Below are 106,004 nucleotides of genomic sequence, written 5' to 3' on the forward strand. Positions count from 1 at the left end.
GGAATGATGTGGAAACACGGGGTTTCCAGGTCAGGACAGGAGGGAACGTGGGGTTTGACTCCAGCTCAGCCCGGCCCAGCCCAGCGCTGGGGGGTCGTGGACCTGCCCAAATAGGAGGCTGCAGCCGTCCCTCTCCAGGCGGCTCAGCTCACGGCTGTCACGTGACACCGTCCTTCACTCACCTGTCCACAGGTCACTTCCCACTCTCACTTTCCCACGACACACGCCCCCTCCCTCGGCCTCACACCCTCTCCCCTTTGCACACCCGCGCGCACCCTCACCTGCACGCGCAGCGGCCGCCCCCGCCTCCCTACGCGACACCGCGCCCGCCCCGCCCTGCGCTCAGCCTCCGACCCTGCGCACCCTCACCTTTCACACGCACACTCGCCCGCACACCACGCTCCTGCCCTTGCACCCCGACACCCGCCCCCCGCCCCCCGCTTCTCGGCTGAACGCGCGCCACCTCTGCCCCCTCCCAGCCTGTCCCGCTCCCGGTCCCGCCCGCCGGCTGCCCACCTCTGCGCGCCGCGCCCCACCGCCTCCCCGCGGGTCCTCGCCCACACAGTGTGTCCCGGTGTCCCCGTCCTTCCCGGACTGGCCCGGGCCCGGAGCCCCGCCCCGGCCCCGGAGCCCCGCCCCCGGGCGGGTAGCGGGCGGGTAGGGGGCGGGGCGGGGGCGGGGCGGGCGGCGCGGGCGGTGCAGGTGCCGGGCCGGGAGCGAGCGGCGGCGGCGGCGGCGGCACCATGGGCCGGGCCCGGCGCTTCCAGTGGCCGCTGCTGCTGCTGTGGGCGGCCGCGGCGGGGCCAGGTAGGTCGGGGGCCGGGGCGGGCCGGCCGGGCCGGGGCGGGGAGCTCAGCGCGTTGACAGCCCGGCCGCCGCGGGGCCGCAGAGGCCGAACAATGCGCGCGCGGGGCCGGGCCGGGCCCCCTCCCCGGGACAAAGCGCAGCGCGGGTCGGGAGCGGGAGCCGCGAGCGGGGGAGGGGGCGCGGGCCCCGGCCGCCGTGCCGCAGCTCCCCGCCCCGCGCAGGCCCCGATCCCAGCGGGGACAAAGGGACCGAGACCCCCCCCCCCGCCCCCACCTCCCGCCCCAGCCCGCCTTCTCCGGGCCAGTCCCGCTGTCCTTCTGCCCGCTCTCTGCGTCCCTCTGTCCGCCTGTATCTGAGTCCCTCAGTCTCTCTCCTGGTCCCTCTACCCTTGTCCTCTGCCCCCTGTCCCTCAGTCCCGAAGTCCTGCCCCTCTCTCTGTCCGCCCCCCTTTCTCCTTGCCTCCCTCTCCCCACCTCTCTATCCTCTTTGTCCCCCACCTCTGTCCCTCGGTCTCTGTTCCTTTTTAGCGGGTCACTCTGTCCCCCGTCGTCCTCTCTAGTCCCCCTTCTCTATCCCTCTGTTTCTGCTCTCCCTCTCTGCCCCTGTCTGTTGTCATCCTGTTTCTCTGTCCCCCATCTGTCCCATCCCCTCGTTTCTCTGTCCCCTGTCTTTCTGTCATTTCTGTTTCTCCAGCCCCTCTGTCACCTAGCTCTCATTCCTCCTCTGTCCCCTCTCTCTGTCCCACTGTCTCTCTGTCGCCTTCCCTCTCTACCCTTACAACCTCCATCCTGGGATCCCCCGTCCCCATCCTCCATCCCCCCACCTCCCTATCACTATGTGCCCCTGGGGGGAACTGAGTCAGGCAGGGCATCCTGAAAGGCCCTGGAGAAATGTAGGGGGAAGGGGGGGGGGCGGATTGTGTGGTGAGCTCGGCATGTGGGCACACACGTGGATTCAGCAAATTCCTCCCAAATGCTGCCCCTCCCCACGCGGTCACACACCCAGCTGCTCCCCTCCAGCGCAGCTAGAGAGCCATCCACATAGCTTTCACACACGGAGAGAAGCTGGAGACCTCCAAGATAGCGTGACCCTGAGACTGGGGACAAGGTCAGGAAATGTCACCCACACACCCTTCACACTGTGTGCCTGGAACTTGTCACAGGCCACGGCCTCCCCGGTGGGTAGCGCTGATCTTGAGGACTGGGAGGTGACTGGGCAGAAGGGGGAGGGCGGGAGGTTCTGTGAGATTTGAGAGAGGAGTGTAACCATATGGTGCAGGGCCGGGGGCCAGGGTGTCAATCCTGACTCCTGCCATTGGCCACAGTAGCTGATGGCAAGAACCTTCCTCTCTCCAGGGCCCAGTTCCACTCTCTGTAAAGTCTGGATGTTGAACTCAGTGATCTGAAAGGGAAGGAATTCCAGCTTGAACCCCAGACAAAGTGGGGGCAAAGCTGGCCTTTCACCACCCACCTTGCTTTCTTCTCTAGTCCCTGCCATCACTTCAGGATGTGTATGTATCCTTACCTCCTTTCTTTGCAACAGACACGCTGCAATTTCCCAGATGAGTGCTCTGGCACCTTAGCTACAGTTCCTTCCAGTTTTATTTTTCTTTCGTCATTTTTTTAGGCCCTGAAATCCAGCCTCATAGAATCCTAGAGCCAATTAGTGCAGTAAACAAAAAACCCGAGGGTATTTTGTACCCTCGGTTAGGATTCTAGAATCCCAGAATCTTTAAAATTTCTCGACACCTTTAAAAGTCTAGAACCTCGATGGCATTGGCACTCTGGCCTCTCGACATCTTTAACATTCTGAAATCTTGGCCTCCTGGATCTTGGCATCTCTGACATCTAGAATCTTGACAGCTGAGAATGTGGGACTTTGGAGTCTTGGCGTCAGAAGATGGCCCAAGACGCCACCTACTCAGTGCACGAATCTCTCATCCAGCACTTCCGGGAGGTCGCTTTACTGGTTCTTCCCTTGTTTAAAATCGCCGCATCCTGGTACTCTAATCCCTTCTGTAAACTTTCTCTAAATCCTGGGGCTTAACAAGTCAGGAGAGAATGGTGTCATGGGAAGCACTCTGGACTGGGAGCCGAGGAACTGGGCTCTCTGGTGTAGTTTTGCATCATCCCCCCAATCCCTCTCTGAGCCTCACTTTCCTCTTTGGTAAAGCATGGGGTTAGGGCGCTGGAGTGCAGGATCTCACAGGGCCCTGCCTGCTCTCCTTTTCACTGGATGTTTCTGAATGGCTTTGGCCACTAGGTTTCAGGGTGTGTGCAGGGTGCCTACATGTCCCTCTTAGTCACCCTCCTTCCTCTCTCACCTTGCCCAGCCGGCAGCAGCGGGGATGGGAGATGGCGTCCATTTGTGTCCTTTCAAAGACGTGTTCTCTCTTTCCTGGCTCACTCATCTGCCACGAATAGCAGAAGATGGTGAGATTTATGCCCAAAAGAAAGAAGGGTCCAGGCTGGGAAGTGAGAAGGGGTGGGTTGCCTGCCCAGAGATGCACACAGGCCAGAACCTGGGACAGAAAGCGCCGAGGAAACGGATGTCCAGATACAAAGAAAAGACACAGAGGCTGTTTGAGTTGGGGGGCTGTGTGGAGGGGGAGCTTGTTGACCCCGAATAGTGTTTCCCTCCTCAGTGACTCACTCTTCCCTTCTAAAGTTCTGACCAGCCACTCTGAGGACAGGGGGCCTTCCCCCAGTGGGAGTCAGCCCCGGGTCCAGGTCTTGGGAAGTTTCTGTCACTGACCCCCACCCACCCATGAGCTGGATGCCTGAGTCCCTATAGCTGAGGTCAGATTCTGCAAAGGATTCCAAGACCTTAGACACAGCGGGGCCGGGGCCGGGGTGGGTTAATGTCGTGCGAGCCTGGCCTGTCCCCATCTTGGGGAACACAAAGACAGCTTTCTCTCTCTGGGTGGGGCGGGGAGACTTGGAGACAGTCAGACTCGCCAGCACCCAATGGCTTGTGGCACCAGGACCCAAGCACCCACTGGTTTCTGCCTGTGCAGACCCCAGGCCCCTCGGTCTTCTGGGAACCGGGCACCAAGGCTCCTCCGCAGGCACCCAGGAGGGCATGAGGGCAGCAGCAGAGCCTGGGCACTCCTAGGAGGGGGGTGAATAGTGGCCACTGGGGGTGGAGGACAGGACAGTGAGCGCTCAGTGCAGGCTTGCACCCTTCCCGGAGCAGGAATTTCTCCGCTGACCTCCCCCACACACACACTCAGGGGGAAACTCCAGAGGATTCCCCCACCCCCTGGGCCTGAGGCCTGGAATCCAGGGAGTTCTGAATATCCCAGAAATGTGGGGGCCACAGGGGAGACTTTGTGTGTGAGGCTGCTGACTCACCCCTAGGCCCCCACCTGATGCTTGGTTTCCAGATAAGAGGGGGATAGAGGGCTGGGGGAAGGCAAGACTGTGGCTCTGGGAGTTGAGAACTATGGACCTAGAGTAAAAAGTTTCCAAGAGAGGAGTGGGGTGGGGGCCTGGACTCCTGGGTCTGAGGGAGGAGGGCTGGGGGCCTGGACTCCTGGGTCTGAGGGAGGAGGGACTGGGGGCCTGGACTCCTGGGTCTGAGGGAGGAGGGGCTGGGGGCTGAGACTCCTGGGTCTGAGGGAGGAAGGGGCTGGGGCCTGGACTCCTGGGTCTGAGGGAGGAGGGCTGGGGGCCTGGACTCCTGGGTCTGAGGGAGGAGGGGCTGGGGGCCTGGAACCCTGGGTCTGAGGGAGGAGGGGCTGGGGGCTGAGACTCCTGGGTCTGAGGGAGGAAGGGGCTGGGGACCTGGACTTCTGGGTCTGAGGAAGGAGGGCTGGGAGCCTGGACCCCTGGGTCTGAGGGAGGAGGGCTGGGGGCCTGGACTCCTGGGTCTGAGGGAGGAGGTGCTGGGGGCCTGGACTTCTGGGTTTGAGGGAGGAGGGGCTGGGGGCCTGGACTCCTGGGTCTGAGGGAGGAAGGGGCTGGGGGCTGGGCTCCAGTCTGAGGGAGGAGGGTTCCAAGAAAGAAGGGGGTTGGGGGTCCATACTCCTAGGTCTTGGAGGAGGAGGGGCTGGGACCCCGATGCCTGGGTCCTGCGAATACAGGCGCCTTCACAAGGCTGAGCTGAGGAAGAATTGATGCTTTGTGCAAGGATGTTCGGACTCCGCCATTGATGGGGGGCTGAGGGGTGTTCAATCAGGATGCAGGGATGTACCACCTCCCTAGGGGAGGAAGTGGGAGAAGGAGGCATGATGCCACACACCTCCTGGGGAGCGGATACGGAGGGGTGGCTGTGACCTTCCTGGAACCGTGACCTTGAGACTCCCTTGGGTATTCGCTGACTCAGGACCCAGGAAGTTCTCCCCCACCCCACTTAGTTTCCGTGGAAACATCCACCAGCTGTGTACTCTGGACCCCTGGCTCCTGGGTCCTGCAGGAGGAGGGGGCTGAAGGCCCAGAGTCCTGGGTTTGAGAGAGGAGAGGCTGGGGGCTGGGGACTTCTGGGATTGAGGGAGGAGGATGCTGAGATTTCGGACTCATTCCTGGTCCTGATAAAAGAGGGTGCTAGGAGCCTGGAGGAGCCTAGGAGAGGAGGCGGTTGGGGCTGGTTTCCTGGGTCTGAGGGAGCAGAGTGCTGGATTCTGGGTCTCTGCATGTCACCTGCTCAGCCGCTCTTTCCCAAACCCTCCCATCTCTTTTCCAGGCACCATCCCCATGACGACTCCAGGCTGTCAACACAGTTTAAAGGGCCAGTGCCCTCATCCCCAAAGCTCAGCCCCTCTCTGCCCAGAAAGTCCCGCCTCACCACCCCCCAGCCCCAAAACAAAAGCTCCTGGGACATTAATATTCCAGGCACAAACACTGTTGGTTACTGAGTCTTCAGGAGGGGGAGGGAATAAGACAAAAACCCCCACCCTCACCCCATGTGCACCCTCAAGCAGAGAGCAGGAGATAAATTTGGGGGGCATCCTCATGGCTCTCCGGAGGTATTGAGTGTCTGCCACCCATTGCCTTGGACCCCTGAGCCTCATTCTCCACGTCTGTAAAATGGGGGGCTAGCACTGGGCTAGCCCTGAGGTGCAGGATCCATGGCTTGGCTTCAAAATGTTTTTTTTTAAGTGCCAGAGTAAGCAGGCAGCCCGCTTTCCTGTGCATGGGCAAGCTTCTGGAGGTTGTCATAATAGCAGTTTTGCAGAGGGCTCCCTGAGCTCAAGGCACTGGGCAGGCACTGGCTTTATCCCCATTTTACAGGCGGGGCACCTGAGGCTCAGAAAGGTTGAGCCACTGCCCAAGGTCACACAGATGGTCACCCAGGTGTTTAAGATGAGAACAGTGATGTCACAAAGTTGTGGTGAGGCTGAAATGAGATCCTGCCGGACACGTGCCATTCATTCATCAATCTCCAAACATTTATCCAGTGCCAGGCACATTCTAGGCACTAAGGGCAGAGCAGTAAGCCCCATGGTGTATATCCCTGCTTCATGGAGAATAGATCTAGTGCTGGGGGACAATAAATACGTGAGCAAATTAATAAAAGAATTTCAGTGAAATTTCCACACAGGAAATAAAACAGTGGTGATGAAATAGGAAGTGTTCTGGAGGCGAAGGGATGGGGAGTGAGAGAAAGTCACTCTGAAGAGGTGTCCATATGAGCAGAGACCCGAATGAGAACAGGAGGCAGTCCTGGGATGGTCAAGGGCAGTGGTCGGCAAACTGCGGCTCGGCAAACCGTGGCTCGCGAGCCACATGCGGCTCTTTGGCCCCTTGAGTGTGGCTCTTCCACAAAATACCGACTTCTGCGCATGGGCCACGAAGTTTCAATCGCACTGTACGTGCACGCCCGCACGTGGTATTTTGTGGAAGAGCCACACTCAAGGGGCCAAAGAGCCGCATGTGGCTCGCGAGCCGCGGTTTGCTGACCAGAGGTCAAGGGGAAAGAACATTCCAGGCAAAGGGAGAAGCAGGTGAAAAGGCCCTGGGTGGTGACAAGCTCAGCGGGTTTGTAGGACGTCAAGGCCAGGGAGCTGGCGTGAAGTGAGGGTGATTGGAACTGTAGCCAGAGCGGGGCCAGGGCACATAGCATCTTGAAGGCCCAGGGAAGGAGTCTAGATTTTATTCTAAGGGTCATGGGCAGCTAATGAAGGGTTGTAAGCAGAGAGGTGACTTGATCTGTTTTACTTTTTTGGAAAATCCATCTAGCTGCTGTGTGGAGAACGGCCTGGTGGGAGTCAGGCATGGATGGACGCAAGGAGGCCCATGCGTAGTTCTTAAAGGTTCAAGTAAGAGCCCTGGCCAGTAAGGCTCGTTTGGGCATCGTCCCATGCACCAAAAAGTTGCTGGTTTGATTCCTGGTCAGGGCATATGCCCAGGTTGCTGGCTCGATCCCCTATGGGGGCCATGCAGAAGGCAGCCAGCCGCTGATCAGTGTTTCGTTCTCACATCCATGTTTCTCTCTCTTTCCCTCTCCCTTCCTCTCTCTCTAAAAAGCCATAAGAAATCTTGCCGAAGCCGGTTTGGCTCAGTGGATAGAGCGTCGGCCTGCGGACTGAAAGGTCCCAGGTTCGATTTCGGTCAAGGGCATGTGCCTGGGTTGCGGGCACATCCCCAGTGGGGGGTGTGCAGGAGGCAGCTGATCGATGTTTCTGGCTCTCTATCTCTCTCCCTTCCTCTCTGTAGAAAAATCAATGGAATATATTTAAAAAAAAAAAAATCTTTGGGGGTGCCCTAACTGGCTTGGCTCAGTGGATAGAGCGTTGGCCTGTGGACTGAAAGGTCCCAGGTTCGATTCCGGTCAAGGGTATGTACCTTGGTTGAAGCAACATCCCCAGTAGGAGGTGTGCAGGAGGCAGCTGATCGATGTTTCTCTCTCACCGATGTTTCTAACTCTCTATCCCTCTCCCTTCCTCTCTGTAAAAAATCAATAAAATATATTTAAAAAAAAATCTTTGGGGGTAAAAATGGTTCAAGTAAGAGATAGTGTTGTTGGACTAGGGCAGGGGTGGGGAACGTCCAGCCCACGGGCCATATAAGGCCCACGAAATCATTTGTTCTGGCTCTGCCAACGCATTAGGGGTGAGTTCATTAAATGTTTGACCAAATATAGCAGGCTAATTTTTAAGTTGATAATTTTGTATAGCCCATGAATGATGTTATAAATGTGCAAATGGCCTTGGTGGGGGGAGGGAAGGTTCCCCACCCCTGGACTCGGGTTATGGTAGAAGAGGTAGACAAAGGCGAATGGATATGGGATATATTTTGGAAGCAGAATGGATAGATATTGCTGATGGAAAAGATGTTAGAGGTGAAGGAAAGGGAGGGTAAGAACTTGCATGATTTCTAGGTTTGGGGTCTGAGCAGCCAGGTAGATGGTGGTGACATTTACTGAGATTGAGAAAACGTGAAGAGGAAAACATTTGGATTGGGCGTGTGAAGCTTGATATTCCAGGAGGTACTAGATAAACCACTCTTAGTGGCTTAAAAACACAAAAAAGTTCTACTAAACATTTTAAAAAGTCCCGAAATAGGCATCCAGGGCTTTTACGGCAGCTCTACATCATCACCGGAGGCCCAGGTACCTTTCAGCTCTTGGTTGCACCATCCCTACTGCCCTTGTCCTCACGGGCCAACATGGCTGCCAGGACTCCAGGCATCAGCATCCTAGTTCCAAGCAGCTCAAAGGTGACCTGGTGGACAAGGGTCTTGTCCCCCATTTTAGGAAATCCTCCCCAAATTACCACATGACACTTTTCCTTACATCCAATTGGACAGAACTTTCACATGGACTCACTTAGCTGCAAGAAAGCCTGGGAAATGTATCTTTCTGCTAGGCATAGGGCAACATAAAATACCATCAGGGTTCCTTTGCTAAGGAGAAAGGGAAGCATGATGTCGGGGTAGAAAGCTAACTCTCTCTGCCTTCACCCCCTGGAATTAATCTTTTCCACCCTCAGCCCCCAAATGAGGTTACCTATCTTTTTTACAGGGAATGTAACATGTTAGATGGGATATTACAGTGATTTGTGTCTACTTCCACATAAATCTTGAAAGGCCGTCCAGGACAGGGACCTTTTCTGACTCATCTCTGGGCATGCAGCCCTGGGAAACCTACCCACTGCCTAGGAAATACTCAAATGAATGAATGAGACAGACTATGAGAGACATGAATCGATAGTTATCCAACATTTAAAGGTATATAACCAGATGTGATCATGCTTCTTTCCTGCTTCAAAACCTACACTGGTCTTCAGGATAAAAGCTAATCTCCTAGCGTGGCATTTGAGGCCCTCCACCAGCACACCCCACAATCCCTCACCAAAGCTGGACATGCACCCAGACAGTCAGCAGTGGGTATAGGTCTAGGATACAGAATCAGAGAGCTCTTGGATGCAGGTCCTGGGTCTGCCACTCTTGGGCTATGACCTTAAGCAAGTCATTTTCTCTCTCTGAACTAATTTTCTCATCTATAAAATGGGAATTGGGAGAAAACGTGATTGAAAACAGGTGCCTACCTTATTCAGATATTGTGATGATTAAATGGAAATTATACAGGTAATGTCCTTAGCACAGCAAGTGCCTAATAAACAATAGCTATTGTGATTGTTAGTTTGAAGATGACAGTGACAATGATGATGGTGATGCTGATGATGATTAATCTCAGCTTTGAGCTTTCTTCCAGGCTGTTTTCTCTGCTGGAAACACCCCCTTACTAATCACCTACCTTGTTCCTCTGCTGTGTTAATCAGAGTAGGTTAACTTCTGTAACAAACAGGCCTGAAATCTCAGTGGCTTTGCAAAAAAAAAAAAAAAAGTGTATTCCTCGCTCATGTTACAGTTCTGTGCTGACAAGTCACAGGGGACAGTGAGTCAGGGCCCCAGGCTTCCAGCTTGCGATCCTATCCTCCTCTAGGCTCCCTGAAGTTCTCTCCATTCAGCTATTAAGAGAGCATCGACTTATGAACTAGGAGGTCATGGTTCGATTCCCAGTCAGGACATATGCCTGGGTTGTGGCATGATCCCCAGTAGGTGGCGTGCAGGAGGCAGCTGATCAGTGATCATTGGTGATCATTCTCTCTCATCATTGGTGTTTCTATCTATCTCTCTCCCTCTCTTTTCCTCTCTGAAATCAATAAAAATACAGTGGGGCCTTGACTTACGAGTGTCCTAACGAGTTTTTCGAGATACGAGCCATCTCTCGGCCGATTTTTTGCCTTGAGTTGCGAGCTACAATTCGGGTTACGAGCCAGCTTCAGATACCCCACCGCTAGTTGGCGCAGCGAACGTCACAGTGAACGCCACAACATCAGCCCAGCATCACGTGTCTCACTCGTTCACTTTTTGATTTGACATACGAGTAATTTGAGTTACGAGCTCCATCACGGAACGAATTAAACTCGTAAGTCAAGGCCCCACTGTATATTTTAAAAAATAAAAATAAAACCTAGTGGCTTTAAACAACCATGCTATTTGCTCACAACTCTGGGATCAGCAGTTTGGACTGGATCAATTGGGCAATTCTTCTCTTGGTCACAGTTGGGGTCCCTCATATGGCTGCAGTCACCTGGGGTCTCACTGGGGCTGGATGGTGCAGAATGGCCTCACTCACATGGCTGGCGGTTGCTGCTGGCTATTGGTGGGCTCCTCTCATCTTCAAGGAAACTAGTCTGGGCATCTTCACTCAATTGTCTCAGGGCAGCAAGAGGGCATGAGCGGAAGCTGCAAGGTCTTTGGAAGCCTAGGTTCCAGAACTCATATAATATCACTTCTAGCAAATTCTGTTGGTCAGAGCAAGTCACAAGGCGTGCCCGGATTCCCAGGGTCTGAGTGCCTCAGTGGGTGGAGCAGCAGTCGCCTTACAAAGGGCATGCACAGAGAAGGGGAGAGTATTGTGGCCATCCCTGCTGACAAGCTACAACGTGAGCCCAGGGGTGGAAGATGGGGTTCAGTGAACGCCTAGCAGTCTCCCACACCTGGTCAGCTCCTGTTTACTCGAGACCTGGATCCGATAGAGCTTTCTTCCAGAACCTTCTCTAATCCCCCATCGCCCTAGGCAGTCTTTTCAAAACAATTTTAAAAATTGTTTTTATTGATTTTTTTAGAGAGTGGAAGAAAGAGGGAGGGAGAGAAACATTGATGTGACAGAGAAACATCGATCGGCTGCCTGCTGCACATCCCTTACCAGGGATCGAGCCCTAAACCCGGGCATGTGCCCTGATTGGGCATCGAACTGGCAACCTTTTGGTACATGGGAAAACGCCCAACCAACTGAGCCACACCGGCCAGGGTTTTTTAAATTTTCATTAGTATTTATTTTATGCTGATTTTACTCCCAGGCCATACGTTTTGATTTCTTCTGGAATCTCTTTTTCTTCATGCAACTTCCTCTTCTGGTTTAGGACTATCTGCCCTTCTTCAGCAGAACCATCTCCAGGCTAATCTGCCCATGAGCTCTGCATGTCCTGCACTGCATCTTGGAAGCTTTTCACCTGGATGTGCTCAATGACCAGAGAATCTACATCTGAATCCTTACGTTCAGTGTTCTCTGCATTTTCAAGCATGCACAGCAAAAAATTAGCATCTTGTCCGGCCAGTGTGGCTCAGTGGTTGAGCATCGACCTATGAACCAGGAGGTCGAGTTTTGATTCCCAGTCAGGGCATATGCCTGGGTTGTGGGCTCGATCTCCAGTGCGGGGCGAGCAGGAGGCAACCATTCAATGATTCTCTCTCATCATTGATGTTTCTTTCTCTCTCCCTCTCCCTCTCCCTTCTAATCTGAAATCAATAAAAATATTTTTAAAAAATTCAGCACTCTTTTTGTGCTACCGACCCTGAGTCCAGCCCCTCTCTTTAGCCTGGGCACACCTACCAACCCCACCAGTGTAAGGATGGAATGGCACACATTGCTTCTGTAGATATTGGTGGCTTTTTTTTTTTTAATCCTTACCTGAGGATATTTTTCCCATTGATTTTTTTTTTTTTTGAGAGAGAGAGATAGAGAGAGAGAGAGTGGAAGGGAGTGAGGGGGAAAGAGAGACAGAGAAACATCGATGTGAGAAATACATCGATTGGTTGCCTCCTGAACACACCCCAACCCGGACAGGGATCGAGCCTGCAACCCGGGTACATGCCCTTGGTCAGGAATCAAAGCCACAACCTTTCCATGCACAGGCTGCTGCTCTAACCACTGACCCACACCAGCCAAGGCTACTTGGTGGCTTTTTGAATGTGCGTATCCCTGATGACCTGGGCAGTCTCACGGGTGTTCTTAAAGTGAACACAAAGATTTGAACCTCTTGGCTGGCAGGATTTTGTGAGGTTTTCTGGGTCAGGTGATAGCAAACCATTTGTAGAGGTCGTCTCCGGCCACTTTGGGGAAGAGTCCCTCGGTGTCTTGGTCTCTCTTCCCTCTGGGCTCCCAGTGTGCCCTGTGCAGCGCCCCCTAGAGGCCATCTCTTGGACTCCAGCCTGCAGGAAATGTTGGATGCGATAAACTGAATGTGAGGGGAAGGAGAGGGATTGGAGGTGTGGATGGGAGAGGAGCAGAGGGGAGAGAGAATTGCAGCCCTCAGTGAGTCTCCTCTCCTGTCCAGGGGTGGGACAAGAAGTACAGACGGAGAATGTGACCGTGGCCGAGGGCGGGGTGGCGGAGATAACCTGCCGTCTGCACCAGTACGATGGGTCCATCGTTGTCATTCAGAACCCAGCCCGGCAGACCCTCTTCTTCAATGGCACCCGCGGTGAGTGCTGGGTACCCAATCCTGAGTCTGGAAGGAGGAGGGCTGGGAGCTGATTCCTGTGACCGGAAAGCGGGCAGAGCTGAGACTCTGGACTCCTGGGTCTGAGGGAGGAAGGGGCTGGGGGCTCGGGCTCCTGGGTCCTCCCATAGCATGGAGCTGGGGGATTGAACCCTACTCCTGTGGGTGGGAGGTCCGGAATCATTCTGGTGCCCCAGGGGGTAACTAGGTGGGCACCTTAGGTACATAGCTATGGCTGGAGAGAAGAGGCAGAGGGCTGGCCGCTAAGCTCCTGGAGGAAGGGTCCAACTCCTGAGGCCAGGATTCCCCAAGTTCACTCCTGGTTCACTCACTCTAGCCCTGAAGGATGAGCGTTTCCAGCTTGAGGAGTTCTCCCCTCGCAGGGTGCGGATCCGGCTCTCAGACGCCCGCCTGGAAGACGAGGGAGGCTATTTCTGCCAGCTCTACACGGAGGACACCCACCACCAGATTGCCACGCTCACTGTCCTGGGTAACCACCTCTCCCTCCTGCAGCCCGTCCCTCCTCCCTTCTCCTCTGCCTTTCCCTTATCCTGCGGCCCCACCCGGGCTGTTCTCAACCTTCCGGACACCTGGGCCCAGGCCTCATGGCTGGCCTGCCTGACCTCTGGGCTCTAGGTTTGACCCTTGTTGCCTGAAATCCCGCTGCCTGGTCACTTTGAACCCACCTGGCTGTCTCCCCTGACCTCCCCCCCGTACCCACTTCTCCCTGCGACAGTGGCTCCGGAGAATCCCGTGGTGGAAGTCCGGGAGCAGGCGGTGGAGGGCGGCGAGGTGGAGCTCAGCTGCCTGGTCCCGCGGTCCCGCCCGGTTGCCGTTCTGCGCTGGTACCGCGACCGCAAAGAGCTGAAAGGTATTACCGAAAGGGGTACGAGGGGTGGGGGAGGTGCCAGAGAGGGGCGGGGCTTGGAGGAGGCGGGGCCTGTGAAAGGCAGTTTTGTGGGGGCGGAGCTTGGAGGAGAGCGCACAGGTCAGGCGGACGTGGGCCACGCACGCAATATGCAGCTATTGAATAAAGTGATAGATGAGCCCTGGCCGGTTTGGCTCAGTGGATAGAGCGTCGGCCTGCGGACTAAAGGGTCCCAGTTTCAGTTCCGGTCAAGGACATGTACCTTGGTTGCAGGTACATCCCCAGTAGGAGGTGTGCAGGAGGCAGCTGATGGATGTTTCTCTCTCATTGATGTTTCTAACTCTCTATCCCTCTCCTTTCCTCTCTGTAAGAAATAAATAAAAAATATATTTTTAAAAAAGTGATAAGATGAGAGGAGGTGGAGGGGAAGAGGAAAGAGCTTTGGGAAGAGGAAGGTGGGATTGTGGGCGTGATTCAGGGAGGGTCGTCGTTTGGAAGACTGGAGGCGAGGCCTGTGGCTTAGGGGCGTGGCTTAGCAGATAGCCTGCTTTGGGATTGGCTGGGGGCCCTCGGGGGCGGGGCCGGGATCCTGGACTGCAGACGTCTCGTTGGGGCCCGGCAGGTGTGAGCAGCAGCAGGGAAAATGGCAAGGTATGGAGCGTGGCGAGCACAGTGAGGTTCCGCGTGGACCGCAAGGACGACGGCGATATCGTCATCTGCGAGGCGCAGAACCAGGCGCTGCCCTCGGGGCACATCAAGCAGACGCAGTACGTGCTGGACGTGCAGTGTAAGTGCCCGGGGGCGGGGAGCCGGCGGGCGGGGCGGTCCCCACGCCAGCCGCCGGACCCGGGAGGGCTCCAACCCCGCGTGGCGGCCATGACAGCCACTCTCCCATCGCACTTCTGCCTGCAGACTCCCCCACGGCCCGGATCCATGCCTCGCAGGCTGTGGTGAGGGAGGGAGACACACTGGTGCTGACGTGTGCCGTCACGGGGAACCCCAGGTGAGCTCTGGGGCCCGAGATGCCTGAGGAGGGACCCTCTTATTCCTCGATGCTCCATAGATTGCTGAGAAGTCAGGATTGGATGCTGGCGCCTGCGTCCCTTACTCTCACTGTCCTTTACCCTCGTCCAGGCCAAATCAGATCCGCTGGAGCCGCGGGAATGAGTCTTTGCCGGAGCGGGCCGAGGCGTTCGGGGAGACGCTTACGCTGCCTGGCCTGGTATCAGCAGATAATGGCACCTACACTTGCGAGGCGTCGAACAAGCACGGCCACGCGAGGGCGCTCTATGTGCTCGTGGTCTACGGTGAGTGCAGGCTGCTGGGGCCTGGGGGCGGGGCTCAGGGCAGGGGCGTGGCCTCCCGGGGTCCCTGCCTCGTCCTGGGTGGGCGGGGCCTGTGCAAAGTGATTCTAGGTTCAACAGCCCACAAAGTTCTTATTGTTCAGTTTTGTCTCTGCAACATCCTATTGCCGGTGACATAGTCTGCTCCTTCGTTTCCTCATGGGTAAAGTGAAAATGAACAATAGCACCTATGTCAGGGTTTATGAAGATTATATGAGCTAAATATATAAAGTGGTTGGAAGGACCCTAGCCGGTTTGGCTCAGGGGATAGAGCGTCAGCCTGCACACCAAAGGGCCCTGGGTTCAATTCCCGCCAAGGGCACGTACTTTGGTTGCAGGCTCCTCCCCCGACCTGACCCTGGTCAAGGCAGGTGCAGGAGGCAACCAATAGATGATGTTTCTCTGTCTTTCCCTCTCTCCCACTGTCTCTACAAGATCAATGAAAAAATATTATCGGGGGAGGATTAACCAAAAATATAAAAGTAAATAAAGCGGTTGGAAAGCCCCTAGCAAAAAAAAAAAAAAATGCTACGTGTTAAACTCTTATGATGGTGCAGCAGGAATTTTGGAAATGTTTGGGCCCTAGATAGCATTGTAGATACCAGAAGCATTTTGGATAAAATATGGTAAGGGACTTGGACCCGAGGTTCTACGGGGGAAGAAGCATAGTCCCAAGAAGAGGGATGTGTTGTTTCTGATCTCTGGGGGTGGGGTGAGGAAAGGATTCAGAGCAGGTACTAGCAAAATGACTCAGGACCCAGTGGGGGGGTGTATAATCCAGCAGGCATTCCTGGAGGTCGTGGAACATCAGGAAAGCGGGAAGCCATGAGAAAGGCCCAGCAGGTGGCAGCAATTTGAGGGGCATGGCACGTTAAGGGGGAGCGGTTAGAGGGGGTGGGCGGAATAATTTAACAGGTTGGCAGCTATGGGCCGGGCTGGGACCGTGCTCCGATGACCTGGTCCTGCGCCCTGTTCCTCTGGCAGACCCCGGTGCGGTGGTAGAGGCTCAGACGTCCGTGCCCTACGCCATTGTGGGCGGCATCCTGGCGCTACTGGTGTTTCTGATCATATGTGTGCTGGTGGGCATGGTCTGGTGCTCGGTACGGCAGAAGGGTGAGTGGTTGGGGGGTGGAGGGGAGGGAGGTCTGAATTCAGCGAGGGTTGCAGTTGGTTGCTGGATTGGTTAAGGGGGCGGGGCGTAGAGACTGAATTTGAGACAGGGCAGAGCCTAGTAGAACCAGGATTCAAACCCTGTGGGATCTGAGGCCAACATTCCCACAGGGGCAGGTGTTTTGCCCATGAATAAAAGGGGTGAAACGTTGAAGCGGAATTAAATCCGTGAGTTTAAATTAAACGATTTACCTTCCTAATTGCTGGATTCGTTTGGGAACAGAGCAAGGGGATGTCAGTAAGAGAACAGATCAGGGTTGATCTTTCCATGAACTTTTGGTATCGACCTAATTCTGCTTCACCTCTTTCTCTGCCCATTTTGCTATTCCCTGGTCCTGATTCCCTCTGTTCCCTGTGTTCCTTTTCTCCCTCTTCCTTGTCTGATATCTGTCTTGTCTGTCTCTTTCTTCCCGTTTATTTCTGTCCAACTCCTGGGTCACCCCTCAGGCTCCTATCTGACCCACGAGGCCAGTGGCTTGGATGAGCAGGGAGAAGCGAGAGAAGCCTTCCTCAATGGCAGTGACGGACACAAGAGGAAAGAAGAATTCTTCATCTGACCCGTCTCTACCCCAGGCCTGGGCCTGGGCGAGGGTCCACCCCACTGCCAGCTGCAAAGACATTTACCAGAGTCTGGGATGGTGGGCATCTCTCCCCACCACTAACACCTCAGACGTTTGGGCAGGGATGGGGGTGTCATATGCCTAGGTCTCTTTGAGGGCCAGAAGCAAGGTCCCAGAGGTCTGGGGTCCCCCAGGGGGTAGGGGCCAAAGGTCCAGATCCCCCAAGTCCAGGGAGGGCGGTAGGGATTGGGTTGGGGGAAGATAACAGGGGGAAGGCCAGGGCCCCAAAGCTGCAGAACCAGGTCATGTGGGGAGGGGATCAGATTCTGGGAAGGGTGGGGTGGGCAGGGAAGGGAAACGCAGATTTCTTTGGGGGTCCAAGACCTCATGCCAGCCATTGTAGGAGCTCCATAGAGCTCTGGGCACCTCTTTGCAAAGCCATGTTTGCACGGTGGGGGTAAGGGTGGGGGGGAGGGTGTGGAAACAGGGATTCTGTGTCTTTGTGTCATAACTTTGATGGAGGAGGTGAGGGAGACAGCCCCAGCCCTTTTCTCCAATCCCCCTTCCCCAGGTTCCAGCTTCCCTTCCCTCTACCTTCTCCCCCACATCTGTCCTATCTATATTTGTCTCTCTGTCCACCCACTCCTGGGGGGGCCTTCCCCAGCTCTCCTCCAGGCCCCCCACTCCAGGGAGGAGGAAAGGAGTTTAGGGAGGGTGTTGGTCTCTATGGTTTTATATATAATATATTAAAAAAATAAAAAATCTGTATGAAAATATCAGATTATGCCCTCCTCCCCCATTCCTGGCTTTTGCCCCCTTTTTCTTGTAAAAACAAAACAAAACAAAACACCACAACACAACATTTTGTACGGGGCAGGGAGGGGAATGGGAAGGGGGTGTGGCAGTCCCACTAACCACCATTAAACTGAGGAGAGAACACGTTTGTGGTAGTTGTGTGTCTGTCCTTCTGCCCGAAGCTGCACCCTGTTGGGAATGGGGAGGGAGAGGAGCTGCTGGTGAACCATACAGGCCAAAAGGAGGTCTCAGCAATGGCACCCTGACCCTCCTGGAGGGGGGAACTCGGTTTTTCCTAGACACTCGTTCAGCCAAATAGTCTTACCTCCTCAGTAATTACTGAGCTACCCTATCCCCACCCCATGACCTGGACCCTTCCTGTGGCTCACCCCCACCCCAGACATCAGTCTTCAGGGCAGCTTTCAGTTAGTCACGTCTCACCCTGATCCCGCCTTTCTCAAAACCTTACCCTGTCTCCCTATCACCTGTAGAGCGAGTCAAAGCTCCTTACCCTGGTATTCCAGGCCCTTCATTCTCTAAAATTTAAATGAGTGATTCTAATTTTAGATTAAAAAATATAAGTCGCCTGACACATACGCAAATCCTATAAAAAAAAAAATATATATATATCTTACTTTGTGTGCCAGGTGCTGCTCAAAGGTCTAGTGGCAAATATTTGGTGTTCCAGACAGCATAACACAAATCTGAAACATAAGGCCCCAAAAGTGAAAAAGGTGACTCCGCGTTTTGTTTTCATGAAGCTTTCACAAGGAAAAAAGAACTTAATTTCAGGTTGCCATTAAGATAAAATGCAGAGAAAGGGGATGTGGAGTACTATTTTATTTTAACTTATTATGGAAAACTTCAAATACACAAATAGGCGGAACAGAACAATGAAGTCCATGCATCCTTCACCCCAGCTTCAAAAGCCATCAATTCACAGCCAATCCTGCTTTATCCACAACCCCACTCCCTTCTCTAGAGCAAATCTGGAGGTGCTACTTTAGAGAAAAACAGAACAGGAAACGCCTCTCAGGTTGACATCTGTGCCAAGATATGAATGGTTAACACCAGCAGCTATTTGAAAATCAGAGGGAACGCATTTTTAGGCAAAGGGAGCAACAAGGGCAAGGACCCGAGATGACAAAGACTGGGGTGTTTGATGGGAACTGGAGTTAGTCAGGATAAAGAGAGAGGTAGGTGAGGTCAGAGGTAAACAGGACCAGGCCATGATAAAATTTGGATTTTTTCTAAGCACAATGGGATCCCATTGGAGCGTTTTAAGCTGGAATTTGAGTCACTTCCAGGAAGCCTGGACTCCTACAATATCTTCAGCATAAAGTCTGAACTCAGTGTCACCTATAGGAGCCTTTCCCCTGATTCTGGGTTCCAGGCATACTATCTGCTTTCACTTCCTCAGTCAAATCATGTATTGCTTTTTTTTTTTTTCTTCCTCTAGGCCAGTGGTTCTCAACCTTCTGGCCCTTTGAATACAGTTCCTCATGTTGTGACCCAACCATAAAATTATTTTCGTTGCTACTTCATAACTGTAATGTTGCTACTGTTATGAATCGTAATGTAAATATCTGATATGCAGGATGGTCTTAGGCGACCCCTGTGAAAGGGTCGTTCGGCTGTCAAAGGGGTCGCGACCCACAGGTTGAGAACCACTGCTCTAGGCCTTTACCATAGACTCTTCCCTCTGCCAGCATGACTCCCATTCCAGTTGGCTTCTATTAATCCTTGGCTTAAAGATCATCACCTTCTGGAATCCTTTTCAGGCTGGGGCAGGCACCTCCTCTAGCCCCCACACCTTCCTATGCTCCATTCATTCCAAATCTGACCACTCCAGATTGTGGTTCTGATTATGTGTGGATTTCCTTCCTTTGGGGCATCATGACCATAGGGGCCGGGTAATGTCTTGTTCACTGCGGAAACCATAGTACCTGCTAGCACAGGGCCTGACACATAAACGGGCAGTAATTATTTATCCAGGTTGGAGCTGGAGGATTGTGAGGGTCGGTAAGGATCCTGACCCTTGAGCCGCCTCTCCGGAGGCAAACTGATTCCTACTAAACCAAGGCTACCAGCTGCACGCTAGTCCGCAGTCTCTCTGCTCATGCGCTTTGCTCAGGCGCGCCCCCCGCCCCACATATGCTAATCACTGCGCTCCTGAGTACAGTTTTTCCGGGGAATATGCAAATCACCCCATTTGGTGCTTGAGGCCTCCATTGTCCCGCGCAAAGATTATGCAAATGAACAGGCCTCAGGTCCCGACTCCCGGCCGAGCTAGCGTTCCCCTACCCCCGGCTCATCCCGTCTTCTATAAAGCGCGTTCCTGCCCCGCACACGCACGCGCGAGCCCTGCAATTTCTCCATCTGGCCGGTTGCGGACTGTACCAAGTAAACCCGGACAGCGAGGGGCAAAGCCCGCAAGCCCCTGCGCTGGCCTCACGGTGGCCCGACTCGGATAGCCCCTCTTCACACTGTGCGCCAGGAATGGTCCATCTCGGCGCGCAAGCGCCCTAGGCTCTTCACGCCCCTCGCGCTCCTTCCCATCCTACTCGCGGCGCAGGCGCCAAGCCCAGGCGTGCAGCCGCCACCGCCACCGCCGCCGCCGAGCCCGAGCGGAGGCCGCCCTAGCCGGTGAGTGTCCGGGATCGAGGTGCGCGGGGCATGCTGGGAAGCGGGCGCTGCGGCACTGCTGCATGATGGGAGTGACGGCTTCAGTCACGGAGGAGCCGGCAGCGGTCTTGGGCGGTGATGGCCTGAGGACAAGACCTGAGCGGCTCCATGCCGCCCTGGCGCAACGTGAAAAAAAGGGACGCCCCGCCCTAAACGTGTGGGAGTCGGCCCGCTAGTCGTTATAGGCCTGGTGCGTCCTGGGAAGAATTACCCTAGTTCTTGCGGGGAACCGGTCCCCTTTGTTACACGCACGCCCCCCATGAGCATCTCGGGAACGAGGAGTGCTTTGACGCTCCTTGCAAGGTGGTCACTGCAGGCCTGAGGCATCCTGGGGGGAGTTGCCGCAGGGCATTATGGGAACTGGTCCTTATTGTGCCGTAAAAGGTTTTGCTCTGGCTCCTTCCCCCAGCCTGGTGGGCAGGGGTGCCTATTATGTTCACGCAGGGAATCTTGGGAGTTGATTGCTCGTCTAGGCTCAGGACATCGTGTGTGGTAGCCTCATTCATGCCCCTCTAAAGTCATGGGGGCCAGTCCAGCCGTCACAGCCGTTGAGGAATGGGGCTTGTGCAGCACGGAAAGCCTCCGCCCGTCCTCTGAGTGCCCGGGAAGGGGCTTTGTGTGGTGTGGAGGGGAAGGGTAGGTTAGACCGGGGAGCAGTGTCCCCTGGTAACCTCATAGGAAGTTCTGAGTGTTCCTGGGGTAGGACTGCCAGTTGAAATACTTGATTTCAGATAAACAAATGTACGTCCCAAATATTACATGGACCCTCCTATGTATAGTAAGTAATTAGTTGTTTATCTGAAATTCAAATTCATTGGGTGTCGTCTGGTTTTTTATGGTTAATCCTCACCGAGGATATTCCATTGATTTTTAGAGCGGGTGTTCGGGATGGAGGGAGAGAAGATAGATAAAAAATCCACGTGAGAGAGAGACAGTGATTGGTTGTTTCCTGCAGGCGCCCCGACTAGGACTGGGGATCAAACCTCTGCACGGGCAGACCCTAACCACTGAGCACCGGCCAGGGTTCATCTGTTTTTAGTGACTAAGTCTGGTAACCTTATCCTGACATAAAGTAGAATTCCCAAATTAAATGAAGCCCTACAGGCAATAGGGTATTATGAGAACTGTCCTCTGCAGTTGTGAATCTTCTCTGTCCTTAAAGCCCATATCTAGGTGTCTTTAGAAAGCTCTCCTGCCCCAGCCTCCTTTAGACTAATTCTAATCCTTTTCTCTTTAGTCCCCAGCATTAAACTTGGCTTCCAGGCTCCATTGTATCCCTACTGCCCAGCACAGGCCTTGGCATATAAGAAGTGCAGCTGATGTTGCCAGCACCTTCACTAACTTGCTCTCCCTGTTAGGAAGTGCGGTGGGAGACAAAGAAGTGGTGTTGGGGGGTTGGGGGGGGGGGCGGATTGGTGAAGAGGGAGAGGAAGCACAGGAGTTCAGAGAAGTCTTCTTGGTAGAGGCAGAGGTAGAATTTGAGCTGGGAAGAAGTACAGAGGTTCTGTGTTTGAGGTGAGCGTGGGAGGGTGAGTAGGAGTTCTCCAGGTTGACAAGGGCGAAGGAGGACATTTTAGACAAGGACAGCAGGATTTACTACGACCCACAGATGTGAGAAGTCCTGGCATTCACAGGGAGAGGAGAAGTCTGGAATGGCTGAGGTTTATAGAGTCGGGAGTGGGAGGAGTAACAGCTACTGTTAATGAGTACTTGACACCTACGAGCAATTTATATGAATGAACCCACTGAATCTCCGAAAAATATTTTCAGCCGAAGGATCATTTTACGAGAGGTAGGAGGAGATGGCTTCAAAATCCTAGCTCGTGTACCTGCCAGTTGGTGTGACCTTGGACTACTTGTTAGTCCTCTCCCAGCCTTCATCTGGAGAAAGGAGAGAATCTGTTTCAACATGCTTGAGAGGAGGACATGAGTTAAGTCCTGGAAGCGCCCCCCCCTTTTTTTTTTAATTCGTCACTTGAAAATACTTTTCCATTGACTTTTTAGAGTGGAAGGGGAGACAGGAGAAACATCAATGTGAGAGAGACACCTCGATTGGTTGCCTCCCACGTGTGCGCTGACCAGGGCCAGGGATTGAGCCTGCAACTAAGGTATGTGCCCTTGATCGGAATCAAACCCAGGACCCTCCAGTCCGCAGGCCAACGCTCTGTCTACTGAGCCAAACCACCTAGGGCTGGAAGCCCTTTTTGTATCCAGAAGGAAACAAGCTAGAAAACGTAAGGTCTTTGCTTGAAGCTACAGTTAAAATATGGCAGATTTAGGATTCAAACCTAGATACTATCTTGCCGAGGTATAAATTGATATAGAACTAGGGCTGATATTCACAGACTAGCACAGACGTACCAGTTGTTTAAATATTTAAATACTTCTAGATTGGTTGGTATATCACCACTACACCAGGAATCCATACCCCTACCGCCATATTGAATTCTCCCCCAACCCCAGACTTTCCCACAGTCCAGCAACTAACTGATTAATGTCTAGCATAGGACCATGTTCCAATCTCAGTTCTGAATCGTGCCCGAGCTAGTATCCACTTTTAAATATTTGGAATGTTATCTTTCCCCACCCCATTGAATAAGAACCACAGACATCTTGGTTGCCCAGATGGGGGAATTAAAGTCTCCACAGGCCCAGGGCCTGCAGCCAAGGCCCAGTGGGCAGTCAGGGACAGAGCTGGGGCCATCTCTGCCTTACCCCCATCACTGAGCACACAGCTAAGCCTGGGGAGGCAGATGCTATGTAAAAATTTATTCAGTTACCACAGGCCTTTCCTTTCCCCCTCCAGCATCCCTCTACCGGCTGACATCCTGCATTAGAGAACTTGTGGCCAAGGTGTAGCTGTGGAGAGCTGGCCGGGGAGAGACGCTGCCTAGCTTCTGCTCTGCTCCTGTCTCCTCCTCCGGCCATGACAGAGACTCGTGAGCCAGCTGAAACCGGAGGCTATGCCAGCTTGGAAGAAGACGATGAGGACCTCTCTCCAGGTGAGGTGGCTTTAAAGAGGGTGTTGGCTTGAGTGTCATCCTGGTTTGGGATTGAGGCTCTGCTGCGAAATCTTGACGGGGAATGGCTCCTTGCCACGCCAGGCGTTCTCTTCTTACTGGGACTTTGTACCCTGCTAGGGGATCCCTTCCAGCTGGGACTTCTGGGGGCTCTGGACCGCCTGTGATTGCTCTCCTTCCTGGGGGTTCGAGACCGGCTGTGCTCTCTCTTGCTGGAGGTTCCAGCTCTGTGACCACTCTCCTTCCTGGGGGTTCTAGATCGACTGCGGCCCCTCTCCTTCCTGGGGGTTTTAGATTGGGTGTGATGTCTCTCTCTTCTAGGGGTTCTAGTTTGGCTGTGATTTCTTTCTTTGCTGGAGCTTCTAGGTCGTCTGTGACCTCTTTCCTTGCTGGAGCTTCTAGATCTGCTGTGATCTCTTTCTTTGCTGGAGTCTCTAGATCGACTGTGATGTCTCACTTTTCTGAGGGTTCTAGTTCGGCTGTGATCTCTTTCCTTGCTGGAGCTTCTAGGTCGTCTGTGACCTCTTTCTTTGCTGGAGCTTCTAGATCTGCTGTGATCTCTTTCTTTGCTGGAGCTTCTAGATCTGCTGTGACCTCTTTCCTTGCTGGAGCTTCTAGATCTGCTGTGATCTCTTTCTTTGCTGGAGCTTCTAGGTCGGTTGTGACGTCTCTCTTTTCTGGGGGTTCTAGTTCGACTGTGATCTCTTTCCTTGCTGGAGCTTCTAGGTCGTCTGTGACCTCTTTCCTTGCTGGAGTTTCTAGATCTGCTGTGATCTCTTTCCTTACTGGAGCTTCTAGATCGTCTGTGACCTCTGTCCTTGCTGAGGCTTCTAGATCTTCTGCGACCTTTCTCCTTGCTGGGGCTCCTGGATCTTCTGTTCTCTCTCTCCTTGCTGGGGCTTCTAGCCTGGCTGTGACTTCTTTCCCTTCCGAGGGTCCTAAACTGGTATTGACTTTTTCCCTTGCTGGGGCTTCTAGACGGGCTGTGACTTCTTTCCCTTCCGAGGGTCCTAAATTGGTATTGACTTTTTCCCTTGCTGTGGGTTCTAGACTGGCTGTGTCTTCTTGTCTGGCTGGGAGTTTCCTTCCGGTTACGACTTCTTGCCATACTATGATTTCTCTGCCAGCTCTGACTTCTCACCCTGCTGTGGGTCCTCTTCCGACTGCGACTTCTTGCCTGTCTGGGTGTTCTAGACCGGCTATGACTTCGGCTCCTGCTAGAGGTGCTAGACTGGCTGCGACTTCGGGTCCTGCTGGATACACTATCCTGGTTGTAACTCTTGGTCATGCTGAACATTTCATTTGGGTTGTAACTCCGTTCCCTGCTTGGGGTGAACATCTGACTATAACTCTTCACCCTCCTGAATGATGATGGAGATGGGCTGTAACCTATCTCCGTGAAGGGAGTTCTGGTGGGGCTGTAACTCTTTGCCCTACTGGGGGTTACAGCCAGCCTAGAACTCTTCCCCATGTCCGAGGTCGCTGGTGGGCTATAGCTCTTCTTTCTGCTCATATTTCTAGTCCGGCTATAACTCTTCCCACTCTGTTTTTGCTGGGAAATGGTTCTTACCTTGCTGGGCGTGCCTCGTTTGGCACCCTGAGTTCTCATCCTGCTGAGAGTGCTGGCCCTGCTGGGTGACCTCCCGGAGTTGTGTCTTCCCCTTCTGCCAGGAGTTCTGCCCCGGCTGTGTGTGCCCTTCCGGTGGTGTCGTCTGACTCTGCCAGCCTTGTTGGTTTTGCTGGCCTTGGTGTCAGTGCTGGCCTTGCTGGATGTTCTCACCCTGCTGCGAACTCTGGACCTGCTGCTGGGCTGGGTAGAAGGGGCTGTCTTTGTTGTATTTTCCCATTTGGTGGACTTGGAACTGCTGGGGCTCGTGACTGAGTTGGGGGCTGTTGATGGCTTGGTGGGCATTGCTGATGTAGTGGTCTTCAAGGAGGGAGGAGACTTGGGAGACGCTGTGGGCATCGAGGTACCAGTGGATGCCATAGACATGCTAGGCTTTGAGGATCTCGTAGATGGAGAAGGCATGGTGGGCGCAAAAGGGCTTGTGGTCCTGGAAGTCATAGAGGACATGAAAGCCCTGGACAACCACCTGGTTTTCTTTCACAGAAAGAAACTTCACAACCGCATGAAGTCATAATGGGCATTGAAGATCTTGGAGGGTAGGTGGTGTGAAGTCAGAGGTGGGAGGATAAAGAGGGGTGGGGCCCTATCCCAAGACATTCAGCAAATGTCTCCTAAGGCTGACTGAGGCTCAGAATGTCCTGCCTTCCAGGAGTCTCCAGTCTCCAGATCCAGATAGTTACGCGTAGGTGGTCAGATTGTGTTAGAGGGGTCCAGAACTCGACACTGACTGCCTGGGGAGTCAGGGAGGACCTCACAGAGGATGTGACGTGTGAGCTGGAACCTTACAGAGGAGCAGGAGTTTGCTGCTAGAAATGGAAAAGGTGGCCCCATTTGGGAGAACAGGGGCAAAGGCCTGGAGGAGGGAGGGAGATCAGGGCCGTGGGGCCACTCAAGCAATGAACCAGACAAAGGCTCTGTCTTTGGGGGACAAGCAATAAACACACAACCAGATGCTGTATGAAATGAGTTGAGAAGAATAAAGCAGGGGCATAGGGATTGCTGGTTAGACAGAATGGTCAGGGTGTCACTGAGAAGGTGACGCTGGAACAGAAATGTGGCAGAAGGGCAGCAGCAAGCCTGAGTCCATCTCCAGAAAGGCTGGCAAGGCCCTGGGGCCCGTGCATGCCTGGGGTGTGGCTGCTTAGTTGTAATAGGATCCCTCTGGGCTACCAGCGAAAACTGAGGAGGGGCCAGCATGAACGCAGGGCAAGGCTGTTGCAGTCCTAGGAGATACTTTGTGCAGGTCCTGCCACTGCCCCTACAGAAGCCAGTATTGTCTACACTGCCACCAAAGAGGGGACTCCTCCCTCCTGGACCATGGCTTGTGTGTGCACCCCTCACAACAGCTGCTCGTGTCACCCTTTTCTGTGCATGGACTTTACATTTTTTTCCTTTTTTTTTTTTTTTTTAACCTAAACTTGTTCTAGGCATGTCCTTCATATGCATGAAATCACAGTAATATAGTTATGTGCCCTGTAATGACATTCTGGCCAACTGAATACATATACCATGGTGGTTGCATAGATTTTAATGGAGCTGAAAATTTCCCATTGTCTAGTGAAATCATAGCCATCTGAATGGTATAGCGCAACACATTACCCGAATACACCTTTGTTCCAGTTGCCTACAGTATTCAGTACATATTCAGTACAGTAACATGCTATATAGGTGTGTAGCCCAGGAACTATAGGCGAACATAATTTGTCACCCCCAAATACAGTTAACCCTTAAACAACACAGGTTTGAACTTCTCAGGCTCATTCCTAAAGAGGATTGTTCAGTTGACCCCCTTAGCCCAAACCTTGGGCATTCAAGGGTCAACTGTAGGTCTATTTAGCATAAGGATTATTTTCAATTCCGCGGCCTGCCCGCCCCTGCCCCCCCCCTCCCCCCCCAGCTCTGAAAACCAAGTAGAAGTTACCCTTCATAAAAGGTATTTACATTTGTAAGGGTGTCTCCTTCAAGTACCTGGAAGGGAGATGGCCTTATCTCTAGAAACTTTCATCTTTATGGGAAGACTAGGACTTAAATCTGCATAACAACCTTACCCTTATTTACCACTATTTCTGGTAATCTGCCATAGCTGACTCCTCCCACCCCAACATTTTGTCTTCAACTGAGGAAGGTATTTAAGGTGGTGGCTTTAGCCATTTTGGTGAGTTACTCAGTTTTCCTGAGTCTTCCATGTATACAGGGGGTATACAGGTTACTAGACTTTTTTTCTCCTGTGAGTCTGTCTTTATTACAGGGATGTCTCAGCCAACAGCCCAGAAGGGCAGAGGGAAATTATTTTTCCTCCCCACAGAGCAATACCCTAGGTTTATAGTAGGCTAGACAGTCTAGATTTGAGTAAGTGCACTTGGTAATGTTCACACAACAACAAAATTGCCAAAAGATGCATCTCTTAGAACACAGCCCTTTCATGAAGCAGCACATGACTGTATGTAAAACCACATATATATTGTGTATTTTAATTTGCTTAAATATCTGTTCAAATGTTTGTCTCCCTAAAATGATCCAGCATAGGCAGTCACCCATATTTAGCTTTCCCTGTTAGAACTGTATGACTAGAGGCCTAACTGCTCTGTTCCTCAGTTTCCCCATTTGTCACTTAGGAATAATAATAGTGCCTCCCTCACAGGGTTGCTGTAAGGATTAGGTGAGTTACTGCATGAGGCTAGGACTCTTCCAAAAGCGATGGACACTGCTGCTGCTGCTGTTATTCCTACTTTTACTCCTATTTTGTCCCTATTAACCCCCTAAGATACAATTCTTTTTAAAAAATATATATATTTTATTGATTTTTTACAGAGAGGAAGGGAGAGGATAGAGAGTTAGAAACATCCATGAGAGAGAAACATCCATCAGCTGCCTCCTGCACATCCCCTACTGGGGATGTGCCCACAACCAAGGTACATGCCTTTGACCGGAATCGAACCTGGGACTCTTCAGTCCACAGGCCGACACTCTAGCCACTGAGCCAAACTGGTCAGGGCTAAGATACAATTCTTATAAGACAGTGATTTGATGGACACACAGACACTGAGCACCTACTGTGTGCCAGGCCCTGTTCTTTGCAATGGGCAGCCATCTGTGGGGAAGGGCAGGATTGTGCCCCGGCCACCCTCCCCATCTGTTGTTGAGCCTAACTAAATGGGGCTCAGGGAGGGGACAGCCACGCAGGCACAGCCCTCTGTCCTCTGATGCCACTGTCTTTCCCCACCCGTCCCCCATCAGGGCCTGAGCATTCCTCTAACTCCGAATACACACACTCAGAGCCGGACTCTGAAGAGGAAGAAGATGAGGAGGAGGAGGAAGAGGAGACCACTGATGACCCCGAATATGACCCTGGCTACAAAGTGAAGCAGCGCCTGGGTGGGGGCCGGGGTGGCCCATCCCGCCGGGCTCCCCGTGCAGCCCAGCCCCCGGACCCCCCAGCCCAGCCCTGCCAGCTCTGTGGCCGCTCATCCCTCGGGGAGGCCCCACCGGGCACTCCACCTTGCCGGCTCTGCTGTCCTACTGCAGCCCCCCAGGAAGCACCAGCCCCCGAAGGCCGGGTGCTTGGCGAGGGCGAGCCAGAGCCACCGCGGGCTGGGGAGGGCCAGGGCCAGCCCGCCGGGCGGGAGGAGGAGCCAGACGAGGACGAGGAGGGCACCTACCACTGCACGGAGTGCGAGGACTCCTTCGACAGCCTCGGGGAGCTGCATGGGCACTTCATGCTGCATGCCCGGGGTGAGGTGTAGGCAGAGCCCCTGCCCAGAAGCTTGGCAGGAAGGGTGAGGTGGGAGGAGGGGGGCTGAAGAGATTGGGTGGGTGAAATGGTCCCTAGGGGATGGAGTACTGCCTATCTGTGTCGTCTTAGCTGTATGTGTGAGGCCAGAATAAAAGCCAAATTCTGTGTGTCGGTCCAGCGTGTGTTTGGTGTTTGTGTGTATATGTGTGTGTGCGTATGTATGTGTGTGTGCGTGCGTGTTTTTACACTCAAGCATATGAGGCATTCGCCTGGGCATCTGTCTGCCCCTCATCCCCCGGGCTCCTTGTTGAGGGAACTTCAGGTTTGTTGTTGCCTAGATTAACATTTACGAAACACTATGTGTTCAGTGTGGTTTCCATGTATTTACTCATAGAAGCCATGATATACAGGCTCAAACACAACAGAATTTTGTTTCTTGTTCACACAATAGCCCAGGGTAGGTATTTCAGGTTGGCAAGCATCCATCTTCATCTAGTAATTTGGGGACCCAGACTATCTCCTTTTATTTTATTTTTATTTTTTAAAATATATTTTTATTATCTTTCAGAAAGGAAGGGAGAGAAAGAGAGAGAGAGAGAAACATCAATGATGAGAGAGACCATTGATTGGCTGCCTCCTGCACGCCCCTACTGGGGATTGAGCCTGCAACCTGGGCATGTGCCCTTGGCCAGAATCAAACCCGGGACCCTTCAGTCCACAGACTGACGCTCTATCCACTGAGTCAAACCGGCCAGGGCCAGACCATCTCTTAAAGTCTGTTGTCATCCATTTGGTCTTGACTTGGAAAGGTATGTGTTCTTTTACAAGCCCTAGCCAAGCCCAGAAGTGGCCTGTACTGCTTGCATTTACGCCACATGGCCACAGCTCCCTGCAAGGGAGTCCAGGAAAGGCGGCCCAGCCAAGTGCCCAGAAAGCAGGAAACGGTTTGTGGAGGACAGCTCATGTTCTCTGTCACGTCACCTAACAACCTACACAAAGAGGACTTCCATTATAATCATAGTTTCCTGGGTGCCACGTGCTAGCCCAAGAGCTTTATATATGCTGTGTATCTAGGAACTTACAAAAATAGAAACTTAATTATAATCAATTGCCATTTTCCCAGCACTTACAGACATGAGATCATCAGGTCCTTAGAATAACTCCAAGGTAGGGACTGTGATTCATTAATTCCTTTCACAAGCATCATTTGAGGACCTGTGTATTAAGCATTGGGAATAAGCAAATGAAATCCTTGTCCTCGTGGCTTCTATGGGGGCAGAAAGGGGCCAATGGTGGGGATAGACAGTGAACAAGATGTAGCAGATGGTGGCTGCTGTGGAGAAAAGGCAAAGAAGGGAGTTCTGGAAGGGGGTTGCAGTTTTTTAAAATATGTTTTTACTAGAGGCCAAGTGCACAAAGTTATGTGGGTAAGGTCCCTAGGCCTGGCCAGTGATCAGGGCCGATTTGTGGGGCAACCAGCAGGGTGGTTGGGGGGGGTCCCCGCTGGCACCTGCCTTGGCAGCCCTGGTGCCGCCCACTCACCAGCCCTCCCCACCCCCCACCACCGCTACTGGTTGCCTTCCTCTGTGGGGCGATTACGGGGGGGGGGGCCCTGTTGGCACCCACCTTAGCTTGCCTGGGGCTTGCGGGCTGGGGGTAGCTCCTGCATTGAGCATCTGCCTCCTGGTGGTCAGTGTGTGCCATAGTGACCAGTCATTCCACCGTTGGTCGATTTGCATATTAGGCTTTTATTATATAGGATTAATTTCAGAGAGGAAGGGGGAGAAACATCAATGATGAAAGAACCATCCATTGACTGCCTCCTGTACTCCCCCTACTGAGGATTGAGCCTGCAACCCAGGTGCCCTGACCAGGAATTAAACTGTGACCTGGTTCATAAGTAGACACTCAACCACTGAGCCACACCTGCCCAGTGGGGGTTGCAATTTTAAATAGTGTAATCTTCCCTGAGGAGGTGACAGACCTGAAGGAGGGAGGGAGAGGAGGAGCCATGCACATCGGTAGGAAGATCATTCCGTGTAGAAAGAGGCAGGAGTCTGCCAGAATCAGGAAGACCAGAGGCGCTAGAGAAGAAGGAAGGAGGGCAGAGCTGGAAGGGAGCAGGGGGCCAACTCCTTACAACTTTGTCCAAACTTTGGCTTTTGCTCCGAGATGGGAAGTACTAATTCACAGAAGCTTGGCACCAAAGCCGCTCTGAAAATAGAAGCCTAATTATAATGATAGGTACGATTTACTGAGCATTTATTGTGTGCCAATCCTGTTCTAAGGCGCTTTACTTGTGTTAACTCAGAAGCTTGGCAACTAAGAATCTTCAAGAATAGAACCTGAATTTCCACAATGACCATCATTAAGTCATCGCTCATACTGGACCAGGTGGCCCTGGGCTAAGCACGAAGGTAGGGACTGTTATTTATTTATTTATTATATGTTTTTATTGATTTCAGAGAGGGAGAGAAACATCAGTGATGAGAGATAATCATTGATCAACTACCTCCTTCATGCCCTCCCACTGGGAATTGAGCCTGCAACCTGGGCATGTGCCCTTGACCGGAATCGAACCTGGGACCCTTCAGTCCACAGGCCGGCGCTCTATCCACTGAGCCAAACCGGCCAGGGTGGGACTGTTATTTACTTATTCATTCAACAATGACTTATTGAGCACTTATGAGATGCAGGCACTATTTTGGGAGCTGGGAATAGAATGCTGAACTTGATGAACAAAAAGCATTGCCTTTGTGGAAGTTATACTGGGAAAGACAGACAGACACTTTAGATATTTAAGCAAAATATAAAATACACTAGAGGCCCAGTGCACGAAAACTTGTGCACTGGGGTGGCGGGGGGGGTGGGTGGGGGGAGGAAGGTCCGTCAGCCTGGCCTGATCCCCAGAGGATCAGACCTAAGCTGGCAGTCAGACATCCGTTTGGCAGCCTGGGAGCCCCTGGGGGATGTTCTACTGACGGCTTAGGTCCACTCCCTGTGGGGAGTGGGCAGGCCTAAGCCGCAATCGGACATCCTTAGTGCTGCTGCCATCAGCCCGGCTTGTGGTTGAGCGGAGCGCCCCCTATGGGAGTGCACTGACTACCAGAGGGCAGCTCCTACACTGAGCTGTCTGCTCCCTGGTGATCAGTGCGCATCATAGCGACCGGTTGTTCCCCGGTTGTTCCACTGTTAGGGTCAATTTGCATATTATCCTTTTATTATATAGAATGTACTGTTAGAAGGTAGAAAGTGCTGTGGAGGGAAAGGGGATATGAGGGTTGTGTGTGTGTGAAGCAGTTCCAAGTGGAGTGGTCCAGGAAGGCTTCATGGAGAAGGTGACAGAGCAGAGATCTAGAGGAGGGGAAGGAGTGAGTTTGTGGCTCTCTGCAGGAACAGCAGGTGCAAAGGCCCTGAGGTGAGAGCCTGCTTGGGATGTTTGTGGTAGAGCGCACGGGATCAAGAGGCTGTTACTGAGGAAGGCAGACCACTATACTAACTTTGGCTTTCTCTCTCAGTCTGAATCATCATCATAATCTTTGGAGGCACAGGGTCTGCTATCGTGATCATTTTACAGCTGCTACACCTGGGGCACAGAGACATTGAGTTATCCACCAGTAACTAGCAGATCCCAGGCTTGATTCCAGACAACTGAATGCAGGGCACATATTCTTAGCCATGAAGCCACCAGAAATGGAAGTCTGGCTGTCCCCAGCCACCTTCTGACTTGCAGGAGTGTGTTTAATCTCCACAAAATTATTGAGGTTTTTCAATCACGTTGGTTACCAACATTTAAAAATGGCAGCCCAGCTCGTGTGGCTCAGTGGACCCATGATCCAGGAGGTCACTGTTGGATTTGCCAGGATTGCAGGCTTAATCCCCAGTAGGGGGCATGCAGGAGGCAGCCGATCAGTGACTCTCTTATTATTGATGTTTCTGTCTCTCTCCCTCTCTTCCTCTCTGAAATCAATAAAAAAAAAATTTTTTTTAATGTCTGATTTGCTCTGGCCGCTGTGGCTCAGTTGGTAGGCGTGTCGTCCTGCCAAGGTCGAGGATTTGATTCCCGTTCAGGGCACATGTGGGAGGCAACCAATCGATGTTTCTCTCCCTCTCACTTCCCCTCTCTCTAAAAATCAAAAGAAAATGTCCTCCAGGCAGGTTTCATATAGAAATGGAGGTTTCTGGCTTCTCTTGAAAAACTGAGAGATCTCGATTGCTGAACCCACAGTCCCATGGGGCAGTAATCTGATGGAGATGAGTAAGGTCACCTCCTATTACCGTGGGCATTCCCTGCCATGTGCCCAGTGCCCATCGCCTGATCTCTGGACCCCTCATACATGCTTGCTTCATTGATTTATGTTACCTGCTTGGCCCCAAGAACATCTGCTTTTGATGCCTGTTACAGGATGTTAGACCAAAGCATCTTTCACCTTTTTTTTAAGTTTAGTTTTTGCCGGGGTCCAACCCCAGCAGGTCCAGGGGTCCCCAAAGGTGTGGACGGAGTCGGCGAAGAAGGAATGACACGGAGACAGCCGTTCAGTTGATCAGCAGCCCAGTCAGTTTCTCTAGCCAAGTTCTGGTCTGGATCTCCAGCGAAGTTCTGGTTCGGATCTCCAGCCAGGTTCTGTCCAGGTTCTCCAGCCAGGTTCTGTAGCCATGTTCCCTCGCTAGGTTCTCCAGGCAGGTTCAGTAGCCAGTTTCTCCAGCCGGGTTCAGTCACGAGGTTCTAGTCAGGTTCCCTTGCCAATTTCTGTAGTCAGGTTCAGTCCAGGATCTTTTGCCATGTTCTCTCGCTAGGTTCTGTCTCTAGGTTCTGAGGCCAGTTTCTGTCCAGTATCTTTTGCCATGTTCTCTCCAGCGAAGTTCTTCTGTCTCTAGAGAACGTTCTGTGTAGGTTCTGTGCCTAGGTTCCGTCTCTCTTGGTTCCGTATTCTAAGTTCTGTGTCTTGCTGTCTTATTACATCTGTATTTATACCAGTTGATTCAATCCTATCAATCTCTATTACAAAGGCTAGGGCGTTTCTTATCTCCATTCCAGGGAGTAAAGATTATGTAGCTTAAGCATGATTGTTCGTAGTTAAAGTGATTAATTACCTGCCTGGCTCTAGTTAAGAGGTTTTATTCCCTCCCTAACTTCAGGGGAAAATCCCTACCTGGGGAAACAACCTTTCTCAGAGACCTTGGTTAAAACACATAGTGCCAAGAAGGTGAGCAAACATATTAAGAACAGTATGCCATATATGCCAGGTCCCTTGAAACAGCAAGCATGGACCGGCTCCCGGCAAGTTTTTAGAGAGAGGAGGGGCGGGAGAGAGAGACAGAGACATCAATGTGAGAAACAATGGTTGGTTACCTCTCCCACGTGCCCCAACTGGGGATCTAATCTGTAACCTGGGTATGTGCCCCGACGGAATCAAACCTGCTACCTTTGGTGTACATAACAATGCTCCAACTGACTGAACCACACTGGCCAGGGCGACCAAAACATCTTTCAAAACTCATACTTTTCATACTACAAGCTCCAAGTCTCAGAACCTGACATTTATCCACTGAAATTTTCATATCTACTCTAGCTTAATATTATTGGACCTCAGAATCATCAAGATGAAATGCACAGCTCATCAAAACAGCATGGATGGATTTTTATTTCCTGGGACAGCCATGTGTAAGCCCTCCTCTGCCCTAAGACAGGGCTTGCTTTCTAAGCATAGATGTAGAGAATGACCCATTTGTCAGCAAAAATTCCTAAGAATCAGGAGAGCCTGAGAATCAAGAGACCCAGTCTGCTGCCAGTGGGCTCATTCTGTTCCTAGGGGCCCAGCCAGAGTATGAAACCAAGCTAGGAATTCAAAAGAGGATTTAATACAGGGAATCGGTCACACAGGTGTTACAAGGCTGGAAGTGAAAAACTGAGATAACCCAGGAATGTGTTTGCAAGAAGCTCCCACCTCTGGGACTGGGATACGGAAAGAGCAGTGAGATGACCAGAACCCAATAGGTGCTTGAAGGGCAGGCCACGTGCGGCTGGTACAGGGACCACTGACAGGTGCCATGTGCTAGTGCTTAAACCTCAAGAGGGGCACAGCGCCTTGTGTGCGTAAAGACACGTACTGGAGCCTGAGCTGCTGCTGGAGGGGTCCCAGCAAGAGTCCAAAGCAAGTCCTTTCCCCTTCTTCCTACCTTCCTTCTGCCCATATCTCTCATGGCAGAACTTAAGGAGGCCAGCTCTCTAAGGCAGGCTGCAGGCCAGGAGACACTAGGCTAACATAGTCAAGTATTTTTTAATTCTCTTTGGTAAGCATTGTCCTAAGTGTAGGGATGAAGCAGTTGCTCTCAGGAGCTTGGGTTCCAATACAAGGACACAGATAATGAAATAAACAAGTGTGATAATTTCAGGTGTTGAAAAGCGGTGGGAAGAAATTAATTCAAGGTAAGGGTTGGAAGTGCTACTTTAGCCAGTCAGGTCAAGGAAGACCTCTCTGAGGAGGTGGCACATGTTGAGACCTGAATAATGAGGAGGTGGCTTTGCAAAGTTCTGGGTAAGAGCACTCCAGGCAGAGGGAACAGCAAGTGCAAAGGCCCAGAGGCAGAAGTCAGCCTGGCTTGTGTGGCTGGAGAGAAGTGAAGAGGACAGAGCGAGGGAGCTGAGATTGCTTAGTGGGCTGGGGCTGTTATTGTTGGGTTCTGTGGGCCTGGGGAAGGTCTTTGTAAGTCACTTATGGGGTGCCTTTGGAGGTTTTAATGAGAAGTGGCATAATCTGATTAACATGCACAGGAGTGGTCTGTAATAGAGACTGGAAGGGGGGAGTCATGGAAAGGGTATCTGTTAGGAGAGTAGGGCTGGGGGAAAGTAATCAGATTCTGCAGGAATTTAGAAGCAGAGTGCAGGGTTTACTAATACAATGGCAGTTATGGTGGAGGTAGGGGACTGCAGGGGACCCACTGTAAGTGTGCAACTCCCATTTGTCGTCCAGGTGGCTGTATCTCATGGAGAGAAGCCTGCGGTTTGGGCTGAAGATAGATTTTTTTTTTTAATATATTTTATTGATTTTTTACAGAGAGGAAGGGAGAGGGATAGAGAGTTAGAAACATCGATGAGAGAGAAATATCGATCAGCTGTCTCCTGCACACTCCCCACTGGGGATGTGCCCGCAACCAAGGTACATGCCCTTGACCGGAATCGAACCCGGAACCCTTGAGTCCGCAGGCTGATGCTCTATCCACTGAGCCAAACCGGTTAGAGCTGAAGATAGATTTGGGAATCACCAGTGACACTATATAAAGTCTTAGGAACCTATGACATCTGGAGAGTATAGAGAGAACAGAAGGCAAGGGTATACTTGGGCAGGTAGCTGTCTCAGGAGAGCATGTGGGATTAAACCCTTAGGTTTGTGTAGGGCTGCTGGAGAGGGGTGGGGGGCATGAAACACCTGGGCTCTTACCATATGCCAGAGGAAATGTTTGGCCTTGTTAAAGTTGGTATTTTAGAAAACGTTGATGTCCAAATGACTACAAACCAGTTTCTCCATAAGTCCCCCCCAAAAAGAGATACAGGCTAGCTAGCCCTGCCCCAAATTCTACACACACAAACATCCCTGTTACAGGTAGTATTTTCCAGGGCGGAAACCCTGCATCCAGCCACAGAGTAGGTTGTATGTCTATTAGAGAAGGGGTTGGTAGACTTTTACTGTAATGGACTGTATGGTAACTATTTTAGGCTTTATAATCTCTGTTGCAGCTCCTCGAATCTGCTGTCCTATGTGAAAACAACCATACACAATAGGTAAATGAACAAGCATGACTGTGTTCCAATAAAACTTTATTTGCAAAATCAGGAGGTAAGCTGGATTTGGCCATAGTTTGCAGACACCTGCCTTAGGCTATACATTCTGCTGCATGTGACAAGAGACCCAAGCTAATGGCAGCTTAAACAAGATAGAGGCTTATTTCTCTCTTATAACAGTAGGGAAGTGGGTGTTCTCGGGCTGATACGATGGCACTGCTGCATGAAGTTGCTCTGCCATCCCACCTGTTGCTCTCATGGTCCAAAATGGCTGGATACCATGTCCACATTCCAGGCAGAAGGTGGAAGAAAGGCATGTCCCTTTCTGAAGCTTGAGGACTCTACCCAGGAATTTAGCCAGAACTTAGTCACATGGCCACTGCTAGCTGCAAGAGAACCTGGGAAATGTGGTCTTTGTAGCCATCATGTGCCTAGCTAAAAATTGGGAGACAGCTATTAGTCACTACCACATCCATCCCACCTGTGGGCTTTAAAAACATCCCTCAATTTAAATGAGTCAATGATTATTGTAAAAAGGGCATCAACCATTGTGTCTAGGGCAGCCGTGGGCAAACTACGGCCCGCAGGCCTGATCCAGCCCGTTTGAAATGAATAAAACAAACAAACAAAAAGACCGTACCCTCTTATGTAATGATGTTTACTTTGAATTTATATTAGTTCACACAAACACTCCATCCATGCTTTTGTTCCGGCCCTCCCGTCCAGTTTAAGAACCCATTGTGGCCCTCGAGTCAAAAAGTTTGCCCACCCCTGGTCTAGGGGCAGGGCAGGTAATGCAAGGAGTTAAATTGGCCACTCAGCTGAGGATGGGCTTTTCAAGAGCTGAAAATAGGATCTTAATGGGAAATCTCCCAATGTTGGCCAAATACAACAGGAAACAGAAGGTATCTCTGTTTGATTCCAAACCAGTTTCCTCATAGGGCTATGGCCTGAGATCCCCCTCCTCATGCCCTTCTTATGTACTCTGGGGATTTCTGCTGAAAAACCAGAGTTCCTTGTTTAGCTATCTTAATGTAGAGCTTTTCTGTTTTTAGATACTATTTCTGTTAGTTTATTCATGTCACCTAACATATACAAAATATCCCATGACCAAAATGGTGCATAAAATTATTTAAATTATCTGGGGTGGGAGGACAAAGCCACCCAATGCCATGGCCCCTCGAGTGGGAAAGGCTGGGAGAGGGTCGGGAGAAGACAGATTTGAACTGCACCCCCACATTACTCAGTACAGCTCATAACTTTGCTGCCCATCCCCAAAGGCTGGAGCTGCTCCATGTCTGGGACCCATCTGGTGGCTTCACAGGCCAGCAACACTCACCTTCCCGGCCCCCAGTCAGGCACAAAGCCAGGGCAATTTGCTCCTACGGTCCATGGCATCCATTTGGGAAGAATTAAAGATGATTACACAATCTACAGTTGCTTGTGATTTCAAACTACTTAAGTGGGAATGAGGGAGATAAAAATAATTTTCCCTCTTACATATATTTTTTAACAAAAGATCTCACGATTGTGTTATTTCACCGAAGGCCTTTCTGTCCTCCAAGGACTGAAGTTCTAAAGAGCATATTCTGGGTTCTATTTATCAGGAGCCCTTTGCCTTTCCAGCAAACTCCTCCAAGGGCCCATCCCATTATTAAAGGTAGGTCCCACCAACCACAGAGCCCCCTTTGCCCTGGGGAGGGCTGAAGCTGCACTCAGAGGTCCCCACGGGCGCGCCAGATGTAGTGTTGATGCAGCCCAGCTTCCTGGGCAAAGTCCTGCCCACATTCAGTGCAGGCAAACGGGCCAGGAGGGAAGCGAGCTTCATGCACCTGGCGGTGCCACCTCAGAGAAGCAGCCTGCCCAAAGGTCTTTCCACAATCAGGGCAGGGGAAGGTGGTCTGGGCAATGGTGGGTGCAACCGTCAGGGAGGGCCTGGTAGCAGGACTGTGGCTGCGCTGGTGGGCGCTCAGGGCCTTGGAGGAGAGGAAGGAGCAGGCGCAGGTGAAGCAGATGAAGAGCGCCCCCTGCAGCTTCTGGGCCACGAAGTCGGCTGGGTGCTCCCGCTTCATGTGGTGCTGCTGGAACTTGGAATTGGCGAAGGTGATGAGGCAGCGGGTGCACTGCAGGGCCCCCAGATGGCCTGAGGGGCGTGGGGAGAGGGCGTGGGAGGCCAGCAAGAGTCTCCAGGACTTCTCCCACCCCCAGCTTCATGCCAACAATGAACATTCAGTGCTTACTATGTGCCAGGGCTAGACAGCAGTCCAGGCAAATTATTATTGGACCTGTTTTATGGATAAGCAGACTGAGGCTCAGAAAAGTTAGGGAACTTGCGCACAGTCATGAGGTTAGGAAATGAAATGGAGTTAGGACTGGAACCCAAGGAGTCTGTCCTTCCAACACAGCTGTGTGATCAGAGCACAGCCTCTGAAGACGGGCTGGTTCTACCATTTCCCAGGCAGGTTCAATAGTTTCCTCATCTGGAAAATGGGGTCATACCCCCATCAGTATTTACCTGATAGGGCTGTTGTAAGCAACACATGAATGAATTTACACAAAGTGCTTAGAACTCTCTACACAGTGGTTTGTAATGATTACTGTTAGGAGAAAGGCAGCCCCGCAGCCAGGAGCTGGCCTGGCACTATGATAGGCTTTGGCATTGTCCTGTTGAACATAAACTATTTTACAGAAAATCATCAGACAAGGCCACACTGACTGAGTCAAGCCAACAATGGGAGGGCGGCCACAGAGTCTGTGAAGCTGCCCCAGGAACCAGAGCGGTCATATCCCCTCCTTTTCCGCTTCCCGTTGCAACCAATAAAGGCATTTGTCCCGTTTTAGGTGGGGGAAAAAAGACAAGATCATGCCATAATTGCATCTGAACACAGACAAAACATTAATATTGTCCAAGCCACAAAAATGACCAAATACCTCGTCCGGGGTAATATGAGTGGTGACTGCTGGTTTACCAGTCACAGCTTGTGCCCTGCCTGTTCCTCTTGCCTTCTAGGTAAGATTTCTTAAGATAGCCAACCAGAGTTGCCCTGATTCCTGGCACCATCCAATCCAGAGCAAAACCCTCTTCCTTAAACCCTCCCCAAAACCACCCACCACGGGCTCCAATCCTATAAGCAGTTGGTGCCCCCGCAGTGTGTGTGAGCAATAAACCAACTTGTGGACTACAGGTGTGTTCCTGGGGGTCTTTGGCTGGAGGGCACTGACTCTGGCCGTCACCGGTACAAATACTTAACCTCTCTTTGCCTCAGTTCCCTCAACTGAAAGTGATAATAACGAATTTCATAGGCTCTGTGAGGACTGGATGGAATAACGGGCGCTAATGGCCTAACACAGTGGTAGGCAAACTGCAGCTCGCGAGCCACATGCGGCTCTTTGGCCCCTTGAGTGTGGCTCTTCCACAAAATACCACGTGCGGGCGCGCACGTACAGTGCGATCGAAACTTCGTGGCCCGTGCGCAGAAGTCGGTTTCCGGCCTGGGCGAGTCTGTTTTGAAGAAGTACTGTTGATATTTGGCTCTGTTGACTAATGAGTTTGCCGACCACTGGCCTAGCACATAGTAGGCATTCAGCGGGAGCTGTTGCTATTATGTCAAACTGGCTACCTTCATTACCCTCCAGTTTTCATCTTTTCTGCCGCTAACCTACATAACACCGCTTTGTGGTGAGCAATGGCAGACTTTTTTCACAGATCGGGAGACCACGTCCCAAGTGGCACCCCAAGTCTGCCCAGAGTTGGAACTGGAGCCTGGGGTTCCTCTCCGTCTCCGCTGTATCCGAGTCACATCTCCCATCCCAAGCCTCTCTGTCTGCCACAGTGTCCCTCTGAGCTGCATCCCATTCATACTTGTGTGGACAGAGCAGGGTGGGTACATCTGAGCTAATAAGGGCAAGGCTGGGGAGTGGCAGTTCCTGGTAGGGCTAGCTCCCCAACAGGCAAGTCCCTACAGCGCCTTGGCCATTGAAATGCCATAGAAATCCTTTTAGCATCAGTTCCTGCACCCCACCCTCTGGCCAGCGGTACTCACGGATGTCGCCTCCTGCACTGGGGGGACTCCTCTCTTTTGCGAATCCAGCTGCTCCATGGTCTCTTCGAGGGAAGCGGGTCCTCCATGGTGACTAGGACCCCTCTGGTCAAGAGAGGAGCACGCATGACAGAACAGGAAATCAAAAGACGCGGCCCATCTGTCACCAGCCTGCGAGCCCACTAATCCTATGACCTTGCCAGCCTTGGGCCCCGTGAGATATCATCTCCTTGAACTCTAACCTGATGGAGCTCTCACTAGAGAAACGTCACCACCCCCCCCCCCCCCAAAGATTCGACTCCTGGGTTTGTGGCTCCCCTTAGAGCCATCCCACCTGTGTGAGACCCAAGACCGACAGCAACTAGCTCCCTAAACTCAGAGCGCGGAACCCCTGATCTGACACCATGCTTGTCCCCGTCTCTCCACATTCCTGAGGCAGGTGGTGGTACCCACGCTTTAGCCCGCCTCTCCCCGGTAGACAGCCTTCTCCGACATCCTGACACTCTTGTTCCACCCCGAGCCCCCGTCTCCGCGCGCTTCAGCTAGGGGTCCCCGCAGCCTCGAGCACCGCCCTCGGCGCGCCCGTCCCCACGTGGGCAGCCCCCGCCTCTGCTTTGCTCCAAGCAGCAGAAAGGCTGCCTTTCGTTGCGCCTGTCAGTGGCTCGTCACAGCGCCTCCCCCGCAGGGAAGCCGGGTGGGGCCCGCCGAGTCTCTGGGTCCCCGTGGTTTCCACGTTCTTTCGCCTGATGAGCCTGTCGAGGCCGAGATCCTGGATTGCCATCCGGCAGTGATGCAGCCGTGCCACTCGGTCCTGAAAATAGCAGCAAGGGTCCTTTCCTGCTCCCGGGTGCCGCCTGATGACGCCGCGAGCCACCCGTGCCGCACGGACCTGAGCCACTGCGCAGGTGTGGCCGGCGCTCCTGGCGCGCAGGCGCCCTGGCTGCTCATTGTTCCAGGTTCTGCGGCGGCGCGGAGGGGCGAGGGAGGAGCAAGCTCCCGGGGCCATTCTGCGCAGGCGCCGCGGAGGGCTGTGTCCCTGAGATTGCACTTCCATGGCACCGCCTCCTACAAGGAGTGACGTCAGGTCAGAGCTCCCCGAACACGTCCGGAGGTCCCCAAACCCCGGCGCTCCAGCCGCTTCAGTCCCGGGCCGCCCGACTTCTCAGCGGCGGACCGGCCACCGGCGACAGCGCGACCATACCCTTCGGCTGTTTGCTCGGTTGGTGAATTGGGAAGGGAGGGGTGAGGGATTAACAATAAACGTGTCCCTGCGGGAGGAGGAGGGCTGGAGGCCGGATTTTTTGAGTTTTTGAAATAGAAAAGAAAACGCATCCATCAAGAGGACCGACTCCGGGTCCCTGGGGAGTAGGGTCTCGGCGCTGGATTTCTAGGTCCCCGCGAGTGATCCCCGAGAATGGAAGAAGGGACAGGGTGGAGGACTGAAGTCTAGGGCCAGAGTGGGATTACAGCCAAGAACACGGCCGGGTGCCCCCTGACCCCGGGCTTCCCCATCGCTTGCTTTCCAGCTATGCCTCTACCGCGGGGTGACGTCACCGCCCTGTTCCTGGGCCCCCCGGGCGCGGGGAAGTCGGCGCTGGTTGCCGCGCTGTGCAACAAGGACGTGGAGGTGGTGGAGATCCCCGATGGGCGGCTAGACCCCGCACTCCCCAGCCTGCGGGCTGCGGGCCCAGGCCTCTTCCTGGGTGAGCTGAGTTGCCCACCCGCTGCGCCCGGGCCCTGGGCAGCGGAGGCGAACATGTTGGTCCTGGTGCTGCCCAGCCCGGAGGGGAACGACGAGCCCTTGGCCCCAGCGCTGGGGGAGGCAGCGCGGGCCGCACTGGCCCGAGGAACCCCGCTGCTGGCTGTGCGGAACCTCCGACCCGGGGATCCACAGAATGAAGCCCAGGCCCGCGATCAGACAGCGGCCCTCCTGGACGGCGCTGGGTTGGGAGCTGTGCCTCTCTATGTGCTGCAGGCGGACTGCGACGGCTGCGAGGAGCTGGAGCGCCTGCGGGCGGCGCTGCGGAGCCAGGCGGAGGCACTGCAGAGGTGAGCCCGGCGTTTCAGGGTGGGTTGGGGAGGCCTGGTCTTTTAATGCAGACCTCGCCCCAGAGGTGCTCTTTAAGTCTTCCAGACCCTGCCCTCAGCGAGTTGCAGCAAGCCTTACCGCAAAACTGCTCCCAAATCCAAGAACCCAGGCCCCGTCCCTCAGCGATGCTCCAATCCAGCAAGCGGCTCTGCTTGACCCTCTTTTGTTAGATAGGCCCCGCCCTAGCGGGGGGGGGGGCGGGGGGGGGCAGCAAGAGCTCAGGACCTGTCATCCAGGTCCCGTGCTCTGAGGTCACAAGCCCCTCTCCCTAATAGGAATTCTAGAAGAGGCCGGGACCTATCCCCCAAACACTGCCCCCGTGCAAAAGTGTGAAGAAGGGCTCACTCTTCCACACAAGCTAGTGATCCTCACAAAGATTTTACCTGAAGGCTTGCAGTCTCAAATCTTCCTCATCCTCCCTATCTGCATGGTTCTCAAGTGACCCCAGTTGCCCTAAAGCCACACCCTCAGGGAGCTTCATTATTTCTGGGTACCCTCCCCCATGGCCATTCTTTACTCTCCTCTCATTTTTGTGCCCACTTGCTGGCTGTCCTCCTGAATTTTCTCTGCCAGCTGCCTCTGGCTTAGGGAGGGGCAGCCTCTCCTCCAGTCCCACTGCTCCTCTATTTTCCTTAGCCACATCCCCCTGGTAAGAACTAGTCGATGAGATTTCTTCCTGGTCTTTCCTCCAGTCCTTACACCCAGTGTCAGGAAAGAGCCCTCTTGGTGACCTTGCCCATTTCGAATAGTGAATAGAGCTACACTTTCATTTAGTCCACAATACAGTGCTGATTCTGTCTTTGCTCCAAGCCCTGCCTGCCCAGTGTGTTGCCCCACCCAGCACAGCCTTTTCTTACTCTTGCAGGCCCCTAGGAAAAGCCTCACCCCAAAGACTCTATGCCGGGGAAGACTTAGCTGGGTCTGGTTTTCAGCCCGGTCAGAAACCTAAGCTCATTCAAGCCACCCCATCCCTGCTTTAAACCTCTCCCTTTTCATCTTAGCCCTGGTTTCTATTTGCTGGGACATCAACTGGCCCCCTCCCTCGCCTGCTCCTTCGTCACTCAAGGTTATTCAGAAAGTTCCACATTTGTCATCATAGCCCAGTCCTGTCCCCTAGCCCAGCTCTCTGGGGCTTTAGTCCCTCTTCTGCCTTTGATCCTATCCCTTCCTGTCCCCACAGGCTCCTGCCACCGGCTCAGGATGGCTTCGAGGTGCTGGGAGCAGCTGAGCTAGAGGCTGTGCGAGAGGCCTTCGAGAGGGGTGGCCTGGAGGCAGCGCTCTCCTGGGTTCGTGCTGGCCTGGAGCGACTGGGTAGCGCCCGGCTGGACCTGGCCATAGCCGGCACTGCTGACACGGGCTTTGTGCTGGACATGCTGCTTGGGCTGGACACCGGGGACCCAGGTGCTGTGCCTGCTTCGGTGCCCACTGGGCCCACACCCTACCCTGCCCCGGAGCGCCCCAATGTGGTGCTCTGGACCATCCCTCTGGGCTCCGCGACTACTGCTGCCGCCCCCCACCCAACCCACTACGACGCCCTCATCCTGGTCACCCCTGGAGCCCCCACTGAGGAGGACTGGGCCCAGGTCCGGCCCTTGGTGCTACCGGATGCCCCGTTGGTCTGTGTGCGAATAGACGGTGAGGGCGAGGATCCGGAGTCTCCGGAAGAAGAGGAAAAGGCAGAGAAGCCCAGCAGGGAGAGCGTAGAGAACGCAGGCGGAGGGGGGCTGGAGGAGGAACGCAGCGAGGGAAGGGACAAACGTGGCGCCGGGTCGCAGAAGGCAGGCAGTGAGAGTTCGCAGCAGGCTGGCGGCAACGCGAAGCAATCGGGCAGTGGGGACTCTGAGCGCGCGGCAGCCTGGAGCCCCGAGGACGAGACGTGGGAGGTGCTGGAGGAGGCGCTGCCGCCCGTGTTCCCCTTGCGGAGGGGCGGACTCCCCGGGCTCTGCGAGTGGCTGCAGCGCGCGCTTCCCCCAGCCCAGGCGGGCGCGCTGCTGCTGGCGCTGCCACCCACGTCCCCGCGTGCAGCCCGAACCAAGGCTGCGGCGCTGCGGGCTGGGGCGTGGCGGCCGGCTCTGTTGGCCAGCCTGGCGGCGGCGGCAGCACCAGTCCCCGGGCTCGGCTGGGCCTGTGACGTGGCCCTTCTGCGCGGTCAGCTGGCAGAGTGGCGGCGGGCGCTGGGACTCGAACCCGCAGCACTGGCTCGGCGCGAGCGCACGCTGGGTTTGGCTCCCGGGGAGCTGGCCAAGCGGACGCACTTCCCCGGGCCAGTCACGCGCGCCGAAGTGGAGGCGAGGCTGGGGGCATGGGCCGGCGAGGGCACTGCAGGGGGAGCCGCGCTGGGGGCGCTCTCCTTCCTGTGGCCCGCAGGCGGTGCGGCGGCCACGGGAGGCCTGGGCTACCGCGCGGCCCATGGCGTCCTGCTGCAGGCGCTGGACGAGATGCTGGCTGATGCGGAGGCAGTGCTGGCACCCCATGCGCCTGCTCAGTGAGAGGTGGGATGAAGGCCAGGGCCACCGGGGTGCTCGGCCAGGGGCTGAGGGCTCCAAGTCCGGTTTAGAGGGAGGGGTTTAGGGGTCCAGGCTCTGGCCTGGGATGTCTGGGCCTCAGATAACAGAGCAAGTGTGTCGCCAATCCGAATCCTGGATGCTTGAGGGGGTTGAGACTGGCTATTGGTTGGGATATGTGACTTCTAGTCACCCGGATTCCTAGGTCTTGGAGGGGAATCGAATCTGGGAGTCAGGACTCCTGATTTCTCTGGGGATCATGGGGCAGGACCCCTAGCCGTGTGTCCTGAAGGGAGTTGAGCAGTTGGACTCTAGAAGGGAGTAGAAACTGGATGTCTTGGACATCTAGTCCTCCAGGGGTAGGTGGTGTGGAAGCCCTGATTCCTGGTGAGGGACTTGTCGGTGGTAATGGGGATTCCAGAATGGAGGAAGGGATCTGGGTACTCCAGGGAGCTGGAACGCTTGGACTTCTAAGGCGCAAAGGGATATGGGGTGTTGGCTTTCTAGGGGGAAAGATGTAGTGGGCTGTGAACCTTCATGGGGGGAAGGGCAGGCTCAGGGGCTCAGACTCCTGGCTCCCAGGAGGGCTGTGGACCGTGGTTCCTAATTCCTGGGTGGTGGGAGGTCTGCATCTGAGGAGGGAACAGGGCTGTGTGACAGAGCTAGAAACCCTCTGGTCTCTTGTGGGGAGGAGAGAGATGTTCAGTATTTGCTCCTGGGGAAGGGGGACCCCAGCATTTGTGGGGAGGATGGCCACACAAAAGTGAGGGGAGGAGGGGAGGGGCTGGCGGGCTCTGGGGGGTGGCCAGGCACCAGGAATGAGGCTTTCTGGCAACGGAAGGGCAGGAACCCCTACCTCAGAGGTCTCTCCTGCAAATCCCTGATGGGTTTGGGTTCTGGAAACTGCCGCTCTCTCTGTGACTTTGGGAAGGGGTGGGACCGCCCCCGTTTCATAGGTGCTAGGTGAGTGGGGAGCTCTCTGGGCAGTCTGTTCCTCTCCTTTAGTGGCTTCTAGTTTTGGACTTGGTTTCTGCTGTCATTAAACCTGAACCCTTCCTGGCCTTGGTACTTTTGTACACCTGCCTTTGTGGAGAAGCCGCTGTACTGCTGCACTAATCCAGACCTTCCTGTGTTGGCTCCCTGGGTGTACACAGAGAGTGCCGCAGTGAGCAAGGGACCCAAAGGACAGGTGGGCAGGTGTTCCAGCCTGTGGGGATGGGCCACAAGTGAGGCAAAGGCAGAGCCGTATGCCTGGGATGTTTTAAGCTGTACCTGCATGTAGAGGAGCAGCCACAGGGCACAGAATTCTTCAGTGTCAAAAACAGCAAGTGTGTGGGGGGGAGACCAGCAAGGGGGACCCGAGAGGCCATCCAATAGAACCACTTCTGTGAGAGTCGGGGAGAGCAAAGCTCAGAGAGGGCAGATTCTAGGCCCCACAGCACACAGAGAGGCTCTGTGTGGCCTGGCCCCTGCCTTTTCTTTTCTTTTTTTTAAAAAATATATTTTATTGATTTTTCACAGAGAGGAAGGGAGAGGAATAGAGAGTTAGAAACATCGATGAGAGAGAAACATCGATCAGCTGCCTCCTGCACACCTCCGACTGGGGATGTGCCCGCAACCAAGGTACATGCCCTTGGCCGGAATCGAACCTGGAACCTTTTAGTCCGCAGGCCAGCGCTCTATCCACTGAGCCAAACCGGTCAGGGCAAGCCCCTGCCTTTTCTCATTGCCTCACCCCATCCCCCAACCAGCTTGCTAGATCTTCCTTCTGATGCTTGAGTGGGCCCTCTGGGGCCCTGCCTCAGGACCTGGGAACTTGTTCATTCTGCCTAAAATTTCCATGAATGGCTCCTTCTGTCAATCAGGTCTCAGCTCAGATGTCCCCTCAGAGACCTTCCCTGATCAGTCTAACTGAAGTAGCTCACACACACACACACACCCCCACCCCCTGCCCTCAAATACTTATCTCAGCTGGTTAATTTTCCTTGTAGCAATTATTACTGTAGAAAAATATTTATTTATTTATTTGCCCATTATTAGCTATTATCCCCCTGTCTGTCTTGTTCTATGCTGTACCCACAGCACCCAGAAGAGTGCTTGACACACATAGGTGCTTAGTAAATATTTATTACTTTAATTTATTAGTCAGTGGCAGAACTAGGACTAGGAATGTAGATTGTCAGTCTCTTGCCACAAGACAGGGAAAAGGATTGAGATGAGGAGAGAAAGTGCCTGTCTGAGGTCAGGGGACCTGGGAAGCAAGCACAGCTTTGCCACCGTCGCCCTGGGTGACTTGGACCAGTGCCTTATTTTCTCATCTGTGAAATGAAAGTGCTGGATGACAACCATAACTTCTGAGGTCCCATTTCCTGTGACAGCTGAAGACAAGGCTAACTGATCTGAGGGCCAGATGCTTGAGGGCTGGCTCTCCCCCTCTCCCCCCACTCCAGCTTGAACTCCCACCACTGGCACAATTTATCCCTTTCAAGTGGAGATGGTGGAGATGGGAAAAAGCATTTGGCTCTGTACAGAATGGCTCCAGGCATTGTCAAAGCTCTCAGTCTGGGGGGAATACAATTCTACTAGTACAGCTCTAGGATCAGACAGTCCTGCTGACTTTGGGGGTGACCCGGGGCAAGTCACTCTGCAAATGGTGTCTACCTTACAGGGTTATTGTGAGAATTCAGTGTATCTGTAGGTACATGCATTCTCTCCCACGTATCAATATACTGCAGCCCCCTCCCCCCGCCCCCCGAGAAGCCTGGCACACTGGGAGCTCAAGAGGTAGTCTGGTTGCCCTTGCCCACATGCCCCCAGCCCCGGCAACATCAAAATGACTCTATTCTGGTTGCTTTTGCTCACAGAGTGCCGTCTTTTTCTGCCATGTTGACACCATCTCTGATTTGGTCCTGATATCTCTGCTCTCTGCTCCAGATTCCCTTTGCCCGTATGCCAATGGGGATCATGCCAGAGGTCATATCTGAGAAAGCAAGACCCCGTTTTGTTTGCGTGTGTCTCTCTTGTTGGTGAGTGCTGGTTGTGTTACTGTATATAATTGTATATTGGTACTCTCGAGTGTCACAACTACCTTTTGGAATGGTTGCCTTTTAAATCATGACTTTGGATGGCATTTGACTTTTAGACTTCGTGGAGACATAACGTTGCTAGTTGACTCAGAAAAGACTGTGTCTCCCTGTGGACAGATCACTGGCTGCCATGGGGGTGTGTCTACGTGGCACCTTCAGCCTGGAAGACCCTCAAAGGCAAGAATTCAAGGAAATGTATGATGAATCTCCGTGTTGCCATCTGCCAAAAACAGAATGGGCACAAAGAACTTGAGCATTCACCCCATCTCAGCACCTTAGCTGAGTTTCCTACATTTCTGGATAATGATGGAAGGACTTGTCCATTGGGGTAGAGAACCATGAAAGGGTGAATCAAGGGTGTGGCTGGCCTGTGGTGCTTTTTGGAGTGAATAAAGATGAGTAGAAATGCCATTCTGTGTCTGTTCTTTTGGGATTTTAACTGGATCTGGAAGCCTGGACTTGTGGGTCTAAGGGAGGAGGGAGCCAAGGCTGGGGACTCCTGGATCCTGGAAGGGGAAGGACAGTGGGGGTTCTGCACAGGAAAGCTTCCCTTGGGCTGGAATCAAGAGACTATCTGGCCCGGCCAGCATGGCTCAGTGGTTAACCATCGACCTATGAACCAGGAGGTCACAGTTCCATTCCCAGTCAGGTTAGGGCACATGCCTGGGTTGCGGGCTCAGTCCCCAGTGTGGAACCTGCAGGAGGCAGCAATCAATGATTCTCTCTTATCATTGATGTTTCTATCTCTCTCACCTTTTTACATCCTCTCTGAAGTCAATATATATATATATATATATATATATATATATATATATATTTTTTTTTTTTTTTTTAAAGAGGGGGACTATCTGTATCTGAGTTTTGCCTCCCTGGGGTTGGGGTGGACCAGTGACTGTTTCGACCTTGGGGGCATGTGATAGTAAAGTATCTTAGACTGAACCTGTTTGGTCCATTAATGCCTCCAATTTGTTCAGCCTCTCTGTAGCCATGCCCTTGGATAGTCCCTTCTCATTCTGACTCCAAACCTGGCCACGTGACAATAGGAAACATGATGCGAACAGAGGCTTGGGAAGTGCAACAGGAAACCTCAGATAATCTGCTGGGTCATAAGAGATGTGGCCCAGCCCTAGCCGGTTTGGTCAGTGGATAGAGCGTCGGCCTGTGGACTGAAGGGTCCCGGGTTCGATTCCAGTCAAGGGCACATGCCTGGGTTGCAGGCTCGATCCCCAGTAGGGGGTGTGCAGAAGGCAGCCTGTCTGTGATTCTCATCATTGATGTTTCCATCTCTCCCTCTCCCTTCCTCTCTGTAAAAGAAATCAATAAAAATATATTTAAAGAAAAAAAAGAGATGTGGCCCAGTCCGCCTTGACAGCCCAATCCACAGCCTGACAACCCTCCAAAACAGAGCTGCCTAGCTGACAGGCAAATGAACCCAGCAGGGACCAGCTGAAGAACCACCCAACTGATCCCAGACCGAATTGCTGACCCATAAAACCATGAGCAAAATTAAAGGTGATTGTTCTAAGCCACTGAATTTTAGATTGGTTTATTACACAGTAAACGATAGCTAATACAGGCTTGTTCCTTCTCTCTGTGACGTGGTCTCTTTACCCCCTCAACATGACCAATTAAATAAAATCTGAAGCTCTGCCACTTTTTATCTGTGCGAACTCCAATGTGACATCCCTCTGAGCCTCAAATTCTTTTCCTGAAAACAGGAATGAGAATAATAGTGCCTCTCGCATGAAGTTGTGAAGATGAGAAAGTGCCCCTAAGACGCCAGAGTGGCCATTGCTGCTGTCTATGAAACATGTCCATGTCGAAGGATAGGGTTGCACTCCTGGCCCCCACAGGGTTTGGTGGGGCCATGTGACCAGCTCCATCTGAAGAGCTGTGTCAAGTCATTTCTGAGTCACGGCATTTAACCACCCATGTGAGACTTCCCTGTGCACAGAGATGGGCAGTGTTCAAGTTGGTGGCTGCCTTAGGATGATAAGCAGGACACCTATGGGTGGTGCCAAACACAACACGTAGGTGAAGGAAGAATCAAACTCTTGTGAGTGGATGCTTGTTCAACACATACCATTCCTCTCCCTCCCACTGGAGGGGAGGATACATCCCTGCTCCCTGAAGGTTGGCTTTGACCGTATGATTTATTCGGTGAAATGTTAGCAGGCCTGACCTCAGCAGGCGCGTTCAGTGCACTTGGCTTTTGTGCTCCTGTGACCTGCCAGGGAGCCACTAATCCCAGAGGTTTGTGGAACCCCAAAGAGGAGAACTTGAATCCTCCCGAAACTAGAGCCAAATCAGCTGAAGCATGACTAGGAGCAGAGCCACCTCAGCCTCCCACAAACCCTCCAGAAAGAAGAATGCTTATCGTTATGTCTGGTTTGAGATGCTTTGTTACACAGCATGCCTGCACATGAGTTGACTAATCCCACTTTGTTGTTTTAAGCCAAAAAGATTAGGGGTTTCTTTGTTACTGTAGCATAATCTAGCCTGTCCTGATCAAGGACAATGTTTAGCACCTGCAGACTAATGGCCATTCAGTAAGTGGCAGCCATTATGATGATTGCTACTTACTCAGGCATATTATCTCTAGAAGCAGCACTGCCTGAAAGGTGCTGGGCACTGCACTGAGTGCTCTTTTAGTTTTTATTATTATTATTTTATTTCACTCTTACAACTCTGTGAGGTTATAACTATTAGTATCCACATTTTGCCGACATGAAAACAGGCAAAAAGAGGGCAAGCTTACTCAGAAGTGATCATGACTCTGATCCTCCCTAGGGGTTGACCCAAGGTAAATGACACCCTAATCTGTGCCTCAGTTTGTTTATCTGTAAAATGGGGATGAAAATGTCAATGGTAGAGTTGCTGTGGTTATGAAATGAAGTACAGTATGGAAAACATTTAGCACAGGGTCTCAGCATGGAGTAACCCCTTAGTAAAAGTGGGCTTTCCCCCTCTCTCTCCACAACACACCTCCCTGCGATGCATCATGTTATAAAGACTCAGGCTTGCTCAGTTAATCTGTTTAATTGTAGGCACACAGGGGGCTGCAGGCTGAGGACAGATGGGGACCTCAAGCCACCCCTTCCTCAGTTCTTCACTCGTCCCTGCCAGGGGTCTGGGGAGCTGGAAGGCAGTCTGCTCGGCGGAGGAAGTAGAGATAGGAGGCTGAGGGCACCTCAGCGCCAGGCTTGGTATTGCAGGCACTCTCTGTGGCACAGCCTCGAGTGGCAAACCTGGTGTTGATGATACCTGGGAGGGGGGTTTAGAATGGAGTCAGGGCCCCCAACTGCTCCTTCCTCACGACCTAGAAATCTTAGTCCTGCCACCTCCTCACCCAGTTCTCTGGGGCCACCATCTCCCCTAGAACCTGGAAGCATGGGCTTCCTCCAGTTCTGGGGCCCCTGTGCCCTCCTTCCGAGATCCAGCTGCCCCTCACCAGCCTGCACTTTGCCAGCGAAGTAGATGCAGTGGGTTTCCTGGCCGACACAGCGGGCTGCCTGGGTCCCCGGGCACGTCTCCTGGAAGGGTACGATGCAGGCGGGACACTGGAGACCATTCTCAGTACGGTTGTTCTGGGGAGCTGGGAGGACGGTGGAGTACAAGGTACAGAGAGATGTTTAGGAAGCCCTCCCCCCCCTCCCCCCCAATCTCACAATAACCCCGAGGAACAGCGGTTATGGACCCTGCATTTACAGGAGCAGAAACAGGCTCTCGAGCAAGGTGCTTGCCCATTGTTACAGCGCACAGATGGGCGGTGGGCGAGGGCACACACACTGGCTGGAAGAGACTCATGAGGCCGGGGTGAGCTGGCACTTACGGGGCACCGAGCCCTGATTGCAGCCGTCACTCTGGCAGCAGTGCGTGTTGGACACCATGTAGTCCTTGGGGCCCATGGTGGTGGACACGAAACCCGAGTAGCAGTCGCTGAACTTCATGCAGGCCTTGTAGCTGTTGACTGAGTGGTGGCCCTCTGAGGGATGGGGACAGGAGGGGAGGGCGTGGGTAGTGTTGACCCTGCCTGGGGCCTCTCCCAACCCCACCGCTTCCCCACCCCATGACTGTCTAGGATGGTCTTTTCCAGCGCCCCCTACAGCCATACCCCCTTATCTACCTGGGTGCAGTCTGGAGTGGTTTATTAGGTAGCTCTCCCCACCCCCCACCTCGTTACCATAGCCCCTAGCCAGCTTTTGGTGGTCACTTGCTGTTTCCCATTGCCACGCCCAGGCCTGCCTAAGAGGAGGTCCTTCCCAGCCCCCTCCCCACCATGGCCACCCCCTAAAGGCCCTGTGGATCGTGCTTTCCTCCCGGGTCATCTCTAGCTACCCTATGCCCGCATGAGATGCTCTCTTCCGGCCTTCACAGGCTTGGGAGCCATCTTCAACAAACGGTGGGGTGCCGGCCCCCACACCACCGCCTGGAAACGTCCACATCCCTGTCTAAGCGTCTCCTCCAGGTTTCCTCATGGTCACTCCCCAGACCTCCAACTGAGGGCCTCCTGCCACCCGCTTTGGCTACCCCCAGATCGTGCCTTAAGTGGTCTCCTCCAGTCTCCACCGCCTTCCCCCGCCCCACATGTGGTCTCTTCCAGCCCCAATCCCAAGGTGTCCCCTCTTCACTTCACCGAAGGGTGGCTTTCCCCCCTCAGCTTCCTCTCCCCACACCTCCACCCCCTGGGTCTGTAGCTCCCTCCTATATGGGTGGCAGGTGTCTCTTCAACCCTTTCAGGTCCTTCCCCCACCTGCCAACGCGGACTAGGTCAGGAGGGCAGCCTGCCATGCCTACCCCCCTTCCTTACACACCCCTCCTGCTGGGATGGTTCCTTCCTACACTCAAGGCTGCCCTTCCCCTGCTGTCACAGCCTTCACTCCTGCACCATGCCCCCCCCACCCCCCTGCCCCCAAACCCTCCACAGTCTCCTCCATTGCTCCCCACCTCCCCCCTCCTTCCTCGGGCCTGGGCTGGCCCCTTCCATTTGTCATCCCTCCCCTCCCCTTCTACTCAGCAGCCTCCCTGCCCCTTCTCTACAGCTCCATGCTTGGGGGTCATCTCCCTCTCCCGGGAGATGGTTCCTTTCATTTCTCTCCTCCTACTGTGGTTCCTTTTATTTCTCTCCTCCTACCCCAATAGCATCCCTCCTCCTCCTGTCAGGGATGGCCTCTTCCAGCGCGCACGACCCCCACGATCGCTGGGGTAGCCTGTTCCTCCCTCCCTCCAGCCCTCCCTCCCAAACCACCCCAGCCTCTTCCTCCTGATGCGCCCCCGCCTCTGGCCTATCAGATTCTTCCCCTCCACGGAACTCACTTCGCTCCCTCCACCTCGGAACAGCCTTTCCCTCGCCCCTGCCCGCCCACCGCCTCCCCGGGTCTGACGCCCGGACTCCTACTGGTGCTCGACTCCCCCACGATGGCCACGCAGGCGTCCTTGCCGGCCTCGCAAGTCTTCATCTTCCCGCTGCACGTGGGCCCGGAGCCCCTGCACACCTCGCAGCTCAGAGGGCACCCTGCGGGGCAGAGGGCCAGGCTGTGGTCGGGCGGGTGGGGTCGAGGCACCAGGGGGATGCGCGCGGGGGAGGGGCGGACTGTGGGTCCGAGGGCGGGGGGACCGGCGGCTGTCTGCCCCTGGGTGGGGCGCTGACCGCTGTCCGGGGAACTGTCCAGCATCCGCCAGGGACGCGCTGGTGATGCCAGCAAAGCGGCTTCTGAGGCGGGAAGCGACTCCACCACGGAGCCTGTTTCCCTAATTACAAGGCTGTGGGCTTGGGACGACAGGGAGGGGGACAGGGAGGGGGTCCGGAGGGGACAGGAAGGGGGTCTGGGAGGGGACAGGGAGGGGGTCCGGGAGGGGACAGGGAGGGGGTCCGGGAGGGACAGGGAGGGGGTCTGGGAGGGGACAGGGAGGGAGTCCGGGAGGGGACAGGGAGGGGGTCTGGAGGGGACAGGGAGGGGGTCTGGGAGGGGACAGGGAGGGGGTCCGGGAGGGACAGGGAGGGGGTCTGGGAGGGGACAGGGAGGGGTTCGGGAGGGGACAGGGAGGGGGTCTGGAGGGGACAGGGAGGGGGTCTGGGAGGGGGACAGGGAGGGGGTCCGGGAGGGGACAGGGAGGGGGTCTGGAGGGGACAGGGAGGGGGTCTGGGAGGGACAGGGAGGGGGTCCGGGAGGGGCAAGGAGAGGGTCTGGAGGGGACGGAGGGGGTCTGGAGGGGACAGGGAGGGGGTCCGGGAGGGACAGGGAGGGGGTCTGGAGGGGACAGGGAGGGGTCGGGAGGGGACAGGGAGGGGGTCCGGGCGGGGACAGGGAGGGGGTCTGGAGGGGACAGGGAGGGGGTCTGGGAGGGACAGGGAGGGGGTCTGGAGGGGACAGGGAGGGGGTCGGGAGGGGACAGGGAGGGGTCCGGGAGGGGACAGGGAGGGGGTCCTGGGAGGGGACAGGGAGGGGGTCCGGAGGGACAGGGAGGGCGTCTGGAGGGGACAGGGAGGTCTGGAGGGGACAGGGGACAGGAGGGGGTCTGGAGGGGACAGGGAGGGGTCTGGAGGGGACAGGGAGGGGGTCCAGGAGGGACAGGGAGGGGTCCGGAGGGGACAGGGAGGAGTCTGGAGGGGACAGGGAGGGGGTCCAGGAGGGACAGGGAGGGGGTCCGGGAGGGGACAGGGAGGGGGTCTGGAGGGGACAGGGAGGGGGTCTGGAGGGGACAGGGAGGGGGTCTGGAGGGGACAGGGAGGGGGTCCGGGAGGGGGTTTCCAGGGGTTTTTGTGAAGCTGCAGGCCCAGTTGGTTCTTGGATGTGGGACCCTCCTTCTCTGGGAACCACGTGTAGGTCTTGTGGAAGGGGAACCCGAATCTGAGGTCTGTATCCCAGTTCAAGGAGGGAGAGTGAGGACCAGGAGGGCTGAGGGCATGGACTCTGTGACCCGAGAGAGAGAGGAGGCAGCTTGGGGCCCAGACTCCTGGGACCCGGGGAAGGTGGGGCTTGCCTGAGCTCCTTCCCCTGAGGGAGGAGAGGCTGGGGGCTTGATCTCCCTAGAGTCCAGGAAAAAAGGTAATCTCTCCCTCTCCCCCCAGTTTAAAATTTCCCTTCTTGCCCAGGCCGGTTTGGCTCAGCAGATAGAGCGTCGGCCTGTGGACTGGAGGGTCCCGGGTTCGATTCCGGCCAAGAGCAAATGCCCGGGTTGCAGGCTCCATCCCCAGTGCGGGGTGTGCAGGAGGCAGCTGGTCAACGATTCTCTCTCTTCATTGATGTTTCTATCTCTCTTTCCCTCTCCCTTCCTCTCTGAAATAAAATTATATATATATTTAAAAAATTATAAAAATATTTTCCCTTGGATTATAGAGAACAACATAGACTGATGAAAAGGGACAGACTCAAAGACTGAGAAACAGCAATCAGGCTATCAATCCCCAGAAGGAAAGTAGGGGAGGGCGGGGGTAAGGGGAAGAGATCAACCGAAGGACTTGTATACATGTATATAAGCCAAACCAATGGACATGGACAACAGGGGGATGGGAGCATGAGTGTGTGTGTGGGGGAGGTTGGGGGTTAAAGGGGGGGATGAGGACACATTTGTAATACCTTAACTAATAATAAAAAAATATATATATTTTCCCTTCTTAATCATGCTCTCATCTGACTTTCTAGGGTTTAAATATTTTATTTTGAGACCCCCTCCTGGGAGACGGAGGACCCAGAGCCACCACGCCCCCTCCTCTCTCAGAAATCCAATCCAAGAGCCTTTGAGCTGCCTTCGACGTGAACCTGAATTCCCAGGCCGCCTGCTCTTTCCCTCGGAGAGACCTTGCTGGCTGCTCTCTCCTGGTCCTCCCTTTCCCGAGGAGGATGCCAGGAGGCCAGGCCTCTGGCCACTTACCGAGACCCAGCAGGGTGCCCAGCGTGAAGGCCAGCAGGAAGGCTCTCGGTGTCACGGACGGCCTCATGGTGTGTGACCCAGCAGCCCCAGGTTCCCAGTACTTATAGGAAGCCGAGGAGGGGCGGGTCTGGACCCACCTTCACCCCGGGGAGAGAAGGAGCTGAGGTAAGATCACAGGGCAGGCCTCTGCGGCTCTGGGTTGGGGAGGTGCCACCAGAATCCAAAAGGAACATGGGCGTCTTGTGCCCAGCCCCCTCCTCCACAGGGACCCCAGGAGTCTGGGCTTCCAGCCCCTTCTATCAGGACGCAGAGGGGCACTTTCCTGTTTTCTCACAACTCCCCCCCTTCTTTTTCTGGCCTGAAGCCCAAGGTCAAAATCCAGGTCACTTGATTCCCTGTAGGTGTAGGGCAGCTACAAGGGCTGAGAACCCCTCTCTCTTCTCTCTCATTTCAAGGAGGCACCCTGCGTGGGTGGGGCCCGACCTGGGAGCGCCCAGCCTGTCCAGGCTCGTTCTGTGGGGGCCCAGGAGCCTTGTCTCCCTTCCCTTCTTCATGGGCTTGGCTGATACTCCCTGTTCTTTGTTCAGGCTGTCTCCTGCTCCTACCTGCCTGGGGCTGTCTCTCTGGGTCTGGCGAGGATCCGAACAGAAGGGGTGCCTGTCGATCCGAACAGAAGGGGTGCCTGTCAACCGGCAGGGGTGGACGGGCGTGGCAGGGGAGAGATGCCCACAGGTCACATTGGGAAACTGAGGCATGGGTGGAAGCACTCGAGGCTGGGTGTGTGTGTGTCTGGTTTGTGTTTTATTTAGGCTCTTGACGCACTCTCTCCTGGCCTCAGGCATAACTCTGAGAGCTGAGATTTTTTTTCCCTGTGTGTGTGGTGGGAAGCTAGCGGGGGAAGAGTGCAGCAGCAGGACCGGTGGAGGATCCTGTTGCAGTACGCTCCAGTGATGGCGAACCTTTTGAGCTCGGCGTGTCAGCATTTTGAAAAACCCTAACTTAACTCTGGTGCCGTGTCACATATAGACATTTTTGGATATTTGCAACCATAGTAAAACCAAGACTTATATTTTTGATATTTATTTTATATATTTAAATGCCATTTAACAAAGAAAAATCAACCAAAAAATGAGTTGGCGTGTCACCTCTGACACGCGTATCATAGGTTCGCCATCACTGCTCCGGGCTCTCCGCAAAAATGCGCTCAGCTTTGCGGTCCTCTAGCTTCCCAGGCTTCAGTTTGGGCGGCGACTACGTTGTCCAATGAGAATGGGGAATCTCTTCTAGGCACCAATCCCGGAGGCCGCTCCTGTTGCTAGGCGCCCGGAAAAAAACGGGATGTGACCATCACCGGGAGGAGGGGCTAAAGAGTGATAGGGCCGGGGGGGCGGGGCTAGAGGAGAAGCTCGTTGCTAGGGAACTCAGAGCCACTCTCCGGAGAGGCGGGACTGCGCTGGCGCCGGGTTGACGCGTGCGCCGGCGCGCCGCGGTTTGAAAGGCCCGAGCCTCGCGCGCGTGCGCACTTCAGCGCGCGCAGGGCGCACCCCCTCGTCGCCCCCTGAAACTCGGACCCTCCTGCGTCCTTCAGGTCCCGCGAAGCCCACGACGCTGACATGCCGGAGATCCGCCTCCGCCATGTGGTGTCCTGCAGTAGCCAGGACTCGGTGAGGGACTGGGGTGGGAGACATGAAGGAATTCTGAGGTAGCTGGCTCCGTGAGAACGTCTGGAGTGTAGAAGGGACCTTCAGGGGAGTCTGAGGAGGGTCGGGGGGCATTTCCAGGAGGTTGGTTATAAGGGGGTTCTGAGAGGGATTTGGACTGGGGGAGCTTCCGGGCGTCCGTGGAAGTTCCGGAAGGAAGGAGGACTAGGAGAGCTCATGTGTGAACTTCCCAGGCAAAGTGTTGTAGGGTGCTCAAGGCAGAGCGCGGGGGGAATTAACGGGGACACTTAAATCTGGGGGATCGCGGAGGGCTTGGGAGGACTCGGAGGAGTACTCTGGAAGTGGGGGACCCGGCTTTCATCTCGGTGCCCTCACATCCCCTTTCCCGTTCTTGTGTCCATGCCCAGACCCACTGTGCAGACAACCTCCTCAAGGCGGACACCTACCGGAAGTGGCGCGCGGCCAGGGCGGGCGAGAAGACCATCTCGGTGGTGCTCCAGGTGACCCTGCCCCCACCCCAGCCCCTAAGGCAGTGGTTCTCAACCTTCTGGCCCTGTACATACAGTTCCTCATGTTGTGACCCAACCATAAACTTATTTTCGTTGCTACTTCATCACTGTAATGCTGCTACTGTTATGAATCGTCATGTAAATATCTGATATGCAGGATGGTCTCAGGCGACCCCTGTGAAAGGGTGGTTCCACCGCCAAAGGGGTCGCGACCCACAGGTTGAAAACCGCTGTGGGACCTAAAGGGAGCCTGGACCCGGGTCCAGACCCTGCTCAGGAGTCTGCTGGCAGCAGGTTGAGGGTTTCCCTTGGGCCTCAGCTTCCTTTCCTGGACAATGGCAGCATGTCTCTCTCTCTCTCTCTCTCTCTCTCTCTCTCTCTCTCTCTCTCTCTCTCTCTCTCTCTCTCCCCTCCCCTCTTTCTCCCTCCCTTCCACTCTCTCTAAAAATCAATGGCAAACATGTCCCATGGTGAAGATTAACAACAGCATTGCAGAAATGGTAGTTCGGACTGGCCGCTTCAGTTTCTCTGCACTTGTTTTCTCATCTGTCTTTTGGGAATGATGAGATTCAGGCCCAGGGTTGTTGTGATAATTTGGTGACGTAACGTCTGCAGAGGTGCCCTGTCAACAGGTAGGTGTTTGTGTAAAGGGAGGGATTCCTGTTTTTATAACTGAGTGATGATCCTGCTGGGCTCTCTCATGATCCTAGGGAAATTTCCTGTGACCCCAGGAGAATCACCCCAATCTGTACCTCAGTTGCAGTGGGAGCAGCGAGACTGAAAGCAGAGGAGACAGGACATGGGGGTGAGGGAGTCCCAGGGGCCGGAGCAAGGCACAGGGTTCTCTGACCCGGGAGACTGAGGGAGACAGTGCTGCTGTCACTGAAATGGGAAACCAGAGAGGGGCAGCCTGAGAAGGTGATGTGTCCACGTAGCATGTCCAGGTTTGATACGACTTTGGGATTTCTGAGAGGCGTCATCCAGCTGGCGGATTGGACCTGGAGCTGAGACAGGTGTGGAAGTTGTCAGTACAGGGACAGGACCTATAGATTCAAGAGTGGGTGGATTCAGTTGTTCATTCATTCATTGAATAATCTATACAGTGGGGCCTTGACTTACAAGTGTCCCAACTAACGAGTTTTTTGAGATACCAGCTGTCTCTCCGCCGATTTTTTGCATTGAGTTGATAGAGTAATTTGAGTTAACGAGCTCCTTAACGAGCTTGGTCTTGGACCGAATTAAACTCGTAAGTCAAGGCCCCACTGTATATATAAAAGCCTAAGCGACCGAATGACCAAACGACCGGTCAACCAGTTGCTATGGCACGCACTGACCACCAGGGGGCAGACGCTCAATGCAGGAGCTGCCCCCTGGTGGTCAGTGTGTTCCCACAGCCAACCTCCAGCGGTCCCTCCCCCCGGCCGACGGGCCCCAATTGGCCCCGATTGCCGGCCAGGCCAAGGGACCCCATCTGTGCATGAATTCGTGCACTGGGCCTCTAGTTAATTATAAAGCACCTTCTAGAGGCCAAACTGTTTTAGATATTGGGGCCATATAGCAGTGGACAGCATCAGACATAGATATGTCAGTCCTGTGGAGCTTTCATGTTTGTGGGGAAAGTCAAAAGTAAAACGTAAGTCAGCTGACGAGTGCTGTGGAAGAAAAACAAACAGTTAAGAGGAATGAGGAATGCCTCCGCTGGGGTAGGAGGCAGTGGCAAGAGGTATTTATTTATTTATTAAAAATATTTACATTTATATTTATATTGATTTCAGAGGGGAAGGGAGAAGGAGAGAGAGAGAGAGAAACATCAATGATGAGAGAGAATCATTGATTGGCTGCCTCCTGCACGCCCCCCCACTGGGGATGGAGCCCTCAACCAGCAACCTGGGCCTGTGCCCTGACTGGGAATCAAACCATGACCTCCTGGTTCATAGGTCAATGCTCAATCACTGAAACACGCCGGTTGGGCTTAAATATATTTTTATTAAGTTCAGAGAGAGGAAGGGAGAGGGAGAGATAAAAACATAAATGATGAAAGAGAATCACTGATAGGCTGCCTCCTGCACGCCCCCCACTGGGGATGGAGCCCGCAATCAGCAACCTGGGCCTGTGCCCTGACTGGGAATGGAACCGTGACACCCAATGTATGGGTCAACACTCTACCACTGAGCAACACCGGCCAGGCAAGAGGATTTTATTTAAATAGGGAGTTAGGCAAGGCCTCCCTGAGGTGACATTTAAGCAGAGTGAGCTATGTTGTGAGCCATGCAGATTTCTGGGCTCCTAGGTGGGCTGATGCTGGCCTGAGAGGAATAGCTGGGAGGCCTATGGGGGTGGAGTAGAGTTAACCAGGGGGAGAGAAGTTGGAGATGAGCTAAGAGGGTTGGGGGGGAGGGCCCCATGACACTCAAGGCCTGAAAACCATTGTTAGGACTTAAGCTTTTACTCTGGTTGAGAGGGGAGCCACTGAAAGGCTCTGAGCAGAGAAGAAATAGAATCTGACTTGGGTTCTCACAGAATCCTGATTTCTGTGTTGAGAATGAACTGCAGGGGGCAAGTCTCTGAGCAAGCGGCATTGCAGTGGTTAACTTAGCTCATGTCAGAGATCCTTTGGAAACTCTGATTGCTTTTGGCAGCTGCCAATATGCAGGGTGACTCCATATTCAGTGAATGCTCCTTTTGGTTCTTTTCAAGCAAGTGATGTTGGTAAAACTTCTGGACATCAGGACACATAAACTAATCTGTGTTTTTTTTCCTTCCCAACAATATTATGCTACACCTGGATATTACCACGTAGGGTTTAGCCCTGTGCTCTTGATAGCCCACGTACCTTTTTTGTTTGCCACGGCCATAGAATCTCTGTGGCCAAGCCACCACTTGCTCTCGGGAGGGGAGAGTCCATCTGTTTGCTACTTCTCCTGGCCAGAGGGGATGGCTGGCACACAGCCCAGGTGTAGCTCCAGTGCCCCCCTGGAGGTGGGTTGCTCGGAGAAATGTTCAACAGCAAGGTGGCACAGGTTTCTTTTTTGTTTTTCAGTGGTTTTCTTTCTTTTTATTTTTTAATCCTCACTCAAGGACATTTTTAGAGAGAGAGGAAGTGTGGGAGAGAGAAACATTGATCAATTGCCTCTTAGATGCACTCTGATTGGGGATTGATCCTGCAACCTGGGTATGCTCCCTGACCAGGAATCGAACCCACAACCTTTTGGTGTACTGGATGACACTCTAACCAACTGAACCACACTGGCCAGGGCTCAGTGGTTACAAATCACTTGGTTTTAACTTGGTTTTCACCTTCTTTTTATGTGAAACGTGTACAGCAAAGCACACGGTTCTGTGAATCCTCACAGACCGTAACTGTCACCTGCTCCACACTCAGATCAAGTAACAGGACATGCCGCCCCCCGGACCTTCTTGTGTTCCTTCTTGTCACTGCCTCCCCCAGAAGGGTAACCATGATCTTGATTTTTAACAGCATCGATTTGTTTTGCCTGGTTTTGAATTTTATGTAAATGGAATCGGACAGTATATACTTTTGGGTCTGGCTGCTCTCCATAGTATGCTTTGTTTTTTAAATATGTTTTTATTGATTTTTTTGTTTGTTTTAGAGACAGAGAGGTTGAGAGAGAGAGAGAGCCCCGCCGGTGTGGCTGAGTGGTGGAGTGTGAACCAGGAGGTCATGGTTGGATTCCCCGTCAGGGAACATGCCCAGGTTGGGGACTCAGTCTCCAGTGAGGGGCGTGCAGTAGGCAGCTGATTAATGACTCTCTCATTGATGTTTCTCTCCCTCTCCCTTCCTCTCTCTCTAAAATCAATAAAAACATATTAAAACATTAAAATTACATAGTATTTTTTCAAATAATTATATCTTGGAGATTCATGCCATTGATTTCTACCTTTTAAATTTCTACCTTTTAAAGTTTGTTCTTTTAAAATTATACATAACATTGCCTTTCATGGGTGTGGAACAGTTTTTACAAGATGTCTCTTAGGAACTTTGCAAATCTCCATGTGCCATTTGTTTCACTGTCATGAATTATGACTTCCTGCGAAAGGTGCCCACAAACCTGGCCGCAGATGACTGTCATCTTGTGCTTAAGCCCTTCTGCTAACAGCTGACACTTACTGAACACTCTTTTTCTGAGATAAAACTCACATGACATAAAATTCACCATTGTAACCATTTAAAGTCTACAGTTAAGAGGTTTTAGTATATTGACAGTGTTCTGCAGTCACCACCACTCATTGGGGATGTTTTCATCACCCCCAGAAAGAAACCCTATAACCATTAAGCAGTCACTCCCTGTTCTCCTTTCCCCAGGTTGCCCCTGACAACCACTGATCTACTTTTTGTCTCCATGGATTTACCTATTCTGGACATTTCATATAAATAGGCTCACACAATGTGTGGCCTTTTGTGTCTGGTGTCTCAGCGTAGTTTTCGAGGTTCCTCCATGTTGTAGCATGTGTCAGTGCTTCATTCCTTTTTAGAGTTCAGTGATAATCCATCGTTTGGAGAGATCAGTGGTCGGCAAACCGCGGCTCGCAAGCCACATGCGGCTCTTTGGCCCCTTGAGTGTGGCTCTCCCACAAAATACCACGTGCGGGTGCCCACGTACAGTGCGATTGAAACTTCGTGGCCCCTGCGCAGAAGTCGGTTTTCGGAAAGGAGATAGACGAAACAAGTATATAAGACGAGTGTGGATGGGAGAGTTGGAAGGGGTCAACCTCAGCGAACATACTTCAATCAGATTGAGGATGTTTTTAGCAAAGGCCAGCTTAGGAGTACCCTAATTAAGTGAATAACAATGTACCTACCTATATAGTTTAAGTTTAAAAAATTTGGCTCTCAAAAGAAATTTCAATCGTTGTACTGTTGATATTTGGCTCTGTTGACTAATGAGTTTGCCGACCACTGGGATAGACCATACAATGTGTATCCATTCATAAGTCTGAGGACATTTGATTTGGGTTCTTTCCATGTATACACATTTTTATGAAAAATTTTTTATTTATGAAAAAGAGGAAAGAACAGCGGAGGAAGTCAGAGAAACACACTCTGGCTGACTGGAAGAAGCAGCGAGCATCCATGTTCTGAGCGGCCTGTGGGGGCCATGTGACAAGGAATGTGAGGGGCCTCTGGCAACTGAGAGTTGTGTCCTGACTGTCAGCTAGGAAGGGGGACCTCAGTCCTTCAACCACAAGGAAATGAATTCTGCCAATAGCCAGTCCTCTTAAAAGAGGACCCTGAGCCCCAGATGAGAACCACAGACCTAACCAGCACTAGATTTCAGCCCCGTAAAACCCTGAGCTGAGAATCTGGTCATCCTGTGTTGGCTTTCTGATCTACAGAAACTGAAATAATAAATGTATGTTGTTTTAAGCCAAGTATGTGGTAATAAAAAGAAGGAAAGGAAAAAAGAAAATACAAGGGAATCTATGTGTTTGCAAAGTAGTAGTTAAAAGACTCATTCATTTAAAATACAAAATATATCCATCCTACTAAATGTGGGGCCTGGTGCTTTATGTTGTGGGAGAGGTAAAGATATTGCATTTTTACCTGAAGGGGAGTTGAGAAGGAGTGTTAGTTTATAGTCAGAAAGCTGGGCCCACATTTCTTTGCCAGTCATAGTTCTGTGTGACATGTGAGCTGTTTATTTAAACCGAGCCTCAGTTTCCCCATCTGAAGAACTGGGATAGTAACTGACCCTTGTGAGGATTCAGTGATGCCTGGCCCAGGAAGAGCTTCGTCAACTGTGATAGGCAGAATAATGGCCCCTGAAAAGGTGCCCCATCCTAACCCCCAGAACCCGTGAATATGTCAGTTTACATGGCAAAAGGGACCTTGCAGATAGGATGAAGTTAAGGATCTTGAGATGGTTTGATTAACCTGGATTATTGGGGGGAGGGGAGGAGAGGACACTATAACCACAAGGGTCCTTATAAGGGAAAGAGGGAGGCAGCAGAACCAGAGTCGCAGGAGATGTGGTGATGGAAGCAAAGGTTGGAGTGATGCCATGGCTGGCTTTGAAGCTGGAGGGAGGGGCTACAAGCCATGGAGGCAGGTGGCCTCTGGGAGCAAGGCAAGGAAGTGCTTCTCCCCCAAAGTCTCCCGAAGAAACAGCCCTGCCGACACCTTGATCTTACTCAGTGAGACCAAATTTCAGACTTCGCACCTCCAGCTCTGTGAGCTGTGTTGTTTTTAGCGAGGAAGTTTGTGGTACTTTGTTATAGCAGCAGCAGGAAATGAATATACTACGCACCTGGCGCTCAGCGAGAATCCAGAAATGTTAGCCATGGTGATTCTTTTGTGACAGATGAGAACACTGAGGCAGGCGACTCACCAAAGCTGCTTGGTCAGGGAGAGTAGAGTCAGAATTACAACTCAGGGCATTTGTTTCTTCAGCAAATGGTCACTGGGAGCTTCCCGTCCATCTGCTCACTCATCCATCAGGATTGTACTGAGGCCTCTTGTGATAATAGGATCAGCTGACATTTATGGAACGCTTGCACTGTGGCAGGCACTATTCAAGGGGCTTCATGTGTATTCCTCATTTGAATCTTCACAGCTGTATGAGGTAGACGTTGCTACTGTCCCCATATTATAGGTTAGGAAACTAAGGCCCAAGGGGTGACATGAAGCCATTTGCTCCAGGATCACACCGCGGTAAGTAAGCAGAGCTGGGATGGATCAGACATTGTTCTTGGCATTGGGGACACAGTAGGGAATGAGTCATATTGCCCGTCCTAAAAGACAGGTGTTAGACAAATACAAATAAAAAATGTAACTATATAATATCAAGTGGTGATAATGAAGAAAAATAAAGCAGGGACAGGGGCTAGAGAAGCACCTGGTAGGAGGTGGGGAGGCTACTTTGGTTGGGCTGAAGCAACATGTGAGCAGACCTGAAGGATGGAAGGCGCCAGCCACAGGAGGCTTGGGGAGGAGTAGACTGGGCAGGGATGACAGGTGGAAAGGCCCTGCGGTGGAAGGGAGCCAGCCTGTTCTCAGGACAGAAGGAAGGCAGCATGGCTGGAGGAGAGCCAGCACGTGTGGCAGGAGGCCAAGAAGTCAGGCTGGGACTTGAGTGCCTGGGCAGCACCACACCCGCGAAGGCTCTGAGCTGAGGGCAGCAGTGGAGGCAGGCAGAGTCGTCAGGAGGCCAGCACGGCTCAACCTTGGGAAGGCCCCTCCCGCATCACTTCCTCTTCAGCATGCTCACCTGGTGGGGAAGGAGCCCTAACCAGCTCTAGCGAGCCTGCATGGTCTCTGGTCCCAGCTCTGCCGCTCACCAGCCGTGTGACCTTAGGGAGTTACATAACCACTTCCTTCCTCCATTTGCTCATGTATAAAATGAAGATAATTATAGCCCTGCCTTGCAAAGCCGTTGTGAGGAGAGAAGATGCATGCATTATGTGTCTGGCACATCGTGGGCCCTTAGATGTTCACAGCAACTGTTGTTATGGTTGTTAGTATCTGTGTCATCCAGCTCGCTTCAGAAGGAGGGTTATTATAATAACAATGAGGACCCTCCCTTTACCATGTGAGTTCGCTGCCTCTCAGAGAGGTTGTATGTCACCCAGGGTTGCACTCTTAGAAATGACAGGGCTGGATTTGAACCCAGGCTTGACTCATCCCAAGTCCAGGCTCCTTCCTTCCATGTCGGATGCTCCTGTGTGTAGCCCTGTGCAGGTGATGTCTGTGTGAACTGACTGGGAGGTGACAGGGCAGATTGGAGCATCAGATAATCTGAGCAGTGGGGGTAGGTGATCTGAGCGGTGGTGGACTAGGTACCTTTGAAGGTTGGAATAACTTGTCATTCTGTATGTGTGGTTTTTAAAAATTATCATTGAGTTCAGAGCGAGGAAGGGAGAGGAAGAGAGGGATAGAAAAATCAATGATGAGAGAGAACCATTGATTGGCTGCCTCTTGCACACCCCCGACCAGGGATCGAGCCCGCAATCCGGGCCCTGACTGGGAATTGAACCGGTTCATGGGTCAGTGCTCAACCACTGAGCCACACATGTGGGCTAACTTGTCATTCTAGGATCCAAATACAGGAGTCTTATACTGGAAAGCAGGCGATTTGCCTCAGCTGTTCCCAACTGCCTTCCACCCCCACCTGGCTTTCTGCATCCTTAAATGTCAGAAGGGGATGGCAGGTCCTACAGGTAGCTCTTTCCTTCTTTTGACAGATAATTATTGAGCATCCTCTATAATAAAAGGCTAATATGCAAATTGACCCAATGGCGGAACGACCTGTCGCTATGACATGCACTGACCACCAGGGGGCAGACGCTCAACGCAGGAGCTGCTGCCTGGTGGTCAGTGTGCTCCCATAGGGGGAGCGTCCCTCAGCCAGAAGCTGGGCTCATGGCCGGCTCCACAGCAGCGCTAAGGATGTCTGACGGACGGCTTAGGCCCACTCCCCACGGGCCTAAGCTGTCCGTCAGACATCCCCCAAGGGCTCCTGGACTGTGAGAGGGCTCAGGCTGGGCTGAAGACCCCCCTCCTCAGTTGACTAATAATGCCTCTAGTTGACTAATAATGCCTCCTGACTGACAGTGGTAGAGTGCCTATTACATACGGGCCCTGTGGCCATAGTATTTACGTGCATAGATATGGTTATCATCCCCATTTTACAGATGAGGAAACTGAGGCTCCATGAGGTTAGAGGCCATATAGCTAGTGTTTGGCAGAGCTGGGTTTTGAACCCAGGAAGCAGTGGTGAGAAAACCAGAACAGGGCCCTATCCTCAGGGAACTTCCCCAGAAGCCTTTGTGATTGGGGGTGGAAACTCTGGCAAGTGCTGCCAAGGAGAGCAGATTATAAGCTGGTCTGGCAGAGTCTGGAGAGTCTGGAGGAGCTGGGGAAGAGGGTGTGGGGGTTTATGCATTCAGTGAATTTATTTTTTTAAGACAATTCTTTTTGTATTTTTACTTTTTAAAAAAATATATTTCATTGATTTTTTACAGAGAGGAAGGGAGAGGGATAGAGAGTTAGAAACATCCATGAGAGAGAGACATCGATCAGCTGCCTCCTGCACACCCTCTACTGGGGATGTGCCCACAACCAAGGTACATGCCCTTGACCGGAATCAAACTTGGGTCCCTAGGGTCCGCAGGCTGACGCTCTATCCACTGAGCCAAACCGGTTAGGGCCAGTGAATATTTTTTGAGCTCTGAATGCCACATGCTGGGCACAAGGTGGCACCACTCAATATTGGCCACCTACGTGCCCCAGAGTTGACATTGCAAGGAGATATGGTGGCTCATATGAAGGTCATCCCACTCCCAAGGTCCTACAGTGAGCCCTGGGGCAGAGCAGGCACTGACAATGGGCTTTCCCTCTCTTGCAGTTAGAGAAGGAGGAGCAGATACATAGTGTGGACATCGGGAACGATGGCTCGGCCTTTGTGGAGGTGCTGGTGGGCAGCTCGGCTGGAGGGGCCGGGGAGCAAGACTATGAGGTAAGCAGGGACTTGCGATGGGCCCCGGCTGATCCCTGCCCCAGATGCCCCATCCTGGCTTGCCGTGGGTGCCAGACTCGAGTGGACATGAGTCACCCTGACCACTGCCCTCTGGAGGAGCCCGGTGTACAGAGGAGACAGGTGATAAACAGTGCAGAGCAGGGAAGAGACCCAGTTGCATTGTGGTGGCATAAACAACCAGAGGCACGTGTTTTTTCTGAGATTCGGTCACTGCTGGAGAGCAAAACTGCTTTACCCAGCCCCAGGGGCTCTCACAGATGTCCCTGCCAATTGAGATTTCGAATTGTGTGGGTTGCCTCTGTTAGTCACTTGATTTGTAACAGATGTTTCCAAGAAGGAATGCCTTTTGCTCTATTACGAATATTTTTAAAAGTTGGCACAATCCTTTTATTTTCCTGGTTGAATTAATTAGAGCTGGATCGATGAGATCATAGTTAGCTAGCTAATCAACAAAATGTTTTTGGGTAAAAATAGACCTGCCGTGACAAAGAGAGTTTATAATTTTAAGTGAACAAACCAGTTTTCTACAAGATGTGTTTTTTCCTTGCAGTGAGAAATTTTTTGTTTTTGTTTTTAAAGAATGGTTTATTGATTTTTAGAGAGAGAAAGGAAGGGAGAGGGAAGGAGAGAGAAAGAGAAACATCTATTTGAGAGTGCAGCATGGAGCAGCATCAGTAGGCTGCCTCATTCAGGCCCCCTACCAGGGATGGAGCCAAAACCCGGGCATGTGCCCTGACTGGAAATGGAACTGGCAGCTTCTTTTTGCACAGGATGCCCAACCAACTGAGCCACACTGGCCAGGACAGAAATTGTTTTTAATTGTGGTCTATTTTGCATACCATGAAATACACAGATCTTACTGTAGAGGTCAAGAGGCCAATGAGTCTTTGACAAATGTATGCACCTGTGCAACTATCTCCCAAATCAAGACACAGAGCACTGCCAGCGTCACTGAAAGTTCCCTGTGTCCCTTTAATAGTCACTCCTCCCTCCCCACCATGCCCTTCCTCCCTCCACCCCCCAGCTCAGGCAACCTCTGACTTCCTTTCTGTCAGTATAGATTAGTTTTGCCTGTCCTAGGATTTCATATAAATGGAATCTCACAGTGTGTACTTCTTTTGTGGGTGGCTCTTTCACTCACCATATGGTTTTTGGAGATTTTCCCATATTGTGACTATGTCAGTGGCCTGTTCCACTTTATTGCTGAGTCGTATTCCACTGTAAGCATAGACCACGATTGTTTTCCATCCTCTTGTTGGTATCTCCGGCCACCTTTTGACTATTGTGAATAATGCTGCTGGATCATTTTTGTTCAAGCATCTTTTGGAGATTTGTTTTGGTTAAATACCTAGGAGTGGTATTGCAGGGTCTTAGGTTAAATATATGTTTTAACCTTATTAGAAATTGAGTTTTCCACAATGGTTGTGTCATTTCATATTCCCTTCAGCAGTATATGAAAATTCTAGTTGCTTCACATCCTTACCCATTCTTGATATTGCCAGTCTTTTTAATTTTCTAAATTTCAGCCATTCAGATGGTGTGTAGTGGTATTTTATTGTGGCTTCGATGTGCATTTTCCCAACCATTTATGACATGTAATAAGTACCTTTCATGTACTTGTTAGTCATTCATTCATCTTATTTTTTTTATTAGGTTGTTTGTCTTTATGTCATGGGCATTAACTCTGTATTTTTTTCAGTCTCTTTTCAGATATATGTATTGCAGATTTCCCCCCAAGTCTGTGACTTGCCTTTTCATTACAGTGCCTCTGATGAAGTCCAATCTATCCAGGTTTTGTTTTTTTTTAATACTTAGTACCTTTAGTGTCCTATAAGAGGTATTTTCCTACCACAAAGTAATGGTGCCTGTATTAGTTTCCTATTGCTGCTGTAACAAATAGTCACAAACTCAGTGGTTTAAAACAACACACATTTATGATCGTACAGTTCTGGAGGTAGTTGTCTAATATCCGAGGAGATGGCAGGGCTGCATTCCTTCTGGAGGCTCCAGGGGAGAATCCATTTTCCTTCCTGTCCCAACTTCTAGAGGCTGCCTGCATTTCTTGGCCTGTGGCCCCTTCCGCCAGCTTCTAAGCCAACAGTTGCCAACCTTCGGACCTCACAGACCACCAGTGGTCTGTGGACCACCTGTTGGCGACCACTGTAAGCTAGCAATCACGTCACTCTAACATCTTCTTCATCTCTTCTCTGACTGATTCTCTTGCCTCCATCTTTCTTATACAGACACTGGACCCACCTGGATAACCCAGGTAATCTCCCTATTTCAAGATCTTTCATTGCATCTGCAAAGTCTGTTTTGCCATATTCACAGGTTCCAGGGATTAAACTGTGGGAACCTTTTGATGGCGGCAGGTTGCGGGGGGGAGTGGGGGGAGGTTGGGGAGGAGGAGGAGATGGATATTATTCTGCTTTCCACCATCTCCTGCGTTTTCTTCTAGAAGCTTTGTATTTTTAGGTTTCACACTTAGATCTCTGATCCATTGCAAATGAATTTTTGTATATTGTGTGAAATAGAGGATGAGATGCATTTTTCATGTTTGTTGAAAATTATTTATTAAAAAAAATTTTTTTAAAAGATACTTCCTGCCTGGCTGGAGTGTCTCAGTGGTTGAGTATTGACCTGTGAACTGGGAGGTCATGGTTTGATTCCTGGTCAGGGCACATGTCTGGGTTGCAGGCTTAATACCCAGTGGGGGGGCGTGTAGAAGCCAGCTAATCAATGATTCTCTATCATCATTGATGTTTCTATCTCTCTCCCCCTCTCTTCCTCTATGAAATCAATAATAATATATTTTAAAAAGAGAGAGAGAGAGACTTTCTTTTTCCTATTGAATTGTTTTGGCTCTTTTGTTGACAATTAATTGACCATATATGTAGAGATTTTTTTCTGTGTTCTCTGTTCCATTGATATTTATGTTTATTTTGTTGTTGTTAATCCTCACACAAGGATATTTTTCCATTGATTTTTAGAGAGAGAGTGTGTGTGTGTGTGTGTGGGAGAGAGAGAGAGAGAGAGAGAGAGAGAGAGAGAGAGAGAGAGAGAGAGAGAGGCATCATTGTGAGAGAGACATAGTGATTGGTTGCTTCCTGCACATGCCCTAATCGGCTGAAGATCAAACCAAAGTACGTGCCCTTGACTGGAATCAAACCCAAGACCCTTCAGTCTGCTGGCTGATGCTCTATCCACTGAGCCAAACTGGCTAGGGCTATCTTTTTTTTTAATCCTCGCCTGAGGATATTTTTTCCTTTGATTTTTTAGAGAGAGTGGAAGGGAGGGAAGGAGGGAGGGAGGTTGGTTGCCTTCCGTATGCTCCCTGACCTGGCTGGGGATCGAATCTGCAACCTAGGTTCATGCCCTTGACCGGGAATTGAACCCAAGACACTGGTGAGCAGGCTGACGCTCTAACCACTGAGACACTGGCCAGGGCTGTATGTTTATCTTTATGCCAGTACCACACTGTCTTAATAGAAAATATTGAAAACAGATTGTGTTGGACTTCCAACTTTAGTCTTGTTTTGGCTATTCTAGATCTTTTGTATTTATTTCCATCTAAATTATAAAACCAGCTTCTCAGTAGCTTTCAGACCTACAGAAAAGTTGCAAAAGTAGTGCAAAAGACTCCCATATTCCCATTACTCACATTCCCCAAGTGTTAACACATATGTATAGTAGTCATCTCTTATCTTCATAAGTTTTAAATTCTGCGCTGAGTAGCTTCATGAAATCTCGAACTGTCCTGTCAGGGGCATGAGTCATCCCTTTGTCCAGTGTCTCCATGGTGAATATGCTATCTGCCCGTTAGTCACTTAGTAGCCCTCTAGGTTATCAGATCAGTGGTCAGGTTATTCTGTACTGTTTTCAAGTAACCTTTATTTTACCTAATAATGGGCCTAAAGCCATTCACATAACTTTTGCTATGTTAAGTATATTACTATAGTTAGTATACAGGATGGGGCAAAAGTAGGTTTACAGTTGTTTATTTGGAAAATAATCTACACTAATAAAAGACAAACATGCAAATTGACCATACCTTTGCTATGCCTTAAGCCACGCCCACCAGCCAATCAGAGCGACTAATGCAAATTAACCCAACCAAGATGTTGGCTGGCAGCCACGGAGCTGGAGCGAGCAGGGGGCTTGGTTGCCCCAATGATGGAGGAAGCCAAGCTGTCATAGCTGGCTCTGAGCCCCACTAAAAGCAACAAAGTTTCAATTATAGAAGGTAAATAAATCCCAGATACCTGCTTTCAGCCGGCCGTGGCCACAGAGGTGGAGTGAGCAGGAAGCCAAGCTTCCCTGCTGCGGCTGGCTCTGAGGTCCACTCAAAGCAACAAAGTTTCAATTATAGAAGGTAAATAAATCCCAGAATAAAAAAGAAAAAAAAGAAAAAAAAGGAGAGGCTGGGAGCTTCTGTCGCCAGCGGGCTTGGCCAGCCTGAAAACGGCCCTCAGCCCCTCACCGAGGCTGGCCAGGCACCCCAGTGGGAACCCCCCACCCTAAAGGGGGTGTGGTCAGGCTGAAAACAGCCATCAGCCCCTCACCCAGGCTGGCCAAAACTCCATGGGGTGAGGGTCCCCACTGGGGGGGGCTTGACCAGCCTGCAAACAGCCATCAGTCCCTCACCCAGGCTGGCCAGGCACCCCAGTGGGACCCCCACCCTGATCCAGGACACCCTTCAGGGCAAACCAGCTGGCCCCCACCCATGCACCAGGCCTCTATCCTATATAATAAAAGGGTAATATGCAAACTGGTCCTAACAGCAGAATGACTGGGAATGAGTGGTCACTAGGACACACACTGACCACCAGGGGGCAGACGCTCAATGCAGGAGCTGCCCCCTGGTGGTCAGTGCGCTCCCACAGGGGAGCTCTGCTCAGCCACAAGCCAGGCTGACGGCTGCCAGTACAGCGGTGGTGGTGGGAGCCTCTCCCGCCTCCTCAGCAGTGCTAAGGATGTGCAACTGCAGCTTAGGCCTGCTCCCCGCTGGCAAGTGGACATCCCCTGAGGGCTCCTGGGCTGCCAGAGGTATGTCTGATTGCCAGCTTAGGCCCACTCCCCGGGGGACTGGGCCTAAGCCAGCAGATGGTCATCCCCCGAGGGGTCCCAGACTGCGAGAGGGCACAGGCCAGGCTGAGGGACCCACCCCCTCTCCCTCGAGTGCACAAATTTTTGTGTACTGGGCCTCTAGTAAATAATAATAGTAAACTCTATTTTGTGTACTCACAACTGTAAACCTACTTTTGCCCCACCCTTTATTGTTATAATTGTTCTATTTTATTAGTAGTTATTGTTATTCTCTTATTGTGCCTAATTTACAAATTAAACTTTATCATAGCTTAGTATGATAGAAATAATTTCATATATAGCGTTTGGTGCTATCCAGGTTTCAGGCATCCACTAGAGGCCTTGGAATGTTTTCCCCATGCATAAGAGGCACTACAGTACATATTTATTTTATACATATTTTTTACTTAACTGAAAGTAAGTTGCATACATGATGTTCCTTTATCCCTTTATCCCACTCCATTGGATATTTCCTAAAAACAAAGACATTTTCTAACTTAATGTCAGTACAGTTATAAAGATTAGGAAATTATCATTGATACTAGAGGCCTGGTGCACAAATTTTTGTGCACGGGAGAGGGGGGTGGGGGGTGTCTCTTAGCCCCACTTGTGCCCTCTCACAGTCTGGGATCCCTCGGGAGATAACCACCTGCTGGCTTAGGCCCACTCCCTGGGTGGCAGATGGCAGGCCCAATCCCTGAGTGCCTGCCCCGCCTCCCTGGGTCGCGCACACGGCAGGGCCGATCCATGGGTTGGGACGCCGCCCCTGGCGGGTCGCACACAGGATGCCCAGGCGGGCCGGCGGATTGCTGCTGCCCCGCCTGGCCGCCCTGGGTCGGGTTGCACATGAGATGCCCGGATGGCGGCCGGGTGGGCTGGCCGATTGCTGCTGCACCGCCCAGTCGCCCAGGGTCGGGTCACACACAGACGCCCGCTGCCCCGGGTCGAAGATAGCAGGCCGGGATGGCGGCAGGGCAGGCGGGATGGCGCTGTCCCGCCCTGCCTGCAATATGCAAATTAGTCACCATCTTTGTTGGTTAATTTGCATATCACGCTGATTAGCCAATGGGAGGCGTAGCGAAAGTATGGTCAATTACAATGTTTGTCTATTATTAGATAGGATAGTATTCTATCTGATCTCAGACATTATTCAGATTTTTTTCATTGTCCCAATCGTGATCTTTATAGCAAAAGCAAATTCAAAGTACAGTATAGGAAACATAGTTAATGATATTCTAATAACTGCACATGGTGCTAGGTGGATACTAGAAATATCAGGAGGAACACTTTTTAAAGTACATACTTGTCTAACCCCTATGCTGTACTTCTGAACTAATATAAAATAAAATGAATGTAAACTGTAAGTGAAATAGTCAAAATCCTATCTAATAAAAGAGAAACATGGTAATTAGCCGTACCTCCGCTACCCTTCCCATTGGCTAATCAGGGCGATATGCAAATTAACTGCCAGCCAAGATGGCGGCTGGCAGCCAGGCAGCTTGAAGCGAACATGAGACTTGCTTGCTTCAGTGACGGAGGACTCCAATGTTCCCCGCCTGCCGCTGCCTGCCTCTGAGCTTGCAGTTTGAAACATTGTTACAAATATAGAAGCTAAACAAAACCCCAGAAACCTGCTTTCAGCCAGCCGGGATCTCAGAGCTGGAGTTGAAACAGTGTTTCGATTATAGAACCCAAACAAACCAGATACCTGCTTTCAGCAGCGGAGGCCTAAGAGCTGGAGCCAAGCCTCAGAGTTAAAGCTGGCCCAGAATAAAAAGAAAAAAAGAAAAAAAGGAGCGGTTGAGAGCTTCAGTCACCCCCAGCCTGAAAACAGCCCTCAGCCCCTCACCCAGACTGGCCAGGCACCCCAGTGGGGACCCCCACCCTGAAGGGTGTGTGACCAGCTGCAAACAGCCATCATCCCCTCACCCAGGCAGGCCAGGTACCCCAGTGGGGACCCCCACCCTGATCCAGGACACCCTTCAGGGCAAACCAGCCAGCCCCCACCCGTGCACCAGGCCTCTATCCTGTATAGTAAAAGGGTAATATGCCTCCCAGCACTGGCATCAGCTTGACAGGGGGCAGTGCCCAAACCCCCTGATAGCCCTGCAGCTCTGTGTGTCAGGGGGCGGGGCCACAACCTCCCTATCCGCCCTGCTCTGTTCGTGACAGGGGAAGGCACCCCAACCCCCTGATCAGCCCTGCTCTGTGCCTGATAGGGGGGAGCTCCCCAACCCCCTGATCACCCTGCGGCTCTGTGTGTGACAGGGTGCGGCGCCCCAACCCCCCCTCCCCCCCCACGGGCCCTGCTCTGTGTGTGACGGTGCGGCGCCCCAACCCCCCTCCCCCCCCACGGGCCCTGCTCTGTGTGTGACGGGGTAGAGCCATAACCTCCCCATCGGCCCTGCCCTGAGTGTGAGAGTGGCGGCGCCCCAACCCCCTGATCGGCCCTGCTCTGTGGGTGATAGAGGGCGGCGCCCCAACCCCCCCACCCCATGGGCCCTGCTCTGTGTGTGACGGGGTAGAGCCATAACCTCCCCATCGGCCCTGCTCTGTGCGTGACAGGGGGGAGCTCCCCAACCTCCTGATCGACCCTGCTCTGTGCCTGACAGGGTTGCGCCGCAACCTCCCCATCGACCCTGCCTTGAGTGTGACAGGGGGCGGTGCCCCAACCCCCGAATCGGCCCTACCCTGAGCGTGACTGAGGGTGGCATCGCAACGTCCCGATCCACCCTGCTCTGTGCATGACAGGGGGCGGCGCCCCAACTCCCCAATCAGCCATGCTCTGAGCCCGACCAGGGGCTGCACCTAGGGATTGGGCCTGCCCTCTGCCACCCGGGAGCAGGCCTAAGCCAGCAGGTCGTTATCTCCCGAGGGGTCCCAGTCTGCGAGAGGGCACAGGCCGGGCTGAGGGACCCCCCGCCCCCGTCCCCCCGAGTGCACAAATTTTTGTGCACCGGGCCTCTAGTATAATAATAAAATTAAAAAAAGAAAATTCAGAATCATGCATTGCATTGACTCATCACATCTCCTTTGTTTCCTTTCATTGGGAACAGTTCCTGCAACTGTCTTTGTATTTCATGCCATTGATATTTTTTTAAACTATATTTTTATTGATTTCAGAGAGGAAGGGAGAGAGAGATAGAAACATCAATGATGAGAGAGAATCATTGATTGGCTGCCTCCCACACACCCCCACTGGAGATCGAGCCCAGGAATTGACCAGGACATCCTGGTTCATAGGTCGATGCTCAACCACTGAGCCGTGCCAGCCAGGCGCCATTGACATTTTTGAGGAATGGAGGTCAGGGGATTTTGGAAAACATCACTCATTGTACAAAATGTCTGATGTTCCCTCATGATTAAATTAGGTTATACACTTTGGGTCAGAATACCACAAAAGTGCTGTGTTTTTCTCAGTGCATCAGATTGTGAGGTACATGCTACTTGCTTCATTACTGATGATGTTAACTGATCATTTGGTTAACGTTGTATCATGTGAAGAAATACTTTGAGACTATATAAATATCTTGTTACTCCTCAAATTGTACTTACTAATTTTAACATCTATTATTGATTCTTGCCTAAATTATTGATGCTGTTTTAATAATATTTTAAAAGGTTTCCATTTGTTGATAGTGTAATAAAAATACAATTGATTTTGTATACTGACCTTCTATCTTGTGACTTTGATAAATTCACTGTTAATTCTTACAGGAGAATCCCTTGGGATTTGTGTAGATCCCTTGGGGTTTTCTACATAGTCATATTGTCTGTGAATAAAAAGTTTTCCTCCTTTCCATTCTTCATGCTTTTCTTTTTCCCTTTTTCTCATTTTATCACACTGACTAGTATCTCTAATATAGTGTTGAATAGAAATGCTGAGAGTGGGCATCCTGGTCTTGATCCTGATCTTAGGGAGAAAGTGTTGAGTCTTTGACCATTAAATGTGATGTCAGCTGTAGATTTATTTATAAATGTCCTTTGTTAGGTTGAAGACATTCGTTTCTAAACCCACTTCGTTTAGAGGTATTTTTTATGAATGTGTGTTGAATTTTATCAAGTGCCTTTTCTATTCTACAAGGTAGATTTTAATAAATCATATTTTTCTTTAACAAACATTCTCAAGATTATATAAGATGTAAAAAGATAAACTGAGGCACATTACATTTTGAAGAGTTCATTTGAGCTAATGATTTTAATCGGGCAGCCAAAACTGAAAATGACTAGAGGTGCTCTCTGGGCTAGGGTAGGGTAGAGGTTTTTATAGAGAAACACAGAAGCAAAGAAATTATTTAATTGGCTGTAGCTTAAACAGTTGTCTTATTTAGGGAAATCTAGTTATTTTGGCTGTATGGTAGTTGTTCTTGAGTTTAATTTTCTCAGATTAAATTTTAATTGGCTGCCTTTATTCTTGCATTTCATTTTCTGAGATTTGAGTGCATTGACCTTGGCTTAGAATTTTAGGTTGTTTACATAGGCTCCTTAAGGCACTGGAGTCACCTAGTCTAGTGGCCTCTTTAACTATTTTATCAAAATTAACAGTCTTTGGGACTATTAAAAAAAAAAGTTCTGCCTGGCCGGTGTGGCTCAGTGGTTGAGTGTTGACCTATGAACCAGGAGGCCATAGTTAGTTCTATTCCCAGTCAGGGCACATGCCCAGGTTTCGGGCTCAATCCCCAGTGGGGGGCGTGCAGGAGAAAGTCGATTGATGTCTCTCGTCATTGATGTTTCTGATGATTCTCATCATTTATGTTCCTATCTCTCCCTCTTCCTTCCTCTCTGAAATCATGTGCCCTGACCAGGAATCGATGGGATGACCTCCTGGTGCATAGGACCGTGCTCAACCACTGAGGCACACCGGCCAGGCACTCAGGGTTTTATCTTTTAACGAATATACTTTGCCAAGACTGGGGCTAATAATGTTGGCTTCTACCAAGAGACTAGATAGGGCTGGAAAAGCCAAGAAAGTAAAGGGAAAAGGGCAGAGCAGGGCTAGTCAACGTTGATGTCACCTCAGTAAATCCTCACTTAACCTGGTCAGCAGATTCTGTGACTATAAGCGAAAGGAAATGACATTGTAACAAAACCAATCTTACCACAGACTAGTTGATATCCAAGAGAGTTTTCTGAGATTTGAGTGCATTGACCCTGGCAACTCATCAACATGTTAATGAAACAATGTTATTCAAGGACCTGCTGTACAAGTCAAGTGTAAGGCACACGTTGTAATAGGTAATACCATTTTCTACAAAATCAACATATTCTTTTATTTTGTAATCCTCACCAGAGGATATTTTTTCCATTGATTTTTCAGAGTGGAAGGGAGGAAGAGAGACAGAGAAACATCTATTGGTTGCCTCCCACTTGTGCCCATGGATGGAGCCTGCAACGAGGTACGTGCCGTGCGCTTAAACGGAATTGAACCTGGGACCCTTCAGTCCGTGGGCCGACGCTCTCACCAATGAGCCAAACCAGCCAGGACAACATATTCTTTTTCCCCTTCAAATTCTACAAAGGCTTGCACATCTCCAAAAGATGTGTAAACATTTGAGGCTGACACATCCAGAGAGTAATAGCTTAATCCTGGAACCTTATAGGTAGTGTTGGGCAATAAAGCAGCCGGATAACTAGAGTCGTGTTCTCTTTACAAGGAATGGGAGGAGAGTATATTCAGAGGAAATCTACCTCCTGGTATGGGGAGCAGCCACCAACCACAGTTTGAGTTCTCCTTAATTTTAGTCACTAGATGATAAATTCAGCACCTCTATCAGCTCAAAATCAGGCCTTTTAAAACAATTATAGTCAAGGCTTCTGTATAATTTCCTTTGTCTTTGTCGTTCCCTTTTCATAATCAGAGTTGAGCACAAAAAGACATCTAGTCGTAGCCTATGTTTTTCTTAGCAAAAGGCTTTTGTTTTCTAATTTCACAGCTTGTCAGTTAGAAAGAGACGAAGTAACTGAATAGACCACCCTAAAATTAGCTCCCTGCATGAGACTCTTTACTGTTTCCTCAGGAGGGAAGGCTAGCATCAGGCTGACTCAGAGTTGACCTGGCAGCTTAACAGAGTCAGAGTGAGAGTGCTAGGTTGGCTCTTCTTGGTTCTTTTGGACTTGCCCTCGCGATTGCGATATGATTGCTGCTGCTCCATCCATCACCTCGTAGCATGCAGAGCAGGAATTGGAGAAAGTGGGATGGCGGACGCTCAGTGGCTCTTCCAACCTCTGTTTCTTTAACGAGGAAGGAAAAAGCTTTCTCAGAAGCCCCCACACGACTTCCCTCTTAATACCACGTTGGCCAGAAGTGGGTCATGTGTACTTCCTTGGACCAGCCATCGGCAGAGGGAATTTGATTGCTTTGACCAGTCACGGTTCATCCCTTAGTGTTGGGTGTGAACGCTCTGATTCTTTTTCAAAATTGCCTGGTCAGTTTTTTAAAAAAATATTTTTGTTGATTTCAGAGAGGAAGGGAGAGGGAGAGAGAGAAACATCAATGATGAGAGAGAATCATTGATTGGCTGTCTCCTGCACACCCCCCACTGGGGATCAAGCCTGCAACCCAGGCATGTGCCCTTGACCGGAATCAAACCTGCGACCCGTCAGTCCGCAGGCCAATGCTCCCTCCACTGAGCCAAGCCGGTTAGGGCTGCCTGGCCAGTTTTGATTATTATTTGTTCCTTCATCATCCTGTCTATTTATTTCTTTAAACTATTACAAATGCTTTTATATTGTCTGTTTGATATTTTCAATATATGCAGCCTTTGTGGGTCTGTTCTGCATCTTGTGGTTCCTGCTGATCCTAAGTCATGGCAGCTTGTTTCCTCATGCCTGTGTGTGTGTGTGTGTGTGTTCTGTTCTTTGGGAAGGTAGCTATGGGAGATCTTGGAGGACTGGGTTTGAAGTACGCTCCTCCAAAGAGTATTTGCCCTGGTGTCGGGTGACGCTGTGTACCCGGGACCACTTACAATGCTCGGCTTGTGTTTTTCCATGCAGAAGGCTAGTGTGAGTTTTTGCTCCAAATCCTTGAGAGGACAAGCTCATGGTTAGGAGTTGTCCAGAGATAAATTTTCATCTTTTCTCTGCTGTCCTCCAGAGCGAAGGCTCCCTCTCTCTCCATAGGCACGTTTCCCCTGACCTACTCGTGGAGGAGGAGCCCCTCTCTATGTGGTTTGGTGGTGGTCTCTGAGCTACTGTTCTTCCTTGCTTGGAGCGCAGGCCTGGTCTTCTATTCCCCGCTGCCCCCCCCCCCCCCCAAGGGCCCTTTAAAATCAAGCTCTGTGTGCCACCCAGGGTCAGCACTGGGACAAAAACCACATCAGTGCCACCCACTGTATCAGTCAGGGTCCGATCAGGAGGCTGAAACGACACCAGTTATTTTAACAGAGGGAATTAGTAACTGATGAGGCAAGAAGACTAAGGAATGATGAAGAAGCAAGTGCAGGGAGCTGCTGCTGCCTTTTGCTCCCCTAGGGTTGGGGAACAAAAGGAAAAGGTAGGAATGATTGAAACATAGATGTTGGAGGTTGTGTTCCATAGAGCTGAAACTCAGACCCTGGGAGGGGCTGGATGAGGCGGGTTCTGCAAGTGCTAGGAAGTGCGAACTGGACTGCTCTGCTGCCCTGGGAAGGAGCACTTGCAGAAGCAGAGGTGTGTGTGTAGGGCGTTGGGGGTGGGGTGGGGGGGGGGGCGATGCTCACAGGATCTACAAGGAGCAGATCCTCCTCCCTCCTCCATTCTTGCAGCCTGTCTCTAGCTCCCCCTGCTGGCACAGCTCTCTCATTTCTGGCCTCTGATAACTGCTCGCCTTTCCACTGACCCGGCCTTGCATTTCCAAAAGGTGCTTGAATGCTGTGACAGTCATCGTGAATCTTCTCTGCTGGGAGTGAATCTTCTCTGCTAGGAGGGTTCATTCCTTAGGTCGCGCAGCCCCGCCATATGGCCAGATATGGAAGGGTCTGTGCAAGAATTTAAGAAGGATCACTCAGATCTGTACACAGAAGGCTTCCTCTGGGACCTGTGTCAGGGAAGGACTGACCGGAGGCCCAGAAACAAGAGAAGAGTCTAGAGACCTTGAGGCAGGTCAGGGCATGAGCTGGATCTGGCGACTCCCAAGCTTTTTCTCGGGCCCCCTGCCCTCTTCCCAGCCCCTAGGATGCATCATTTAAAGGAGCCAGCCTCATTTATTGTGCCCTCTCCCAGGTCCTTCTGGTCACCTCGTCTTTCATGTCCCCTTCTGAGAGCCGAAGTGGCTCCAACCCCAACCGTGTTCGCTTGTTTGGACCTGAGAAGCTGGTCCGGGGAGCAGCTGAGAAGCGCTGGGACCGAGTCAAAATTGTTTGCAGCCAGCCCTATAGCAAGGTACCTGTGGTGGGAGCGGGGAGTGCAGGGTCCTTGGTCGTGGGTGAGGAGAGAGCGGAGGGGCCAGTATGAGTCACAGTGGGCTGGGAGGACTGGACAGCTGGTATCCCCATGGGACCATGAGGAGGCCGTCCCTGAAATGGGTTTGAGTTCCCCCTCATATGAGGCTTTGTTTCCTGGACGATGTCTTGGACAGTGAACTGTAGGACCTCAGAGGGGAGCTGGGGGAGGGGGACAGCTGACTTGTTGGAGAGGTGGTCTAGGAGAGTGGGCCTAGGAGTTAACATCAAGAGAATGAAGTCAGACACTGGGTTTAAAATTGGCTACACCACTTCTTACTGTGTGACTCTGGGCAAGTGACTTAATCTTTCTGGTCTCAGTTTCCTGATCCTTATGGGTTGCTGTGAGTTAGGATGCTAAGCTGTGATTACAAGACCCACGTGGTAATGACACCACACAGTAGAGGTATCCTTACCAGGGAACTGTCCTGGGGGGTGTTTGACTGGTCATCCAGGGACCTAGGTTCCTCCCATCCTGTGGCTCTGCATCCAGCTGGCAGAGGGGGAAAGAGCCTGGAGCATTTCTCTATTCCCGAAGTGGCACGCAGCACTCCCTCCATTCCACTTGCCCATTGCTTATGCGGCTAACGGGACTAATGCATGTAAAAGGGCTCAGAGCTGTGCTGACCCAGAGTTAGGGCTCCGTAACAGCTGGATGTTATTATTGTCCACAGTTTCATACAGACATCTCCCTAAATGAGGCAAGAGCCAGAGAGAGGGTTCCCTAAGTTAAAGGGGCTTGGGGCCAGGCTTCAGTCCTTGGCCAGATTCCCTGACTCCAACCCCTTCTTTCCCAGGACTCCCCCTATGGCCTGAGTTTTGTACGGTTTCACAGCCCTCCAGACAAAGATGAGGTAGAGGCTTCACCCCAGGTAAGCTTTACCCACCACCCCCAGAGCCTTCTCCCTCTCTCTTCTCGCCCACCTGCCAACAGTCCACACCCACTGCACTGACCTTCTGGGACTTTAGAAGGTGACCAAGCTTGGCCAATTCCGTGTAAAGGAGGAGGATGAGGGTGCCAGCTCCCTGAGACCAGGGGCCCTCTTCTTCAGCCGGATCAATAAGACATCCACTGGTGAGTGTGGAAAATCAGGCCTGAGTGAGTACAGGGTTGGGACCTAGACTCCTGGGTCTGAGGAGGCTGGGGGCCTGGCCTCCTGGGTCCGAGGGAGACAGGACTGGGGGCCTGGCCTCCTGGGTCTCTGCTGGGAACACCCCTCTGTCGCATGGATAGGAACTGAAAGCCTTATCCTGGTTCCACTCTCTCCCTCTGTAGCCACAACCAGTGACCCAGCGGGACCCAGCTATGCAGCTGCCACACTGCAGGCCTCAAGTGCCACCTCCTCAACCTCTCCAGCCTCCAGGGCAGTAGGCAGCACCTCCAAGGTGAGATCATCAGACCCTGACGGGTGGAGAAGGAGGAGAGAAGCTAGAGGCCTCATTTCATCTCACCCCGCTTAGCCTCAGGAGTCCCCCAAAGGGAAGAGGAAGTTGGATTTGAATCAAGAAGAAAGGAAGACCCCCAGCAAACCATCAGCCCAGCCCTCACCACCTGCCCGAAAGAGACCGAAATGTGAGCAAACTGAATTCCTTGTTCCCACAGGGGCCTGGGTTCCTGTGTCGTAGGGGTGGAGTGGACTGGGGCTGGGACTCTGGAGCTGAGGGAGGAAGGACGAGGGGTTTAGTCCCAGCAGTGCTAACTGAACCTGCTCTTTGGCTTCCGCAGTGTCAGCACCCATCTCTACCCCTGCCACTGCTTCAGTCCCTGCCCCAGCACGGGGGGCAGTGCCAGGGAAGCCCCGAGGAGAAGGCATGGAGCACAGGGCACCCCGAGCTGGCCCGCAGGAGATGGGGAAGATCCTTAAGGGCGTGGTGGTGGTGCTGAGTGGCTTCCAGAACCCCTTCCGCTCGGAACTCCGGGACAAGGCCCTAGAGCTCGGGGCCAAGTATCGGCCAGACTGGACCCCAGACAGCACCCACCTCATGTAGGCCTGTGACCTCCTCCTTCCCACCTTCCTGCTACCACTCCTCCGCCTCTGTCTCCATCCTGCTTTCTCTCTCTCTCTGCCTGTCTGCCTGTGTGTGTCTTTGTCTCCGTCTCTTCAGTTCTCTGTATGGATCCTCTGCCTCCTTTTCTCCGATTTGTACATCTTTCCTTCTGTCTCCCTGTTTCTCCCGTACCTGTTTCTTTTTCTCTCTTACTCGTCTCTTCTCCCTCTCTCTGTCCTCCTTGTCTCCCTCTTCTCTTTTATCCCTCAGATCACACCTGACTGACACCCTCCATTCTGCTCCCCACAGCTGTGCCTTTGCCAACACCCCTAAGTACGGCCAGGTCCTAGGCCTCGGAGGCCGCATTGTGCGTAAAGAGTGGGTGCTGGACTGTCACCGCATGCGGCAGCGGCTGCCCTCCCGGAGGTGAGGCCTCCCTGCACACCTGTGTATACGTCTGTATATGCATATACACATGCCTACCCTGCTCCTCATCCCTGGGCTGGGCAATGCTAGGGATCTGGAGAGAAATCAGACTGGAGCCTGCTAGTGGAGAACACCGGTGGGACTGGACCAGAGTGAGCTGACTTCTGAGAGAAGGAGGCATGGGCTAGGAGTCGTGGAGGAGGGAGAGATGGCTTGCCTGGGGGGCTCACGCAGGCTCTGTGAAGTCTGCTTAGCGGAGAAGGAAAGGACACTGCAGGCTAGAGAAACAGTGTGTGCCAAGACTTAGGGACGGAGAAGTGTTGGGGCTTGTTTAGATTAATTTCTTTTATACTTACTTAATTTTTAAATTTATTTATCTTTATTGTTGAGGGTAGATTCATTTAAAGCAAGACCCTGAAGTCCCTGCTTGGTGTCAGGCTGGCCCATGAGATGCTGGGCACCCAACCATCAGGTCCTGCCTTTGACAAGGCCTCTCACTTTGATGATGGGCCAGACTTGTTACAAAACAGTATGGGTCCGGCCGGTTTGTTCAGTGGTTAGAGTGTTGGCCTGTGGAATGAAAGGTCACAGGTTCGATTCCAGTCAAGGACATGTATCTTCGTTGCAGGCTTGGTCCCGGAACTGGTTGGGATGCTTGTGGGAGGCAACCAATCGATGTGTCTCTCTCACATCGATGTTTCTCTCTGTCTCTCCCCCTCCCTTAAAAAAAAAAATCAATGGAAAAAAATATCCTCAGGTGAAGATTAACAAAAAACAAACAAATAAAAAACAGTATGGATGCCCGGTGGTGTGGTTCCGTGGTTGACTGTTTACCTATGAACCAGACAGCGGTCGCCAACCGGAGGTCCACAGACCACTGGTAATCCATGAGGTCCAAAAGTTTGGCGACCGCTGAACCAGAGGCTAAACCAGAGGATCTCGGGCCCATGCCTGAGTTGCAGGCTCCATCCCCAGTAGGGGGTGTGCAGGAGACGGCCCATCAATGATACTCTTTCATCATTGATGTTTCTATCTCTCTTCCTTCCTCTCTGTAAACCTTCCTCTCTGAAATTAATAAAATATATTTTTAAGTATTAGATTTAAAAAAACGTATGGAGGAAGGCCCAAGGAGAAAGCGCAGTGTGTAGGGGTCTTCAAGGATGAGAAGAGTTTACCAGGCTGAACATAGAATAGAGCCTGCTGGGTGGAGCCCAAGTTGGGGTCAGCCTGGTGTCTGCCCCGAGGAGGTGCAGGTGGGCTCCGCTTGCTGTGGGAGGCAGGAAGTGGCAGGAAAATGAGGCTGGGGCAGCAGGAGCCATGGAAGGCTTTGGAGCTGGGGAAGGACAGGGTCAGATCTGAGGCCCATGATTCAGAAGGGAGACTGGTGTTATACTCCGTGGGAGAGAAGACCTGAGTGTGCTCAGAATTGGGGCTGTGCCTGCTGTATTTGAGAGACTCCTTATTGGGGGGGGTGGGGGAGGGAGCTGGAGGTGGAGGTGGAGGCTGAGAAGTGGTGGGATCAGCTCAGAAAGGACTTCCAGTGCCTGGCCAGGGCAGGGCTCTGTCCAGGTCCACAGACCCCACATTTATAGCTCGGGAATCCAGACACCTCTGGAAGCCAAAAGTGTTTTTCTGGATTTAGCACAAACACTGGCTGCATGATCATCTTGAGCTGATGCGAGGCTATGTATGACCTTTATTCCATTAAGTACGTCATCATATTGTTTACAGAAATATTCATGGGCCTGATTTACAGGGCACTTCCTCCTTCTGCACAGGGGGGTGGTATGTAGCAATCTGTATATCTCTAAAATCTGAAAATTTCAAAGTTCTGAAACCCACTTGGCTCCAAGGGTCTCTCTGTGAGCAGCAGGGAGCCATGGAAGGTTTGGGAGGGGGAGGGGCAGGCTCTGTTGTGGGGCTGGAGTGTCTAGGCCAGGCTGCAGGTGGGGACCTGGAGGAGGCTGGGGCCTCGGGGATAGAAATGGGATAGATGTGGTCTATTTAGGGACAGAGGAACTGGATTTGGATCATCTGCTCAAGAAAAGGCAATAGACAGTGCTAGGTCTGCAACTGGGGTTTTTTTGTTTTGTTTTGTTTTGTTTTGTTTTTGGTTGTTGTTGTTGTTTTTTATTGCTTTCAGAGAGGAAGGGAGAGGTAGAGAAAGATAGAAACATCAATGATGAGAGAGAATCATTGATCAGCTGCCTCCTGCATGCCCTCTACTGGCATGTGCCCTGACCAGGAATTGAACTATGATGTCCTGGTTCATAAGTTGACACTCAAACACTGAGCCTACACCGGCCGGGCTGCAAATAGCATTTTTTATTTTTGCAACTGGGTTTTGACCAAAAAAATTAAATTCAGAAAGCACTTTATATTTTTAAAAGTTGATGATGGAAGATTCCCGGGTGATGGCTCTCCCCACAATAATCACAAATTGAGTTTTTAAAATCTTTTAGTTCCAAACACTTTAAAGAAAAGTCTTATAAGCCTACCATTGATTCTTTAATCAACTATGACACTTTAAATTCTCTGAATTTCCCACGAGCCAGTGCTGTCCATTGAGTGTGACTTACCTGAACAGGGTTTCACCAGCTTTGGAAAAATCAAATTCTGTGCCGATGGTCTTCATGTGCGTACCATGAAAGTAAAGCCAACACATTCAATTGCTTCTGCTACGTAATTTGCCCTGGGATTGAGGCAAAGTAGTTAATCTCTCTGTGCCTTAGTTTCCTCATCTGTAAAATGGGGCTAAGATACCAACTACCTCAGAATTCCGTGACTCCACATTTGTCAAGTGTTTATTTTTTTTTATTTTTTAAAAAATTAAATCATTATTGTTCAGATTATTACAGTTGTTCCTCTTTTTTCCCCCCATAGCTCCCCTCCACCCGATTCCCACCCCCCCTCTGCCCTTACCCCGCCACTGTCCTCATCCATAGATGTACAATTTTTGTCCAGTCCCTTCCCACACCCCCCCCACCCCTTGCCCCCCCGAGAATAGTCAGTCCACTCCCTTTCTATGCCCCTGATTCTATTATAATCACCAGTTCATTCTGTTCATCAGATTATTTATTCACTTGATTTTTAGATTCACTTGTTGATAGATGTGTATTTGTTGTTCATAATTTGTATCTTTACCTTTTTCTTCTTCCTCTTCTTAAAGGATACCTTTCAGCATTTCATATAATACTGGTTTGGTGGTGATGAACTCCTTTAGCTCTTTCTTATCTGTGAAGCTCTTTATCTGACCTTCAATTCTGAATGATAGCTTTGTTGGGTAAAGTAATCTTGGCTGTAGGTTCTTGTTATTCATCACTTTGAATATTTCTTGCCACTCCCTTCTGGCTTGCATAGTTTCTGTTGAGAAGTCAGTTGACAGTCGTATGGGTACTTCCTTGTAGGTAACTGACTGTGTTTCTCTTGCTGCTTTTAAGATTCTCTCTTTGTCTTTTGCTCTTGGCATTTTAATTATGATGTCTCTTGGTGTGGTCCTCTTTGGATTCCTTTTGTTTGGGGTTCTCTGCGCTTCCTGGACTTGGAAGTCTATTTCTTTCACCAGGTAGGGGAAGTTTTCTGTCATTATTTCTTCAAATAGGTTTTCAATATCTTGCTCTCTGGCACCCCCATAATTCGGACGTTGGTACACTTGAAGTTGTCCCAGAGGCTCCTTACACTATCTTCATATTTTTGGATTCTTTTTTCTTTTTGTTTTTCTGGTTGGGTGTTTTTTGCTTCTTTGTATTTCAAATCTTTGACTTGATTCTTGGGATCCTCTGGTCTGCTGTTGGAACTCTGTATAATATTCTTTTTTTCAGTCAGTATATGCTTAATTTCTAGTTGGTCCTTTTTCCTATCCTCGAGGGTCTCACTAAATTTATCAGCAGTTTCTAGAAAATTCTTGAAAAACCTTATAACCGTGGTTTTGAACTCTATATCCAGTAGTTTGCTTTCCTCCATTTCTGTCATTTGTGACCTGTTTCTTTGTCTCCGCATTTTGGTTGCTTCCCTGTGTTGACTGAGTGGCTTTCTGTGCTAAGTGTCCTATAGGGCCCAGTGGCTTAGCCTCCCCAACTACCTGAGGAGGACACTCTTGGTGCACCCCTTTGTGGTCTTTGTGCACATTCTTGTTGTAGTTAAGCCTTGATTGTTGTAGGTATCACTGGGAGGAATTGACCTCCAGGCCAGTTGGCTGTCAGAATCAGCTGTGTCTACAGTGGGAGAACTTCTGTGCTGGAGACACCCTTATGGAGCAAGACTTACTTCAGTGGGGCTTTGGTGCTCACTGAGTCTGCCCCTGAGTGTGTCGCTTATGGATCTGAGGAGTTGTAATCTGGATGGTCCCACTCTGACCACTGGGTACACTGGCTCTTGGATCTAAGGAGGTGCTAATTTAGCCCCTGCCTGAGGCTACCCAGCAGGAGCTACAGAGAGATCTGCAGATTCCCCTTCATTGTTTGGAGTTTGGAGGTGCCCAGATGAGGCCCAGCTGTGAAGCAGTGCAAGCTGCTGTGGGGCCTTGGGCCTTCTCTTGGATGTTCTGGATCTCTCTGACCCAGCTGCAGTTTGTTAGGTAATTTTAGATTGCCAAGGGCCAGGCCATTCATATGTAAAAGTCTCTGTGCACAGCTTGGGTGGGGCGGGGGTCTCCGGGAATCAACAGGGCGGAGCAAACAGCTATGGCTGATCCTCAGTCCTGCCCTAAGAGGCCCCGCATCTCAGTGTCCCACTAATCGCTGCAAGCACCTCTGAGAGAAAGCTGCCCTCGAGTTCTGCCCAATGCCAGACAATCCAGTTTCTCCCCGTATGAGTCTGGGTCCCCAGAGACTCACCCGGAGCTGGAGTTCAGAGCCATCGGGAGCTTGAGACTCCCTCCTGATTGAAAAAGACAACCTTGTCCTTCGTTGCCAGCCCTCTCTGCATGCGCCTCCGTACCTCTGGACTTTACTTCTGCACCTCCTCTGAGTCTCAGTGTGCTTTTCTCTTTCCTTCTAGTTGTAGAATTTCCTCTCAGCCAGCCTTCCCGTGGTTCTGGATGATGTCTGTTTTGTCTTTTAGTTGTATTTTTGAAGTGGTTGTGCGAGGCAGCAATTTCTGGTGTTTACCTATGCCGCCATCTTCTGTCAAGTGTTTAGAATAGTGCCTGGCACATAGGAAATCCCATATAAGTGTTAGCTGTTGTTATTATGAGAACTAGGAGAATTCTTTTCCTGGAGTGTCAGCAGCTTAAGGACCATGAACATAGTGCCAAGGTCTTCAAAAATGTACTTGCTGTTGGGAATTTTCCCTTAATTTGTAGGCATTCTCCCAAAGAGAAACTGACTTTGATTCTCAAAGGGGAACATTATTTCTGATTTTTTTTTTCTTTCTGAAATGGGGCATTTCTTCCGCAAGAGGAGGGAGGGAAGCCAAGGGGAGCTCTGGTCTCTCTCCTGTGTGTGTGGCTGGGGTGACGGGGTCAGCGGGGCCTTCCAGAGCAGGGAAGAGGCAGCTGGGAGAGTGGCCATGGTGTGACCCTGAGCACCCTCCCTACAGGCCCCAGGGAACAGGACATCCTGTTTGTCTGAGGCCTGATTCCTTCCCCAGGTACCTCATGGCAGGGCCAGACTCCAGCAGCGAGGACGAGGGTGGCCCTCACGGCGGCAGCAGCGGGGATGAAGCCCCACAGCTTCCCCAAAAGGTCCGCTGTCCCCTGACCAGCAGTGGGAGGGTGTACTGGGAGGAGGATATGGGTCTGTTGTAGCCCCCAAAGTCTACTCCTGCCTCCTGTGGCTCACCTCCCCACATTCTCCCACCCACCCTGCCCCTTGCATGCTCACTCACCCACTCCCCCTCCTCAGACCAAAACCAAGGCCCCTCAGGCAGCGGGATCCAGCTCACCCCAGACAGCCTCCACTCCAGAAGAGACCAAACCAGCCTCACCCGGGTCCCAGGAAGATACCCACACTGAGGGGGAGTGGTCAGGTCAGCCTTAGGGAGGAGGGGACTGGGGGCCTAGAATTCTGAGGGAGGAGGGTTCTGGGGGCCTGGACTCCTGGGTCTGAGGGAGGAGGAGGAGGCTGAGGGCCCCTGATAACTGGATCTGGAGGGCTATTGAGGTTGGGGGTTAGGATGCCTGTGTGAGACTGCAGAGGGTTACCGGTCTTCCCAGAAGACGAGGTCACCTTGCACTGACTAAGCTTCTGCTCGCAGAAGGACAGGACAATGGAGCGGAAGATTCTGAGGACACTGAGGATGAGCTGAGAAGGTAGTATCGGGGCCGGGGGTCAGGGTGGGCCGGGCCTTGGGTAGAGGGGATTGGTGTGCATACTCTTCCCCACCCCCTCCTGGCTCCCCCAGGGTGGCTGAGCAGAAAGAACGAAGGCAGCCCCCTGGCCAGGGGGAGAATGGCGAGGACCCATATGCGGGATCCACAGATGAGAACACCGACAATGAGAGTCCCCCAGAGTCTCCTGACCTGCCAATTCCTGAACTCCCAGGTAGGAAATCCCCCTCCCTTGCTCCTGAAGTGGAATCTGTCCCTCTCAGTTCTCATCTGTGACTGGCTCCAGCTAGCCTAGGATTGCTGCTACCCACCCTGGGACTTGTCTCCTGGTCTCCTCCCGCCACTGCCTGCCTTTGCCACTCTTCATTCCCTTAGGCCTGTTCCCTTCCCTCCCCTTCCCTTTCTGTCCCCCATCACAGCCCAGCACCAGGCAGGCATGACCACCCCCTTTGGCTCCCCTCCAGGTGTGAACAGCGCCTCCCTCACATCAGAGCTTAACCCCCCTAGGCTTCAGGATTACCTGGAAGGCTTTTAAAATCTGCAGATGCCCAGCCTCCCACCCCCACCCCTCAGTTTAGTTTTTGTGTGGGTGGGGCAGTCGAAAAGGAATGAGACCAACCAGATGAAAAAGTGGCCGGTTCGTTAGTGTCTGACGCGGCCACGCTTATTAAGTGGCAACAGCCCACTTGTGACTTGAGAGAATGAGGGGCTCTCTATGAGGCTCTGGTAGGGAAGGAACTGTTTGTCCCTTCTCCCTGGCCCCTCAGCCCTTTGATGGCGATGGCAGGTGCCAGGGAATTGGGAATCATGTAAGGAGCACGTTACAATCATTGGAATCGTGTCTTTTACCATTAAAGAAAACAATGGAAAACCAGGCTCTGCTGTGCTGGCTGAACTGCTTGTCCTCATTGCCCCGTCCGTTCCCTGCCCCTGTTTGGCCTCTGTGGCCCCTGGCTGGTGCCTTGGCACTTGAGGGCCTCACCTTGGCTCTTCTACCATCTCCCCAGACTTCTTCCAGGGCAAACACTTCTTCCTGTACGGGGAGTTCCCTGGGGACGAGCGGAGGAAGCTCAGCCGCTATGTCACAGCCTTCAATGGGTCAGTCGCTGGGGGTGGGACTGGGGTGAGGGGGGTGCTGAGTTTTGAGGAGGGATGTGGTAGGTTGTGGGAAGGAGGGCAGTTGGGAGGTGGGGAAGGGGCAAACCCTGCAGGATGGGCACAGGCCACAGAATTCATTGGCAGCCCTGCTTCGTAGCTCCCCCCTGGCTTCCTTCTCTAAAGGGAGGCTCCCGGCCACCCTTCTGAAAGGATTAGTGACAGTGGGAGCTGTCAGTATGGTGGCTGTGGTGAGACTGGCACGTGGGACAATGGAGGACCACAAGCAGCCTCTAGGGGACATAGGTGGGGATAGGAGAGCATGGTTGGGGAGTGGGGTGTCAGCAGAGGGGACACCAATTCTCAGCCTCTTTTCTTCTCCCGCTAGGGAGCTCGAGGACTATATGAGCGACCGGGTCCAGTTTGTAATCACAGCACAGGAGTGGGACCCCAGCTTTGAGGAGGTGAGTTCAGAGGGGCAGGGAAAGGGAGACCCAAACTGCCCTTGAATCTCCTCTATCCCCTCCTCTCTCACGTGTCCCCTCCCCCCCTGCAGGCCCTGATGGACAATCCCTCCCTGGTGTTCGTCCGCCCGAGATGGATCTACAGTTGTAACGAGAAGCAGAAGTTACTTCCTCACCAACTCTATGGGGTGGTGCCCCAGGCCTGAAGTATGTGCTTGTGCACACACACGCGCGCGCACACACACACAAGTCTAATAAAGCTGACTTGGTTTGGAGCCACTGCCTCTCACTCAGGAGTTTCCCAGAAATTCTAAGAGGCTCCCAGCTGTCTTCTGTTTGGTTGGTGCTTCCCCTCTGAGAGGCAGGTCTCTGAGCTGCCTGAGACTCCTGACCCGGGTCCTGGAGAGAATGAGGGCTCTGTGAGGCTCTGGTAGGGAAGGAGCTGTTTGTCATGTCTCGCTGGCCCCTCAGCCCTGTGGCAGCAGGTGCCAGGGAATTGGGAATGACACTGTAACTGTCACATGGTTTCCCATCACCTCATTTGGGAGGTAGAAGCGGGGAAGGGCATTTTACTCAATCCACCCAAATCCTGAATCCCCCTTCAAGGCTCCACTACACTTAAGGTCGGAGCTGAGCTGGGTGTTTAGAGAATCGGGACAGAAGATGGGGTGTCGTTCTAGGCAGGGGCCATGGCATGGACAAAGGCCCGGAAGTGGGAGCTGCTAGCCTGGTGTCTGGGTAGAGTTGAAAGAGCATTGCTACCCTTGGTGAAGAGGCTGTAGGGGCAGATCTGGCTAGAAAGGTGGGTACAGTCCTTGCAGCTGCAGTGTCCAGTGTGGTAGCCAATGGACACAGGTGGCTATTTAAATTACAATGAAATGAGCCCAGGCCTGTTTGCTCAGTGGTTAGGTCATTGACCCTTGGACAGAAGTGTCTCGGGTTCAATTCCCTGTCAAGGGCATGTACCTCGATTGCAGATTCATCCCAGCACCAGTCCAGGCGTGAGAAGGAGGCAACCAATCAATGTGTCTCTCACATTGATGTTTCTCTGTCTCCCCTTCCTACTCTCTCTAAAAGTCAATGGAAAAAAAGATCCTTGGATGAGGATTAAAAAAAATTACAGAGAAATGAAAGGGAAAATTCACTTCCTCCTCACACTGGCCCCATTTCAGTGCTCTGGCCACGGCACTGACAGCACAGACATTTCCATCCCCGTGGGAAGCACAAGCAGGCTGACGGCACCGGGCATAGAGTCTTGGACTTTTCCTGGGGGAATGGGGTCGGGAAGGGGTTTGAGCAGCACAAAGGGCTGGGTCATCTGGGTTTGAGATCTGCCCTTTGGGTAAACTTTTCTTGGACGTTCCAAGCCCATTCCCAGCTTTGGCCCCATCAACTAACCAAGAGCCACCAATCTTAATCCTTTGTCTTTGTTCACCTTTGCTTTTTCACTTCTGAGGTGAAGGTGGTATTAGATTCTGCATCCACTCGTTCACTTTTCATTCATTCATACATGTACTGACCGCTCACTATGTTACTTCCTATTGTTGCTATAACAAATTACTACAAACTTAGTGTCTTAAAACAACAAAAATTTCTATTCTTCTAGGTCTGAAGTCTGAACTGGGTCTCACTGGGCTAAGAAGTCACGGTGTAGGCTGGCCCGCATTCCTCCTGGGGCTCCAGGGGAGACTGCTTTCTGCGCTTTTCCAGCTTGTAGCAGCTGCTCACATTCCATCCCCTTCCGTAGGCAAAGGCAGCAGAGGCCAGGCAGTCTTTCCCATGCACATCGTCTCTGACACCAGATCTTTTGTCGTATTCTCCCACGTTTAGACTCCGATGACTGTGGAGCCCACATGGACAATCTGGGATAATCTCCTTTTTAAGGTCAGCCATTTGGCAACCGGAATTCCTTCTGCTGTCTTAAGTCTCCTTTGCCACATTCCATATCCATAGGTTCCAGGGATTAGGATGTGGACATCTTTGGGAGGCCCTTGTTCTGCCTACCATACCGACTGTGAGTGAGACACGGGCTGCAGTGTGAAAAGACAGACACACGTCCTCACTCCCGGGCTGACATTCTGCTGGGGGAGAGACAGTGAGTGTGTGTTGCAGTGTTGGGCAGGGGTAAATGCTGTGAGAGCAGAGAGAGCAGGGCAGTGCTCACTCTGACAGTGACAGGGCCAGGTGGAAGTATTTAAATAGAATCATAGGAGAAGGCATCTCAGGGGATGTCCCCTTCTGCAGGGACTTGGGAAAAGGGTCCTGGGGAAACTGGTCCAGGCAGAGGAAAAGCAAGTGCAGAGACCCTCCGGCAGGACATGTGCAAGGAGCAGCAAGGCATCAGGGTGTCAGGAGACCTGGGATCCACTCTAAATCAGCACTGCCCCCCGCCCTATTGTTTGGTTGCAGACCAGTCATCTTGTAAGATTGGACCAGACGAAATGAGTTTGTGCCCTTGAACCTTTGAGGTGGTGTGGTTGCTACAGAAGAACTCTTCCCAGACAGGAACTCTCTATGGATACAAGTCATGCTGTCAAGTTTGGAGGAGGGACTGGAATCCTTACCTATGCCCAGTTCCCCCCCGTCCCCCCAGCCCCCCAGATCTTGCTGAGTAGTCTACAGCTCATTTCCATTTACCTGCTTGATTCTACCCCTTATGCTGGAGACTCCACAAACCATCTTTCAGTCCATCCTTCACACCTTTCAGGTTTCAACTCAAAACATTATCTGCTCAAGAAAGCCTTTCCTGCCCTAGCTGGTTTGGCTCAGTGGATGGAATGTTGGCCTGGGGACTGAAGGGTCCTGGGTTTGATTCCAGTCAAGGGCATATGCCCGGGTTGCAGGCTCGATCCCCAGTAGGGGGCGTGCAGGAGGCAGCCGATCAATGATTTGCTCTCATCATTGATGTTTCTATCTCTCCCTCTCCCTTCCTCTCTGAAATCAATAAAAAAGTATTTAAAAAAGAGAAAAGAAGGCCTTTCCTAACCTCTAGAATAGTATATGTTAGATATACACTTTTATCATGCTGCATCTTATTTCTAACTTGATTTGTTTATGGTCAAACGTACCAGTCTCTTCCTCTATAATTTGCTCTTTTTGTGTCTTAAAAATACTTTCTCTACTTCTGAGGTTACTAAGATATTCTCCTGTATTTCCATTTAAATTAGTGTTGTGCTTCAAATTTAGATCTTAACTTCCTAGAAACTAGCTTTTGTGTATGGTGTGAGGTAGGGATCTGTATTAGTTTTCTATTGTTGCTGCAACAAATTACCACAAGCTTAATGACTTTAAACAATACACATTTATTTTCTTACAGTTCTATAGGTCAATAGTCCAAACTCAGTCTCTAGGCCAAAATCATGGTGGCAGCAGGCCAGGGTTCCTTCTAGAGGCTCTAAGGGAGAATAATTTTCTTGACTTTTCTAGCCTCTAGAACAGCCGTGGGCAAACTACGGCCCGGGGGCCCGGATCCGGCCCGTTTGAAATGAATAAAACTAAAAAAAAAACAAAAAACGACCGTACCCTTTTATGTAATGATGTTTACTTTGAATTTATATTAGTTCACACAAACACTCCATCCATGCTTTTGTTCCGGCCCTCCGGTCCAGCTTAAGAACCCATTGTGGCCCTCGAGTCAAAAAGTTTGCCCACCCCTGCTCTAGAAGCTGCCAAGTTCCTTGACTCGTGGCCCTGCATCACTCAATCTCTGCTTCCATTGTCGCATCTGCTCTGACTTCTATTTCCCTCTTCCCCATATAAGGACCCTTGTGACTACATTGGGCTCACAAATAATCAGGATATTCCCATCTCAAAATCCTTACATCTGCAAAGTCCATTCTGCCATGTGTAAGCTAACATATAAGTACTAGGGGTTAGGATGGGGACAACTTTGGGGGACCATTATTCTGCCCATCACAGGGTTCCTCCCATTTCATTTTTCCCCACCTCAGCTAACTCACAGATTAGCTTGTCCTTTCCCCACTCATCTACAGCAGGGGTCGGCAAATTGCCGTCCATAGGCAAAATCCAGCCCACTTGCTGTTTTTGAAATAAAGTTTTATTGGAACCCAGCCACAAATTCATTACAGTGTCATGAGTGTGGCTGCTTTTACAACAGCAGAGTTGAGTAGTCATGGCAAACGCCGTATGGCCTGCAAAACCTAAAAATATATACCATCTGGCCCTTTACAGGAAGTTTGCCAACCCCTGATCTCCAGGTGGGGGTTGTCACATGTCAGAACCAAGGCTCCCCTACTTGTTCTTCAAAATGGACTTAAGCTTACTTTTATTTTTTTATTTTTTTGCCACTACTTGACTAGTGACCCCTCTCCTCACTAAACCAGGTCTGTCTTATTTCCTGCTGTATTCCTAATACCCTATTCAGGTCCTAGCACACAGTAGGTGCTTAATGTGTAGGATGAAGAGCAGTCCAATGTTAGCTCACTCATCTGATTTTATAGTGAGAGAAACTGGCTCTAAGAAGGGAACTGACTTGCCCAAGATGATGATGCTTGCACCCTTACAAGGGCCTTATAACACTCCCATTTTATAGATAAGGTATCTGAGTCCAGAGAAGTGCCAAAGGTTGTCCAAGGCCCCTCGGCTCATACGCAGTGGGTCAGGGATGGCTCCAAAGCTAGGACTTTACCTACTATCAGCAGTATGCCCCTTGTTCTGGCTTCTATCATTTATATCTTGGGAATCTTTCCACATCGGTACACAATGAGCTGGTTTCTCCCCCCTACAGCTACATCTTGCATTCTATGGCTGTATTGTAATTAATTAGCTGGTCTCGATTGATGAACACGGGTTGTTTTCCATCTTTGGGCACAACCATAATGCTGCAGCGAACATCCTTGTCCTTATGCCTTGTTCACATGCTGGAGTTTATAGGATACATTCTTAGAAGCGGAATAGCTGACACGAGCAGGTGTGCATTTAAGTATTTCATAGGTACAGCCAAATGGCCAAAATGGAAGCACCAATGTAACTTACAACAACAGGAGAGAGCCTGTTTTCCCACACTCCCCACCACCCCACAGTGCTAGCAGACTTCGTACCTTTGCCAAATGAATAGTCAGGAAAAACCAGAGCCAGTTCTTTCCCACCACAGCTCCAGGTCCGTGGTTTGGGGCCGGTTAACTCTCTGTGGTTGATACATTCCCTCCCCTTCCCCAAAGTGGGTGAGCAAAGAGTTCTTCCACCTTTTAAGTTAGAACCCAGTATGTACATACTGTATGTAGGAGGGGCCAACCTCCCTGCCAGCTAGAAGAGGCAAGCCTGGTGTAGAAATGCCACCTCTGTGTTTACTGGAGCTGGCGGCAGAGGGGGCCGGTGAGCCAAGGGGAGGGCTCACTCCCGCTCCCCCTGACTCTCAGCCTGGTGGTGGCTGCGTTGGTGAAGGAGCAGGAGGCGCCTCTGGCCAAAGGCCTGGCCGCAGCTGGAGCAGCGATGTCGTCGCGCGGTGGCCTGGCTGCTCGGCGCCGTGGGGGGTTCATGACATAGGCGGTGGGCAGCCAGTTTGGAGGGGAATGAAAAAGCCTTGGGGCAGTGCGGACAAGGATAGGGGCGGGCATCCGTGGCATGGTGCGTGTGTCGGTGGGCAGCCAGTTTGGAGGGGTAGCAGAAGGACTTGGAGCAGTCAGGGCACGGGTAGGGGCGGGCGGGCGCGTGGGTCCAGAGGTGGGCTGCCAGCTTGGAGCGGTGGCCAAAGGCCTTTGGGCAGTGCGGGCACGAGTGCGGGCGGGCGCCGCTGTGCGTGAGGCGGTGGGCTGCCAACTTGGAAGGGTAGGAGAAGGCCTTGGGGCAGTCGGGGCACGGGTGGGGGCGAGCGCCACCGTGTGCCAACCGGTGCGTGGCCAGCTTGGACGGGTACGAGAAGGCCTTGTCACAGTCGGGGCATCGGTGCGGGCGTTGGGGCGGGGGTCGTCGGCGGGGTCGAGATGGCGTCTCTGTGGAGGCAGCAGGCCCTGGAGCCGACTGGTGGGGCTTCTTGGACGAACCCTGGTGGGGAGCTAGGGTACAGGAGGGCTGGTGGGCTCCTGGCTGCAGCCAACTCCCTAAATCTAGTCCAGGCTCCCCGACTCCCACCCCACTTTGATATCTGAATGTACCTGGGCACCTCCAGCCGCTGCCATCCATCGTCCTAAACGGCTCCAAAGCATCACCTACCTGCCTCCCCAAAGCGAAGGCTTTCCCAAAACCGCTTCTAGGATTTTCCCAGGGGATCACCCTGAATTTTTGCATGTCACCCTCCCTGCCCCTCCTGTAATTTCCTGAGTCCTAGAAATGATCTCGAAGGGTCCCCCAAAGCCAACCCAGGATTCCCCAGAACATCACATTTTGGGGATCCAAAACTGTCATCACCCTGAGATACTCTTCCTGGAGAGTGCCCCCGCCCACAGGGCCGCTCTCACCTCCGCCTGTGGTCACTGGCTCCTTGCCTGCAGGACTAGGATCTGTGGCCTCAGCCGCCGGCTCTGCATCTCGCTCCAGCATCTTGCTGGCCCAGAAACCTAGAGGAGGGCGTAGGGAGGTGGAGGGGCGTCGCTGGTGGTTATTAGGCGAATGGAGATAGGGCTGGAGGTTCCTAAAATCAGGGGTCAGTCTGTTCAAGGAGCCTGATCTCATTTAAATCTGGGATCCTAAGCAAGGATGGGAGTTGCTGGAAGGCGGAGCCTAAAAGCACGAGGGGCGGGGCTATGCAAATCGGACGCAGAGGCATTCCCTTTGCCATAGAACCAGGGTTGGAGCCCTCCAGCGGAGTAGCGGGGCCTCTGAGCAACTCGAACTCAGCGTTCCTGGTGCAGGGCGGCGGAGCCTTTGTCCAAAATGGACGGAGCTATACAAATGGGACCCCAAGTCCGCGCTCTGCAGCTCAGACCCAGGGGAGGAGCCTAAGAATTCAGTGGGCGTGTCTTTCGCAACTTTCCCAGGAGAGGGCCCTAAGAGCTCCGGCGGAATTTCACGTCCAAGAGGTATCTTTACCTTTTGGCTTAGTCTCAGTCCATGGACGTCACGAGGGCCGCTAAATTTCTTCCTCGTTGCTAAATTTCATCCCCGGTGTGGAGTTGAAGCCGTAGAGGGCAGAGAGGAGACCTGGAGGGAGACAGAGAAAGAATGTGGCGTGTGTCGGGGATCTCAAGCGTCCGGGCCTCGGGATCGTGGCATTCGGACACCAGTGCACCCTCCCAAGGCTCAGGCACCGATGCAGCCCCACCGGAACCTATGCATCAGCATTTTGGGACCCCACCCGGGAGATTCTAGAGCCCCGCCCCTAACCCATTTCCCCAAGACCCAAGCGTCCCGGCCCGGACCCCAGCACTCTCACCTGCGCACTGCACCTCCCCGGGGGCGGGGCTGCGGGCCCCTCCCGCGGAGGCCGAGGTCGCAGCCCCGCTGCCCTCGGATGGGAAGGAGTTGCACCGCACGCCGTGCACCCAGCGACCGTAGGGCAGGGCAGGGTGCGCTCGAAAGCGGCAGGGTCCAGCCTCATTTCCATCCCCTCCTCCCATGCGGTGCCGGTGGGGGCGTCAGTACGCAAGCGCAGTCACGGCTGGCGGAGGCTGCGGCGTGGGAGACAGAATCGAAGGAGGGGTGGGTGCGCGAGGCAGCCTTGCTGGTGAGCAAGCGCAGAGCTACGGGCCGAAGGACAGTGGGAAAGGGTACAGAGGTTTGCTGGGCCTACGGTGGCTGATTGGAGTCAAGAACGTGCTAACGGGGAGACGCTGCGCTTAGGCCTTCCTGAGACAGCGCCCAGCAGGGGCACCTGCGCTTTTCTGCTTCTTTTTTTTTTTTTTTTAAATATATTTTATTGATTTTTTACAGAGAGGAAGGGAGAGAGATAGAGAGTTAGAAACATCGATGAGAGAGAAACATCGATCAGCTGCCTCCTGCACATCTCCCACTGGGGATATGCCCGCAACCCAGGTACATGCCCTTGACCGGAATCGAACCTGGGACCCTTCAGTCCGCAGGCCGACGCTCTATCCACTGAGCCAAACCGGTCTCGGCCGCTTTTCTGCTTCTTTCGGAGCATTGAGGAGCCCGCGTTCCGTCTCCGGGTGCAGTTTCTACAGCTGCCCAAGCCGTCGCTCAAGGCTTTTGCAAACTGTCTGGCTAATTCCGGGACAGGGGGCGGGGCGGAGCTAACGCCCAATAAAAGGCACTTTAATTTGCATAGCGCAAAGGTACCCTTCGCCATTGGGTGATTCAAGATTTTCCGCCCCTCCCACTCCAATGGCAGGACCCAGAGGAGTGACCGAGGGCAGCGGTCCGGAGGTGCCCAGGCGGGTGTTGCTTTGCATCCTTCAGCGAGCAGTGACGGGAGTGACCGTGAAGTGCCCATCGGAATCTCCTGCATGAGTGGTTCTTCAGCCACAAGGTCTGGCGAGCCCTGGGAGCTATGGGAGTTACCCTGAGGGGTTATTTGGGCTCTGGAGCCAGATTGCCTGGAATCTTGGCTCTGCCACTTTCTAGCTGTGTGACCTTGGGCCTCAGTTTCCTCATCTATACAATCCAGGTTGTTAGGATTAAATTCAGTATCAATGGAAAGTGTTTAGAACAGTGCCCACGGTGCCCAATGAATTAGTCACTTCTACCTCAGGGCCTTTGCACTAGCTGTGCCTCTGTCTCCAAGGCCCTTCCTCCATCAGTTTGTTTGCTGATTCCCCCTTCAGGTCTCAGTTCAAATATTACCACTGCAGAAGGCCTCCCCTGCCCACCCTATCTCATAGGGCCCCCTTCCCTCCATTACTCTGTTGTCTTGTCCCCTTGTCTGCACTTAACATTGCATACCTGTCTTCTAGAATGTATGCTCTGTTAAGATGGACAACTTGTCCATCTTGTTAATTTCTCTGTCCCCAGCATCCAGAACAGCGCTTAGCACATATTAGGTGTTCAATAAATTTGTGTCAAATGAATGTTTGAAAGAATGAACAGCCAGAAGCCCTCTGTAATAAGGTAGAATGATGGAGAAAATTAAGAACTTGAGGTCAAAGAGTTGGCTAGAGGTCTAAGCTGAATGGGAAACCAAGGGAGGGTTTTAAACACAGAAAGTGACATGAGCTGGTTTAGGTTTTCATATACTTTTTTCTTTAACCATATTTTTAGGTTATGGAAAATTTCCAACATACACAAAAAGAGAGGGAGTAGAAGAGTAATTAACCCCAAATACCCATCACCCAGGTTCAGCATGGCCAAATTTGTTTCATCATCCTCTCAACACCCCTCCTTGAGCCTACTAAAATATTTTGAAGCAAATTCCAGATAGTTCACCCAGAACACTTCAGTCTGTGTCTCTAAAAATATAAGAACTCTCTCTCTTTTAAACAACCACAATATTGTTATCACACCCTTCAAATTTCAGAGTTGTTTCTATGTTATCACATAGCCCACAGTGTTCAGATTCCCCTGATAGTCCCATGTGCGTTTGAACTAAATGGGTCAATTGAAAAAAAAAATTCACGTAGTCCAGCTAGTGTGGCTCAGTGGTTGGGTGTCGAACTGTGAACCAGGAGGTCATGGTTCTATTCCCAATCAGGGCACATGCTTAGGTTGGGGGCTCGATACCCAGTGTGTGGTGTGCAGGAGGCAGCTGATCAATGATTCTCTCTCATCCTTGATATTTCCATCTCTCTTTCCCTCACCCTTCCTCACTCTAAGTCAATTTTTAAAAAATCAATAAAAATTATATATTTTAAAATCCGCGTATAAGTGGGGCCCGCAATTCAAATCCTCATTGTTCAAGAGTCACCTGAGTATCTTTTTTTTTCTTTTCCAAGCACAATGTTATACTTTATTTCAAACATTCAGAGAATTCAAGAGAAGAACAGAACTGTTCCCTGCATTAATAACAGAATTGGCCAGCATCAACAATTATCCAGTCATGGCCAATGCAGTGTTATTTCCCCCACCCACTCCTCCCAGATGATTTTGAAGCTATATGCCAGGCATCGTAACCCATAAATATCTTTTTATTACACTTGCTTTGTTTGAATCAGGATCTAAACAAGATCCGCACGTTGCGTTTGTGTGATGTGACTCCAGTTTCTTTTTCATTGCCGTTTTAAAAGGTGCACTCTGGCCCTAGCCGCTTTGGCTCAGTGGATAGAGCATCGGCCTGTGGACTGCAAGGTCCTGGGTTCGATTCCGGTCAAGGGCACATGCCCAGATTTCTGGCTCAAATCCCCAGTAGGGGACATGCAGGAGGCAGCCAATCAATGATTCTCCCTCATCATTGATGTTTCTATCTCTCTCCCTCTCCCTTCCCCTCTGAAATCAATAAAAATATATTTAAAAAAAATAAATAAATAAAAGGTGCACTCTGGTTGCTGCATGGAAAATAGATGGTAGGGAGGCAGAGTGGGAGCCAGAATCCAGTGAAGAGGCTGTGAGATATTAGTTATAATGTAAATTACCAGCATTTAGTTAGCACTTTTTATATACCAGAAACTGTTCCCAGTGATTTATATGCGTTCATTCATTTTTTATTTTTTTTATTTTTAAAAAAATATATTTTATTGGTTTTCTACAGAGAGGAAGGGAGAGGGATAGAGAGCCAGAAACATCGATGAGAGAGAAACATTGATCAGCTGCCTCCTGCACACTCCCCACTGGGGACGTGCCCGCAACCAAGGTACATGCCCTCGACCAGAATCGAACCGGTGACCTTTGAGTCCGCAGGCTGACGCTCTATCCACTGAGCCAAACCGGTTAGGGCATGCATTCATTCATTTAATCCAGGGGTGGGGAGCCCTTTTTTTTTCTGCCAAGGGCCATTTGGATATTTCTAACATCATTCTCGGGCCATACAAAATCATCAACTTAAAACTTAGCCTGCTCTATTTGGTCAAACATTTAATTAATGCACCCTTAATGCCTTGGCAGGGCCAGACCAAATGATTTCACGGCCTTACATGGCCCGAGGGCCGGATGTTCCCCACCCCTGAAACCCACAGCAACTTTTTAAAAGGAGGCCCTACTATTACTCTCATTCACAGAAGAGGGAAATGAGGCAGAGGGGAGAGGACACTTATCCAAGGTCACACAATTTGATCCCCTGCAGCCTGGCTCCAGAATCCAGGTAATTTGCATTTATCCTGCCTTTTGACTGGGGCCGAGGGGGTGATGCTGGAAAAGTGGCCTGAGTGGGGAGGGCTTAGTGATGAATTGGGAGGAGGTGGCAAGACAAGGAAGGAGTGCAGGATCTTTGGACTGGGCGTAGGACAACACTATGTCTCCAAAAACTGTTCGCAAACATAACAAGAAAGCAGTTATTATGATGACTGGACTGAAAATTAAAAACATTGTTTAGGCCGAACCGGTTTGGCTCAGTGGATAGAGCGTCGGCCTGCAGACTGAAAGGTCCCAGGTTCAATTCCGGTCAAGGGCATGTACCTTGGTTGCGGGCACATCCCCAGTAGGGGGTGTGCAGGAGGCAGCTGATTGATCTCTCTCATTGATGTTTCTAACTCTCTATCCCTCTCCCTTCTCTATAAAAAATCAATAAAATATTAAAAAAACAACAGCATTGTTTAGAATTAATATCACTATGTTATCGGCACCAGGAGAAATGCCTTCCTTCTATTGATGAAATTGTTCCCCTTCCCTTTCTCATAAATACTCATTGCCTTTGTCTCTTAATCTGAACATTATTTGGGCTTCTGCCTGAATTAATAATTCTTGAATAGCTATTCTTATTGATACACACTTGTTTGCCTCTTAAAAAGAAAGAACATCTCACAGAGCTGACCCTAGGTAAACGCCAAAGGGTGTGCACGCCTTCAAGGAACAGGTTACTGGTCTAGCAATTCTGCAAAAACATCAGGAATGGGTGCCACGGGGTGAGGAGGTCTTATGTGGGGACCCCTCACAGTAAAGATTGCCTGAGGGTCCCCATTTTGCTGGTCCTTCCCTCCCCTGAGCTCCTGGAAGTCCCTGGGCTTCGCCTTGTTTTAGCCCTGATGTCTGTACCTCTCTCCCCAGCCAGACTAAGGACTCACCTCTAAGCCCCCAGCTTCACCCAGCTTGAGTCAGGCATGCAGAAGCCCTCAATGTGAAGAATGAATGGGCAGCCCTAACCGGTTTGGCTCAGTGGATAGAGCAACAGACCGGAGACTAAAGGGTCACAAGTTCAATTCCGGTCAAGGGGCATGTACCTTGGTTGCAGGCATATCCCCAGTAGGGGGTGTGCAAGGAGGCAGCTGATCAATGTTTCTTTCTCATGGATGTGTCTAACTATCCCTCTCCCTTCCTCTCTGTAAAATAAATAAAATATATTTAAAAAAATAAAATAAATTAATTTAAAAATATTTTAAAAAAGAATAAATGAGCAAAGTTCTCTCCTGGACTCTGAGCTTTTCTTTCTGCCTGATTCTCCTCTATCTGGGTGTCTCCTCTTTCTGAACATTTCTCCCTGCTCTAATGTCCCAAGGTCTCGTCCCATCTGTCACTATATTATAGGAGATTCTGTATCTTTGTGTATCTCTAAGTGTGTCTTTGTGACGATATTTCTTTGACAGACATCCCATCTCAACTATATCTCTCCATGCGTCTCTGAAAGTCTCTCCAGGTCTCTCTCTCTCTCTGAGTGTCTCTCTGAAGCCTCTGAGCACCCCCTTGTCTTTGAGAGTCTCTCTGAGTCTCTCCCCTATAAAGAGCACCAGAAATACACTAGGAGTTGGCAACGTTTGGTTTGATTGACTTGCTGGAGCTAAGGAGAGAGGCCTGCGGAGTGAGCACTGCCTGTCTCTCCAAACCCAGGGGGAGAGTCATAGGGTTTTTTTAAAAGATGGCATTTACACTCAACTAGATTAAATGAAGTTTGCTCTGGCCGGGTAGGTCAGTGGGTGAAAGCCTGGTCCTGATACGCCAAGGTTTCAGGTTCGATCCCCAGTCAGGGCACATACAAGAAGCCATCAACAGGCCTGGCCAGTTTGGCTCAGTGGATAGAGCATCAGACCGGGGACTGAAGTTTCCCAGGTTCAGTTCCCGTCAAGGGCACATGACTGGGTTGCAGGCTCAATCCCCAGCCTGGTTAGGGCGTGTGCGGGAGACAACCAATTGACCTGTCTCTCTTACATGGATGTTTCTCTCTCTGTCTCCCCTTTCTACTCTCTCTAAAAATCAATGAAAAAATATATGCTCAGGCGAGGATTAACAAAACAAAAAGAATCAACCAATGAATACATTCATAAGTGGAACAATGGATTCATGTTTCTCTCTCCCTGTCTCTTTCTCTCTTGCTCCTTCCTCTCTCTCTGAAATCAATACATAGAAAGAAAAATGAAACAAAGTTTGGCAGGCTTACGGATTTCTTCCTGAGAAGAAAGAAACATTCCTGAAAAAATACTTAGCAATTTTTAAATAAGCGCTAGGCCCTGATTGGGTAGCTCAGTAGCCAAGGGTTGCAGGTTCAATTCCTGTCAGGGCATCAATTCCTTATGGAAAGGAGTGAATGTGGGGCCTAATCTGAGAATCCCATCCACAGCCCGTGCCTTGGAAAATGCAGTTAAAATAAATGTGGGATGTATAATTGATTCTCCAACAACACAGGGGTAGGGGTACTCAACTCCTATGCAGTAAAAAACCCTCCTATAACTTTGACACCCCAAAAACTTAACTGCTATTGGCAGGATGCCTTGCTGATAACATAAACATTCAGTTAAAACATATTTGTATGTTACATATGTTATATGCTGTATTCTTACAATAAAGCAAGTTAGAGAAAATAAAATGTTATTAAGAAATCCATAAGGAAAATACATACAGAATTTTATGCATTCACGACATCCCTAACTTTTTCTTAATTTTTTTCATATTTCTAGGCTATGCAATTTGCGAATTTTTTTAAAAAAAAAATATTTTATTGATTTTTTACAGAGAGGAAGGGAGAGGGATAGAGAGCTAGAAACATCCATGAGAGAGAAACATCAATCAGCTGCCTCCTGCACACCCTCCACTGGGGACGTGCCCACAACCAAGGCACATGCCCCTGACCGGAATCGAACCTGGGACGCTCTATCCACTGAGCCAGTTTGCGAATTTGTAAAAATTATCACAATCTCCAGAAAAATTTCTAATAAACTTACTGAGAAAAATTCACGTCTAAGTGAACCCCCGCAATCCAAACCTCTGTTGTTCAAGGCTCAAATGTAGTTGCCAGAAACCCTCCCCCTGGCTGGAAGTCAGGCCCGGTTCTCTGTGCCCAAGCGACAGACCCTCGGGCAAGAGTGGGACGTCCCATTCTCACTGCTGGTGGGATTCCAAAGAGCCATCTTTCTGACCTCTGACAGGCCCGGCTGCACAACACAGCCTCTCAGATTCAGGTCCATGGGGTAAATGAACAAAAGCCCCTTTTCAGAGGTTCACATCCCAACAAAAGCCAAATGACCCCTTATATCTTGATTTTGCAAGATATAATGCAAAATTATTTTTTATAAATGATTTCTTCCTGGGAAGAAATAAACATTCCTGAAAAAATATTTAGCAATTTTTATTTTATTTTTGTTAGCAATTTTTAAATAAACTTTAGGCCCTGGCCTGGTAGCTCAGTAGCCAAGGGCAGGTTCACTCCGCGCCCCCCCCCCCCCCCCCTCGCCGCCTACCCCCAGGGCACATACAAGAATCAACCAATGAATGCACAAATAAGTCCAACAGTGCCTTAACCAGTTTGGCTCAGTGGGTAGAGCGGTTTGGCTCAGTGGGTAGAGCCTCGGCCTGCGGACTGAAAGGTCCCAGGTTCGATTCTGGTCAAGGACCTTAGTTGTGGGCACATCCCCAGTAGTGGGTGTGCAGGAGGCAGCTGATCGATGTTTCTCTTGCATCGATGCTTCTAACTCTCTAACCCTCTCCCTTCCTCTCTGTAAAATATCAATAAAA

General features: G+C 51.7%; 8 protein-coding genes across 14 annotated transcripts; 4 read left to right on the plus strand and 4 right to left on the minus strand.

Annotated features, from left to right (window-relative positions):
* Window positions 1-684: 684 nt before the first annotated feature.
* CADM4 (cell adhesion molecule 4) lies at window positions 685-17,422 on the plus strand. The gene is made up of 9 exons (XM_036346047.1): window positions 685-807; window positions 12,374-12,520; window positions 12,876-13,028; window positions 13,275-13,409; window positions 14,029-14,193; window positions 14,319-14,409; window positions 14,541-14,713; window positions 15,734-15,862; window positions 16,367-17,422. The coding sequence occupies exons 1-9, from the start codon at window positions 744-746 to the stop codon at window positions 16,474-16,476; spliced, it is 1,167 nt and encodes a 388-aa protein (XP_036201940.1). The 5' UTR covers window positions 685-743; the 3' UTR covers window positions 16,477-17,422.
* Window positions 17,423-19,031: 1,609 nt separating this feature from the next.
* On the plus strand, window positions 19,032-28,508 carry ZNF428 (zinc finger protein 428). Its single transcript, XM_036346049.1, has 3 exons — window positions 19,032-19,920; window positions 22,766-22,961; window positions 27,844-28,508. Exons 2-3 carry the CDS (start codon window positions 22,886-22,888, stop codon window positions 28,347-28,349), a joined length of 582 nt encoding a protein of 193 aa, XP_036201942.1. The 5' UTR covers window positions 19,032-19,920; window positions 22,766-22,885; the 3' UTR covers window positions 28,350-28,508.
* On the minus strand, window positions 22,921-25,083 carry SRRM5 (serine/arginine repetitive matrix 5). The gene has a single exon (XM_036346046.1). The coding sequence runs from the start codon at window positions 25,051-25,053 to the stop codon at window positions 22,921-22,923; it is 2,133 nt and encodes a 710-aa protein (XP_036201939.1). The 5' UTR covers window positions 25,054-25,083.
* A 7,633-nt stretch (window positions 28,509-36,141) lies between the features above and the next one.
* ZNF576 (zinc finger protein 576) lies at window positions 36,142-41,216 on the minus strand. The gene is given in 7 exon segments (XM_036345846.1): window positions 36,142-38,265; window positions 40,166-40,204; window positions 40,207-40,234; window positions 40,237-40,288; window positions 40,627-40,690; window positions 40,693-40,792; window positions 40,794-41,216. Coding segments are annotated over 7 exon segments (1,134 nt in total). The 3' UTR covers window positions 36,142-37,837.
* A 30-nt stretch (window positions 41,217-41,246) lies between these two features.
* Window positions 41,247-46,340, plus strand: IRGQ (immunity related GTPase Q). Its single transcript, XM_036345845.1, has 3 exons — window positions 41,247-41,381; window positions 41,689-42,211; window positions 43,432-46,340. The coding sequence occupies exons 2-3, from the start codon at window positions 41,691-41,693 to the stop codon at window positions 44,738-44,740; spliced, it is 1,830 nt and encodes a 609-aa protein (XP_036201738.1). The 5' UTR covers window positions 41,247-41,381; window positions 41,689-41,690; the 3' UTR covers window positions 44,741-46,340.
* A 4,524-nt stretch (window positions 46,341-50,864) lies between these two features.
* Window positions 50,865-55,865, minus strand: LOC118674789 (phospholipase A2 inhibitor and LY6/PLAUR domain containing). The gene is made up of 5 exons (XM_036346860.1): window positions 55,717-55,865; window positions 53,240-53,356; window positions 51,674-51,826; window positions 51,293-51,436; window positions 50,865-51,105 (listed from the first exon to the last, which is right to left on the minus strand). The coding sequence occupies exons 1-5, from the start codon at window positions 55,781-55,783 to the stop codon at window positions 50,951-50,953; spliced, it is 636 nt and encodes a 211-aa protein (XP_036202753.1). The 5' UTR covers window positions 55,784-55,865; the 3' UTR covers window positions 50,865-50,950.
* A 1,275-nt stretch (window positions 55,866-57,140) lies between these two features.
* On the plus strand, window positions 57,141-93,959 carry XRCC1 (X-ray repair cross complementing 1). Of its 7 annotated transcripts, XM_036346276.1 has the most exons (18): window positions 57,141-57,380; window positions 57,785-57,877; window positions 67,249-67,359; window positions 80,665-80,823; window positions 81,680-81,754; window positions 81,852-81,957; window positions 82,159-82,268; window positions 82,344-82,455; window positions 82,609-82,867; window positions 83,181-83,297; window positions 88,887-88,980; window positions 89,141-89,264; window positions 89,493-89,547; window positions 89,640-89,779; window positions 90,573-90,663; window positions 91,049-91,124; window positions 91,217-91,331; window positions 92,731-93,959. In XM_036346276.1, exons 1-17 carry the CDS (start codon window positions 57,330-57,332, stop codon window positions 91,328-91,330), a joined length of 1,887 nt encoding a protein of 628 aa, XP_036202169.1. In that variant the 5' UTR covers window positions 57,141-57,329; the 3' UTR covers window position 91,331; window positions 92,731-93,959. The 7 variants fall into 7 exon arrangements, with proteins under 7 accessions (XP_036202169.1, XP_036202168.1, XP_036202170.1 ...); XM_036346275.1 differs by lacking the exon at window positions 92,731-93,959 and having other exon boundaries at window positions 91,217-91,399; XM_036346277.1 differs by lacking the exon at window positions 92,731-93,959 and having other exon boundaries at window positions 89,496-89,547; window positions 91,217-91,399.
* A 206-nt stretch (window positions 93,960-94,165) lies between these two features.
* Window positions 94,166-98,927, minus strand: ZNF575 (zinc finger protein 575). Its single transcript, XM_036346727.1, has 4 exons — window positions 98,455-98,927; window positions 98,112-98,222; window positions 97,541-97,639; window positions 94,166-97,138 (listed from the first exon to the last, which is right to left on the minus strand). The coding sequence occupies exons 3-4, from the start codon at window positions 97,620-97,622 to the stop codon at window positions 96,477-96,479; spliced, it is 744 nt and encodes a 247-aa protein (XP_036202620.1). The 5' UTR covers window positions 97,623-97,639; window positions 98,112-98,222; window positions 98,455-98,927; the 3' UTR covers window positions 94,166-96,476.
* Window positions 98,928-106,004: the final 7,077 nt, after the last annotated feature.

The sequence above is a fragment of the Myotis myotis genome, unplaced genomic scaffold, assembly GCF_014108235.1.
Source record: "Myotis myotis isolate mMyoMyo1 unplaced genomic scaffold, mMyoMyo1.p scaffold_m19_p_19, whole genome shotgun sequence".
Lineage (NCBI taxonomy): Eukaryota > Metazoa > Chordata > Mammalia > Chiroptera > Vespertilionidae > Myotis > Myotis myotis.

What these genes read in the sequence shown, in the direction of transcription:
- SRRM5 (XM_036346046.1), bottom strand. Translation starts at nt 25,053, where the DNA reads ATGTCCTCTATGACTTCCAGGACCACAAGCCCTTTTGCGCCCACCATG.
- LOC118674789 (XM_036346860.1), bottom strand. Translation starts at nt 55,783, where the DNA reads ATGAGGCCGTCCGTGACACCGAGAGCCTTCCTGCTGGCCTTCACGCTG. An exon ending in CGTGGGGGAGTCGAGCACCA is followed by an intron (nt 51,827 to 53,239) that starts GTAGGAGTCCGG and finishes CCCATCCCTCAG; the next exon opens with AGGGCCACCACTCAGTCAAC. An exon ending in CGCTGGCAAAGTGCAGGCTG is followed by an intron (nt 51,106 to 51,292) that starts GTGAGGGGCAGC and finishes CCCCCCTCCCAG; the next exon opens with GTATCATCAACACCAGGTTT.
- XRCC1 (XM_036346276.1), top strand. Translation starts at nt 57,330, where the DNA reads ATGCCGGAGATCCGCCTCCGCCATGTGGTGTCCTGCAGTAGCCAGGAC. An exon ending in CCATCTCGGTGGTGCTCCAG is followed by an intron (nt 57,878 to 67,248) that starts GTGACCCTGCCC and finishes CCTCTCTTGCAG; the next exon opens with TTAGAGAAGGAGGAGCAGAT. An exon ending in ACTGAGGATGAGCTGAGAAG is followed by an intron (nt 89,548 to 89,639) that starts GTAGTATCGGGG and finishes TGGCTCCCCCAG; the next exon opens with GGTGGCTGAGCAGAAAGAAC.
- CADM4 (XM_036346047.1), top strand. Translation starts at nt 744, where the DNA reads ATGGGCCGGGCCCGGCGCTTCCAGTGGCCGCTGCTGCTGCTGTGGGCG. An exon ending in CTTCTTCAATGGCACCCGCG is followed by an intron (nt 12,521 to 12,875) that starts GTGAGTGCTGGG and finishes CACTCACTCTAG; the next exon opens with CCCTGAAGGATGAGCGTTTC. An exon ending in TGCCACGCTCACTGTCCTGG is followed by an intron (nt 13,029 to 13,274) that starts GTAACCACCTCT and finishes TCCCTGCGACAG; the next exon opens with TGGCTCCGGAGAATCCCGTG.
- IRGQ (XM_036345845.1), top strand. Translation starts at nt 41,691, where the DNA reads ATGCCTCTACCGCGGGGTGACGTCACCGCCCTGTTCCTGGGCCCCCCG. An exon ending in CAGGCGGAGGCACTGCAGAG is followed by an intron (nt 42,212 to 43,431) that starts GTGAGCCCGGCG and finishes CTGTCCCCACAG; the next exon opens with GCTCCTGCCACCGGCTCAGG.
- ZNF428 (XM_036346049.1), top strand. Translation starts at nt 22,886, where the DNA reads ATGACAGAGACTCGTGAGCCAGCTGAAACCGGAGGCTATGCCAGCTTG. An exon ending in CGATGAGGACCTCTCTCCAG is followed by an intron (nt 22,962 to 27,843) that starts GTGAGGTGGCTT and finishes GTCCCCCATCAG; the next exon opens with GGCCTGAGCATTCCTCTAAC.
- ZNF575 (XM_036346727.1), bottom strand. Translation starts at nt 97,622, where the DNA reads ATGCTGGAGCGAGATGCAGAGCCGGCGGCTGAGGCCACAGATCCTAGT. An exon ending in GCCAGTGACCACAGGCGGAG is followed by an intron (nt 97,139 to 97,540) that starts GTGAGAGCGGCC and finishes CCTGTACCCTAG; the next exon opens with CTCCCCACCAGGGTTCGTCC.